General features: G+C 39.2%; 3 protein-coding genes and 1 long non-coding RNA gene across 12 annotated transcripts; 2 read left to right on the forward strand and 2 right to left on the reverse strand.

Moving 5' to 3' along the window:
* Positions 1-581: 581 nt before the first annotated feature.
* TUBD1 (tubulin delta 1) lies at positions 582-24,679 on the reverse strand. Of its 5 annotated transcripts, none has more exons than XM_055399901.2 (9): positions 24,249-24,265; positions 23,389-23,605; positions 21,485-21,632; positions 18,810-19,026; positions 17,391-17,622; positions 13,371-13,535; positions 5,995-6,135; positions 4,104-4,287; positions 584-2,058 (listed from the first exon to the last, which is right to left on the reverse strand). In XM_055399901.2, exons 1-9 carry the CDS (start codon positions 24,252-24,254, stop codon positions 1,956-1,958), a joined length of 1,413 nt encoding a protein of 470 aa, XP_055255876.2. In that variant the 5' UTR covers positions 24,255-24,265; the 3' UTR covers positions 584-1,955. The 5 variants fall into 5 exon arrangements, with proteins under 5 accessions (XP_055255910.2, XP_055255876.2, XP_055255902.2 ...); XM_055399927.2 differs by lacking the exon at positions 24,249-24,265 and adding an exon at positions 24,609-24,679 and having other exon boundaries at positions 585-2,058; XM_055399909.2 differs by lacking the exon at positions 24,249-24,265 and adding an exon at positions 24,418-24,593 and having other exon boundaries at positions 585-2,058.
* A 161-nt stretch (positions 24,680-24,840) lies between these two features.
* RPS6KB1 (ribosomal protein S6 kinase B1) lies at positions 24,841-65,776 on the forward strand. 3 transcript variants are annotated; one of them, XM_055399886.2, is made up of 15 exons: positions 24,841-25,058; positions 32,635-32,684; positions 33,690-33,810; positions 35,433-35,501; positions 45,919-46,066; positions 48,178-48,235; positions 49,675-49,775; positions 51,658-51,748; positions 51,910-52,000; positions 52,527-52,634; positions 52,934-52,996; positions 53,189-53,266; positions 56,546-56,653; positions 59,382-59,494; positions 62,204-65,776. In XM_055399886.2, exons 1-15 carry the CDS (start codon positions 24,918-24,920, stop codon positions 62,241-62,243), a joined length of 1,380 nt encoding a protein of 459 aa, XP_055255861.1. In that variant the 5' UTR covers positions 24,841-24,917; the 3' UTR covers positions 62,244-65,776. The 3 variants fall into 3 exon arrangements, with proteins under 3 accessions (XP_055255861.1, XP_055255841.2, XP_055255850.2); XM_055399866.2 differs by lacking the exon at positions 62,204-65,776 and adding an exon at positions 60,370-61,255 and having other exon boundaries at positions 24,845-25,058; XM_055399875.2 differs by lacking the exons at positions 24,841-25,058; positions 62,204-65,776 and adding exons at positions 25,590-25,701; positions 60,370-61,255.
* A 155-nt stretch (positions 65,777-65,931) lies between these two features.
* On the reverse strand, positions 65,932-77,197 carry RNFT1 (ring finger protein, transmembrane 1). Of its 3 annotated transcripts, none has more exons than XM_055399951.2 (9): positions 76,717-77,197; positions 75,023-75,474; positions 74,758-74,834; positions 73,549-73,649; positions 71,886-72,039; positions 70,606-70,764; positions 69,887-69,952; positions 67,515-67,616; positions 65,932-66,805 (listed from the first exon to the last, which is right to left on the reverse strand). In XM_055399951.2, exons 2-9 carry the CDS (start codon positions 75,423-75,425, stop codon positions 66,671-66,673), a joined length of 1,197 nt encoding a protein of 398 aa, XP_055255926.2. In that variant the 5' UTR covers positions 75,426-75,474; positions 76,717-77,197; the 3' UTR covers positions 65,932-66,670. The 3 variants fall into 3 exon arrangements, with proteins under 3 accessions (XP_055255926.2, XP_055255918.2, XP_055255934.2); XM_055399943.2 differs by lacking the exon at positions 76,717-77,197 and adding an exon at positions 76,138-76,699; XM_055399959.2 differs by lacking the exons at positions 70,606-70,764; positions 76,717-77,197 and adding an exon at positions 76,138-76,701.
* A 13,862-nt stretch (positions 77,198-91,059) lies between these two features.
* Positions 91,060-107,926, forward strand: LOC148774642 (uncharacterized). The gene is made up of 3 exons (XR_016035393.1): positions 91,060-91,078; positions 106,018-106,099; positions 106,190-107,926. It is a non-coding gene; the product is annotated as an uncharacterized LOC148774642 (long non-coding RNA).
* Positions 107,927-144,179: the final 36,253 nt, after the last annotated feature.

A 144,179-nucleotide genomic window follows, 5' to 3' on the forward strand; every position in this document is an offset into this window, starting at 1 on the left:
TGGGATTCGCCAGGCAAGAATACTGGAGTGGGTTGCGATGTCCTGCTCCAGATTTTTCTAATACCAGCCCTTATTTTGAAGCTCTGGCATCAACTCTTTGGTGTTCATTTTTAAGTTATCACAACTCTAATAGCAAAAACTTTACGTTATTTAAACTAGATAAAAAATTTTTTTCATGTAAACATTTAAAACAATTTCACACATATTTAGGTATCCACACCTACCAAATATTACTTTGAATAGTCACCTGCCATTGATTCCATGAGTTGGCAAATTAGAAATACATTTGTTCCCACTGGTACTTTATGCATTCTTTTCTCAAATATAAAATGATTTCAACTTATGACTTTCTTTAAGCTTAACTTGGCAAAGTTCCTCAGAAGCAGCTTACCCCTCATGAGGTAATTCAGTTACAGAGCTTCATTAAGGCTGCTTTGGTTTGGGAAACTGTTTCAGTGTTTGGGATCTCAGCAATGCTAAATTATTACTTTTAATCTTTATCTTGTAAAAATTATGACCTAATTATTTTTAAGTACTCTCGGTTAACAAAATACAGCAGTGGGTGTGCCTTTTAGCAGATGAAGAGACCACTTTTTACATTCCTCAGAAATAAGATATGGCTCAGTATTTTAAATCATAGCAACAGTTGATAAGAAAAACAGCAAAAAGGTAATCATTTCCATATGGAAAGAGAAGGAAGAAACCAGTGAATCTGTGAACTGTCATTTTTCCATATAAAAATAAGTCACCACTGGTAGACTTGGCAGAAAGGGCTAGTGTTCCTATTTGTTTCCCATTTTACATTTGTTAACAGATTGCATGTGATGTGTTTTATTGAAATACGCCATTCCCCTCAAACTCGGCCGCCAATTTCCAAATGTGTTTTGTCCTAAATGAGACCAACATCTATATGTGTCAAGTTCATCTAGCATAGTATTTCCTTGTAGCTCAGATGGTTAAGAATCTGCCTACAATCAGGAAACCCGGGTTTGATCCCTGGGTTGGGAAGATCCCCTAGAGAAGGAAATGGCAACTCACTCCAGTATTCTTGCCTGAAGAATCCCATGGACAGAGGAGCCTGATGGGCCACAGTCTGTGGGGTCTCAAAGAGTTGGACACAACTGAGCAATTAGCAATAGTAATATATTAGTATTTCCTTGATGATAATTTTATCAATCTAGTGACATTTTGGTGAATGCTCTCATCCCTTTTACTGAAAAGAATATACCTTGAAGTATATTACCTTATAATTACCTTCTTCCACACCAGCTAAATACCTATCAGTAATTTAAAAACACTACTTGAGCAAAATCAATTTCTACTCTGAAATTCCAAGATGTAAAAGAAAACAAATTTTCTGATGCCCAATTTAAGAAAAGCAAACAAAGTAAACACGTGCTTATTTACTTTTTGTACTTAAACATGATATACATTTATTAACAAAATCCTGACATTTATTTTTAAATAGCTGCTTAAAGTGGAAAATCTTACCCTGTTATAGAATAACATATTCAGCATTTGACAACAGCTCCCTCTTGTGGTCCAAAACATTCACTTCAAAGATGAATATATTTAAATACAGAATTGCAATTTATTTCTTAACTTAAAATTATACTATGAAAGTTTAGCTCATATTTACTGAATGCTTTTTGGAATAAAGAGGGAAGTTTCCTTTTTCTGATAGTTTCAAAGTTGTAACATCTCAGCCAAGTGTTCCCAAAGTTCTTTAAAGAAGCACCAGTTTTTTTTTCTTACAAAGGAAAATACCAAGTAGATGTTTTCACTGAAAACATGAAAGGTTTTCCTCCTTTTCTGAGGCTATAGTATGAAGAAGGACTCAGCATTCGCCTCTGTAGCATTAGCAGACTGGAATTTTAAAATCTTACAGAGAAAGTAGTACTGCAAGTATTTTAGTCCAAAATTGACTTAAGGTAATTTTTCCTCTTGGTTCAAAATCAGAGGTTGCAGTAACTAGCAATAACCTGTTCTAACAACATGAAACTATCCAAAAAATCCTCTTCTTCAATTCCAAATTTTGTGTACTGATGAAGGTAGGCTCTGGTGAAAGAAACAGAAAATACGAAATAAAAATCTCAGGCAACTGAATAATTCAGAACCAAATAATAGCCCTTTCGTAGCTCATGAACATCTGAACATGCAAACGCTCTTAAAAGTTTCATCTTTGCTTCAATGTTTACTCCAAAAGTTAGCAAGAGAGTGACAATGAAAGACACATAGGAGGGGAATTCCCTGGTGGTCCAGTGGTTAGGGGAGCTTCCCAGGTGACTCAACGGTAAAGAGTCTGCCTGTCAATGCAGGAGACGCAAGAGGCATGAGTTAGATCCCTGGGTTGGGAATATCCCCTGGAGGAGGAAATGGCAACCTGCTCCAGTATTCTTGTTGGGAAAATCCCATGGACAGAGGAACCTGGTGGGCTACAGTCCCTGGGGTCATGAAGAACTGGACAGGACTGAGTGTGGATGCACGCATGCCAATGGGTAGTACTTGGAGCTTTCACAGCCAGGGCCTGGGTTTAATCCCTGGCTGGGGAACTATTATTATGAAACCTGCAAGCTGCCAGGCGTAGCCAAAAAAAAAAAAAAAAAACCAGCACATAGGGAAAAAAAGCATGTTAGGATTTGGCGGTCTACCCAGCACATATTCAGCACCCTAGAGGAGATGACTGGATTCAGTATAAACTCTTAAGAAGTGCCTGGGAAGTCTTAACTAAGGTGGGAAACTGTAGAAACACACGGATCAGTTCCAGGAATGCAATGAAGCCTCCCGGGTATTTTTCAGGCAACACTTAATTTGCACTTATGCCAGGTGATCCTGTTAATAGCCCCAGCCCCTCAAAATGTTCTGCAGGAGAAATCATATTAAAAGGAATATCAAGGGCAGACATGAATTCAATTAGTGAAAACAGCTGCTACCATTTAATGGCAGTGGGATGGGAACTAGAGCAGAACTATACAGAAAGTGCATAGTCCTGAGGAGCTGGGGTTCAGGGAATGGCCATGTACAGGAGGGGAGACCCTTGGGAATCCTAGCTAATCAAAGTACAGGCTTATCCAGTCATTGGAGGGGTTCTGCTGTCACATTAAGTAACTGTGGCAGAGGACAGGGAAACCCACTGACGCATTTCTTCACATCAAGCAGACATTTCACAGCATCAGGTGGAGCTGGACTTGCTATATCCTTCTTACTGAGCAAAATCAGGATCTCGTCCATTCTCAAGGATCTTGTTTTGGAAAATTACTACGGAACAATTCTTGAGCAATTACTAGTCAGGCATTGGACGAGGTGTTTTTTTACATTACTATCTCATTTTGACCTTCACCACATATATCCTCTCTGTTGGATCCATCATACAGGAAAGGAAACCAGAAGGAACGTGTTTGAAGTTTCATACCTACAAAGTGCTTACTCGATGGCACAGACTGAATGTGATCCCCCTAAATTTACATGTTGAAATCCTAACTCTCAAGGTGCTGATAAGGCCTTTGGGACTGAGATTCGGTCACCACAGTGGAGCCCTCCTAAGTGCAGTGACAGGCCCATGAGAGCTCCTTTGCCTCTGCTACCAGCTGAGGACACAGCAAAAAGACAACATCTGTAAACCGCAAAGTGGGTCTTCACTGGACATCGCATGTGCCGGGACCTTAGTCTTGGAATTCCCAGCCTTCAGAAATAAACTTGTGGTTTATAAGCCATCCACTTCATGCTATTTTTGTTATAGCAGCCCAAACAGGCTAAGACACTCCAGAACCTGCCTAGCAGTTATTTGCCTAAGGTTAGCAAAGGTTTGTCGGAGAAGGCAATGAAATGGCAAGCCACTCCAGTACTCTTGCCTAGAAAATCCCATGGATGGAGGAGCCTGGTAGGCTGCAGTCCGTGGGGTCGCTAAGGGTTGGACACGACTGAGCGACTTCACTTCCACTCATTGGAGAAGGAAATGGCAACCCACTCCAGTGTTCTTGCCTGGAGAATCCCAGGGACGGGGGAGCCTGGTCGGCTGCCGTCTATGGGGTCACACAGAGTCGGACACGACTGAAGTGACTTAGCAGCAGCAGCAAAGGTTTGTAGATTTCTTTTGTACTTACCTTGAAGCAAACATATTCCATGCTTTACCCACAATCATATCAAGTGGTTTTACTAAGGACTGGCTATTGCTGACCAAGGCTGCAGACTTCTCATATTTCCTAAAGGCTCGCTGGGTTTTCCACACACTGAAAGCATGAACAGGCTCTAACCAGGAAGTATAGAGAGCTGGATCTTTAAATGCTCCTAGAGTAAAACAACAAGGCATTGTTTATATCACAAATCATTAACTTTGGCAACATATTAATAAACAGATACTTTCTTCTCCATTTCACCAGAAATCTTTTGTACTGCCTTTTAAAACTAACTTTACATTGCTTTTGGATAAATGATCCATGTTCATCATTATTAAAAAAATTCACACCATTCAGAAAAGTATTAAGAAGAAAATTTAAGTCAACTCAACAGCTGAAATGTCACCACCCAGAAATAATGACTATGAACAGTTTGCTGACCCTTTATTACACTGGAATTTTACACGCATGCTCTTATGTGATTTGCATTTTCCCTCCACCAATACATTGTAAATCTTTTCCATGTCAATAAATATCACTCATATTTTTCAAAGCTTCTATGAACATATCATTTACTTAACACATTTCCTACTGCTGGGCGTTTTGTTGTTCCCACATTTCTTTCAGTGTGAAAGATACTGCAATGAATATCTTTGAAAGAACACCTTTATGTACCTGCATCATTTCCTGTGGGCAAATTTGTAAAAGATTACTTTACATGTCCTTTTATTAATTCTCTTATTTTAAAATCTAAAATGAAGAATATGAAGAAAGTACCGCATCTGATTGACTTGATATGATCTCTTCTTAATTATTACTAGTTTTTTATTTAAGGCTGTTACAGGGGCTTTCCTCATGGCTCAGTGGTAAAGAATCTGCCTCGCAGTGGAGGAGACGTAGGAGACACCGGTTCGATCCCTGGGTTGGGAAGATCCCCTGAAGAAGGGAATGGCAACCCACTCCAGCATTCTTGCCTGGGAAATCCCAGGGACAGAGGAGCCTGGTGGGCTACAGTATATGGGATCTCAAAAAGTCGGACACAGTTGGGGGACTAAACAACAACACAGGGATAAGACTGACTTTGCGTCACAGCTCCCACTGTGCCGCACCAAGCCGTACTCAGCTGTGTCCGACTCAGTCGAAGGGATACAAAACCCAAGTGTGGGGTGTGACCCGTGCAGGACCAGGCCTGCCCTTCCTTGCTTATGCCTACATGATTTGATGGCTGAAGCTCTAACAGATGTCTCAGACTAAGCTTGAGGCCACAAGGTGAGGATGACAGAGCAACCAGATTCAGGAAGAAAGAATTAAAATTTGTCTCTTATTTACACCACTTCCATTTTGGTGTCTGGTCACATACTGGTACAGGGGTTACATTTTGCTACTAAAACAGAGTTTTTATTTTTCCTTTCTTTTAAAGAATGAGTTTGGGGGCGTGGCTCTGACATACACCTGATGAGAGTTGCTGCAGCAGAGAGCTCTCTTCAGCGCTCTGTGGTGACCTAAATGGGAAGGAAATCCAAACAAAGAGGGTATGTGTGTATGGCTGATTCACCTTTCTGTATACCTGCAACTAACACAACACTGTAAAGAAACTATACTGCAATAAAAATTAATTTAAAAAATTCCAAGAGATACAGGGGAAAAAAAAAATAAATTCGGGGGGAAGTTCCTGGTGGTTCAGAGGTTAAGGCTGTGAGCGCTCACTGCTAAGGTGTGGGTTTAATCCGTAGCCAGGGAACTAAAGATCCCACAAGCCATGTGGTGAGGTCAAAAGAATAAGTTCAGGGACTTCTTCTTTTTTTTTTTTTTTTTTAAAAATCTGTACCATAAGCATCTGCAAAACGTGCCTCTTAATTTTCATCTTAACTTTGCTCACCCACATCCGCGCTGTGCACATCTTTCCCACGGAGGATGACCAAGTTAGCAACGGAAGTGTTAAAATGAGTCTCTTTGTTGACAGACATTTTACCAAGAGGCGGAAGTCCTGATAAAGGTGGCCGAACCTGCCAATCAATACCTACCAAAAAAAGAAAAAAAAAGAGATTTTACAAATGGCCTTGAACAATAACAGAAAAATGTAAGATGATATATACATTTTATAGAAATTTCCATTTGATAAGTACAAGTTGCGGGGGTGGCATTCTGCTAAAAATTTAAACATTCTCTTCTGGTTGACCTAAAGTGATTCAAACTATTCAATTCTGAGACAGGCATGAAATAATTCTTTACTGAATACTGAAGGCTGGCAGTAGGTACAAAGGATGGGATTCTACACTGCAATAAAAACAAGCTGACTGTGGATACGCAAAAAGGAGATAAATCCCAGAAGCATGATGCTAAGTGAAGCAAGTTTGACTGAAAAGGTTACATACTGTTTGAGTCCATTTATAGAACTTTCCTGGGCTTCAAAATCACTGCATATGGTGACTGCAGCCATGAAATTAAAAGACGCTTCTTGGAAGAAAAGCTATGACCAACCTAGACAGCATATTAAAAAGCAGAGACATTACTTTGCCGACAAAGGTCCATATACTCTTATGCTATGGTTTTTCCAGTAGTCATGTATGGATGTCAGAGTTGGACTATAAAGAAAGCTGAGTGCCAAAGAATTGATGCTTTTGAACTGTGGTGTTGGAAAAGACTCTCAAGAGTCCCTTGGACTACAAGGAGGTCCTACGAGTCTATCCTAAAGGAAATCAGTCCTGAATATTCATTGGAAGGACTGATGCTAAGCTGAAACTCCAATACTTTGGCCACCTGATGCAAAGAACTGACTCATTGGAAAAGACCCTGATGCTGGGAAGGATTGAAGGCGGGAGAAGAAGGTGACGACAGAGGACGAGATGGTTGGATGGGATCACCAACTCAATGGACATGAGTTTGCGTAAGCTCCGGGAATTGGTGATGGACAGAGAAGTCTGGCATGCTGCAGTCCATGGGGTCGCAAAGAGTTGGACACGACTGAGAGACTGAACTGAACTAATAGGACCGTCTAGAAAAGGCAAAATCACAGGACTAAAATTCAGATCAATAGTTGCTAGGGGCTTGGGGTGGAGAAAAGAGACTGTCTACAAAGGGGTGTGAGGAGAATTTTTGGAGCATGGAAATACTCTGTCTCAATTGTGGTGGTGGTTACATGGTATTAAGTGTGTCAAAACTCATGGAACTATCCACCTAGCAAGGGTGAACTTCATTCTACATGTCTCTATGAATAAACAAGCAAATTAATACAAAAATGTTAAGGGATGTAGACACACAAAGCAAAAATAGGATTGAAAATTGACTAGTCAAAGGGAAATATTAAGAAAATACTCTTAAATTATACATAAGATAGGGGAAACTTTCAGTGTGCAATAACAGTTCGATTTTCAGCAAAAGAAATTTCAGAACAAATAAAAAAATACTGGCATACTGAAATCATTGCTAATAATAAGACAAACAGGCCAACTTAAAAACCTGGAAAGATGTTTGAACAAACATTTCACCAAAGAAGATAAACAAATAGCTAATAACCACATGAAAAGATGCTCAACATCACTGTCGTTAGGAAAATGCAAATTGAAGCCACGAGACACAACTTCACAGCAGCTAGTGTGGCTAAGTCATTGGCTCTTAAACTGGCTTTGCAACCATATGAAGCACATCTCCCTTTGACTCCTGCTCAAGGAATGTTGCTAAACTTGTCTGTTTATCATGACGACTGCCTCTTTCCTATCCTGCCAGGAAACTAAAGGTTTGCTTTCTGGAGAGGACAGGATTGAGTGTCTCTAGTCTGAAGAACATCAGGAAGAGGTAAAGGCACAGGACATACCAAAACTAGAAAGCAAGTGAAACCCAGGATAACCATGCTCCCCCCTTCTCTCAAGATCACTAGGGCTGTGTCTAAACCCTCTGGGCAGAATATTTAACACAGCAGACAGGCAAATAGAATATCCAGTATGACAGACATATATGGGCTAGAGAGGGTAAAAAACACGAGACTGAAGCAGGTCAGAAGGCTCTGGTGAAGACCCTCTAGAAAGATGAAGCTGATACAATACTTGAATACAGGCAGACCTTGGAGATTTTGCGTGCTTGGTTCCAACCACCACAATAAAGTCAATTATCCCAAATTAAAAGACACTTGCTCCTTGGAAGATAAACTATGCAAACTAGACAGTGTATTAAAAAGCAGAGACATTACTTTGCCGACCAAGGTCCACATAATCTAAGCTATCGTTTGTCCAGCAGTCGTGTATGAATGTGACAGTTGGACTATAAAATAACTGATGCTTTTGAACTGTGATGCTGGAGAAGACTGTTGAGAGTCCCCTGGAGACTTCTCCCCTGCAAGAAGATCAAACCAGTCCATCCTAAAGGAAATCAGTCCTGAATGTTCACTGGAAGGACTGATGCTTCAGCATCAGTATACTTTTGCCACCTGATGCGAAGAACTGACTTATTGGAAAAGACCCTGATGCTGGGAAAGATTGAGGGCAGGAGGAGAAGGGGACGACAGAGGATGAGATGGCTGGATGGCATCACCGACTCAATGGACATGAGTTTGAGCGAGTTCCAGGAGATGGTGAAGGACAGGAGAGCCTGGCGTGCTGCAGTCCATGGGGTCGAAAGTGTCAGACATGACTGAGAGACTAAACAACAATCCCAACAAAGCATGTCACACAAGTATTTTTTCATTTCCCAGAGCATATAAAAGTTATGTTTACACTATACTGTAATCTATCAATTCTGCAACAGCACTGTCTAAAAAACCAGCATACTGACCTTAATTTAAAAATACTTTATTAGTGCTAAAAAATACTAACCGTCATCTGAACTTTCAAGTTATAATCTTTTTTTTTAACTTGATAGTTGTTTTGCAACAGTAACGTCAAAGGGTTCTGGTGGTCCAGGTTGAGTCCACCTCCTGATCCCCGGTCTGGAAGGATCCCACATGCTGCAAGGTAGCTAAGCTCAACTCCTGAGCCCAAACTGTAGAGCCGTGCCCCGCAACAAGACGAGACACCGCAGGGAGAAGCCCAGGCACCCAGCTAGGGAGTAGCCTCTGTCGCCACAACTAGAGAAAGCCTGTGTGCAGCAACACAGGTCCAACAGACAAAATAAATAGTTTTTAAAAAAAAAAAAAAAAAAAACACGATGACATTAAAAAAAATAGTAACATCAAAGATTACAGATCACCATAACAAATATAATAAGAAGAAAAAGGTGTGAAATACTGTGAGAATCGCCAAAACGAGCCACAGAGACGTGAAGTGAGTGAACGCCGCTAGAAAAATGGTGCCAACAGATCTGCTAGATGAAGGGTGGCCACACACCTTCAGTCTGTCAAAGAACACAGTATCTGCAAAGTGCAATAAAACAAGGTATGCCTGAGAGCAAGAAAATTCAGACAAGTAATGAAACAGGGCTGAATAATTGAGAGGTACATAGAAAAACTAAGCAAACAAGAAAACAAGGCAATCATTAACTCCAAAGAAAACAAAAAAAAATTATACAGGAAGGGAAAAGTAATCATAGGATGCTCTGTTGCTCAGCGGTGAATAGCATTTACTTGATCATGATAGTATAAAACTGAGTATCGCTTTAACCCAATGATGACACTTACTACCGTTATCAGAAGGATGAGAAGACAGAAGGTATTTCAGGGCAGAGGGTGCAGTGTTAGAAAAAAGCTAAATCCTTACCCTCCATGGTGGGAAGTAAATAGGGAATACATTAATGAAAAATCTATAAACGGCAATAAATAGATAAAAACAAACAAAGAGTTTTGAGAGACAGTTACCTTTAACAAGGGGACAACAGAAGAAGGTTATGGACTAAGAATTTTTAACAACCAGCTTCATAGAATTAATTCAGTCTTTAGGTACATATAATAAGTTATGGCGTATATGGTAGAAAACTATGCAGCTACTAAAAAGAACAAGGCATGTCTAAATGAATGAATTGGAATAAAGGCTACAGAATACTACAATGCAAAGAGCAGAACAAAAAAATACATTTAATGTGATGTTAGTTTTATTTTTTAAAAGTGTGTTTATATATATACACCCTTAGAACTTCAACTCTCATGTGAATACATTAATGCAAACTAGCAAAAATAAATCAACTAGTAAAATTTTTAAATACTGTAAGTAAATCTTAAAAGTAAGTACAACTGTAATTTAGCTTGGTTCAGAGGGCCAAGCCAAAAGCTGTGGAAAATTCTTCCCAGACCTTAATGGTTTAATGAAGACACCGCCAGCATGTACCCTGCTGAATCCTATGGACCAGCGATGCCTGTGTTCCTTCCATGTCCCCCTTTTTGAAAAGCAGTGTCTACCAGTTACCCTCCACCTGCTCCCGCATGGTCAGTAGGGAGTGGGGTGCACTTAGAGAGCTACACTCAGGAAATCTCACCTGAGAAACATCAATCCACACCTGGACCCCTGCTTTTAGATGACAAGATTCTGAATTTTAGGCTGATGGGCTAAAGGACTGTGCTAATAGGCTGACGTGCTAACTTGGGAGGACCTGGGACAGGTTAAGTGCGTTCTGCAAATGGGAGGACGTGATTCATTAGGTGACAGAGGGCAGAGGGTGGAAGCCAGCTTCCAACATCAGCTCCTGTGCTCCTTGCCTCTGGCATTCAGGCTCTTGCACGGTCTTCTCCCCATGGGCGAGGGTTGACCTTAATACCAAAAGGATGATGCAAAATGACCGCATGTGACTTCCAAAGCTAGGTTGTAAGAGACACTACCTTCTGCCTTGCTCCTTCCTGGGTCACTCATCCTTCCTGTTCTAAGGACATGGAAGAAGATACATTGCTGAAGGTGATACTGATGGCGTCGATCTTCACACAGAGCATTCCGATAACGTATGAGGAGTTTTAAAACTATATCCTTCAACCTGATTAGTGACATAAATACATTTATTCATATATTTACTTTGGCCACCTGATGTGAAGAGCTGACTCATTTGGAAAAGACCCTGATGCTGGGAAAGACTGAAGGCAGGAGAAGGGGACGACAGAGGATGAGATGGTTGGATGGCATCACCGACTCGATGAACATGAGTTTCAGCAAACTCCAGGAGATGCTCAAAGATCTGGCGTGCTGCAGTCCATGGGCTTGCAAAGTGTCAGACAAAACTGAGTGGCTGAACAACAAAAGTTTATAGGAAAACATTTAAATGTTCAAACTTCATATCTATAACTGAAAAAATGTTGATACTCTAAATTCCCATATGGGAAAATGACTAAACAAACAGTGGTTTATTGACCTGAGAGGGCCCAGAGTCCCACGTCATAAGCTACCCTGAAGTACACTGTGTTCCTTGATAACAGGTATTGCCAGAAAAACAGGTCCTGTGGCCAAAAAGTTTCCGAAGCATTACTTAAGATGTGAACTTTCCACTTATCTCCAAACCTCAGGCACTAAGATCTAAAATCCGTAAGGTATTACAAGTGAATGTAGAGGAAATCCACTCTCATAGTACTGAAACCTAACTGACTATAATCTGTGGTAAAATATACACTCCCAAAATTGTACACAGTAGTGACTTCCAGTTAAACATGACAGACTGAACATACCAGTTTACTCCTCAAATCTCACGAACAACACAGGAATTTTTTTTTAAAGGCACAAAAAAAATGGAAAGAAGATAGTGGTGACAGAATTTTCAAAGCTGGAAACCAAATGAACCAGTGGTTACTGACGCAGCAAACACTGAGACTTCTGCTCACAGTGAAGGTCCTAGAAGCTGACCAAGTGCTTCCAGAAGAGGAAGAGATGGGAGGATTAGTTAAAACCTGTATGAGAAGCAGTGACAGCTCCAGACCCTTCCCCAGCCCCTGCAGTAGGCAGGCTGCCCCCTCCATCTTGGAAGGGGGTGTCTACTCAGTAAAGGCTAAACCTCTGAAAAGACAGCAATATACACCCCAGATAAAGATCTCTGCACTCATAAAGTTTACAGTGTCATGAGATAAAAGATCTACACTAAGGAATTCCAGAATGCTAGAAACAAAGAGAGAATCCTAAGAGATACGAGAGAGAATGAAACAGGATTAGAAATCAGACTGAAGTGGGACTGCTCAGCTGGAAGATTATAGAGCAAGGCTTTCAAGATACTGAGTAAAAATGATTCCCAGCCTCAAATCCTATACCTGGCCGAATTATCAATCAAATAGAAAAGCAGGATAATGACATCTGCAGCCTTCAAATGTTTACCTTCCCTGTACTCTTTCTTATAAAGCTCCTGGAGGGTACTGTCCACATGAGGGAATAAGCCCAGAAAGAGGAAGATTTGGAATCTAGGAATCAGGCTAGAATACAGACGGAGGCAGAGAGGCCAGTGCTGACTGCTTCCCAAGCCTGCAAAGTAACCAGTGCAGACTGAAGGGTGACGGCCTCTGGAAGGGACATCTCTGAGAAGATAATGGAAGTAATAAGATTACCTGATAGATTGGCTGAGAAGGGTTTCATTTTTATGGAAAAGTTTAGGGGTAGATTCGTAATAGGTACAAAGAGTATCAACCAAATAATTATTAACTCTAGGAGGAAAAATTAAACGGCACATGAAATAAAATGTAATCTGCGTATGTAGTACATGGCTCAATTCTGAATAAAATTTACATAGCAAAAATAATACAAACACTGAAAACTTATTTTAACTAGACTGGGAGGCGAGAGGGAAGGTGTGTGTAGAGGGTATAAGAAGATTTAATTCTCAGTTTTATGCTAGGAAGGCAGAGGATTCCAAACCTGGAAAATAAATAACAGAATAAGGAAGATGTTTAGAAATGGAGGCCAATTCCAGAAAGAACATCTCAAATCACTGAAAGCAGTGCCCGCTGGGCTGTGGAGAAGTGGAGAACTGACTGTTTTCTTCCCTATTATAAATTCATACTGGGCAATTACTTGACTTTTTAAAAAGTTTAAGATAGACCTTATATACAATGTGATGTACAGATTTAAATATACACTTAAATGAGTTCTGACAACTTGATTTTTTTTAAAAAACTACATTCATATATTACTTTGATAAAAATAAAATAAAAATAATTGTCATACTCATCTGAATTTTTTTTTTTTTTTAAATGAAACTGTGACGTGATTAAGAAATCTTCCTGGGATATTCTGGTGAGTTTTTGTAGGAGCCTCCCAGATCAGAAGAAGGCACTATTATTTCAACTGGCCCAAGCCAGTTTATACTGGGAACTTCAGTACAGGCATTGTTCCCAGCTTGTGGGCTGTGTATTTTTAAAATACCCTTTACCTTCTTCCATTTTCGCATTAGAAATGAGCATCTGTCTCAAATGCTTGAGGAGGCCAGCCCAAGTAAACGTGCTGTATGCCAGTGAATTCTCAGACATTTGAGGAATGTTACGAACACCCAGCATCTTGAATTCTGGATGGGGAACTAAATTCTCCATTAAGTCTCCTGCAAAGAAAAAAAATCTGAACTCAATTCTTAAATTCCATGTTATTTCCGCTGGCTCATATACAACCATGATTGGACGGCTTGCGGGGACCAAATGTGTTTTCTCCTCCAAGGCTAAAACTGCTTAAATTTCAAAATGTAAATACAATTTCAGAAACAAATGTATGAATGCTTGATTAATGCTAATGCTTAATCAACTAATGCTTGGTTTTGGCACCTATTTTAGCATCTATGAAAAATAACACACTTTGCCAAAAGGAAACAATAATTTTTTTTAGTTTAGAACCTGGAAATGTGAATGAAATATTTAGCTAAACCTCAGGAAAACAAAGTAAGCATTAGAGATAATATACTTTTATTGTCATTCTGTGTTCACTAAATGCCCCCTTAGAAATTTTCTTAGATCTCTTATTTATTTTATTTGGTTAAATGATAAGCAGAACCTTTTAACATTAAACTATACTTGGAAAGAAGACAGGATTGAACACAGGAATATGTCTATCTTTAGAACCTTATACTTGTAATGAAAGAGAATGAAGCAGAAAGGCTACTTTTTCATTCAGAGCTTACTTATTTTAAAAATATTTTTATATTTTTAATATATCTTGTATATATTTTATATATTTATAGAAAATGCTCCTTTCTAGAGGAGAAAGAAAAATCTTTTACCTAAACACAAAATTAAATCTTATGGGGACTTCCCTGGTGGCCCTGTGGCTAAGACTCTGTGCTCCCAATGCAGGGGACTGGGTTTAATCCCTGGTCAGCAAACTTGATCCCACATGCTACAACTAAAGATCCCACAGGCCACAATGAAGATTGAAGATTCTGCGTGCCACGACTAAGAGCCTGCACAGCCACATAAAAAAAATAATACTAAAGAATAAATTTTATGATAACACTGAATGGAAACTCATGGCCTACGTCCTAATGTTAAGAACAAATTCTGACGCAAACATTGACAAAATGTTGCACAAATTGATCTTATGGCTAGTGGCATTTCCTCTAAATGTACTAAACCTTTTCTGTAAAGTAGCTAGAGCTGAATTTTGTCACATAGCATGTATAACAAAAAACAATCAACAAATAATTCCTGAACTCTAACGAACAGATTGTTAAAATCTGTGTTTCCCTCCAGCTTTCTTGTTCACCTAGACTCATCTTAACCATTCTTGGCCATGTCCAACTCTGAGTTTGTGTCCCTACAAATTCCCATATTGAAATCCTTACCTCCAAGGTGATGGCTTTAAGGAGGCGATGGGGCCTTTGGGAGGTGAAGTTTCTTTATGAAAGAGACCCAGAGAGGTCTCTTGCCCCTTGTGCCATGTGAGGACACAGTGAGAAGATGGCCATCTGTGAAGATGGCTTCCAATCAGCTCTCCACAGGAAGTCCAGCGGATTTTTCACAAGGTGATTATGCCAACAACCTCCTTAAACTTCAGAGGCTTTCCCCTGCTCTTAGATTAATGAGGCGGCCTTTACATGCTTACAGGGACCTACAAGGTCGGCCCCTGCTCACTGCCCTAGCTTCAGGTGTCAGTCATCCCCTACACCATTCTCTGTGCTCCAGTGACACTGGATTTCTCTCTGTTCCTAAAGGGCCATGCTTCCTTCTGCCACAGGGCCTTTGCACATGCTATTCCTGTCTCCCTCCCTTTACTTAGTTATCTCCAAGTCTTCATCCAGCTTTTTGCTCGTGTTAACTTCCTCAAGGGCTGACTTCTTTGCCTCATCAGCCTAAGTCTGGTTCCTTCGTGACACATTCTCTTGGATCTGTACTCCTTTCCTTCAGAGCATTTAACTCAGTTTTTAATTACACCTTCTTGGCATAATTGTTTAGTGTGAAAACAATGTCTACATTGGTTCCTCACTGCATCCCCAACATTGAGCATAATGTCTGGCACATAGCAGGAAGTCAATAAATACTGGTTGAGTGAACAGATGTGCAATACGGTAAGTACTGTGGAATGCACAGAAATTAACAAGACACATGTCGCCAAGGAAGCTGCAAATTAGTGGGGACTACAAGACATGCACATGACAGACTCCTCCAAGGAAACACATGACGCTAATTACAATGGCGGAATCTGGGAAGGGTCACAGAGTGAGCTTCCTTTTGATTGCATATGCTTTTGTACTCCTTGAATAAATATGTGCGTTTGTGTGTGTAACTCTTAAAGATAAGCAAACACACTTAAAGAAATAATAAAGGCAGAAAACATTAAGTAACATAAAAGAGATACAGAATGCCAAGGGAGTACGGGGGTGAAGAACTTGGCTGCTAATGCAGGAGATGTAAGAGACGTGGGTTCGATCCCTGGGTCAGGAAGATCTCCTAGAGGAGGGCTTGGCAACCCATTCTAGTATTCTTGCCTGGAGAATCCCATGGACGGAGGAGCCTAGCAGGCTACAGTCCATAGGGTGGCAAAAAGTTGGACATGACTGAAGTAAGCACATACACACAGGAGTTCAGAGGTGGAGGGTTACTTTGGGACTTCCCTGGTGGTCTAGTGGCTAAGACTCCACGCTCCTAATGCAGGCAGCCTGGGTTCAGTCCCTGGCCGGGGAACTAGATCCTACAGGCTGCCCTAAAGATACTGCATGCCTCAGCTAAGACCCGGGGCAGAAATAAACATTACAAAAGAAAAAAAAAATTATCACTTGACTTGGATCCTAAAGGATGAGTAAGGTTTCAGTAGAGGTGAAGAAGGGAAGCAGGAAGTGATTTTTAAAAGAGGAAACACCGAGCAAAAGGACCAAAGCGGGAAAGTTCCAGACTGAAGAAAGAAGTGGAGACAGGATGAAAAGCAAGTGGGGAATCTATGCAGAGGAGGCAGAAGGTGACGAAAATGGAAAGTTAAGACTCAGGGCAGAGTGTGGAGGCCAGGCTAAGGAATTATGACAAATCTGGCAGGTAACGCGTGAGCCACAGAATGAGGGGTGAGTAAAATACAAGGATTAGATCCGTGCCTTGGGGAGGCTCATTGGGGTCAGTGTGTCAGGTGGACTGATGCCGGCAGAAAGAGGCAGACAACAGAAGGGAAGCAGGGTTAGGACCACCTTAAGCCAGGGATGTTCACGTAGCTGCGAGCTTCTGTTTTTATGAAACAGAGACAGAGAGAAAGAGAGAGAGGCAGAGACTGAGAATAAAAAGAACTCTGTATTCAGGGGGAGCATGCAGTATCAGCTAAGAGATGCTGACCAACTGAACCAATGTCAGAGAGACAGGGAAGCAGGAAAGAATGCAGACAGCTGGGAGAGATGGCACCAACAGGTCTGAGCATACTGATGAGATAAGAGGACAGTGGGAGAAATTCAGGCGACAGGAGAATGGAGGACGTGGGGGAGGGGAGAGAAGCCAGGGGAAAAGGATGCATCCACTCAGAGCATGCTAAATTTGAAGAAGCAGATGCAACTAAGAAAAGTGGGATAGGCAACTATTTGGGAGACAGGACAGGACAGAGAGGTACAGATTCCTGGGTCCTTTGCATCTGGATGGTTTGAATGCATAAAGCACCACTTGACAAATAAGCTCAAAAAGAGTGGTGGATTGTATTACAGAGTGATGAAAATGATGGTTATGCAACTTTATGACTATGTTAGAAAACACTGACATGCGTGTTTTAAATGGGTGAGTTGTATGGTATGTGAATTAAATCTCAAAATTATTTTTAAAAATAGGGAAGGAAAAAAAAAGAAAAGAGAAAGGGTCCTGAAGAATGGAATCAGTGGAAGGTTCTGAAATGAGGGAGATGAGAGTCTATCTTCAGGTAGAGGGGAGAGCCAGAGAAGAACAGCTTTGAGGCTTTCACAACATCAGACTTATCTACAAATAACCCACAGGGGCACAAATACCTAGTGGATTTCTCCTGTAGTGAAATGAGCCTTCCCCGGAATAAGTAGGCTGGAACACACTTCCCAGCTGATGTGCGAGGACTTGATTTATATCACAGAAGGAGATCTGCTTGATATTCATCAGCTTCGCACAGATCTTATGAACAGCATCGTTCTCATGAACAAGGAGGGCGTCTGAAGATCGGTACAAGTGAGAAAGCGTCAAAATAGAGTTGTAGTTCTGAACAATAACCTGGAGAGGAAAAGGCCACAAATAAGAAAGGAAGGAGAAGGACTTCCCTGGTAGTCCACTGGCTAAGATTCCATGTTCTCAATGTGGGGGCCAGGGTTCGTGCCCTGGTCAGGGAACTAGATCCCACATGCTGAAACTAAAGATCCCACGAGCCACAGCTAAGATCTGGAGCAGCCAAATTAATAAATAGTGAAAAAAAAAAAAAAAGGTAGGAGAGAATAGCAGTTAAGAGGGCATCCTGCTGCTGCTGCTGCTAAGTCACTTCAGTCGTGTCCGACGCTGTGTGACCCCATAGATGGCAGCCGACCAGGCTCCACCATCCCTGGGATTCTCCAGGCAAGAACACTGGAGTGGGTTGCCATTTCCTTCTCCAATGTGTGAAAGTGAAAAGTGAAAGTGAAGTCGCTCAGTCTTGTCTGACTAGTAGCGACCCCATGGACTGCAGCCCACCAGGCTCCTCTGTCCATGGGATTTTCCAGGCAAGAGTACTGGAGTGGCTTGCCATTGCCTTCTCCGAGAGGGCATCCTTCCTAGGTAAAAATCCTGGCTCTTCCACTTTCTAGCTATATGATCTTAGATATGTTACATAATCTATGTCTCAGTTTCCTCATTTTTAAAATGGGGATAATAATTATACCAGCCTCTTGAGAGTTGTAAGAATTCATGACATAATACCAGTAAAGCACTTAGAATAGCGGCCTGTGTACAGTAAGGGTTCAGTAAACGATGACTATGCTATTACTATCATACTTTCTACATCATTTCCTCCTGTGACTTATTTCATCTCCATTTTATTATTTCTCCTACTAGGCTGATCAACAGCAAATTGGCTTACATAGAAATGTCCTTTCAATGGAAAGAAATGAAAATTCTTTGAAGGTTGGCAATGGCAGGATGAGGTCAAGGTCCCCGCTTTATAGGCAGGAGCCAGAGGGACTGACCCAGGAATGGGTTTCTGAGAGAAGATACAGTTTTCTTCTTTGGAATTTTTATAAATAAGGACACCTCATTTGCTTGGGAAAGTTTAAACAGTTAAATGAGTTGTTCATGAAAGTACCATACTGTATACTCACTCCTGACACAATAACTTAACATTTCCAAAGAAAAGATGAGATAGATCTTTTATGTACATTTGTTTTCATTGCAAAGACTACAAAACAGAAATTTTTAAATTGATACGTTCATACCTCACCAGTTCCATAAGGCCATATAATCTGATTCATTTTCAAAGCACTTGAGTACTGATCTTGTAAGTTCTGAGTAATGAAGGCTCCTAACCCGGATCCAGTGCCTCCAGCCATACTCATTATGATGAAAAAGCCACTCAAAGAATCACATTTCTCCACTTCCTTCCGGATTAGGTTCATTATAGATTCTTCATGCCTGGGTCCATGAACAGAGTATCTATGCAGTGCAAAACAAACATCTTTCAATTTAACCAGAGAGATGGATTGCAGAGAGAGGTACAGGAAAGACAAGGCTTTCTAAACCTATGGAAGTGAACTACCTCTCATGAGACATACAGGTACCCTGAGTGACAAGTTAAGGGGACTTCCTTGGTAGTCCAGTGGTTAAGATTCTGTGCTCCCAAAGTAGGGGGCACAGGTTGGATCACTGGTTGGAGAACTAAGATCTTGCATGCGATACAGAAGGGCCTAAAGATAAAAATAATAATAATATACACCAAAAACAAAATGAAAAAATAGCAGAAAATAATAAGACACACAAGTCAAACAGGTTTTAAAAGTAAACAGGACTACTAGGAGAGTCAATTTACTGGGAATAGAAAATTCTCTTTAATAGGCCACTCCTTTGGCTAGAATTACCAGGTGGTTTTAAAGATTCAGTTGAATTCAGTTCAGTCCCTCAGACATGTCCAAATCTTTGCGACACCATGGACTGCAGCACGCCAGGCTTCCCTGTCCATCAGCAACTCCCGGAGCTTACACAAACTCATGTCCATCGAGTCTGGGATCCCATCCAACCATCTTGTCCTCTGTCGTCCACTTTCTCCTCCAGCCTTCAATCTTTCCCAGCATCAGGGTCTTTTCCAATGAGTCAGTTCTTTGCATCAGGTGGCCAAAGTACTGGAGCTTCAGCTTAAGCATCAGTCCTTCCAATGAACACCCAGGACTGATCTCCTTTAGGATGGACTGTTTGGATCTCCTTGCAGTCCAAGGGACTCTCAGTCTTCTCCACCACAATTCAAAAGCATCAGTTCTTCGGTGCTCAGCTTTCTTTATAGTTCAACTCTCACGTCCATACATGACTACTGGAAAAACCATAGCTTTGACTAGATAGACCTTTGTTCGCAAAGTAATGTCTCTGCTTTTTAATATGCTGTCTAGGTTGGTCATAACTTTTCTTCCAAGGAGTAACCATCTTTTAATTTCAAGGCTGCAGTCACCATCTACAGTGATTTTAGAGCCCAAGAAAATAAAGTCTCTCACTGTTTCCTTTGTTTCCCTATCTATTTGCCATGAAGTGATGAGACCAGATGCCATGATCTTAGTTTTCTGAATGTTGAGCTTTAAACCAACTTTTTCACTCTCCTCTTTCACTTTCATCAAGAGGCTCTTTAGTTCTTCTTTGCTTTCTGCCATAAGGGTGGTGTCATCTGCATATCTGAGGTTATTGATATTTCTCCTGGCAATCTTGATTCCAGCTTGTGCTTCATCTAGCCCGGCATTTCTCATGATGTACTCTGCATATAAGTTAAATAAGCAGAGTGACAATATACAGCCTTGACACACTCTTTGGTCGATTTGGAACCAGTCTGTCGTTCCATGTCCAGTTCTAACTGTTGTTTCTTTACCTGCATACAGATTTCTCAGGAGGCAGGTCAGGTGGTCTGGTATTCCCATCTCTTTAAGAATTTTCCAGTTTGTGGTGATCCACACAGTCAAAGGCTTTGGCATACTCAATAAAGCAGAAGTAGAAGTTTTTCTGGAACTCTCGCTTTTTTGATGATCCCATGGATGTTGGCAATTTGATCTCTGGTTCCTCTGCCATTTCTAAATCCAGCTTGAACATCCGGAAGTTCACAGTTCAGGTACACTGAAGCTTGGCTTGGAGAATTTTGAGCATTACTTTGCTAGCCTGTGAGACGAGTGTGAATCTACAAGATTATGGTACAACATAATCTTCAATATTCATAACAGTACTAATAAACCAGGAATTCTAACATTGACACACATTAAAATCACCTCAGGAAGCTTTGAAAAATACCAACATTCAGACTTCATCCCAAACCGATTAAATCAGAATTTCTGGATGTGAGCCCTAGGCACTGGTATTTTCTAAAGAATTCAGGCAATACTACTGTGTAGTCATATTCCCTATTAACTGGAATACTTGCCAGATAAAGATACTGTATCGATAATAAGTTAGCTGGCAGAATAACTGTGAAGAAGCGGAATACCGTTCTGCAAAAGATCCTTGGTTTCAGCAATACCTAGACCTGAAGCATATAGATAGGTGAGACAGAATGAGTGACTTCTGGGTGAAGTCACACTCTAAATGTTAAAACAGAAATTCAAAGTTTGGTATGGGCTTCTCAGGTGGCTCAGTGGTGAAGAACCCACCTGCCAAGAGACCTGTCACCTGCAGGAGACATGGGTTTGATCCCTGGTCAGGAAGATATCCTGGAGAAGGAAACGGCAACCCAATCCGGTATTTTTGCCTGGGAAATCCCATAGAGAGAGGAACCTGGTGGGCTTCTGTCCAAGGGGTTGCAAAAGAGTCAGACACAATTAAGTGGCTAAAGAACAACGTTTAGTATATCAACTGTGCAGTTATAACTACACTATTAATCAACTGTGCAGCTGTATCTAAACTGAAAAGCATGAGGAATTATTCTTACCCATAGGCCCAGTTGTTTCCAGAACCTTGTTTTTGACAGAAGCATGAATGCTGGCCATATTTCCATAGGCCAGAATGGGCAGCCTTTGACAGTGTTTGATTGATAACTTTAGGTTCCATGTCAACAAGGACAGCACGAGCAACTAGAACTAGAGAGGGAAAAAAAGATCAAAAGAAAAATAATGCATATAATCTTATTTGGGGTAACTCAGAGCATAAACTTCTCTAAATTAAAAAAAAGAAAATTCAGAGATTGAGAATAGAAAGCTCTGTCATTCTGCTTAGAAACTGAGGTGCGCAGCAGCAGGTATATATGCAGGTGGTTCATAACGCCCAGCATTCTGCTAGGCAGGCTGGATAAACATGGGCTAAAATGATGGCTGGGTCAAGTCTGCAAACATCTGTTGAGTGCTTAAAATGTGCTGTGCACTGTGCTAGAAACACAGAGATGAAGACAGGATCAATCCAACCCAAGGAGAACCAGGGAGGGAAGTAAAACACATCAACATTTAATCATGAAGTGACGTGATAGGACTCAGAACAAGTCCACAGTAACAGAGGAGCATATTCAGAAGTACAACATACCAAGGGCACAAAAGGCATCTCAGGATTGTTGAAGCAGAAGATGGAGAAACAGGGTGTAAGAAATGATGGAAAGCAGGCAGGGCTCAGATATTAGAAGTCCTAACATACAATGCTAAAAACCTTGAAACTTGTTTTTCAGGCGATGAGAAACCACTGGAAACGTTCAAGCACGAAAGGAATAGTCACGTGTCTTTTTTTTTTAACATCAGATGTCTTTTTTTTTTTGTCTTGTCTTATTTTTTTAAAGAGCTTTTTACTACATTTATTTCTTTACTTATTGTTAAGTAAGTTTAAGTACTTGTTGTTAAGTAAGTAAGCAAGGCATGTGGGATTGTAGTTTCCCAACCAAGGATAGAACTGGCACTCCTTGCAGCAGAAGTGTAAGGCTTTAACCACTGGACCACCAGGAAGTCCCTCAGATGTCTTTTTGAATACACTGGTGTGGAGGATAGACGTGATAGACACAAGAGACCAGGCAGGGAAACTCAGGAGTGTCTTGAAACAATCCAGAAGAGGAAGGACAAGAGCCAGAACTAAGGCAATGACAGCGAAGATGGAAAGGGGAGAGGAGTTTCAAGGGACATGGAGGAGATAAACTAAGCAGATCGGAATGTAGGCAGTAAGAACAAAGTTTTAAGGGATAAACAACGTATGCCCTCGGGTATGGAGATGTTGAGTTTGAGGTACCCGTGAAAGACACAGGTGATGTTCACTCATCAGTCTGCATCTTGGAAGAGATGCTAGGCCACAGATTTGAGAGTAACCCGTATAAAAGATGGAGCAACATTTGAGAGTCACTGACTTTGCCCAGAGAGAACTATACAAGTGAGGAAGATGCTCAGATGCAACCATTAGAAAAGAAAAGTTCAGTGACTAAGACGAAGGAGTCTCAAGGAGGGAGTTTTATAGTTAATGTCATCAAATCTGGTTAGAGAAGTTAAGTGAATTAACAAAAAGAAAAACAGTGACTGGATCTAGTAATTAGGAGATCACTGGGAATTTTTCATGGGACAGCTTCAGTGGTACTGTGAAGCAGAAGAAGGATCATAATTGGTAAAGAGGGTTCTCCCTTGAGAATCTTAGATGAGAAGGAAGGAAAAAAGCTGTAGTCAAGAGCTAAGTTTTATTTGGTTGGTTGGTTTCAGATTGGCAAGATCTGAGCAAGCTCATGGCCTGAGGACAAGATGTCACTGGAGAGGGAAAGCTTAACACAAAAACAAAGCGCTGAGAACAAAATCATTCTGCTGCAAGGTGGAGGGGGTTCAGACACCATGTGCAGGGCCTGGCCTTGAAGAGATTGGTTATGTGGACCACACATACCTCCATTTTCCTCCTCACTGAAGAACCTTTCTTTGCAAGATGCTTGATATGCCTCATTCTCCCTTTTAGAGCAGAGTCCTCGGGGACAGTGTGAGTCATTAAATAAAGCATCAAACACTTCAAAACCAATCTGATTGCCACACTGACCAAGCTGCACTGTTACTATTGACATGCTGAGAAACAAACCAAAACAAACTCCTTCGAAAAAGTGAGCAACCTGCAATAGAAAAAATATGGTCTTAGAGAACCACTACATTATTAACAAAGAACAAAATATGTTAACACACATCAATAAAAACATATAATTTGTAAATACTACATATAGATAAAATACCTATGTTGTTTAAAGAGCCAATCATTCAAGGAAGTTGTTATTTTTTTTCTATATGGTTTTGGGACTTGGGACTGCTGTACCCAAATCCATTCATACACAGCTCAACAGTTTCCAAAATCTCACATGTAATCACAACTAAGCATTCCTTTAAAACAAACAAGGTGAATTCTGATTGAAGTAATTCGTAGTATTCTTCACACCAAAGGGACATAGAAAAGGCAAAAGTGGGCTCAACGGAAGCACATTTAATTAACATTAATTTTCTCGCTTCTAAATAATGACTTTCTCTCTCTACCAATCAACTTTCTGTACTGGTAACTACATAACACTTACAAGAAAGTCTTTGTATTTAGCTCAGATAAAACAGCAAGGAAGACGAGGCTTGGAAGAAAAAAACGGAGAAATAGTAGAGCAAGTATCCACTACTTTTAACAATGAAAAGAGACAGTTTTTGGTAAAGACTTTACCACGGGGTCTGTGCAGCATTGGAAGGAGCCATGGCTTGTAAGCCAGACTCTATACTTACAATCATCAAACAGCTCTGCAAAATTGGTATCATTATTTTTATTTTACAGATAAGGAAATCAAGGCTCTGAAAAGTCAGTGACTTTCGCAAAGCCACTGAGCTGGTAAAGAGCAAAGCCAAGTTCTGCCTTTCTACACCTCCCCAGGAGCTCCCCATTAACCCCACTCACTGGCAACCCCAGGACCAGCCGTTTCTGCCCGGTTCAAACTTCACGGGGGCAACATTTTCCTCATGCGCAGGCTCACTTTCGAAACAGAAAAAACTACAGACAACGAATGCGCATGTTCCACATACGAGCCGATTTGTTGTGGTTTTCTCCCCCAGAGCCCCTCCACCCCGGCATTCAGAAAGGTTAATTACGCATGTTCAATTTATCAACTTCAGACACGGCACGCATGCTCACTGTCCATCGGGCTTTAGCTGACTCTGCGCATGATCTAGCTTCCAAGCGAGGCTTCGGGAGCGCTTCTGCGCATGCTTCCGCCAGTACCTGGCCCAGGCGGCGGCACTGCGCATGTCCGTTGCCCATAGCTTGGCTTCACGGAGTCCTGTGCGCATGCCTCGGTGCCGAACTTGAGGAGCCAGTCTGGGGCCTAGGCGCAGACGCACTGAGCCCCAGCGGCCGGTGATGGCGGCAGCGGCGGCGGTGGCTGCGGCGGGTCCGGGCCCATGAGGCGACGACGGAGGCGGGACGGTTTCTACCCAGCGCCGGACTTCCGAGACAGGGAAGCTGAGGACATGGCAGGGGTGTTTGACATAGACCTGGACCAGCCGGAGGACGCGGGCTCTGAGGATGAGCTGGAGGAGGGGGTGAGGCCCGGGGTCCCCGGGGGTGGGGTGGGGGGGCGCCCGAGGTGACAGGGCCGGGGCGTCGGCGCGGGCCCCGGAAAGCCCGGAGCGTCCGAGGGCGCGGAGACCTGGGGGTGGGGGGCGCGAGTCGATCCCGGAGACCCGGGAGGAGCCGAGGCGCCGCGCGGCCCGGAGCGGGGCAGCGGGCGGGGAGGACCTGGCCCTCAGGTGTGAGGCCGCTGCTGGGCTTGCAGGTGCCGGTCGCGCCCCTCGCCCCGGATGAGCGCAGCCGGGAGCAGCCCGTGGAGGGGACGGGGACGGGCGCGCGCGGCGGACTTGCCCGGAGCCCCGGGACCTGCGTGTGCGGGGCGCGCGTGCTGCGAGCGTGTGCGTGTGCGGGGGGGAGGGGGACTGCGTTTGCTGGGTGTCCCGAAAGTGCAGGTGAAGCGCGGAAGGGTGTCCCTTCGACTGTAAGATCTCCAGTGTTGCATCTTCAGACGTCCCACAACCACCTCTCTTCTCGGCCTGTCGCTTCTCTCCTAGGAAGCGCTCAGCTGTTAGAAGTGACAGCTGAAAACTTCTGTCGGGAGTAGCGCTGCCGCTGCAGTTACAGCCACCAGGAGTTTTATTTCGGGAGCAAGGGGGCTCTGCTGCATCTTCCAGGGTTTGTTTGTTTGCTTTTTTTTTTTTAATTTAAAAAACCCCTTCCGTGTGACTTAAAAATAATTTATAACAACACACGGCATTTGTAACTTACTTTTCCTTTAGTTGCAGATGTCTATATTTTTTTCGAAATACTTGATGTAATTTTGGGGTGGAAAAAAACCAACGTTGACAGCTGTGATTTGGCTTGCCAAAAATAAATTGCTTGAACTGAGACTTGTGAATGGTGGTGTGAGGGCTTTCCTTGCTGTAATTTAGGGTGCTAAATTTAGAATTGTTTTTCCTGAATGCATGGCTCGGTTTTACCTTTGCTGTCTTATTCTTTATTCAAGATAAGTTTATTGCAAAATCACAAGTTGTACCTGACGTTCACAAATAGTGTTGTCATGCTAAATCACTGATTCCGGGGCAAATGACCATCAGTGATAACCTCATGATAATATAGATTGTAAATTCCATTGTCTAGATGAGTACATGGGTTTATGACTTAAGTCAGATGTTTGCTCTGACTACAGAAGGGGCCTCCCTTTTTTCCCCCCACCCTATCTCCTCCCTCTGGCAAGTAAGTTGTTTCCTGCTTGTTGACAGAAGATGCTATATACGTAAATATTTTAGGAAAATAGGTTTTATAGTACAGAAATGCTCTTATCAGTTGAGTCTAAATCGAAATCAGGCAGTGTGGGCAGTGTGGAATGTGGGTATTGAGATATATACTTTTTTTTTTGGTGGCTGCGCAGCTCAGCTAATGGAATCTTAGTTCCCCAATGAGGGATTGAACCCAAGCCCTGGCAGTGAAAGTGCCAAATCCTAACCACTGGACTGCTAGGGAATTCCCCAGTGTATATTTTTCGGTATGCTTGCATATGGAATTTCAGTTAGCCTCTTAATGGAACAAATATGGGATTACTTTCATTACATATAACGTACTCTCATCAGTTATATTGGCTCCATATGGCAGTGGCTTGGGAGTGAAGCAGGGGAGGAAATGATAAGAAGGGTGCTTTATATCAATAAAATCTTCACCAGTTGAACTGATAGAATTTCCAAACCTTGGGTTTATTATGAGCTGAAAGTAAAATACTGTATTAAGATTCTTGCTATGAACTGGGACCCCTCTTGAATGTTTGTTCTGCTGGGTACAGGCAAATAGGATTTTGAGCAGGTGTGGAAGAGGAGGTCAGAGAAATTGGTGGAAATAGAAAGAGGAGGAAATATGACTACTACCCTAGGGAGAGGAGCTTTCATTACAAAGGTAATTAAAGAGGATTTTGAGGAAGAGGCTTCAGCAAAATATATCTAACTTAGCAATGCTTTTGCAGTTGAAATGTTTCTTTTGAGTGTGTTATTTTAAGAGATGCAAGGTGGACAAGCAAAGAGTTGGAGTGGAATTGGGTTGGCCACCCAAGGAGATTCAGTGACATCCAGGGTTCTTTATAGGTTTTAAAATTCCGAAAAATGAGAGAAATCTAGATTCTTAGAAAATCTGCCTACTGTGAATTTCTGCTAATATAATTAGAATCCTATTTGTGAATTTGTGTCCTTTAATGTATCCATCCGTCAGGTGCTCAGTCATAGCCAACTCTTTGTGACACCGTGGACTGTAGCCCACAAGGCTCCTCTGTCCACGGGATTCCCAGGCAAGAAATCCTGCCAGTTTCCTCCTTCAGGGGATCTTCCCAACCCAGGGATCTAACCTGAGTCTTCTGCGTCTCCTGTATTGCAGGAGGATTCTTTACCCCTGAGCCACTGGGGAAGCCCCATCCTTTAGTACACAAGTTAAAACATTGGTGCATGTCAGAGTAGCCTCGCATCTTCATTTTACAGAAAGGAAACTGAGGCATCAACCAGGGATATGATTGCCCAAGACCATGGAGATAACTAGTGGTAGTATCTTCTGACGCAGTTCAGTAAGCTTCATTGCACAGCTTCTTCACTGCATTTACTAGTCTTGTTTGTAATGTACCTGATTGTGGTGTGTCAGAGCAAATTCAGATCCTTCCAGCCATGCTCACTGACTGCATGATCTCAAATAAATTGCTTAATCTTTCAGACTAAAGACTCAGAAGACTTTTTTCTTCTCCATAAAATGAAGATTATATGAGATAGAGTATATCAAGTACTCTCAAAATATCCTGGCACATTATGTAGTTAGCTGGTTTATGGAAATAGAGCTTGTCAGTGTTAACTGATTGCCAAGAAACCAATCATTCAAGTTTACCCTCATCTATACATAAAGACATAATAATAAATGCAGTTATACTAGAGGTACTGCATTTTTGGAACAGTAGTTTGTTTCTTTCCTTCCTTGCTTTCTTTCTCTTTGTCGTTGGTCCTATTTAGAAATACATCCCCCACCCGTTTTAAATTTTTTTATTTTTGGCCATGCTGGGTCTTTGTTGCTGTGTGCGGGCTTTCTCTAGTTGCAGAAAGCGGGGGCTACTCTTTAGTTGCAGTGCAGTGGCTCCTTTTGTTGTGGAGCATGGGCTCTAGGCACAAGGGCTTCAGTGGTTGTGGCATGTGGGCTTAGTTGCCTTGTAGCATGTGGAATCTTCCCAGACCAGGGATTGAACTTGTGTCCCCTGCATTGGCAGGCAGATTCTTAACCACTGGACCACCAGGGAAGTCCTAGAGATACCTACTTTTTAGGTATGTTACACTGAGTGAATCTGTATTAGTAAATGTAGCACAGTTAATTTTTCAGTGACTAAAAGATGAGAATTAGTGAGTTTTAAGTACTGTATTAAAACCAGTGGTTGAAAGGGTTTTTGTTTTTCTGTTTCGTTGGTGATAATATAACTTGGGAACAGAGTTGAAACAAGGGAAACTTTTCCTTTAGAAATTTTCATTAGATTATGAAAATGTTGGATACCTCTGCTTTCTGTGAAGATACAGGTTAAAAGAGTAAAAGAAAGTTGTTAATGCAACTTAAAAAAATCATGAATTTTTACTCTGCTAGTTCAAAATTTGAAATAGAGACTTACTGCCAAACTTCAGATTGGGTTAGTAGATTTTTATTGAGCAAAAAGTTTTAAAAATGTTTAGTGTTTTGAAAAATAGCGCTATATAGATAGTATGTATTCAGATGTTCCTGATTGTTAATGTCTCAGTATCCTACATTTTATTAGATACTTACTGTAATGTACTTTTAAATAGCCCAGTATTTGAGGCCAGATTTACTTCTTTCCCCCAGATTACTGAACCTCATTTTATAAGGAAATATCTGTGAACAGCCAGGCAAGTGGATAAATGACTTAATGAATATTTAGATTAAGGATGTTTTTCACCCATTCTGTAACAATTTGTTTAAAATTTTTTAACAGTTTATTTAAATTTTTATAAAATTGGGACTTAAGGCATATTAACTTGAACTTATATATCATTTTAATTGAAAACTTTGCAAATAGTCATTCTGATGAGCTAGTTTGAAACAGTTACCTTGTATAGTACCTTATTGTTTAGTCACTAAGTCCTGCGTCCAGCTCTTCTTTGGACCCCATGGACTGCAGCCTGCCTGGCTCCTGCGTCCATGGAATTCTCCAGATAAGAATGCTGGAGTGGGTTGCCGTTTTCTCCTCCAGGGGATCTTCCCAATCCAGGGATTGAACATGTGTCTCCTGCATTGGCAGGAGAATTCTTCACCCCTGAGCCACAATGAGAATTCTGCTTTGTCAATCATACACAAAAAAACATTAGATGGGTCATGAAGCTTAAGGCAGAAAAAAAAATCTGAATAAAGTTTCCTGTGAAGGATAACCGTCAGTATGTCCTGTAGAATAGCATGGTGTTTCTGGTGTTAGACTTCTAGATACTATTGAGTAGCAGAAAAAAATTGTGCCTCAAAATGCTTGTGCTCCAGAGGTAACGGTAGGAAGTTCTAAGCCCAGTTGCAGGTGGTAAGACAGGCCTGGCTGACTCCGGAAATGAAACACAGCCGCAGGGCATGTGGCTTCTTTCTAGGTGGCTTCAAAGTCATAGTTCAGTGTTAATTACTCTAGTCTTTAATTTAGAATTAAGTAAAGTGAATATTAAAGATAAAACAATTATATAATACCAATTTTATAGAAGTTAGCCTTTTGTCTTTAAAGTGAAGTCATCATAGGTGATTGTATGAAGCACCAGAGACCCCCCAAAGAAAATCCTTTAAGGGTAACCACCCCTGCCTGCCCCTCCCACACTTGAAGCTGTATCAAGTTGAAACTGCAAGTATTTATTTCCCTTGATACTGCACCCTCCCTCACCCCATTTGCCTAGGTCTCATACATCTTTGGTGTTAGACTTCATCCTGAGTTGTTCACACTGTGAGCAAGTTCTGACTAGAACACTTGTTTTGAGAGCGCATTTGACCACCTGTTGTGTAAGAATACTGTCCATTTTCTTTGTGTATCATAACTGTGTACTGGTATCTTTGAAGAAAGATGAGTTCACCTAAATATTTATTGAATTATTCCAAAATTCTTAATAAAAACTTTAAAACTTCTAATTTTTTAGTGCCTGTGATAGAAATTGAGATTTCATAATCAGATTGCATTTAAGAATACTCATTTTACAACTTTGTATATTTATAATACTAATAACTGAGTTTCTGCTGCCAGGTTATATTTTCGAGTTCAGTGACTTTGGTATATTTATAGAGTTATACAGCCATCTCCATAATTTAGTCTTAGCACATTTCTTCAACCTCAACAGAAACTCCGGGCGCACTCACGGTCTCTCCTCACTGCCATCCCCAGCCCTCAGCAGTCACTGGTCTACTTTCCATACCTGTAAATTTGCCTTTTCTGGAGTGTCCATGTGAGTGGACTTATATAATTTGTGGCCTTTTGTGTTGGGCTTCTTTCACGTAAGTTAATGGTTTAAGGATCATCTTTGTTGTAGTATATATCAGTATTCCATTCCTTTTTATAGCCAAATAGTATTCCATTGTTAGTGTCAACGACATTTGTCATTTCACTGGTTGATGTTCATTTGAGTCGTTTCCATTTTGGGGCTGTTGTAAATAATGCTGCTGTGAACATTTATGCCTGAGTCTTTGTGGAATGTGTTGTTTTCATTTCTCTTGGGTAGATACCAAGGAATAGATTTGCTGGATCATATGGTAAGTCTATGTTTAATTTTTGAAGAAAGTGCCTAACTTTTCCAAAGTGGTTATACCATTTTACATTGCTGCCAGCAGTGTATGAGGGTTACGATTTCTCCGCATCCTTGCCAAACTTGTTTTTTCTCTTTTTTGTCTTTTTCATTGTAGCTATCCTAGTTGATGTGAAGTGATATCTCAGTATAGTTTTGGCTTGCACTTCCCTAAGGGCTAATGATATTGAATGTACTTTCATGTGACTTTTGGCCATTTGCCTTCTTTGTGGAGATGCCTGTTCAGATCCTAACCTATTTTTTTTTTTAAGTGAGTTACTTATTTTTTTATTATTGAGTTGTAGAGTTTCTTTATATGTTCTTATTTTGTGGATTGTGAAGATTTACTCTCTCCTAGTTCTTCTAAGAATTTTATGGTTTATAGTTTGAGTTCTTACATTTAGGTCTGTGACCCGCTTTCACGCATGTTGTGAAGGTAAGGATCCAAAGTAAATCTTCGCATGTGGATATGCAATTGTCCTGAACTGTCACTTATTGAAACAAGTCGCTCTCCCATTGAATTTTCTTAGCATCTTTGTCAAAAATCAGTTGACCGTAAATGGAAGGGTTTATTCTGCGCTCTCATTTCTATTTCAATGATTTATATTTCGGTCCTTATGCCTGTACCACACTCCTTTAATTGCTGTTGCTTCATAATACATTTTGAAATCAGGACATGTAAGCCCCCCAACTTTGTTCTCCTTTTTCAAGACTGTTTTGCACCCCACCCCCACCCCCACCCTTGGTTTTCTGAGTGAATTTTAGGATAAGCTTGGCATTTTCTGCAAGAAAGGGACTAGATGTTTTTAAAAGATTGAGTTGAATCTGTAAACCAGTTTGTTCAGTATCACCATCTTAACTATTCAGTTCAGTTCAGTTGCTCAGTCATGTCCGACTCTCTGTGACCCCTTGAATCACAGCACGCCAGGCCTCCCTGTCCATCACCAACTCCTGGAGTTCACTCAAACTCATGTCCATCGAGTTGGTGATGCCATCCAGCCATCTCATTCTCTGTCGTCCCCTAAGTTGTCTTAATCCATGAACATGGAATGTCTTTTGATTTATTTAGGTCTTTTAAAATTTCTTTCAGCAATGTTTTTGGAGTTATCAAATATAGAAACCTTGCACTTCTTTTGTTAAATTTACTTCTAAGTACTTTATTCTATTGATGCCGCTTTGAATGGAGTTATCTTAATTTCATTTTTGAATTGTTCATTTTGCTAGTGTACAGAGGGTTAAATTAAGTTTTGCACTCTTAATGGTCAGAATAAATGTTTGGTCAGTATGACTCCACACAATTTGAGAGTGTTGCTTAACTGTTTTGCTTTGATCAGCCATATCATTCATGACAATATCTTGGAATGGTTGTGGTTACCTTAGGCTTAGTTAGGTTGCAGTTATGTAAGGTTTCTAGCATTATGTTAGTCTTATCAAAAGCATGTCAGAATAACTTTTTATAAGTCATTTGGTTAACTCAGAATGCGGTACCTTTAGTTTCATAAAGTACAGAATACGTATTTTGAATACATGTAATTTTTGAAGAAGAAATCACCTGGTTTTGTTTGTAGATCATTGATGAGTAGCATCTATAGCTTAGTTGTCACATAAAATTAAAAGTGAAATCCCCTTAATATTGTTTGTGTGCTTTACTTTGTTCATCACCACATTTACCTGTTAATAAAGTTATAAAGAATTTGTAAGCTGATTTATTTCATTCATTCTCCTTCAGTAATGGGGTGAAGCATTATATTTTTAAATTTCTTGTTTATGGGATTATTTATTTTTAAAACTTTAACATATTTTTCAGGGTCAGTTAAATGAAAGCATGGACCATGGGGGAGTTGGACCATATGAACTGTAAGTATATTTGAAAAGGTTTCACTGTGCTGTCTTTTTTTAATTTAAGTTATATCAGCTCCAGTTTACAGCCATCATGTGATTTTAATAACCTGTTCTTAAATATATCGTCATACAGAGACTTGGTTTATTGAGCTTGGCACCGATACGAAAACATATCTGGGGTTTTGAGATCATGTATGGATTTTGAGAAGAAGATTATTAAAATTTGGAGTATTCTGAATATGAGTCTGAGTGTGTTAAAGATTTTTATTAGTTTAATGTGGAGAACTACCTTTTCCTACTGAACAATAAAAATTTTAGAAATGCTCCCCAAATCAAACGCTTCTTGTTCTGCTTGTAATGTATCATCTAAACAGAGATTTGTGCATTCTTGTGTCATTCTGGGAAAGCTTCATTAGTTGAATTAGGTGTTTGATCTGCTCTGTATCCCACCTTCAAGTAAAAAGCCTTGTATTGTGGGGAAACTAAGATCACTCATAGAAAGCATTTAAATGACAGATAAATTGCCACCCTTTTTGGAATCTTTAAGTATATATGGAAAGGTGCATGGTTATAATTTATTAACAAGAATTTTTAGCAGAAAACTTGAACTAATTGGGTGCTTTTAGAAAGTGCTTAGATTTTCTGCTGATGTTGCCAAATACAGTTGGATAATACCTAACTTCAGACATTTTGAATAAACTAAATTTGAATAACTAGAAGACTGTTTTCCTTTGTCAGCTTAATAAACTTGTTCTAATTCATCTTAGTTTGGGAGTACTTGATGCTTATGAAAATCAATAATATTCTGTAAACAAGCAGATCAGCAGATGGTTCTCAAGCCACCCTAATCTTGACCTACCATGTCATCGAATTATTAGTTAACTTAGAGCTCGGATACTAAATTTGCTATCACGTACTTTTTTCCTTTTACTTAATTGGAGTATTATTCTCATTCTAACAATACGCTGAAGGTAATTTAACTTCTCACAAATTTACTTTTGGTTTTGCTTTTCTCCCCAGTGGCATGGAGCATTGTGAGAAATTTGAAATCTCAGAAACTAGTGTGAACAGAGGGCCAGAAAAAATCAGACCAGAATGTTTTGAGCTACTTCGAGTACTTGGTAAAGGGGGCTATGGAAAGGTAGGAAATATTTTGAAATGAGAGCTGTTGTCTGTCTTGGGTAGATTAATGTTTACACCCTGTTTCCAGCTGTCTTCTTCAGTCTTTGCAAGCTCTCAGCAAAGGACATGATCATTTAACCTGGTATTATTTGAGCAATGTATAGAAACTCTCCTCTTACCACCATTCACAAAAAAGCCTGGCACTTTGTGGGTACTCAGTCAATAGTTGTAGAATAAATAAATAGGTAGCTGGGCTGGGGAGTATCTGTTATTAGAGGATTCATTCCTTCCTTTTGCTCAATGGTACTGACTATAGAGGCATGGCACATTAGATTGGTATCTGTTACTGAGACCTTAATCTAAATTGATTTTCTTTGACTTGCAGTATTCAGAGCAATAGAGTTAGGGAAGCTGAAGAATTTAAGAGAGGAGAAGAAAAATGAAGAACATCACTTGGTTTCATAGTTTTGCCAGAAGCTATCTAATTTAAGACCTCACCTTGGAGTGTTGTGTTCAAGAAAATTTGGACATTCTGTTTGCCATTCTTTTTCAAAAGACAGTTTGGGTAACATGTTAGTAGTTAAGATTAAGCTTGAGAACTATTTATGTTATGTGTAGTGTTCATTTTTGCAAAACATGGCATTTGAAGTTTGTTCCTAGGCTTCAGGACACATTCTCATATGTTTTAATCATCGTGACTGTATAACACATGCACTGTGAATCTCATATTTTAGCTGTTGCATGAAAGGATATTAGGGCTAATCATTTTAAGGCGTAAATAATTCCTGTCAAATGTTATTAAATAGTTATATGTGAAGCATCTCTGAAAATTTATGAGCTATTTTATAATTTCTGTGTGTCTAGGAAATAGTTTTTTCTATGCAAACTTGGATTTTATAAAGTAACATGGAGTGCTTATTATTATATGGTAATGACCAACTTTACCACCAGATGTCAGCAGAATAAACAGGAAGGTTCTGTGTTGTATGACAGTTTTCACTACTAAGGACTTCCTGGGTAGCTCAGCTGGTCAAGAATCTTCCTGCAGTGCAGGAGAACCCAGTTCAATCCCTGGGAAGTGAAGATGCCTTAAAGGGACACGCTACCCACTCTGATTTTCTTGGGCTTCTCTGGTGGTTCAGACGGTAAAGAATTTGCCTGTAATTTGGGAGCCCTGGGTTGGGAAGATCCCCTGGAGAAGGGCATGGCAACCCACTCCAGTATTCTTGCCTGGAGAATCCCCAAGGACAGAGAAGCCAGGTGGGTTGCAGTCCATGGGGTTGCAAAGAGTCGGACATGACTGAGTGGCTAAGCACAGTACTAAATCTTGAATGTGGTCTGGCTCTTTTAGCTCATCATTTCTGTACACAGCGCTTCATGGTGCTAGTTTCAGTAAGAATGTAGACTGCTGCATCATTTGCTTCATATAAGTAGGAATTAAGGGACTGTGTGGAGAAGGAAATGGCAACCCACTCCAGTGTTCTTGCCTGGAGAATCCCAGGGACGGGGGAGCCTGGTGGGTTTCCGTCTATGGGGTCACACAGAGTCGGACACGACTGAAGTGACTTAGCAGCAGCAGCAAGGGACTGTGACTTAACATAGTGTAGCTTTTAATAACACACACTTTTATTTTTCATCCAGGTTTTTCAAGTACGAAAAGTAACAGGAGCAAATACCGGGAAAATATTTGCTATGAAGGTGCTTAAAAAGGTGATTTCTCTCCTCCTCCTCAACTATATTCTTAATTGCTATAAAATCGATATTTTGGTGTAAAATTCTCAGTTAAAAGATTCATGGGGTCGCGGAGAGTCGGACACGACTGAGCGACTGAACTGAACTGAACTGAACCACAATTATAAGTCTTCTTGGAATGTGGGGTACATTTTATCATTCTTACTCCTGTTTTATTCTGCTTGGTTACTTGGTAAGGGTGCAGAGGAGATTGTTTCAGTTCTCCTCCGAGGTTAACTCTTTTAACCCTTTGTTCTGGTCTCTGTATTTCTAAGTAATAAACATGTTCTGCTGTGACTTAATTCAGTAGTTTTAGAATTACAGACTGACTTCCTATTTTATTCTTTTTTACTCCTTTCTTCCTTTTTCCCATCCTCATCTGGCATCGTTTTCTTTCGATCTGTTGCCTTCTCAAACCTTCCATCAACTCTATAAAACACCTTTCAGGCCAGTGTATGGTCACACTTATTAGATAAGTAACTAGTTCTGTTTATTTTCCTAGAGCCATCCTAGAGGAGCCTTCTGTCCCCTGTTTTCACCTGTGCCGATCTTTCTCTCGGCACAGCTGTCATTACTGGACTTCCCCTCCACTACAATCCTTCAAATCCTCCTGACCCCTTCAGTGTTGGATCCTTTGTTTCTTGGATCCCAGATGTTCCTTTTTCTTAGTTTGTGTCCTGTTCCCTTGCTTTGGTGACCATTTACTGGTGATTTCCTGAGAAACTGAATGAAGGTGAATTTGATATTCCAAATTTTTGCAGTGATATGTCTTGCTTTGATTCTTATTATTTATTTTTACTGTTTCAGTCTTAAAAGTTTTCAGTCTTTTAGCTCTAGGGAATTTTCTTTTATGATCTCTTTGATAATTTTCCCCTTGTTTTCTTCTCTTAGAATTGCGTTTACTTGGGTGTTGGGCCTCCTAGACTGATCATCTATTTTTCTTTCCTTTCCACTTGTAAATTTCTTTATCTTTTTGTTTGCTTTCTGAGGTTTTTCTAGAAATTTATTTTCTAATCATTTTTAAAATGTAGTGTATTTGTTTGGCTTGTGGGATTTCATTAATAGCCGCCCGAACAGGGATCCAGTCCAGGCCCCTGGCAGTGCAAGTGCAGAATCTTAATCCCTGGACCATCAAGGAATTCCCTTGCTGCTGCTGCTGATACTAAGTCACTTCAATTGTGTCCGACTCTGTGTGACCCCATAGACGGAAGCCCACCAGGCTCCCCCGTCCCTGGGATTCTCCAGGCAAGAACACCGGAGCGGGCTGCCATTTCCTTCTCCAATGTGTGAAAGTGAAAAGTGAAAGTGAAGTCACTCAGTTGTATCCGATCCTTAGTGACCCCATGGACTGCAGCCTACCAGGCTCCTCCATCCATGGGATTTTCTAGGCAAGAGTACTGGAGTAGCTTGCCATTGCCTTCTCCAAAGGAATTCCCTTACTGATTTTTAAAAAACTATCATATTTGTAATTTCCCAAAGCTCTTTGTGTTGTTTGTTCTTTTTATACCTATCTATTTTGTGAGTACAATATCTTCTTTTATTCCTCTGAGTCATTTTAATTATAAATTCTTTGAAATATTTTTTTGTTTCATGGGCGTGTCTCTTTTCTAAGTTCCTATTTTCTTTGACTTTGATTTAGTGTTTTGTTGCCATGTTAGGGGCCTTCTTTAGATGTTTGGTGTCCTTGAAGAGTGGAACTCTGAGAAGCTGATCAGAAACTGTGTATATGTAGCCTTCTCCAGTGTGCAGTCATGAGATTAGCTGGCAGTTGACTAAGAACTTCTGTCAGTGTCTAAAGGTCTTTTTTCTGCTGTGGATCAATTCGTGCTGGGAAAGATTCTCTAATCTTCTGCCTAGAAAAAGCATTCTGGATGACAGATAGGAGATGGAGCTCTCACCTTTCAACATCAGATTTTTTCTGAAATCACGTTTGTTTTGTTTTTCACTTTATTGATGTATAGTTGCTTTACAGTGTTTCATTTCTGCTGCACAGCAAAGTGGTTCATTTACATAGGCATATTCTTTTTCATCCATTAGGCTTTATCCCATGACATTTATAGGTCCCTGTGCTTTACGGTAGGTCTTTGCTGTTTATCCAGCCTCTGTGTACGAGTTTGCATCTGCTAATCCCAAGCTCCCAAACCTTACCTCTGCCTTCCCCAACCCCAGCCACAAGTGTGGCCCAGCCACAAATGTGTTTGCTTTGTGTGTCTATTTCTGTTTTGTAGATAGGTTTATTTGTTGTATTTTAGTTTACGTAAGTGCTATCATATGGTGTTTTGTCTTTCTCTTTCTGACTGACTTTGCTTAATGTGGTAATATCTAGGTCCATCTATGTTGCTGCAGATAGCGTTGTTTTGGTCTGTTTTATGGCTCAGCAACGAAGTCAAGTTTTTACTTCAGCACTCTACTCTGTATCTGATCCTTCACTCTTTTTTTATTTTTCTGGAGACTACATCTCTCCAAGTGGTAGTTCCTGGCTGGTTACTGTAGATATGGGAATCTTGCTGATCTATCTGCTCCTTACAGAGACTTTCAGATAATCCTCCTGTTTTCAGCCCTCCACCTTTTGCCTTCTGTAGACCTTAATGATTCCATATTTTTTTCCTTTTCTTTCCTTTTATTTTTACTTCTAATTTTTGAACACTGCTAGGGCTTTATCTTGGAGAAGGAAATGGCAGCCCACTCCAGTATTCTTGCCTAAAGAATTCCGTGGACAGAGGAGGCTGGTGGGCTGCTGTCCATGGGGTTGCACAGAGAGAGACATGACTGAAGCGACTTAGCTTGCATGCACGCATTGGAGAAGGAAATGGCAACCCACTCCAGTATTCTCACCTGGAGAATCCCAGGGATGGAGGAGCCTGGTGGGCTGCTGTCTGTGGGTTCGCACAGAGTCAGACACGACTGAAGTGACTTAGCAGCAGCTTAGCAGCAGGGCTTTGCTGGTGGGTCAGATGGTAAAGAATCTGCCTGCAGTGCAGGAGACCCAGGTTCGATCCCTGGGTCCGGAAAATCCTCTGAAGAAGGGAATGGCTACCCACTCCCAGTATTCTTGCCTAGAAAATTCCACGGATAGAGGAGACTGGTAGGGTCACAAAGAGTCAGACAGAGCTGAGTGACTAACACTAACTGTTCAGGGCTTTATAGATGGATTCAACTTTTTTTGAGTTACGCCTCTTTCCAGGCATTTAGGTTTGCTCATACCCCAGTATGCTAAGTTATTCACAACTGCTTTATCCCCACTCTGTTTTCACCTTTTGAGATGCAGAGTTACATGTGTTTCTTTGTTTTATTAACCTTGGATTGTGTATGTTTGGTTTCATGTTCTTTTGGTTTGGGATTGATTTCTGAAAAGATCTCATTGTCTTAAAATCTTAGTAGAAAACTGTATTAAGACAATCAAAATGACTTTTTAAAAAAAAATACAGTGTTTATGTATCATTCTCTTTTCCCTGATTTTTACTTAAGCAGTACAAATGACTTCTTAATTTAAAAACTGAGGAACAAATACTGTGACCACAACTTTATTGGTGATTGTCTTAAAGAAGCAGTTTAGGTATTTTCAACTTCAGTTTCTGCATCAGTAAGCCAGAATTAATCTGCTCTCTGGCTTTCCCGTTGGAACCATTTGAGATTATGGATTTTTTTATCTATAAAGTATTTTAAGTCTAAAATTGGAGACAGTATAAATAATACTTGTTCTTGAAGTGTTGAAAGAAGTACTGGTCAGGTTTCTTAGAATAATCCATTCCTTTTGATATGTTATTTATGAATGCCTGATAATCAGGGCTGAGCAAAATTAGTCATAATTGTATCTTAAGTGTCTGGCACAGATATCTTTAATAGAAAAGTTTGTTGTTTTTTTTTTTTCCCCTATTGATGGTAAGTGGGTGTGGATTAATATATTAGGAAGTCCATAGACTTAACTACTGCTATTTGTCAGGCTTCATTTTTATGCCCAGGCATCGAAGACCTAACTTTCTTTGCCTCTTCTTGTGCTTAGTTACCATGCATTCTCACCGTTTGGTTTTTCTTTGCCTAAGCCTGGCTAGAGAATCACACACTGTCTCATTCTTTCCTTGCTGTTCCTGAAAACAAGCTAGGGTTAGGTCCAAGGTTTTAATTCCTAAATCCCTAGGTAAAGATAGCTGTGTTCTCCCTTTGAGTTTCTTCTTTTGATTTTGTTAACCCTGGAAGCAGAGAGTACTAACCTTCTTGTCTTGAGTATGTGGTAAAAATTTACCTCATTCTAACCTTAAAGATAAAATCATAAACCAGATGTTCCCTTGTCTTAAATGAGTTGCTTACATCTAAATAATGTGTCTGGATTTATTAGTTCTCCTGGGCTTGTTTACTCATTATGAGAAGGGTCAAATGTTGAGGAATAGACTGTTTCCAACAACTATCTCTCTGTCCTTCCAGTTGCATCAAAAAGTATACCCTGGAAGCAAAATATTATTGCCCATGTCAATAGTTCAGCTCACATTGTAAATTTTAGAACCTTTGGCCAAAGGCTTGTAGCTCACAGATTGGTCATGTTTCTTTCATTCCTTCTTTTATTGAACCAGCTGAGAATCTGTAGTGTGCCAGGAATTTTGCTGGACAGTAGGATTTAGCACTTGAGATGGATGTAATCTCTGCTCTTACTCTGCTTACTGTGTAATTCAAGGGAAGAACTATAAGCTTATCCTTATAATTTCTACTCCAGTCAAAACCTCCCAACTTTGAGGATTAAGCTTATTCTAATTTCTTAGTGTTTATCAGTCATTTCCTCTCCTCTCTCATACTTATTTTCCTGGGTGTCTTCTATGTCCTTGTATTAAATAAGTAATCAATTGCCTAGCCTTCTAATTCCTCATTGATCCCAAATCCATCAGCGTTCACCTCCATTTCACATTGCTAGGCCCCACAGTTGTACCGTCCTCTTCTGAAACACTGGACTATAATAGAACAACAACATTCTCACTTCTTTATTCCTCTAGTGCCTAGTATTTGGCCCTGTTAGTGCTTTGACCTTTCTGTTTTTTTCTTCAAGTTCTTAGTCCCTTTTTAATTTCACCTTGTACCTAATCTAGCCTAATCAACATGCTGTGCCACGTCAGTCACCTACTATCCCTGGTTGACATTATCCTCCAGAACGCTCTAATCAGTTTATTTGTTAATACTCCTTTATTCCTGTATCTCAGTTATTGAACATCACTGGCAGAAATCACACAAACTTTAAATTGCTACTGGGAAAATTCATAGTCCCCAATTCACATAGACCCTCAGTACCCACCAAAGGTTCCTAGCCAGCCCCGTTCATTCTCCACAACTAGTAGAGCCTTTACTGTCAGTCCAACTATTCTTTTTTAGCAGACTGCCTCTCTTCCTAATTGAGGCTGTCAGATAAGATTCCCTTCAACTTTCTTACCCTAATACTGTATTGTCTGCATTTTCACCTTTCTTTACTTCACTTTCTCCAGGCTTAGTGGGAGATGTGTTCTTCCTCCTTTCCAAGGCGAAACCCTCTCTTTATGTTTGGATCCCATCTCTTTCTGCCTGTTTAGGGTCTTTTCTTTGTCACTTCTCACTCTTTCTACATCCTCTATCCTGACTTCATTCTCTGTTTAAATATATTCATGTCTTTGCCATATTTAGAAAATAAATCCTTTCTTCACTCGAAGTCTATCATAGCTTCCAGTCTCTGCCGTTCATAGACTGATTTCTTAAGAAGTCATTTTTTATTTTATTTTTTTTACTCACTATATTTTGAACTCACAACTCTACTATTTTGATGAAACTCTTTTTCCCTTTGTCACCAGGGATCTAATTGCTGGATCCAGTAGGCTTTCCTTAACTCATCCTTAATTTACCTCTGTTGCGCTGAAGCTATTGACCACAGCGTTTTGAAACTACACTCCCTTGATTTCTGTGATTCTTTTGTGATTTTTTTTCTTTACTAATTCTTCATCTTATCTTCTTGATGTCTAGCTTCCCAGACTTTCTCAAAATTGCTTATTTAAAAAATTCATACCTCCTGAACAGTTAAAAAATAGCACATCTTTGAAGTTTTTCAAACTTTGCAAAGAGTTGCAAGAGTAGTACAGTGATCACCAATTGTTAACTTTGCCATATTTTCTTTGTCTGCTGCTCCCTTTATCTCTCCTCTCTCTGTATGTACACATACGTATATTCAAAGTTTTTTATTTTTTTGCTATAAAAATTGAAAATTATTTGCAGATATGGCACTTTGCCTTTAAAATCTCTTTATGTATCTCTTAAGAATAGGGCATTTTCATACATAACCACAATGTAATTATCACATTTGGGAAGTTTAATATTGGTATCCAATTCTGTTTTCCTGATACATTGTCTATAGTCAAGCTTCCCCAGTTATGTCAATAATATCCTTTACAGCTAATTTTTGTTTTTAATATCCAGGATTTAATGAAGGATCACATGTTACATTGAGTAGTCTGTGTCTTCAGTTTCCTTTACTCTAGAGTCCTATGTCTTCAGTTTCTTTTGCTTTAGTTTCCTTTAGTTTTTTGTATTTCATGACGCTAACATTTTTTGAAGATCTGGGCCAGTCATTTTGCAGAGTGATTTGGATATGTTTCATTATTTCCTTATGAAAATGCTTAAATTTTAAATTTAAGTTAAATTCTTTCTGCAGGAATAGTTTACATGAGTATTGTGTCCTTAGGAAGCTCATAATGTTAGTCTGTCTCATTATTTAGTGAGTTTGATCACTTGGTTAAGGTGGTGTCCACAAAACTTTACATTCTACAGATGCCTTTTTCCCTCTGTAATTAAAAAGTATCTATGGAATGAAAGTTAGAGATTGTGCTAATATTCCATCCTAATCTTCTACACCCAATGGTTTTATTATCCGTCGTTTCTTAGCCAAATCAGATAATACTCTGGTGATTATATAGTGGAGACTTTTCTGTTGTATTATTTTTTTGTATATCAGTTGTCATTTTTCTGTAAAGAAGAGCTTTTCATATTTTTTTAATTTTTGAAAACATTTTTATTTATTTTTTGGCTGCATTGTGCTTTCTCTAGTTGTGGCGAGCAGGGGCTCCTCTCCTGTTGCACTGCACGGGCTTCTTATTGTGGTGTCTTCTCTTGTTGTGGAGCACGGACTCTAGGCACAAGGACTTCAGCACAAGGTTGCAGCTTGTGGGCTCTAGAGTACACAAGCTTCAGTAGTTGTAACAGGTTTAGCTGTGCGCTGGCATATGGTATCTTCCTGGAAATCCGTGTCCAAATCTGTGTCCCTTGCATTGGCAGGCGAGGCCTCAACCATGGACCATTAGTGAAGTCCCAGTGGACTATTTTTTTCATAATGTTATCCATTTCTTTCATTATCAAATTTTGGTCCGAAAATGTTCCCAAGTTTTGCTAGAGAGAGCTCTTTTAAGGCTTCTGTGTCCTTTTAACATATCCCTGTTTTGGAGTACTTCCTTTCTATACAGTAGTGTGCTCCAGGTTTACCTTGCATGTTCCCTCACCCTGGCCTGGCAGCATCTATTTTTCTTTGGAGCCCTGGTTTCTTTGGTAGAGAAACCAAGATCTGATTTCCAAGCTATGGTCTTTGCTACTGAAGTGTCATTCTTCTGGCTCTTTTAGAACAGAGCTAGGAGTTTTGTTTTTGTTTTAAGTCATGGCTTCACATGGATATTCCTAATTTCAGTCCAGTTCTTTAGGGTTCTTTTTTCTTCAGTCTACATTTGCATCTCTTTTTCCACATTGAGAAATGCCTGTTAACAACATCAATACATTTACTCATTTACTTAGTGGTATAATATATGCTAATAGTTTGAGAATTATAATACCAATAGTACTTGTAGTAGCTACAAGCATACTAAGTGTGGCTTAAGATTTCCTTGCAATTTTTGTTATGCTTACATATATGTTACTTAAGAATGTGCAGTGTAAAGTTATATAAATGTCTTTTTTCTCTTTTTGTGGTAAAATTATCAAAGAATTGGATTGGCCAAAAAGTTTTGTACTATTGTATGGAAAAACCCAAATGAACTTTTGGGCCAACCTAATAAAAGTCAATTAAATTTATGTATTTCTCCTGTATTCAGTTTTATTTGCCTCCCCTATCCTTGTTTTAATTTTTTTTGAAATGTATAAAACATTATTATGGTTCAGAATTCAAGATATCCATTTTATAATCACCATATGATATTTGATTCAGGTAAGAAGAGAAATAAATGATAAAACTATTAAGGTTTTACTTAAAATTCCTATTCCTTTTCTTGCCTTCCCACAGTTGTTAGCTTTTTTCTTTTTGATGGGTTTCTTGTTAGGATTTTATTTTCTTGACCGCACCATACAGCATGTAGGATCTTTGTTCCCTGACAAGGGATTGAACCCCAGACCTCGGCAGTGAGACCTAGGCTGTCAGCGATTCCCTTTCATTAACTTTTGACTTATCTTGGTAGTGCTCATTATTGCGTTTATAAGGATGTATATATTATTATATTTTTGTTTCCTCTTTTACACAAAAGGTAGCATGCTGTGTGTACTGCTGTGCCATATATGTTCTTTTGCACCTTGCTTTCATAGAGATACTCCTCATTTTTTAAAAAAATATTTATTATTTTTCTTTCTTTATTTGGCTGCTCTCTTAGGTGCAGCATGCAGGGCTTTTAGTTGTGGCATGTGGGGTCTAATTCCCTGACCAGCGATTGAGCCCATGCCCTCTGCATTGGGAGTGCAGAGTCTTAGCCACTGGACCACCAGGGAAGTCCCCTCATTCTTTTTATAGCTTTACAGGGTTTTCATTCACTATCCTGTGCTTAGGCGTTTAGGTTTTTTCTAATGTTGCACTTTTACAAATATTGATAATATTCCAACCAATAACCTTGTGTACATGCTTTTTCATGTCCAGAACAATGTATCATTACCCCAAAACTTTCTTCTTTGTTTCCATTTCCTCAGTGGCACTATTAGTTACACAGAAACCATGGTATCATTCTTCTCATATCTCATTAGTCAGGAAGTGCTAATGATGCACTTTTACCCTTTTTTTCCCCCACCTTCATTTTCTTAGTTACAGATTTTACTTCTTGCTTACTTTACTAGCCTCCGGAGAAGGCAATGGCAAGCCACTCCAGTACTATTGCCTAGAAAATCCCATGGATGGAGGAACCTGGTAGGCTGCAGTCCGTGGGATCGCTAGGGGTCGGACACGACTGAGCGACTTCACTTTCACTTTCACACATTGGAGAAGGAAATGGCAACCCACTCCAGTGTTCTTGCCTGGAGAATCCCAGGGACGGGGGAGCCTGGTGGGCTTCTGTCTATGGGGTCACACAGAGTCGGACACGACTGAAGTGACTTAGCAGCAGCAGCAAGCCACTCCAGTACTATTGCCTGGAAAATCCCATGGATGGAGGAGCCTGGTAGGCTGCAGTCCGTGGGGTCGCTAGGGGTCGGGCACGACTGAGCGACTTCACTTTCACTTTTCACTTTCCACTTTCACACATTGGAGAGGGAAATGGCAACCCACTCCAGTGTTCTTGCCTGGAGAATCCCAGGGACAGTGGAGCCTGGTGGGCTTCCGTCTGTGGGGTCACACAGAGTCGGACACGACTGAAGTGACTTAGCAGCAGCAGCAGCAACAGATGTTGTTTCTTCCCTAAAACTTCACACTGCTACTTGAACTGTCTTTCTTAAAGACAAGGGTTATTCATTTACCTTACCTCAAGATTTCTTCTCAGCCTCTAAAAATATAATTCAAATGCCTTTACCTCGATGCCCAGGCTTTCCATTTCATGGCCTCCACCTATAGATCCAGCTAATACATCTCCTAACCACTTCTAATCATACTGAACTACTTAATAGATCCTCTCAACGTGCCCAGTCCTGTCAGGTCTCTTTTGCACTGGGAATGCCTGTTTTTTTTCCACCTTCTACATTTTATCTTAATAACTTTTTATGATACAGCTCAGGTATACCACCTACAGGAAGACTTCTGACTGTCGTATCTAGTTCTGCTGTTTACAACACCATGGCACCTGGTGCTTAGCTCCATTGACTCCTCTCTCTTCCCTGGGACTTTGGGCTCCTATGGGCTGGGACTCCTATTAATTCTGCTTTCTTGTTAAGAGCATAGAAAAGAGTAGACATTCAAAAAAGTTAGTGAATATCTGAATAAACTTGGTCTGTTTACATTAAAACAAATTATTTAGGTTTTCATTTACGTGTTTACTGCAGAAAAATCCAAACAGTGCAGATGTATATAAGAGGCAAATGTCTTCCGTTTCCCCCGTCTCAGTCTCTAGTGAGACCTATAGTTTAATGTTGGCAAGAAAAGCACAAAATAGATTTTCCCGATCCTATAGGATAAAAATGTCTACTATTTTGTTCTTATAGATCATCTCTTTTCCTTTAGGCAATGATAGTAAGAAATGCTAAAGATACAGCTCATACAAAAGCAGAACGGAATATTCTGGAGGAAGTAAAGCATCCTTTCATTGTGGATTTAATTTATGCCTTTCAGACCGGTGGAAAACTCTACCTCATCCTTGAGTATCTCAGCGGTCAGTACACAGTTTGGTGTAATTATTTGCATTAGCTCCAGAAACTTGTTCAAAACATTATTTTTCAATAGAACAATGCTTTTTCCCAGTGTGACCAAATAGTTCTTAAAATCGACAAGTACATTAACATAAGGAATTCATATGGGACCAAATGTTTCTTTTTGTAGCCAAATATGAAGGAAACTTTAGAGGTTGTCTTTTTTCTTCATCTGTAATGTTTTATCTTAATTCTCTTGTAATCAGTTAACAAAATAACAAACACCTAATGGATAGCCATCAAATTGATAGCACTTGGGTAAGATAATAAAATTCAAATAAACCACTAATTGAAATGGAAAACTTAGAGTATTGTTTAAGGTAACGTGTATTTTTGGTATTGCATCTTTAAACAGAAGTGATTTTTGTTTAATGTAATTCTACAGATAGATTTTGCAGTTTTACATTGGAAATCCCCCACTCATTCCAGGACTTAACCCCCTTTCTAGGAATTTGTGGCACCCCATAGCATTTTTAGGTCACAGGTATCTATTTCCAGCAAACACACTTGAGTTTTCTGAAAAACAAATTTCACAGTGGCCTGTAACATGGAATAGAAAGCTGCACAATTTAATAACTTTTTTGTGACTCTTACCGTTTTTTTTTTTTTGGTAACTTTATTTTAACATAGTTTCAGATTTACACAAAGAAGGTGCAGCAATAGGACAAAGAATTCCCATCTCCTGTTCACCTAGATTCCCCGTGTCATCATTTTACCACAGGTGTCTTGTTTCATCATTCTTTTTTCTCCCTCTCTGTGTATGTATATATGCAGGTGTGTATATAGATATATATACATAAATATTTTTATAGATGTATAAACACACATATCTGTATATATATTCATAACTTTTCTGAACTGTTTAAGAGAGTGTTGCAGACTTGATTTCCCTTTATCCCTAAATATTTCAGTGTCTATTTTTCTGAAATTAACCACAGTATCATACATAACTATGCTAAAATTATCAAAGTAGGAAATTAACACTGATAGCAGTAATCTCTTTCCTTAGTTTCCTTTAATCTGTAACAGTTCCTAAGTCTTTCTTTGTCTTTCATGACCTTGACAGTTTTGCAGTCTAGTTTGTAGAGTGCATCAATTTGGTCTTATCTGGTGTTTTCTCAGGATTAGACTCAGGTTATGCATTTTTGGGAGGACCATCGAACTGACACAGTCCTGTCCTCTGTGTGTCAGAGCAGGAAGTACATACAATTTGTATCTTTGTTCCATTACTGTTGATTTTAACTTTGATCGTACATATAAGGTGGTGACGTTTTTTGTGTTTTTTTTGGTGAAGTTTTTCCTTTTTTAATTAGTAAGTATCTTGAGGAGATACTTTGAAATTATTTAAATATCTCATCTCTCATCAAGCTTTCACATACAGTTTTAGCATCCATTGATTCTTGCCTGAAACAATTAACTATGATGATTGCCAAGTGATTTTTCTTATTCCATCATGCCTCTTTCATTTATTTGGCATTCTACTGTAACAAAGAGCTTTCTCTTCTCCCCCATTTTAAAAAAGAAATTTATCTATTTTATTTAAATCATTGTGGACTCATGGATTCTAAGATTATTTAGTAGACTATAACACTTCGTGAACATTGTAACATTGTTTATTTTGATATTCAAACTATGCCATACTATTTACCTAAGACATTGACAAATTCATTCCATTTTAGAATTCTAAAAATGTGGAATGTGGGCATTCACTAATTTGCAAAAATGGTTTAATTACACATTAACATTTTTTACTTACCGGTAAAATGTTAAGAGAAGCTTTAATCAAGATTTTTTTTTAACCTCAAGTCTGAAATCTGTTGTAAATATTTTGAAGTTTATAGATGTGAAACCTAGAATTCCCAAACTTGTGCATTTCACATAAGAAGAACACTGCTATAAATGGAATCCTGAGGACTTAGTTTTAAACCTATAATTTTTAGGATCTGTTTTTTATTTTTAAAGGGTTGATGTCTTTTAATTATGGTTAAGAGGAAAGCACAAACCCTCTCATTAGAAGTGGATTGTTGGAAATAAAGATTGTTGTATTTCTCATGTCTTTTTCTTTTCTTTACAGGAGGAGAATTATTTATGCAGTTAGAAAGAGAAGGAATATTTATGGAAGACACAGCCTGGTAAGTGAAATTTTTGTGGTTGCATGAATTCAGGTAATAATTCCTATAATTAAAAGCGAAGTCCTGTTCCCACTGTGGGCAGCCAGTAAATTGTTCTGGAGCCAGTCAGTCACTCAGGACTCAATGGGGAGAAGCAGCTTTGGGTCTTGGCAGCTATTAGAGATCACATCATTCCTTTGCCCCCAGGCCTTGGGTGGAACGTTCTTCACACCAGTTCCTAACAGAACCATTCTCACTGGGGCTTTATTTCCTTGAATTGGTAAGCTGCCTGCCTTGGCTCTGGGTGAGTGTGGTTTTCCAGTGAAACTTTTATGTGTGGACCCATGGAAAGTATCAGAAACCATCTCCTTTTTTTTGTAGACTTTCCAGTTCCCAAGGTGCAGTCTTAGGGAGGTGATAAGTCTGCACACATCATCTGTGGATTGATTCAGTGGCCAGGATGGGACCTACCCTTCTATTTCTTAAAATGGCATCTGCTTCAAATTAAAAATATACATACCCTTTTGTGAGATGACAGTACTGGGTAACAATAAATCAGTTTATCCTACACATTAATTGAATAGAAAACACTTAAATGTTTTTTTCTACCTTAATTACCAAACTGCGTTCCATTGTTTAATTTCAGGCCTTTTCTAACACAGAAGCTGCATTTAAGAGCCTTAGGGATGAAGTGCCCTTTTTTGGAGGAGGCTCTCTGAGCCGTGTTGGAGGCTGTGTTTGTGGTCCTGCTGGCTGTGAAACTGCCTCAGTTCTCTAGGACACACCCTCTCCATCCTGGAGTAATCTGCAGGATTGCAACATTGTTATGCAGCCAGTATTGCAGTGCCTTGTGCTTTTCGAATCCAGACAGGGTTGACTCAGCCCTTTATTCTTTTGAGGTAGATAAATTTGAGTGTCACACAATTTATAGTTGTGGGCTGGCTGGCAAGAGGGAGGGCAGGTACTATGGGCATGAGCTGTATATAAATATGCAGCTGTATTAAGTAAGGGATGAGTGGGCTTTTAAGGGTCAGGTTATAAGGTATTTTTAAAACTAAGGCTTGATCTTAGAGAATAATGAAGTTCCTATTTCCTGTGGAATTTAAAAATTGGGGGTGGGTGGGAGAAATTTGCTTTGATCTGAATGACTATTGGCCCAGTTCCCACATAGACAGAACAAAACATGACCAGTGACAGTTTGGCATAATCTGGACTTCTTTGCAGTTTTAGCAAGATGTTTTATTGATGAAATAAAACATTTTATAGTTTCACTAAATAAGTGAAACATAAATGTCTCCATGCATTTTGGCAACAGCCTATGCCATCTCTTTTCCCCATACCCACCCCCACTAATTTGGTCTTTGGTGCATGTCTATTTCTTTCAAGGAATTTTGCTCCAAACATAAACTGCTTTGAGTGGATTATTCTTTTTAATTTTATTAAATCACTTTTGTTTCCAGCTTTTACTTGGCAGAAATCTCCATGGCTTTGGGGCATTTACATCAAAAGGGGATCATCTACAGAGACCTGAAGCCGGAGAATATCATGCTTAATCACCAAGGTGGAGATATACTGTAAACAGTTCTGTAGTAAATAATCATCTTAAAATCTTCCTATACAGGTTCATGGTCATTTTCAAAGCCCCATATTCATGTGTCTGTTACTATAGGTTCCTCCCTCAGAATTTATAGCATCATGATGCTTGTACTTACGGTTAATGAGATTAAGAGTTGAGGATAATTGGCCACTCAACTCCCTTTTCTAGTTTAACCTTTACAACTTGTCATTTTTTTGAAATCCTTACATAAAGTGTGGTGAGCCAAAAGCCAGTCCAAATACTAATTTTGGTTTGTTTCTTAAGTTGGAAAGTGAATCTTAACTTTATAAATTGAGTTTTCTTTAATGATGAAAATACAGAAATATTAGAAACAATGTTTTATGATTAATTTTATTAATGCTATAAAAAAGAGAAGATTAGAACTGAACCAAACCATTTGATTATACTTTGGAAATAAAATGTTTTGTAGGCATCAGTTTATTCTTGGTGTTTGTAACAAATAGGAATCAGACAAACTAAGATTCTATACAGCTGTGGGTACAGCAGAGTGAACCTTGATTGTAACTGCATGTTGCTACAGACAGTTCAGCTTATGTGAGAGTAACCTGGGCTGGGGAGACTTCCCAGAGGAGCAGCCAGCCAATCCGGGTATCTGGGGGCTAGTGGCAGCTGCTGATCCTTAGGTGTCTATCAGAGGACACAAGAGGTAGTTAACTCTCGTACAGAAAAAGGCTTATGGACAACCGATGCCAGAATAAATGTTTCAGATTGTCCCCACAATCTTTTTCTCTTTTCTTCTCCCCCTCTCCTTTTTTTTTTTTTTGAGAAATGCTGTATTTAACCACGTTTGTCATAGATATCTATGTATCTTCCTTTCTCCCAGTTCTGTCCTCATTGCCTCAAATTTAGATTCTGAATTCTAAGACAAGGGATAGAATAGGAATGTGATTAGTTAACTTCTTTGATCCATAACGTAAGTGTATCAGGTAGTTCTGTGAAAATGCCTTATTTCTTCTTCTATGTCAGAGTAAAATACACATTTACATGTGAGTTAATAGTCCATTGCCTTTTATTGAAATAAACTTGGAATAGTAGGGTCCCTGGGGTTGCTGAACCACTGGATAGATAAAGACAGGTCAGTAGGACTAAACTTGAACTGAAGTGTTCTTTGTATAAGGTGTTGAGTTTTTTACTTTCTGGATCAGAAATGATGGTTCCATGCTACGTAGCAATTTCATTTATTTTTCCAAACTGCATTGGCAGAATAAGCTAACTTGTTATAGTGACTAAGACTGTTTTAAGAACTGTTAGGTTCATGGTGATAAAAGCAATATATTTGAAGTACAGTGTCACACCTTTGTTTAAAACATGCAGAAAATTTTTTTTTTAGGGTCTTTATACTTAATCCAGATTTCATCAAGTTTTCCCAGGACATACTTGCTCAGAATGGTAAAGGATTTTTGGTATAAAGTAAGGCTGGAGCCTTAGACAAAAGTTGTTTTGCCTTTTTCTCACATTTATGTTCCCACAAGGTAGATTATATCACTGGCAAAGGTAATTTTGCCTTGCTGCTGCTGCGTCACTTCAGTCGTGTCTGACTCTGTGTGACCCCATAGACAGAATCCCACCAGGGTCCCCCGTCCCTGGGATTCTCCAGGCAAGAACACTGGAGTGGGTTGCCATTTCCTTCTCCAATTTTTGCCTTACTCTTCACTAATTAGCATCTTTATTTTTGGATGGAACATTATTAGTTCTTGATCTCAAAAAATAAGTTTAAGGCAGAAAAATTAAAATGAAAGGCTAGATTATTTTCTTGTATGAAAACATTTAAACACTGCACGTACTTAGAATTCTCAGAATAACCATCTTTAATCTTTCATTCTAGGTCATGTCAAACTAACAGATTTTGGACTATGCAAAGAATCTATTCATGATGGAACAGTCACACACACCTTTTGTGGAACAATAGAATACATGTGAGCTGCATGTTGAAAGAAATATTACTGGTTTGGGGGTAATAGCTAACTTTTACCTGGTTTAAGTAATAAGTGCGCTAAATTTTCTGTTGCACTATTTGATTCTGTATCTTGTGATATGCAACTAGTGGACCTTTTAGGTGTATTGTTTTTCTTTGTAGGGCCCCTGAGATCTTGATGAGAAGTGGCCACAATCGTGCTGTGGATTGGTGGAGTTTGGGAGCATTAATGTATGACATGCTGACTGGAGCAGTAGGTGCACAGTTAAAAGCTGCATGTATTATGGTCTGTGCCTTGTAGTTACAGAGTCATTACAGGAAGAGACGTTGCCTGTGCTTTTGGAAAATGTTACCAATGAAATTATTTTTCAATGAAGTTATTTTTAAAAATCTAACGCTAGCAATACTTTATTAGTGGTATTATGGGCCTCTACTTTTAGAAGTATTTTCATTTAGATGATCTATGTCATGGCCTGTGGTCCTATGAATCAGAGGCAAAACAAGTATTGCCCTTATTTTATAAATGGACAAAGTGAAGCATAAAATCAGATGGCTCACCATTATCACACCAGGCTAATGGTGGAAAACCAGTTCCCTCCAGGACATTGCTTTTTCTCTGTGCCATTGCTTAAAAACTGCAGCTCTTTAGTGGTCAGTCATCCCACATCACAGCATACATTTCTGATCTCTGTGTAACTAATTCAGGAAATGGATAATGCTGTTATTTAAAATTTGATATTCTTTCTATGCTAATTTTTCTTATTCTCTTCTCTTCTTAGCCCCCATTCACTGGGGAGAATAGAAAGAAAACAATTGACAAAATCCTCAAATGTAAACTCAATTTGCCTCCCTACCTCACGCAAGAAGCCAGAGATCTGCTTAAAAAGGTAGGATTCTTTAGCACTCAACCCATAAGTCTCAACTGCTAGGATTTAAATAGACAGAACTGAATATACATTTTGAATATAGAATCATACACAGATGTTGACAAAAAAGCCTACAGTTTTTGCCTCCAAAGTACAAATGTGTTTATTTAAAGAGTTTCTTTTCTTTTTATTCCCAGACAATATTTGGAAGTAATTAATAAAGCATATGTTCTCAAGGCAGAATAGACCTGCAGATTACATAAAGAAAAAATAATCAGTTTGATTAAGTTCATCAGTGTTTTTCTTTTCCTTCCTAAAAGCTGCTGAAAAGAAATGCTGCTTCTCGTCTTGGAGCTGGTCCTGGGGATGCTGGAGAAGTTCAAGTAGGGTGGTTCATGTTTGGTGGTTTGAGGGGAAGATAATGTCAATTTTATATATTTGTGAAGGTTATATGTAGTTGCTCATAAGTATATCTTATTTTGTGATTGGTAACTTCAAATAGTCAATTTGTCGATCCAGTGAAGTCTGTTCCCCTTAACCTTTCTTCCTGCTTTTTTTGTTCCATTTTTTCCCAGGCTCATCCATTCTTCAGACATATTAACTGGGAAGAACTGCTGGCTCGGAAGGTGGAGCCCCCCTTCAAACCTCTTTTGGTGTGTATTCATGAAAGCATGTAATTTGAGAGACCTGGTACTTTTTTAGAACAAGAAAATCTCAGACCAGTTAGAAATATTTATTAATGATACAAAAACCTTTAGCCTATCCTCTCTTCTCTTCACAATCTGTATTCTGTGCAGTCTTTTAAGGAACTGCAGCAGCAGTTGATGACTATATTAACTGGTTTTAAGTTGGTTGCTTTAGATAATTAAATAGCTTAAGTAATTTGGACTTTTAGTTTTCTTGCTTTGTTTTTGTTTTGCTTCACTCAGCCCATTTTGAATTTGCTTTCATATAGCAAAGTATCATAAACTAGGTGGCTTAAACAGAAATTTACTGTGTTGCAGTTCTGGAGGCTAGACGTTCAAGATCAAGGTTATCAGGGTTGGTTCTTGCTACAGGCTGTGAGAGACTGTTTCATGCTTATCTGCTAGCCTTTGGTGGTTTGCTGGCAATCCGTGGCATTTCTTGGCTTATAGGCACATGATCCTATCTTTTCCTTCATGTTCATGTGGCATTCTCGGTGTGTAGATCTGCATCCAAATCTTCTGTTTTTTGTAAGGACACCAGTCATTGGATTAGGATCCCTCCGTAGTCCAGTATGACCTTATGTATCGTAGTTACATCTGTAACAGCTTCATTCCAAACAAGGTTACATTCTGAGGTCCTGGGATTAGAACTTCATCCTGTGAATGTTGGAGGGACACCATTCAGACCATAACAATATGTTTACAAGTGAATGAGTTAGTGTATTAGGTCTTTCTTTTTCCCACCTCAAGAATTTGAGAAAAGATAGTTTCTTTTTCTGTTTCTTAAAGTGAAGGAAAAGGAGTAGGATAACGATGATGGTTATTTGGTCCTAGGAGCACAGGGGTTGCTTGCTTTAAAATTTCAACGTATTTTAAAATTTGAACATGACATCAGAGTAAAACCCTCATGTACCAACTGCCCACCTTCAAAAATTATCAAGTCATCTTGTTTAAACATAAACATGTCCACCATGCTATCATCATAACTAAAAAGCTAACAATTTCCCTAGTTGTTTCTTTTTTTTCCCTGTTTTGATTCAGTAAGGATTCAGTCACAACCTGTATCGGTTGACTGTGTTTCTTAAGTCTCTCCATCCATAGATCAGTTCAGTTCAGTCTCTCAGTCATGTCTGACTCTTTGTGTCCCCATGGACTGTAGCACGTCAGGCTTCCCTGTCCCATCACCAACTCCAGAGCTTGCTCAAACGCATGTCCATTGAGTCAGTGATGCCATCCAACCATCTCATCCTTTGTCTTTTTTTCCTCTTGCCTTCAATCTTTCCCAGCATCAGGGTCTTTTCCAATGAGTCAGTTCTTCACATCAGGTGGCCAGAGTATTGGAGTTTCAGCCTCAGCATCAGTCCTTCCAATGAACACTCAGGACTGATCTCCTTTAGGATGGACCGGTTTGATCTCCTTGTAGTCCAAGGGACTCTCAAGAGTCTTCTCCAACACCGCAGTTCAAAAGCATCAATTCTTTGGCACTCAGCTTTCTTCATGGTCCAACTCTCACATCTATACATGACCACTGGAGAAACCATAGCTTTGACTAGACAGACCTGATATCTGCTCTCAATTCCTCCTTTGAGGACTTACTAAAGAAACTTTACCCATTTGTCCCGTGCAGTTCCTCATATTTTGATTTTTCTGATTTTAACTCCATGGCTTGTCCTCAGCCATGTTCACCTATTCCTCAGATTTCTGAAAACTAATAGTACAGATTTAGTTTAGATCTGATTCAGATTAAATTTTTGGTGCTATATATTTTGATCAGAAGATATAATGTGTACTTAAACATTTCTTTTAGTGATGTTAATGGTCATTAATCATTGTCTGTATCAGTGGTTCTCAGCCAGGGTTGATTTGGCAATGTCTGAGACAAGCTGTCACAACTTAGGGAGGGGTGCTACTGGTATTTATGGGTAGAGGCCAGAGATGCTATTAAACATCCTATAATGAACTGGACAGCCTCCTGCAACAAGAGTCATCAGGTCCAAAATGTCAGTAGTGCTAAGGCTGAGAATCTAGAGCCTAGTTAGTTTCAAGATTTCGTTAAGGGTTTGCAGAATTGTCCTACTCTAATAATCGTTATTCATTCTTTATTAGGTGGAATTGTCCTGTGAAAAGATACTCTTACATCAATTGTTTGGTTACCTGAGGCACAGTTTATATAGAAAAGGCAGGATAAATGTTTTCTTTCCCAGTTCTTGAAATAATGAATTAGTTCCCTAGCATCTTCCAAAATTGACCAATGAATTATGTGATTTTTTTTACTACAGTTATGAATTTATGCTGTTTAACATATTTGAGTTTTAATTCATTGCTGTTATTTTTATTGATGCTCAGCTTCTCTCATCTTTTGACATCTTTTCCATACTGTTGGTTCCCAAGTTGTGTTTTTTTTCTTTTGCTTTGCTATGCTGTGCAGCATATGGAATCTTACTTCGCCAGCCAGGGATTGAACTTGTGCCGCTGGCAGTGGAAGTGCAGTCTTAACCACTGGACCACTAGGGAAGTCCTGGTTCCTGAGTTCTTTTGACACAACCACGAGTCTGATATTGCACCAGAGAGAAGAAACAGATCGGGTAGTCAGATTTAGGTGATAATATTCCTTCACAAGAAAATACACTCAGGCAGAGCAGAATATTATTCTTGAAATTTAAAGGAATGAAACAAGCTATGGGAAGAATCTTTTTTAACTAGAGCATGTTATAAATGTACTTTGTGTTTACACTCTGCTTCAAGTTTTTTACAGCTTTGCCAATTGTGCACATTGTCTCTAAAAAGGGATTTAGCCACTGGGCTAGGCACACTGAAGCTTTGTGAGAGGGGATGATTTGAGTCTCAGATTTTTAATAGAAATGATAACTAATTTGACCTTTGAGGCTTCCCTTGTAACTCAGCTGGTAAAGAATCCGCCTGCAATTTGGGACACCTGGGTTCAATCCCTGGGTTGGGAAGATCTCCTGGAGATGGGAAAGGCTACTCACTGCAGTATTCTGGCCTGGAGAATTCCATGGACTGTATTAGTCCATGGGGTCACAAAGAGTTGAACACAACTGATACTTTGTAGTTGTATTTATTTCTCAATCTGTGCCTGCTCAGGCTCTTCTACTCTTTTATTACAGTCAAACCCTGAGAAAAGAGCTTTATCTGGAGCCTTCTCTAATGTGTGGAATGCATTTGATTGTTATGTGTAATACAGTCTGTTCACCATTTTCTAATTGTTTTTTTTTTTATATAAAGCAATCAGAAGAGGATGTGAGTCAGTTTGATTCCAAGTTTACACGTCAGACACCTGTTGACAGCCCAGATGACTCAGCTCTCAGTGAAAGTGCCAACCAGGTCTTTCTGGTAAGTGAAAGACTTTCCAGTGTAGCCATGGGAAATTTAAATATGAGGATCGGCCCTTTACAATAAGAAAATTAGAATGTAGATAACCTGAGGTGCTTTTTTTAAGTTATACCCTTATGACTTATTGATAAGTAATTGATGTTGCATAACTCAGCATTCCATTTTAGCGATTAGAGTCAGAGTATATGATTAATTTTTTGAATAGACCACTGACTTAAAATGTTTGGCTCAGCATCTTAACTGAAAGCCACACAGCCATAGCAGTAGGAGAAGGGCTCATAGTAACTATTTTATTCCTGAAACAGCTAAAGATTTTTATCTGTACGGGATTTTTAACCTGTTGATTTTCAGTATTTGACATCAAAATACATTGCTTCATGTGTGATTGTAAGCAAATTAACCCTAAGGAGGAAGTATCTGTATTGATTTATACTTTGTCTCCTCAGATAGAAAACCAAAACTTCTAGATTTTGATCAACACAAATGATAGATTTATATCTGATGACCACCATTGCATATTATTTGCCTAGTGCTTATTTTATTACTATAAGTACATGTCATTTGTTTCCTTCGTCATTTGTCATTATCCTTTGTCATTTCTTTTTGGACTATCGCTAGGGAGAATAGAATATGGGGAAAGTAATCATTTGGAAATTTTTTCTCCCTTGTTTACGAGTTCATAGGATTTGTCATTAAGTTCATTCTCAAATCACAATGTAACACAGTATTGTATCTTTTGGGGCAGAGGGTCAATTCTGAAGTTAGCATGGAACACAGAAATCATGTAAAATAACACTTAAATCACCATAGTACAGCATGCTTTTGAGTAAACAACACTGAATAGTAATAATTCTATAAATGTATGATTATATAGTAGTAGAAGAATATAAATGAAAAATATAATTTTACAGCATTTTAGTTACTTAAAAAGGAAGATGAATGTATTATGTCTACATGATTTGCAATATTACTGTATCCCCCTTAGTAAAATCTCTCATTTAGGGGAGTAGGCATGATTCATTTTCATGCTGTTGTTGCTTTCTTTTTTTCACTCGTGGAGTTTTATTTTCTACTGATGTGGAATTTATACCTTTGATTCAACATACAAACCTTTTCTTCAGTGGGGTGTTATGGAGTTTTAGCTAGTTTGACAATTTTTTCCCCCATTAAAAAGTCTAGAAACATCTTGCTACAAAGAAATTCAAAGTTGTGGTGGCAGAAATTATGGAGCTAAGCTTTCATTCCGATTTGTTGAACTCTTATTTATTTAAATTGAACAACTAATGAACACAAGAACAATTCATTTTTAGGTGGTAGCCAGAATTCTGTACACAAAAATCTCTTTTAAAATTAAAATAGTAACAGCCCACTTACCTGGGGCTTGTGACTGTAGTAACTGCAGTTCAGTTAGTATTTTTTTTATTGAAAGATAATTGCTTCACAATATTGTGTTGGTTTCTGCCATACAACAGTGCAAGTCAACCATAATTACACATATGTAATCCCCCCTCTCTCTGCTTCCCCTCCCTCTCCCCTCCCACCCCTCTGTGTCGTCAGAGGGCCAGGCTGGGCTCCCTGTGTTACACAGCAGCTTCCCACTAGCTGTCTGTTTCACACAGGATAGTGTATCTATGGCAGTGCTGCTCTCTCAGTTCAGCCTACCCTCTCCTTCCCCGCTGTGTGCACAAGCCCATGCTCTACATCTGAGTCTCCATTCCTTAGCTACAGATAGGCTCATCTGCACTATTTTCCTAGATTCCATAGGATAATTGTCTTACAATACTGTGTTGGTTTCTGCCATACAATGCACATCAGCGTAAGAGTGTGTGTGTATATACACACCTTTTCTCTTGAGCCTCCCTTCCACCCACCCTTTGAATCCTAACAGGATTAAAGGATATTCAGAGATGACTCAGGCAGGGTCTGGTCCTCTTGGTAGCTGAGCTTCAGCCCACTGGAACATTTGTGGAAATGGCCTTGGTGGTCCACATACAGCTGTCACAAAGCATATGCTCTATAGAACTGTACCTCACTCTTCAGGACTTCACGCAAAGCCTTATTGAGTCTTTTTATAAGTCAAATGCCTACTTGTAGGTCACAGTGATAATAGAACGGAGGATAGGTATAGGATTAACTGTTAAAGGGATGAACATTAATAGCAAGATAAATGATAGCTGGTAACCTAATAGCCAGGTCCAAGAAAGAAGTAAGGCTAACAGACTGCTGTTACAGTTAATAGTTTTCACAATGTTGACCCTTATTTGTCAGGAAAATCCAAATCTATTCAATCATTGGCATAAAACCAGAAAGACCATATATGCCAAGTTAGAGAACTCTATTTTTATTTTGGCCTAATAATGAGAAACTGTTTGGGGGATGAGAATATTAGTTGCTTATATGAATGTGGCTAGAAACAGTAGAATTTCTCTGCATTTATTTTTGTATTTAGCATCTTAATGTAGAGCCTGTATTTTTCCTGTTTTGTTCTACTTCTTTAAATACAGTGAAATTTTGTTTGCTGGCCTTTGGGGTTCAATAGAATTCTGCTGTCTTGGGGTCTGTGCCTCTAGAAATGGCTGGAAGGAAGGTAATGGGTGTGAAATGAGATTGAGGAGGTTGGAGAATAATCACATTGGTGATTTTAGGTGTACATCATTATCTTGGTGTGTCAGAGATCGAGCCACCACATTTTCTCGACATTCTGTAGTCCACTGTTACTATCTTGCAGGGTTTTACATATGTGGCTCCATCTGTACTTGAAAGCGTGAAAGAAAAGTTTTCCTTTGAACCAAAAATCCGATCCCCTCGAAGATTTATTGGCAGCCCACGAACACCTGTCAGGTATTCAGACTTTGTTATTATTTTTTAATCTAGAAAAAAGCGCATTGTTTAAGAAATTTATGCCAAGTTACATAAATGGAAAATCCGTCATCCTATTTGGTTGGCGTTAAGCACAGCATCTCTACCTTCTTATATTGCAAGTGATCCGTCTGTGACTAATCAATGATAAAATGCTATATAGTTTACCTTCCCTCCTGAAAGTAAGCTGCTGCACTGGAAAGTGTCCTCTTTAACCATTCGTTCAACATTTATTATGCACCAGGGGTTGTGCTGTGTGCTGGGGACACATGATTATGACAGGAATTGTCCTTTGAAGCTTACAATTTAGTGAGAGTCAACAAAGAAGGAAATACAAAAAAATGTGTCATTACAAGTAGTGCCAAATGCTATGTGGAAAAAAAAATGTGTTAGTAGAATACGAAAAATCTCATGGGGGCTCCTATTCATGAAAGAGCTAGCCATACAAAACAACGAGGGACAGGGGTGTTACCGGTAGAAGAAAGCTCATGCAGAAGTCCTCAAAGAGGAAAAACTTGGCTGCCTTCTTGGAAATGAAAGGGAGGTCAACATTCCTAAAGTGTGGTGAGTGAGGAAGAAAATGGCAAAGGTTTAGAGAAATATTTTAAATGCAGTAAGAAGCTGTTTTAAGTAGGGGAGTAAAATGATTTTTTTTTTTGTAAAGTAAGTATCACTGATGGTTTTATGAGGGCAAGTGTGGAGGTTAAGAGACCAGTTAGGAAAGGAACAGTCTAGGGGAGAGATGGCTCAACTTCTGCCTCTGTGCCAATCCATACAAAAAGGAAATTAATTGAAAAAAAAATGTTTCTTGTTGAGATAGTACTTGAGACAAATGATAGCTCTTCCTTGTCTTAAAGCCCAGTCAAATTTTCTCCTGGGGATTTCTGGGGAAGAGGTGCTTCAGCCAGCACGGCAAATCCGCAGACGCCTGTGGAATATCCCATGGAGACAAGTGGGATAGAGCAGATGGACGTGACGGTGAGTGGGGAGGCTTCAGCACCACTTCCAATACGACAGCCAAACTCCGGACCGTACAAAAAGCAAGCTTTTCCCATGATCTCCAAACGACCAGAGCACCTGCGTATGAATCTATGACAGAACAATGCTTTTAATGAATTGAAGGCAAAAAAGGTGGGGAGGGATGTGTGAGCATCCCGCAGGGTGAAATAAGAAGACTCAAAATGACAGTCTCAAAGAGTCAGTGTCGAGACATAGAACACTTTGGACAGAGGAAGATTAAACATGGATTTTAAAAAAATCAATCAATGGTGCAAAAAAACTTAAGTGAAAATAGTATTGCGGAACTCTTAGGCACATCAATTAATTGATTCCTAGCAACATCGTCTCAGCCTATCAAGGATTTTCATGTTGATGGCTCAAAACTGACAGTATTAAGGGTAGGATGTTGCTTCTGAATCACTGTTGAGTTCTGATTGTGTCGAAGAAGGGTTATCCTTCCATTAGGCAAAGTATGAATTAATACTTGCAACTAAGGACAAATTAGCATGCAAGCTTGGTTAAACTTTGCAGCAACATGGAATCAAAGACGAAAAAACTTATCAATTGATGTTTTACGTGCAAACAACCTGAATCTTTTTTTTATATAAATATATATTTTTCAAATAGATTTTTGATTCAGCTCATTATGGAAAACATCCCAAACTTTAAAAATGCGAAATTATTGGTTGGTGTGAAGAAAGCCAGACAACTTCTGTTTCTTGGTGAAATAAAAATGCAAATGAATCATTGTTAACCACAGCTGTGGCTCGTTTGAGGGATTGGGGTGGACTTGGGATTTATTTTCAGTAACCCAGCTGCAATACCTGTCTGTAATACTAGAAGAAAAAAAAAAAGAATCTACTTAATCATTTCTATTTGCAGTACTGTTATGTGCTAAGCTTAACTGGAAGCCTTGGAATGGGCATAAGTTGTGTGTCCTTCATTTCATCCTTATCCTGGGCCTGCCTGCACTGGAACAATAACATCACCTTATACCAGTATTTAGGTCAAGACGTCAAACGTGTTCAGCCCGTGGCTGAAGGACAGAAGCAAGTCAGGATAAAATGCATATCATGGGGCGGCAGAGTGAGAGAGAGGAGGGAAATCCAGGGGAAGAGGGTGTTGCCATGGTCCACTCTCTTGTCTAATGTCTTTACAGCAATTTGGTAAAGTTTTAAGTTTTACTTCTTTTTACTGTTTTTGCTGTCTACCTTCCTTATATTTCTTCCTCAACGGTTTTAAAAGGAAAAAAGATTATTTTTTTCTCCTATATTGGGGCTACATTTTTTGATTATAAAAATATTTGATGGCCTTTTGATGAATGTCTTCCACAGTGAATAAAACTTAGTGGCTTAATTTAGGAAACATGTTAACAAGACACTATGTTTTTGCAGTTGTAACAAAGTCTACATAAGTGATTCACAGGTACAAAGAATAAAAATAAAGGTAACTTGACCTTTCTTAAATACTTCCTGCCTTAAAGAGAGCATTTCCGTGACTGTAGATGGTGAAAGGGTTTAATATCTGCAGAGCTTTATAAAAATATATTTCCGTGCATACTGGTATAATAGATGATCATGCAGTTGCAGTTGAGTCTTATCACCTCTTTTTGTTTGTCTTTTATAATGTCTTCAGTCTGAGTGCGCAAAGTCAATTTGTAATATTTTGCAACCCTACAATTTTTTTAAATAGATGCTGCTTGCTATGTTCTCCAGACCTTTTTGAGCCATAGGATCCAAGCCATAGAATTATTTATGCATGTGAATTCAACCAGAAAAGACACAAGCTTTGCTTAAACAGCAATTCAAGTGAGATAAGATGAAATCCTATGACATTAAGCAAAAATAGAACCATGAAAAATGATTGGAAATACACCTTTTCAATTGTGGCAATAAACAATTGATAACAGCTCATCTTTGGACAGAAAGTTTTTTTTTTTAAATCCCTCCCTCCAGACCCCCTCTTCCCTATTGCAGCAGTCTACTGAACTTTATAACTGTAGCTAGTAAATTAGAAGCTACAATGATAAGGGCAGAAATTGTACCTAAAAGTGCAGGTCTTTATGATGTCTAAAAAAAAAAACAGAACCTAAAAAACTATGGTGATAGATACAGGCTTCATTTCAGATTGTAAATGACTTGTCCTACTCTGATACTTGTTTCAAATATGTTTACTAACTATTAATATTATGTTGACTGCCTGACCAAATTCCAGTTACAGTTTTACACCAAAATATTCCTCCTCAGTCCTATTTGCTAATAACATTTGCATTGTGATTGCCTGGCTATAACCACCCCACAGTTGAACCATTTTCATAATTAGTACTGCCAGCAATAGTGGCAAACACTGTAACTTCCTGCATAAAAAGCATTAATTCATACCTACTATCCATACAAATAACAGTTTTTCAAACTTTAAACATTAAGTGAAATTAATTTTCTATACTGTGGCAAGTTTATTGAGAAATTGTTTCATAAATGGATATCCCTACTATGACTGTGAAAACTTGTCAAGTGCCACTTTAGTGTCACAGACAGAAAGCACATACCTATGCAATATGGCTTACCTTATATTTATTTGTAAAAAACCCAAGCATAGTTTAAAATATATGTCAATAATACTAGTCTTGAGTTTCTGAAAGGGTTATTATTCCAGGTAAGTGTATAAAAAGAGATTTAAGTGTTTTTCTTTCATCACTTATTTTAAAATCAGCTATTTACAGGATATTTTTTTATTTTATACATGCTGTTTTTTAATTAAAATATAATCACTGAGAACTGAAGTTTACTAATTTTGATTTTATAAGGTTTGTAGCATTATAGAATAAACTGGGATTTATAAACCAGCTGTGATTAACAATGTAAAGTATTAATTATTGAACTTAAACCAGATTTTTAGGAAAATTATGTTATTTCTTTTTCTCCTTTATGGTCTTAACTAATTTGAATCCTTCAAGAATTTTTCCATACTATTTTTTGAGGTAGAAGGTAATGGGGGTGGGGGTAGGGGAATGCATGCATGGTACTCCATAAATTCAACATTCTTTAAGAAATACATGATTATAAATAAGCCTTGGATTTTATATATAAAATAGGACCTAACTATTTTGGTTATTCATTCATGTGGTTCCTAGCTTATAAGGGCTAGATCTAAGATTATTCTCATGAGAAATGTTGAATTTATGAAGAATGGATTTTGAGGCTCTGAAAATGGTTAATTCCTCAAATATAAACATCAGTGTCCAAACATCTACCTTTTTTCCATAGGAGTAGACGCTAGCAAGCTGGACAAAATAATCATAAAGTATTTGTCCCACCATGACCTGTGGTCTGTGGCTGATACAAAATTCTTCGTGTGTGATTCTTAATTTACCACTACAGCACAAGTATTATCTCAGTGGGTTATCTGAAGGAACATTTGAAAGAAGGGTTCATCTGTGTTTGCTCTTTTAAAACTTTTTTTTTCCCTACCCCAAGTTGGCTTTGCATCTACCAGAGTAAATAAATTCTTCAGCTGCCTTATTAGGAGTGCTTTGAGGGTAACACCTTTTCTGCGTTTCATCTTGTGTTTACTGTATTAAAGTATTTTATTTCAGATTGAATGAATGTAAATAGAAATTAAATGCAAATTTGAATGAACATAAAATAGAAGTGATTTTTTTATTATTATCATTATTACCCTAAGATAGGAAGAAATAACTACCAGATACACAAATGGTTTCAATAATTTTTCCCATTTGTATGCTAGATGTGTTCAGGTTCTCATATTTAATAAACTATATATGTGAAGAACAACAGTTGTAAAAATTCCTTTTGTGGAGAAACTGAAGGAACAAATTTGTAACAAGTTTTAGTACTTATTAAGTATCTGTGATTTCCAAGTTCTGTCAAAACAGTAGAATGTAATTGGTTGCTTTAAAAAAAAGTTCATGTGAAAAATTATGTGAAAACCAGCTTCACATAAAAACACTGAAAGACTTTCTTGTGCTAACATTCAACAGTTTTTTCAGCCACATTTGCCAACTTCATTATTTGATGTGTATGCACAAGATAACTTAGTGGACAAATCTGTTTTTCAATATATATATATTTTCAAATCTGTTATATCTCAATATATCTGCTGTAAGATGGGTGTTTTGTGTAAACCATCTCTTATTTATGAGGTAATTGAATCACATTTGCCAATATAGTTTCTCTATAGAAGTTCTCAAATGGGACTTTTTTTTTCTAAAACAGTAGTGACTCTTGATGTTGATAAGTCTTTTAGAGGGTATGATCTGAATTCACAGAATAAATGGGTTCTAATTCCTGTTTTTGAGCAGAAGGAATAAAAGTACAGAAATGCCTCTAGTTCATCACAGCTCTCCTGCATTTCCCTCCTTTTCAGTTCATATGTGAAGTGCCTTCTTGTTTGTTAAAACAAAAAATCCCCCACTATCCACCACAGGACTACTTTTGTTATTCAGTCATATTAAGAAACAAAGCTGTCCATATGGCCATAGGGTAAGTAGGTATTGTGTTAGGGCTGCAATAACCCATGTGGTAAGATGTTTTTACCAGAAGTCAGCATATTTTTACACCCAAATTCTAATCTCAAATTGTCTTAACTCATCTCGTTGTATACCCAAATAACAACTATTGGCTTCATCACAAAATTAGGAAGGTGATTTAAAGTAAGCTTTTTTTTAATATTTGCAGTGGTTCTCAAAGTAGGTAACATAGTTAAGTATATCATCCTGAATGAACAGAAATAGTTGTACTTATAATCTAGCAGGGGAAAAAGTTACAGGCCTTCTAACATTCTTTTGTCAGTTTAGGTAGCCATAAGGCATGAAAGTGATTTAACCTGTATAGTCTTTGTCTTACCAGCGTTGTAAATTTGTTGAAATTTCAGCCTCTACCCCCTAACTTCTTCTCACCGCTGTCTTTTTTTCTGGTGTGCAAACTGAGAGATAGTAAACGAGAAAATGAGCAGAGGCCTCATGTCAAGATGTAGATAATGACCAGTCCTTCAGACTTGTTACAGATCTTGATTCCCTCAAGAGGTTTCAAGGGGAGAGAGGAAGCACCCCTTTCCCTTTGCACCACCCTGCACAAATACCTGTAGGCAAACAAACCACTCTCCAAAGTTTTGTTGGCCTGTGTACAAGCTTTAATCTCCCAAGTAATGATGATTCAAGCATGAGGGTCCAACACTCTTCTAGAGAAGCTAGTTGTAAGGGGAGTTCTTTTTTAACAAAATTTTTTGGGCCAAGTGGCATGCAGGACCTTAGTTCCCGGACCAGGGCTTGAACCCACACCACCTGGACTGGAAGCAGAGTCTTAACCACTGGACCATCAGGAAGACCTGGGGAATGCTTTTCTATGAGTTTGAGTTGGTCTCGTTTGTCACACTATTCAAATCATCACTGAAACCAGCTGTATGTAATCCATGTGAATTATTTTAATAGTTCAAGAAAGTCCATGGCACTATACAAAAAGCAAAATCATGAACTTTAAAGCTGAGGGCAAGATTGTATGTATTATGTCCACAAAGAAAAGGAATTTGTCATTTATTCTCAATGACTGCTAATCATACTACAGAGAATAACAATACTAAAATATTTCATCCTCAGTAAATTAGTCTTCCTTAGAAAATTCTGATTGTACAGGTAAAATATAACATTTATAGCTTTCATTTAAAAATACAAATTTTAGGAAAAAATTTAGGATTTTTAGAATGGGAATTATAAAAGTCAATGCTAAAGAAAATTCTACTTTCAGGTAATGTGTATCTTAAAATATTATGAAAAAATACTCTTTATTCTGAAAACAGTGTCTGGAAAGAATACCTGAATTTCTCTAAAACCACTAGTTGTATTACCCAATTGTCATTTTGGTAACATTAACAAGAAAACATTTACAATTTAACACTGCCATCATAGGTCAAATAAGGATAGAATAAATGTTTCATATGCATTAGGCTGAACATTACTTATAGGATCTTTCATTTAATATTTTGATAAACTGGACTACACAAGTATTAACTATAATACTCTAAAACCATTTGGGAACATTTTCCTTAACTTCCAGCCCTGAAAATCCATTCTAATGTCTTTACCAGTAGTCACTGTAACCAAATAAAATTAGTGTTTTGTGGCCTTAATATTAAGTTGAAAACTTAATATATTTGAAGGTGTGATGAAGTGGCTCCATCTTTCCATTTGTTTATATGGTCTGAAATCACAGTTCTGCACAGCGGACATGTTTTCTCTCTGTTAAACCATAAGGTAATGCACTCTTCACAAAATATATGCTGTAAGGAAATTAAGAACTAGATTTTATAGTTGGAAACATTTTAACTTTAAATTCATCACATTGCAGAAAAACAGTTCATTTTACAAGCAGACAACAAAGTGTAACATTCAAGAACACAGAGAGCAGTGTTAGTGGCAGAGACAAGTATTCTGACTTGTCCTATCCACTTAACCACGGTTAATAAAATACAAGTTGTTTAGGTGATGACTTTAAGATCAAGGATAATGACTAAAAGGGGCTTCCCTGGTAAAAGAATCTGCCTGCCATCGCAGGAGAGGAGGGCTCAATCCCTGGTTGGGAAGATCCTCTGAAGAAGGAAATAGCAGCCCACACCTGTTTTGCCTGGGAAATCCCACAGGCGGGGTTGCAAAAGACTCAGACACAACTTTGCAACCAAATGACAACAACATAATGACTAACAGCTTAATATAGCCTTTGAGAGTTATAGGAATAAAATAACAGGAAATGGCCTTATACAATCCAGTAACACGCTGGTGTTCTTAAAGACTAGTATTCCATTATTAAAAATAATCTGTTTTCCAGTCACTTTGGTATCCTGTCTGTGAGCCCATAAAAATCATTAGAACATAAGGGATAAAACTTAGCTAACCTACCAAACCCCCAATCACAAACAAGAAATTCATAGTATGTGCCTTTTGCAACTCCAGAGAAGTGGTGTATTAAGGTTGCTTAAAAATAAGAGTTACCTGACAGATAAGAAGAATTGGCTTTTGAAATTCAGCTTGACATATTGAACAAATATCATCCACGTCTGAACACTGTCTCTTGCTGGCAGGGACTCCGTAACTCTATAGAAAGATAAGGTTCTGTTCCTTAAATACATAGATGATACTGTATTTCTCAAATCTCCAAGGAACTAGGCATTTGAAAACTCCCAAAGGATATAAACATTCAAAGCTGATCTGTGTATGCAGAATCATGTCTGCATCAAGGTGAACTCAGTACATTATACATAAAAAGAATCGTGGAAGATTGTTAGATTCACTGGATTCCTAAATAATGATAGTGCTTCAAATTCAAATGGTGTTAAGAGACTAAGATGTGAAATAGAGGAATTATGCATCTACATTCATGTACTGTGTGCAACTGAGTCCACTGACTATCTATGACACTGGCTTAAAGTCAATTCTGAGCTTGGTTGGCTGAATGTAACTCATGTAGAGACTGCTTTAGATTTCTGTGCTCCACACTGGAGATAGATTCAATAGGTCCAGGAATACCAGAAGGTAACCCAGAAATCTAATTTTTGAAAGCTTTCCACATGAGTTCAATATGAAGAAGGTTTGGGGACCAGTAAACAGTGCCCCGCCACTAAATCTGAAAATAATTTTAATTATTGTCTTTATCACAAAAACCAGCATTTAGTACTAGCAAAGAATGATAAAATTTTACAAAAGAACTGTAATTGCAAAATGTCACTTGAGTAGCGCTCTACTGTTGAAACTCAACACAAATCTTTGAATTTCCTTTTCTAAAGTCCTAAAAGTTTCTGATCTTGTTAAGATCTTATAACTTCCTTACAAATTCAGTAGAATTTAGTCATTAACTGGGTATGACAAAATGTTATAGATGAGATCATCTTTTTGTAGAAATGATGTGGAAAAGGTACCTGAGGAAAACACCACCCAAGTTTCAGTCATAGTCATGAGACCAACAGTGTGACATAACTTAGCAACCTGAGGCTATGATCTAAACTTACTTTCGAAAGTTAACAAAATCAAAACTCAAAGGATATAAATTGAAAATTAAAATTTTTTGAGATCAGTGATGTTAAAGATTCTAGAAATAAGATACTGATGGATGATCTTGATGCCAATTTCCCTTCAGTAAATGTCATTTAGCAGAGTACACTGCACATGTGTATCCTTGCTGACAATTCATCTTGTCTGGCACAATGTAGACTCCCTTCAGGTGAAAATATCCTGATGATGATTGCCATTTCCAGGGAAACATTAAGGAACATGATAATCTCAGAATAAAACAGAGTGTTGATGACTGTGATTGTCTCTTAATGCTTCATGGAGAAAGAATACCAAAGGCATTTCAGCTCAAGGTCTATTAGATTAATTGCTACAGCAGAAGCCTAGTACAAACATAATCAGTTGATAATGTACTTAATAGCTAAATTCAAAAACTAAAGTCTGGATTTTATTGTATGTTTTTAAGGAAAGAAGTCTGAATAGGATGCAGTGAAACTTGTTATTATGTTACTATCTTAGGGAAAGGGTGCCCTGGCCAGTTAGTTTAGTCCACTTCCTTGGTAAAATCCTGTTGTTTTTTCAAACATACATTATTATTAGATTGTCATTCTTGTAAGTCAGAGTCTCTTGAGTCCTGACCACTTAACTGTTGAAGTACCTAATGGACTCTAAAACTGAGAATCAGACTCTGAAATCTGGTGATCACACTTATATACTGAGAACCTCTGAGGCTAATAAATAGGAAATGAGCCATTATCATTTGAGCTATGACAGACACCCTTTCTATGCAGTTTGTTATATCAGTAGAATCACTGATGTATAATAAAGTTATAACTGACGATGGAATCTCAATTTTAAAGTTTATTGATACTGTCAAGAACTTATTTGTGCATATAGAATTCAGTACTGGGGAAATTTTTCCAGTAAGAAAATTCCAAGGGACATGATTTTTGGTAGTAACCTTTCTTCATATACACAATAAATTATAAACACTTTCACAGAAGCTGAATAGGAGTTAATGAAAACACACAAAGCCACTAATTGTGGATTAAAAGAGGAACAAAAGTTCCTATGATTTTTGAGGGAATGTTTATAAATGGTTAAAAATGTCAGGCGATTTGAAAGGGCAAGAGGCACACTCAAATATACAGTTACTTCATCAACCATCAGATGGTGTCAATGCACAAGTTAAGAAATGGGTCACAGAAATAAAACCTCTTTATCATCATAACCCCAAGTGCCAAAGTACTAGAAGTATTTCTAAACAATCATGTAAGTCGGCATTTGTAAAACTGCCGAACTAAAACAATTATATAATGAAGAAAGGTAAAAAGTTTCCTATGATAAAAAATACTTACTGGTCGTGTAACAAATATTCGCAAAACCCGTCTGAAAGTTCTCAGGTGTCCAAAAAAGTCCAGAAGCTGAAAGGGAAAATAAATCCTAATTCATTAATTCAAAGAGCCATCTCTGTTAAACTTAGAGATCAATGCTAATATCAAATACTGTTATTAACAATGCTCATTGCATATCACAACTAATTTCATTCTAAATATAAAGTCCAATTATGGCATATTTTACTCAACTTATCAATTTCAGCCAACTCGTAACCAAAATGAAGTACATCTGAATGTCTAGAGTTACAATCTGGTCACAACAAATATATACTTAACTAAATCAAAGGCAAGGCAACTTTACCTGGTTCACATGTCCTTAACATATTTAAAATTTCATAAAGTGACCAAGTTGAGGGGACAGAACAAGATACGCGTTTGAGGATTATGTGCCTGATAGATGCCACTGATGGGGGGGGGTATGTCTTCTACTCATTCGTTCCCTTGGATACTCCATGCTACATGGAGGCCCACTCCCCCAGTAAAATCTGAGAACCACTGGATTAAGATAAAGATACCTATTTCCTTTTCTCCATTTCTAAGTACAGAATCTGCCATTTATTTCAAACTAGTGGTACGAAGATAAACTATAAAACAGTTAAAGACAAAATCAGTTATAGGTAAAATCTGTAGACATTATTACATGAATCACTATAAATGACAAAATTTATTATGTTACCTACTTTTAGTATGAGGTAGACTAAAGCCAGCAATATCCCAAGACTCCATCTGGTTACATTACCCAACTCCCCATAGCTTATAAGGTAACGAAACCAAACTGGTATGGGAACGAAAGTTCGGTAATACTGACATAATTCTTCTAAAAGCATATACCAATAACCCTAAAAAGGAAGAAAAAAGAAAACAGAGCCAACAAAGCTACTTATACACACAGCACAAATACTCCATATTGAACCGAGAGCATCATGAGCATATGGCACAGTAACACAACTATAAAATTAGCATTCATGATGATTATGACTGACAACCTCAACTTGGTTCTTAGATGTTACAGTCACTAGTGTGTTTTCAAAACATTTCTAAAGCGTGACAGTGAAAATGGTTCAGTTCAGTTCAGTCGCTCAGTCGTGTCTGACTCTCCGCGACCCCATGAATCACAGCACGCCAGGCCTCCCTGTCCATCACCAACTCCCGGAGTTCACCCAAACTCATGTCCACAGAGTCGGTGATGCCATCCAGCCATCTAATTCTCGGTCGTCCCCTTCTCCTCCCGCCCCCAACCCTTCCCAGCATCAGAGTCTTTTCCAGTGAGTCAACTCGTTGCATGAGGTGGCCAAAGTACTGCAGTTTCAGCTTTAGCATCAGTCCTTCCAATGAACACCCAGGATCGATCTCCCTTAGAATGGACTGGTTGGATCTCCTTGCAGTACAAGGGACTCTCAAGAGTCTTCTCCAACACCACAGTTCAAAAGCATCAATTCTTCGGCGATCAGCTTTCTTCACTACAATAAAATATTTTGCTGACTACAAAAGTTTAAAGTTTTAACTGAATATGAAAAAACACCAAATAACTGCATATAGTCAGTTATCAATTATCAATTAATAATGCCCTGGAGGAAAACAAAAGTATAAATGTAAATATTTTCCCATATATGATATGGGGACTGATTTTTAGATTACTCCAAAGCAAGTATAATTGATTTTATTGGAACATATATTTTGTTTCAATAGATCTAAGATAATATAATAATTACGTTATTGAGCAAACTGGAAAATTATAAAAAGAATCATTTAAGACTAAATGGATGAGATGGTTGGATAGCATCACCGACTCAATGGATTTGGGTTTAGGTAGACTCCGGGAGCTGGTGATAGAGACAGGGAGACCTGGTGTGCTGCGGTTCATGGGGTCACAAAGTCAGACGTGACTGAGCGACTGAACTGAACTGAAGCACTGATATGGTTTGCTAATATCTTTCCAATAAGACATATTAGATCTTACCTTGGATTTAAAAGGCATGATGAAAGAAGGCACCAATAAAATAAGGCATTTTAAGCCCATGAAGAGGAATTTCAGAATGAAGTCTGTAATTCCAACAACCCAAAGTACTTCCCAGAAGCTTGAATAGTCCAAAGTAGGATTTAAAAAAATTAAGCTACCAAGAGAATAAAAACACAAAACTTACTAAAAGCAACATAAAAGGATAAAAACATCAAATCTTAATAAAAGCAACATAAAAAGATAAAAGTGCTGACAGGGGTTCTAAATTTGCTACCAAATAATGTGTAAAAAGTATGAGTTTCACAAGATGCTAGAGTTTACACAAAATGATTATTTTGGTTATTTTAAAGAGACTTTTTAAATGTTTGAATTTAAAATCTCCTCCTTAAAGAAAACGAAGAGTCTTCCTAACTTGTCATGATTGACCTCCTCTAGCCTGTAATCTAAAAAATTCACAAATAATAGATATCTGTCATTCTCTCCTTAAGCAACTCCAGTCAGGATTCTCATCCCTCCTTTCCAGTGAACTGCTTCTTTCAAGATCATCAACTCCCTCCCTCTTGCTAAATTCGAAGGTCACTTTTTCCCTCTTCCCTCCTTGAAATATTTTCTGCCTATACTCTGACACCACTCTCTTGGAGTTGCCCTCACATGGTCTAGTTGTTCTTAATGACTGCTTCTTAAGTCTCCTTTGCTGCTACTCCTCTGGCTAATTGTGGACACTGTCCAGTCCTAGGCCCTCTTCTCGGTCTATACTTTCTTTGCCTGGTTCATCTTGTCAAGTTCCATGTTTTTAAAATATCCACCATGTGCTGATTACACCAAAATTTACAGCTCTAACCTCTACTCTGAGCTTATGACAAATAACTATAATCATTTTAACAGTTCTACATGGCCTCTCAAACATGTTCAAAACAAAATTACTGATTTTCCTTCAAAACCACTTCCTTCCCCAGTCTTTCCTAGCCCAGTAAATGGCACCACCATCCAGCCAGTTGCTTAGACTCAAAAACCCAGGCATCATCCTTGATTCTTCCCCTCACCCACCCACCCAATCCAATCTGAGTGGTCTCAGCTACACCTACAAACTATATCCCAGATTTGTCCACATCTCTCCAACACCACTGAAACCCAGATTTCTAGTTATCTGATTAAAGCTGAAAATACAGAACACTGCCATCTGACATGGAAACTGATCAACTATTGTTCTTTAGCAAGTTTTCTTCTAGAAACAAATATCAAGTGTTCTCATCACATATACACACAAGAAGGTAACTAAGGGAGGTGATGGATATGTTAACTTGATTGTGGTAATCATTTCACAATGTATACATACATCAAAACATGTTGTATATTTTAAATATATATAATTTTTATTTGTCAAAAATAAAGTCACCAACAACAATCTAATGGTATTTAGTAACTGTTGATTATATAAGTAAAAATTTTAGTATCAAAAGTTATTTATTGAGTACTGGCTATGAGGCAAGGCACTGGGTATAAAACATGAATAAATCACTTTAAGCTCACTATCCTGGAACTAGACAAATACGTAAAAACTGAACTCCAACAGTAAGTATGTGCAAGTAAAATATATGTAAAGTGCTATGGAATATATGATTATATAAAAAAAATGTGATTGTGCACTTGGGCCTCTAATTACCTGTAATAAAGTGACTGAGAATGAAAGGTGTAATATAAAAGAACAGAAGATCCTGCTAAGAATACCAGTAACCAAGCACACTGAATCTTTGAGCACCTTTCCTGAAAAATAAATAATTTTATAATTCATTACTTTGAATTATGCCAGAGTTTTAAATATCATTTAACTATTTTACTTTAATGACTATTAACTTAAAATGTTTAATAATTTATCTTAATAAAAATAGAGTATTTGTTAAATTGTACATATCATTCTATTTTATATAGCTTTAACGAACAAAACAACACAGATTTAAACAGATTTTTAAAATACAAGTTTCCTCATTGTGTAACAACATTACCTATGTTTCAAAGCCAAATCTTCTACAAACTCACATAAAGAACCCACCTAAATGAAAACTTTACTTCTGCAGCTCCCTATATTTGCCTTCCTAACAAAACAGGCATGTAGAAAATGCATTAAGTTATCAGGGTTTATAATTTTAAAAATTCTCATACAATTCAGTAAGAATAATTTGTTTTTAATCTGTTTTATAATTAAGTTTTAATTACTAGTTTAACTAAAAGTTTTACTAGTTTTAAACCCTAAATTAAACTTTTATGGTTTGATAGGTTGTTACTACAAATTTTCAGGTCAAAATACATGATTCTTTACACAGATATAACCCTTTAAAGTTGCCTGAAGGTGAAATTTTATAAACTAATCCTGTTTTCCCAATAATTTACAAGAATAGGACTCTGACAATTATTAAGAAAAAACTTCCTGGGTTTAGTTTTCTTTAAATAAGAGAAACCTAAATAATTCAATACCCATTTGTTTAATGTACACTTTTAAGTATTTTAAATCTTAGAGTACAACGGCTGAAGTTTTAAATAATGGTCACATTACTTAGTATAGTCAAATTATAAAACGTGAAGGCACTTGACAAATCAGACCATATGGTGATCTGTCTAGGTTTTAATCCTTCTGTCTAGTCTTTATTTATCAGGAACCCAATATACAAAGAAAATACAGTGAAACAATTCAGTATTAGGACAAATCATTTATTCCAGGTGATCTAGATGACAACATTTAATATATTATGGATGTTACATTATACCTATTTAAATTTATCAAAAAAACTACCTTAATTCCTATTTCTCTCAAAATGAGCATATAATTCTACAGGGAAAAACATTTAATGATTTTTTAGTTGCTGGTTATACTTACTCTTAGAAAAACCTGATTTACAATGCTTTTGTTTGCATATATAAAAGTTGTAAGCAGCCCAATTCCAAGAGAAATTCCTGTTAGAAAATAAGGTCCAGTTAATTGAAATAAAAAAAAAGCTAACACAATGACATGATTTTAAAGGAAGCATATACAATTTTAAAAGCTAACAGAAAATAAGAAACTGAAATACATGAAGTAGATTACCAATAGAGAATTAGCTGAATATAGCAATGAAACAACTCAATGCTTTATCATACCGTACCTGTTATATGCTGCATAACAAGTTTGACACCCAGAATCAAAATATACGGAAGACTCTTCTGCAACCACTTGAAGAGATACCGGAATTCCGAGAAGGAGCTGCTACCATGATCTCCATACTCCATGTCGCTATCATCAGGTTGCCTGGCTTCACCGTGGGAGTGACTCCGTAAGCGACTATGTACACATCCGTGGGTACAGCTGTGGACACCTGACCTTGTATTTCTGGAGCCTGGATTTTCAGCACGTTCTTTAGGTAGGGAGCTTATCTGGATATGAACATCTCCAGAATAAAGACAGGAAGCTTCTCCTGTCAGTCTTGTTTGGACACACTGTGAGGCTGAGGCATCCTCACTGCCTGCAGCTCCTAAAGGGCTGTGCAGTTGACTACAGTTGGCTTGCATGGCCCTTGAATACTTGTTCTGTGATTTCTTTGCTTCAGGGCTCTGTCTCCTAAAAATCAAAGAGCAGAAACTATTCTAAGTGAACAGTTAAGTACAGGCAATATGTGGCTCACTAGGAATTGGTTATTCGCTAAGGGAGAGGCTGGTAATCACTGCAGATGAGTTATTTTCAGGTTATCTAGCACTCGTCACTAGACTCCTCCTTCCTACCCACTGACGCGAAGGCTCTGCTGCCCTGTGCAAACTAGCTTTCAGGGAACATCTACAGAAAAAGTTGGGCTTCAGATGCCTCCAGTTCTCTGACAGAAGGAACTGGCAAAATACTCAAAAGTATGGGTGCCCAGCAGATGTTAACAGTACTAATACTACTCATTCATACTAGAACATTCAGTACATTTACTCCGCTCAACTAGAAGAGTAAATCTATTTTTTTAATGCCTACAAAGGCTATGAAGAAAACATCAAATCCTAACTCCGTATTAAGCAACATCATGCGTAACTGATACTATTAATAAACATTTCATTTCGGTGACCTACAAATTTCCTTTTCTGCTGAAACAGCTTTCCCAAAGCTAATAAGAAAAGTTTCCAATAATAATTAACACCAAGAAATATTACCCTTCCCTGCCCCCTCAAAAATATCTTTAAAACAAGACGACTTTGGGAGTCACCGTGTAATTGCTAAACGACTATTCTGAATAAGGATAATTACATAGTCTGCGCATTAAAAATGCGACTCTGGAGGGGTGGGAAATCCGGAAAGAAAACATCGGCATCCAAAGATCCCTAAATGACGAGTGTGGGTGGCCGTCAGAATCCAGTTGACGAAAAGCAGAGCCTTTCTGCCGTTTCCCTGGGAGGAAGCTGGGGTTAACGTCAGGGCAAGTTCCGTGTCATTCTATTTAATTTCTAGGTCTGAAATTTTTTTATTTTTCTTCAGTGACTGTTCGGCGGTTTGGTTTTTAGTGCTCTTCATCAAAGGCTTTCACCGAAGCTCCAATGCCACGACTGCCATTTATTTCCTCCAATCTCTGGAGACACCGACGCCGGATGCGTCAGTTTCAGAGTGTGTTTTCATAAAAAAAAAACCCGAGAACCCTCCCACTTCCCTTCAAGCACGAAGCAAGAAAGGGGAGAGAAAGGGAAGAAAAGTAAATGCAAACGGCTCTTCCGGAATCTCCAGGACAGATTTTTCCACCCACGTTTGAGCTTCGAGTGTCTCTGTTACTCTCCCCAGAGCCCATTTCGCCGCGGGCCCTCGCCTCCTTCGCCCGCTTCCCCCAGGCCTGACCTCTCATGACGATGAGCCGGCCGAGGCCCAGGCAGCGAAGGCAGGAACAGCGGGAAACGCCGTCTCGAGGCCTTCGGTCACCGGCATCACCTTCAGACCCAGTCGCCAGCAGCTCTGGCCCAGATCGGCGGCGGCGCGCGCGCTCCTGGACGTCCTCACGTGCGCGCGCGCCGCGGGCCGGGCTGCGACGGCGGGGCGGGGCGGAGGCCGCCGGTGGGCGTGGGCTGTGAAGAGAGGCGCGCGGCGGAGGACCGACCGCGGGCGTCGGCGTTAAACAATAAGCGTACGTGCGTCAGTTTGGGGCCTATAGAACCTGCCCTCGAGGGAGGAGCCTGCAGTTGGGGGTGGACCTGGCCCCGCCCCGGCTCGCCCTGCCTCTGGAGGCTGCTCTTCATTTTGGTCGCGCTTGGCTCGCGCCCGGCGACGCGTGAGGTGGAAGAGCCACGTTGGCGAGGGTCGGCGCGCCCCTGAGAGGGCGGGACGGGGCGGGAGCGTTCTGGTGTCGGCCACCTCAGCTAACCCACTTGTGGCCGGTCGGTGAAGCTGTAACTGAACTGGGTTTTTGTTACATTCCTAAAGTTGCTCTGTGAGAGCGAGGCCCTGGCGAAACCTGAGTAGATCAGGAACGGAAAGAAGTGGGGGATGGTTTGGGAGTGAAGCGGGTGGTGTATCAACAGAAGTGAAGAGTTTAAAAACTCTGTGGGGTGTAGAGAACGCTGTACAATCTTCGCTGTAATTGTTAACCTAAAACTGTTCTAAAATAAAAGGTTTATTAAGGAAAACTTTAAACGAAAGAAACAAAAAAACCTTGCCTCTTGTTCCCGAGCCAAAATATATTCTAAATGATGTTTAATTGTATTTCATGAATCTGCCCCATTCGCGACAACTACCAATGGCCTTTCAACTTTGAACCTTGTTTTTTAACCTTTAATTTCTAGAAGTTGACGTCAAGTAGATCTTGGTGGTTTTTCTATAAAAATGCCGCTGGTGAGCTGTTCAGTCTTTCGTCACTAGAGGGTAAATTTCATACATCTGCGCACATGTCATGAATTGAAAATCTAGTGGAAAAAGTGATTCTTTTTTTAAAAATTTGGTCTCGATTTAAATGGGATCTCTGATTTGAAACCATTTAAAACTATTAACAACATGGCTCAGAGGATTAAGAATCTGCCTGCAGTGGAAGAGACCCAGGTTGGATTCCTGGGTGGGAAAGATTCCCTGGAAAAGGGAATGGCCACCCACTCCAGAATTCTTGCATGGGAAATCCCATGGACAGAGGAGCCTGGTGGGCTGCAGTCCATGGGGTGACAGAGTCTGACACGACTGAACCAGTAACACACCCAGCTTACACAACAGCTTTGCCCAAGTTAGTTTGTGTCAATTTTGAGGCTCCTTAATCATGAAATTGTGTGTACCTTATTTCCTCGTGTATCAGACTACACCTGAACTCACTATTTAACCTGAATTAACTGATGCTTCGGAGAAGGCAATGGCAAGCCACTCCAGTAGTCTTGCCTGGAAAATCCCATGGATGGAGGAGCCTGGTGGGCTGCAGTCCGTGGGGTCGCTGGGGGTCGGACACGACTGAGCGACTTCACTTTCACTTTCACACATTGGAGAAGGAAATGGCAACCCACTCCAGTGTTCTTGCCTGGAGAATCCCAGGGATGGGGGAGCCTGGTGGGCTTCTGTCTCTGGGGTCACACAGAGTCGGACACGACTGAAGTGACTTAGCAGCAGCAGCAGCAGCAGCAGCAGGAAAGGTTAGGGGCGGGAGGAGAAGGGGACGACAGAGAATGAGATCGCTGGATGGCATCACCGACTCTGTGGACATGAGTTTGAGTGAACTCCGGGAGTTGGTGATGGACAGGGAGGCCTGGCGTGCTGTGATTCATGGGGTCGTGGAGAGTTGGACACGACTGAGCGACTGAACTGAACTGAACTGAACCACTTTGAGGATATGCTTAAATCAGATTATTTTTAGTACCAAACCATTTCTTTTGGTTAAAAAGGCATTCCTCTTCCTCCCCGCAACAGGTGTTAGATCTGCTTCCCATTGTCAATTAAGATATTGCTAGATATTTTTGTTTGTTTGTTTTGGTTTTCGTTTTCTGTTTGTTTTTTGATATATGGCTCAGTGAACTTCACAAAGTTTTCATGACAAATTAGGTTCCTTTGTCAGAAAGTCTTAGTCTGTTTGGGCTGCAGTAAGAATATAGCCTGGATGGCTTATAAACAACAAATTTATTTCTCACAGCTCAAGAGGCTGGGAGGTTCAAGATCAAGGTGTCAGCAGATTTGATGTCTGGTGAGTTCCTGCTTCCTGGATTATAGATAGTTTTATCTCTGGCTGTGTCCTCACATGGTGGGAAGGTGGTGGAGCTTTGGAAACTCTTCTAAGGGCACTAATCACCTTCATGAGAGCCCTTTCTTAATGCTCTAATTATCTATTGCCACCTCTTTATACTATCACATTGTGGATAAGGTTTTAACATAGGAATTTTGTTGGGGACACAAGAATTAGGTATGTAGCAAAGGCTGAAGTCAAGCTCTGGGTTATAATGAATTTTTAAGGAAACTTATTTATGTAGTATATCATTCTTACTACATCATGGATATTTTTATTTTAAACTTTAACATTTATGAGAATTTAGGAAACAGAAAAAATAGACTCACATAATCCAGCTACCACCACAATGGGGCATCAATATGTTTTAGTATACTGATAATTTTAGTACATTTGCAAATTTAGTACATTTATATACCTTAATATAATGTTTAAATTCTCATTATAACATATTTATAATTTATTGAAGGATGCTAGTTCATATTGAAAGTTTTGGTATACTTGAAACTGCATTCCACTCAACTTGACTGAAAAGTACCATTTGAAGAAGAGTACTGAGTTAATGAGTTAATAAGTTAATAAGACTGAGTTAATAAGAACACTCCAGTGTTCTTGCCTGGAGAATCCCAGGGACGGGGGAGCCTGGTGGGCTTCCGTCTATGGGGTCGCACAGAGTCGGACACGACTGAAGTGACTTAGCAGCTTAGCAGCAACTGAGTTAATGACAAGATTTGACAGTGACATACTTATCTGATAAATTTTCTTTCCACTGTCATCTAGAATGTTGGAAATGGACGTTTTAATTGATAAACTCAAAAACATTTGTTGAGTACTTACTGTCAAAAATTATAGTAGATTGTTGGAGATCTAGACATTAAAAAAGACATAATCCCCATCCCACAGTGAAATATGTGGTTAGACAGGTCTTCAAGCAAGTAATTATAGTCTATTGGAATAAACACTATAATTGAAGGTTCTGTGAGGTGCAGTGGATACAAGAAGTGGGAGCATTTAACTTTGCCAGGCAAGAAATGCCTTATTAAATCTCTGATATTTAAGATGAACATTGGACTTTCCTGGCAGTCCAGTGGTTAAGACTCTGCACTTCCATTGCAGGGGCCATGGGTTCATCCCCTGGTCAGGGAACTAAGATCCCATATGCCGCATTGTGTGGCCAAAGACAAAAAAGTTGCATATTGAAGATTAAGTTGAAGTTTACCAGGACGTAAGTAGTAATAGGACATTTCAGATGAAAGCAATATGTGTAAAGTCATGGTATTGTAATTGCACAGGAATTGAGGGACTTAGTTTTTTGTTTCTGAAAGAGTAGGGTGCATATGAGGGAATAGTAAGAGTAAATAGGGGCTAGAAAATGAAAGATTTTGTGGGTCTCATTTAGGAATTTATTTTGTAGTTTATTCACATGGCCAAAGAGAAACTATTAAGTTTCAAGCAGCAGAGTTATGTGGCCAGATTTGTATTTTTCCAGAAAATTCCCATGCTAGTAACTTATAGCAATGCAAGCTCAATTGGGAGACTGTTACAAGTAGTAGAGTAGGACATGAGAAGGTCTTGAACTTCTCAGTGAAGTGGGATTCTAGAGGAAGAATGAGTATGGAGAGATAAGGAGATAGAATCAATCAGATTAAGGGTGATAGATAGTTACACTTCTCTTCTCGAACTAGTTTTCCATACCTACCAGCACCCATATCCTTGGGTAGGCTTTTTCCAGGCTAACTTATGCGACTTACTCTGGCTACTGAGATACTGGGATGAAAGCAATTGTAATTTAGCAGAGGCTTGCAAAATGTTTGCATTTGGGGACTTGCCCTCTTATTGCTGGCAACTCTTCTACCACCATGTAATCAAATTAGGGCTAGCCTCCTAGAAGATGAAGGACCACTTGAAGAGAGTCCACAGGTATTTCAACCATCTTGGCCTCCTCAGTTGTGGCCCCAGACACATGTGTGAAACCATCCTAGACCATCTAACCCCAACTAAGATGATTCAGACCAGAATAATCAGCCAATCAACCCACAGAATCACAGGAAATAATAAATATTTTGCTTTAAGCCTCCAGATTCAGAGCAGTTTCTTTCATAATAAAAGTTAACTGATACCCTAAGTGACCAAGTAGATGTGAAGTGGGAAAGAAGTGTAAGATGAATCCCCATTTTGTTCCTTGGTTGGATGGATAAATCGGTTGGAATGCTATAAATATGAGAACAAGTATAAATATTAGAATGAGTCATAGATCATAGGAAATGCATTTTTTTTTTTTTAATAAAAGACCCAAGTTTGGAGGGATAACAGTACCTTCAGCTTTGGAACTACTCAATCTTAGGGGTCCATGGGATATATAGGTGAAGATACCCAGTTGGCAGTTGAATATAAAGGTCTGGAGATAGAAAATTTGGAGTAAAAGCTGTAGCTATGAATAACATTACTCATTCTCATTTATTAGTTTTTGGAACTCTTTTCCTTGGTATTTTAGACAGTGTTGTCTACAAATAGAGACAACCTCTTCCTTTTCAGTCTGTGTGTCTTTATCGTTTTTGCTGTAACTTTCATCACATGTTGAATAGGAAGGGTTCATGAATATTCATTGCAATATTCATTGGAAGGACTGATGCTGAAGCTGAAACCCTGGTACTTTGGCCACCTGATGCAAAGAACTGACTCATTGGAAAAGACCCTGATGCTGGGAAAGATTGAAGGCAGGAGAAGGGGATGACAGAGGATGAAATGGTTGGATGGCATCACTGACTCTATGGACATGAGTTTGAGTAAACTCTTGGAGTTGGCGATGGACAGGGAGGCCTGGCATGCTGCAGTCCTTGGGGTCACAAAGGGTTGGACACGCCTGAGTGACTGAACTGAACTAAGGAAGAGTTAGAGTAGACATCCTTGCCTTGTTCTTGATTTTAGGGGGAAGACATTTAATCTTTCACTATTACGTTCAGTTCAGTTCAGTTCAGTTCAGTCGCTCAGTCGTGTCCGACTCTCCGCAACCCCATGAATCACAGCACGCCAGGCCTCCCTGTCCATCACCAACTCCCGGAGTACACTCAAACTCATGTCCACAGAGTCGGTGATGCCATCCAGCCATCTCATTCTCCGTCGTCCCCTTCTCCTCCCGCCCCCAACCTTTCCCAGCATCAGAGTCTTTTCCAGTGAGTCAACTCGTCGCATGAGGTGGCCAAAGTATTGCAGTTTCAGCTTTAGCATCAGTCCCTCCAATGAACATCCAGGATTGATCTCCTTTAATACTATTTTTCAGGTTCGATGAGTTCCCTTATTTTCCTAGTTTAGTAAGAATTTTTATCCTGAATAGATACTGAATTTTGTCAAATGCTTTCCCACCTTTATTGAGAAATCATCTGGTTTTTCTTCTTTAGTCTGTTAATATGGTAGGTTATGTCAACTAATTTTTTTCTTTTTGGCTGTGTCACGTGGCTTGTCTTAGTTCCTTGACCAGGGCTTAAACCCGGCCATGGCAATGAAAAGGTCAAGTTTAACCACTGGAAAACCAGGAAATTCCCTCAACTAATTTTTAAATGTTGAACCAGACCCTTCATTTCCAGGATAAACCCCACTAGGTTGAAGAGTATTATTATTTTTTTTACATTTTGCATTCCATTTGCTAATATTTTGTGGTGTGTTTTTGCATGTATGTTTATAGGAGATACTGCTTTTCTAATGTCTTTATCTGGCTTTGGTAATGAGATCATGCTGGCCTGATTTGGAGATGTCTCCTGTTCTATTCTCAGAAAAGATTGTATAGAATTAGTAGTATTTCTTTGTCAATGATTTGGTAGGATTTGCCAGTGAAGTTAGCCAGCCTAAAATTTTCTTTATGGAATGATTTTTAAACTACAAATTTAATTTCTTTGATAGATATAGGATTGTTCATACTATATATTTCTTCTTGAGTGAGCTTTGCTAGTTTGTACCTTTGAATGAACTGGTGTAAAATTGTTTGTAATATTCCCTTATTATTTTTTAAATATTTGTAGTGTCTGTGATTATATTAGCTTTCATTCCTGAGTTTGGTAATGTGTCTTCTTTGGTTTTTTTTTGGGGGGGGCAGTATTGGTAGAAGTTTATAGATTTTATTGATAAATTCAACAAATTTATTTATTTTGGTTTTATTTACTTTTTTTCTGTTGTTTTCCTGTTTTAATGTTATTGATTTCTGCTCTTTATTATTTTCTTTCTGCTGTTTATTTCAGATTTAATTTGCTTTTGCTGGAGCAGCCATGAAGAGATACCCCACGACCAAGGTAAGAGAAATCCAAATAAGATGCTAGGTATTGCAAGAGGCCATCAGAGGGCAGACACGCTGAAATCGTAATCACAGAAAACTAGTCTATCTGATCACATGGACCACAACCTTGTCTAACTCAATGGAACTAAGCCATGCCGTGTGGGGACACCCAAGACGGGCGGGTCATGGTGGAGAGGTCTGACAGAATGTGGTCCACTGGAGAAGGGAATGGCAAACCACTTCAGTATACTTGCCTTGAGAATCCCATGAACAGTATGAAAAGGCAAAATGATAGGATACTGAATGAGGAATTCCCCAGGTCGGTAGGTACCCAGTATGCTACTGGAGATCAGTGGAGAAATAACTCCAGAAAGAATGAAGGGATGGAGCCAAAGAAAAAACAATACCCAGTTGTGGATGTGACTGGAGATAGAAGCAAGGTCCGATGCTGTAAAGAGCAATACTGCATAGGAACCTGGAATGTTAGGTCCATGAATCAAGGCAAATGGGAAGTGGTCAACAGGAGATGGCAAGAGTGAACATAGACATTCTAGGAATCAGTGAACTAAAATGGACTACAATGGGTGAATTTAACTCAGATGACCATTTTATCTACTACTGTGGGCAGGAATCCCTTAGAAGAAATGGAGTAGCCATCATGGTCAACAAAAGAGTCCGAAATGCAGTACTTGGATGCCATCTCAAAAACGACAGAATGATCTCTGTTCATTTCCAAGGCAAACCATTCAATATTACAGTAATCCAAGCCTGTGCCCCAACCAGTAATGCTGAAGAAGCCGAAGTTGAACAGTTCTATGAAGACCTAGAAGACCTTTTAGAACTAACACCCAAAAAAGATGTCCTTTTCATTATAGGGGGCTGGAATGCAATAGCAGGAAGTCAAGAAACACATGGAGTAACAGGCATATTTGGCCTTGGAGCATGGGATGAAGCAGAGCAAAGCCTAATAGAGTTTTGCCAAGAGAACGCACTGGTCATAACAAACACCCTCTTCCAACAACACAAGAGAAGACTCTACACATGGACATCACCAGATGGTCAACACCGAAATCAGATTGATTATATTCTTTGCAGCCAAAGATGGAGAAGCTTTATACAGTTAGCAAAAACAAGACAGGAGCTGACTGTGGCTCAGATCATGAAATCCTTATTGTCGAATTCAGACTTAAATTGAAGAAAGTAGGGAAAACCACTAGACCATTCAGATATGGCCTAAATCAAATCCCTTATGATTATACAGTGGAAGTGAGAAATAGATTTAAGGGACTAGATCTGATAGATAGAGTGCCTGATGAACTATGGACGGAGGTTTGTGACATTGTACAGGAGACAGGGACCAAGACCAACCCCATGGAAAAGAAATGCAAAACACCCAAATGGCTGTTCGAGGAGGCCTTACAAATAGCTGTGAAAAGAAAAGAAGTGAAAAGCAAAGGAGAAAAGGAAAGATATAAGCATCTGACTGCAGAGTTCCAAAGAATAGCAAGGAGAGATAAGAAAGCCTTCCTCAGTGACAAATGCAAAGAAATAGAGGAAAACAACAGAATAGGAAAGACGAGATCTTTTCAAGACAGAAAGAAAAACATCAATACAGTATACTACCGCATATATATGAAATTTAGAAAGATGGTAACCTTAACCCTGTATACGAGACAGCAAAAGAGACATAGGTATATAGAACAGTCTTTGGGACTCTGTGGGAGAGGGTGAAGGTGGGATGATTTGGGAGAATGGCATTGTAGCATGTATATTATGGGATGATTTGGGAGAATGGCATTGTAGCATGTATATTATCATATGTGAATTGAATCACCAGTCCAGGTTCAACGCATGATACAGGATGCTTGGGGCTGGTGCACGGGGATGACCTGGAGGGAGGATATGGGGAAGAGGGAGGTGGGAGGGGGGTTCAAGAAGGGGAACACATGTACACCCGGGGCGGATTCGTGTCAATGTATGGCAAAACCAACCAATACAGTAATTAATGTAAAGTAATTTGCTTCCAATAAAAAAAATGAAAAGAAGTGAAAAGCAAAGGAGAAAAGGAAAGATATAAGTATCTGAATGCAGAGTTCCAAAGAATAGCAAGGAGAGATAAGAAAACCTTCCTCAGCGATCAATGCAAAGAAATAGAAGAAAACAACAGAATAGGAAAGACAAGAGATCTTTTCAAGAAAATTAGAAATACCAAGGGAACATTTCATGCAAAGATGGGCTCAATAAAGGACAGAAATGGTATGGACGTAACGGAAGCAGAAGATATTAAGAAGAGGTGGCAAGAATACACAGAGAACTGTACAAAAAAGATCTTCACAACCAAGATAATCACGATGGTGTGATCACTCATCTAGAGCCAGACATCTTGGAATGTGAAGTCAAGTGGGCCTTAGAAAGCATCACTACGAACAAAGCTAGTGGAGGTGATGGAATTCGAGTTGAGCTATTTCAAATCCTGAAAGATGATGCTGTTACAGTGCTGCACTCAATATGCCAGCAAATTTGGAAAACTCAGCAGTGGCCACAGGACTGGAAAAGGTCAGTCTTCATTCCAATCCCAAAGAAAGGCAATGCCAAAGAATGCTCAAACTACCGCATATTGCACTCATCTCACACGCTAGTAAAGTCATGTTCATAATTTGTATTATGACCTAGCATATCATATGTCTGGATGAATATTCCAAGTGCACTTGAATAGAATTAGTATTTTGCTATTCTTGGGTCTGGAGAAGGCAATGGCAACCCACTCCAGTACTCTTGCCTGGAAAATCGCATGGACAGAGGAGCCTGGTAGGCTGCAGTCCACGGGGTCGCTAAGGGTCAGACACGACTGAGCAACTTCACTTTCACTTTTCACTTTCACACATTGGAGAAGGAAATGGCAACCCACTCCAGTGTTCTTGCCTGGAGAATCCCAGGGACGGGGGAGCCTGGTGGGCTTCCGTCTATGGGGTCACACAGAGTCGGACACGACTGAATGAAGTGACTTAGCAGCAGCAGCAGCAGCATTCTTGGGTCTGTAAATGCCTTATTAGGTCAAAGTTGGTTGATAGTGTTGTTCAGGTCTTCTCAATTTTTGCTGATTTTCTGTTCTAACCATTGCTAAGAGAAGTATTGAAGTCTCCAAGAATAATTAGGAATCTATAATAGCTGTGTGAATAAGAAATATATATTTGGTCTCTGCCCTTGCTTTCTAACACAAAGCTTCTAAAACCCTTGTAATATCCTAAGCAGTGGAGGTGATAAGAGCATCTTAAATAGAGGTCCTAAACCCCCTGGAATGTTCTGAGTGACAGGAGCTGCTTTTGTTCTAATAAGTTGACTCTTGGTGGCCTTCTGGAGAGCTTCAGGATGGGAGCTGGTCACCAGAAATACCAAGCCATGACATAAAGCTTGGAATTTTCAGGCCTGCCCTCCATCTTCAGGAGAATGGAGAGGGGATAGAGACTGAGGTAATGATTGATCCTGCCTACATAATGAAGCTTCCATAAAAATCCCTAAACTGTGGGGTTTACATAGCTTCTAATTGGTGACATTTGCATGCTAGGGCATAGGTATATTCCAGCTTGATGGGGACAGATGCTTCTACACATGGAACCCTGGTAGACTTTACACTGTGTAACTCTTGATCTATATCCTTTACAATACCTTTTATAAAAAACCAGTCACCATAAGTAAATATTTTCATGAGTTTTATGAGCCATTCTAGCAAATTATTAAGCCTGAAGGAGTGGTTATGGAAAGCCCTGACTTTGTAGCCAAGTTGTAAAAATGTGGATACCCTAGGGACCCATTACTTGTGAGTGCCATCTAAATTAAGGACAGTCTTGTGGGACTGAGCCCTTAAGTCTGTGGAGTCTGACCCTATCCAGAGTAGAACTGAATTAAATTATAGGGCATCCACTTGCTATCCAAAGAGTTGAAAAATTAGTTGATTTGGTGAAAAAAACTCCCCAAAACCACATGCTTTGTTTCAGAAGTATTCTGTGGGTAGAGGAATGATAGTTTTCCTTTAGTTGGTACCAAAGAAATGGGATTTACAGGAATGGCTCCTGTCTCAAGGAAACATAGGAAACATGTAGTTTGTGAAAAGAAGAGATGAAAGGATGAGGAATGAGTAATCTTTGACCGCTGGATGGCTATCTAGCCACCCGTGGTATGAAACTTCAGCTGCACTGCAATAAGTTACTAAAGGTAAATATTACCAATGGAATTTAGCAGTGGTGATAGATTCCAACTCCTGAAGAGTTGGCTTATTGGATCTATAAGGAAATGAAAAATAAGAAGCATGCCAATTGTATAATCCCTTGGTTATTGGTATCTGTAATAGCCAAAGTGGAATGAAGTTCTGCGTCAGGCCTTGTTGCTGGACCTAACTGATTTTGGTTGATCTGAACTTTAGTCACTAGTCTCAAAGCTTCCCTCAAAGAGAAAACTTATGCCAGAGCAACAGAAATTACCTCTAATATCTCTCATTGCCAAGAAAGTAGTCAACACAGGGGTTTCAGAAACTCCTGAAACCAAGGGGTTTAATGTGAAGGAGCTGTCTCATTTTGTAGATCAGTATCATCAGCTTTCTGAAAAACCTTTACTAAAATGGATAGTGAGAATAGATAAATTAGGAGCAGTATCTTTGGTTTTAAGTCTTACAGCATAGAAGAGTTTGTTTGGGTTGATATAGGACTGGAAGCTCACTATTGGCTCACAGATGGCTGTACATGATCCAGACACACAGGACATTATTCTGGAAGCAACAACCAGCATCAAAGGCTGGACAAAAGCCACTGTAAAGTGTGTTTATTCTGAGAAGGGGGACCACCTGGCTCCCCCTATAATCACCAAGTAGAGCACCACAGATGAAGCCGCTGGTATGCTTTGTATACAAGCCATCTGGTACTGGCTTTATATTAACTGGGTTATTCACTCACTGAATATGCCCATTACTCAGGTTATGGTAGGTGCTGTGATTAAGGGGGCCCCTGTCATATGGGCACCCCATATCACTTTTACTGCTGCAGAATCAAACAAGAGTTTGAGAAGTCCTATCAGATTAGCCATCTCAGCTTCCCAGGACAAGTCTTACTGAAACCTAGATCATTAGAGCAGTTAACAAGAAAATGGGGGAGAGACAGAGGGAGAATCAAAGGACTTGTCTTAGCAGAGTGGAAGTCTATGTGTTGTTGAGAAGTAGGATGAATGTGGTGGGCATTGATGATGCTGAAATAAGAGGGTTGATGCAGCACTATCAAAGTTGGGTGAACCAAGGGGACCCACTACTAGTCCCCCAACATTAAAAGGTCCCAAACAAGTCTGCTCTATTTATCTTCATTTAGAAAAATGTAAAAAGCCAGAAGGCATAAATTACACTGAGAAACCTTGAATTGCTTAGGGTGATTGTTAGATAGGTTAACCAAGGTAAAGATTTACCAAGGGGCCAAGGTCTTCTGGCCAGACCCCCAAAGCTATATGCACTTGTGTGGGTAAAGTGGTCACATCTAGAGAGATTTCTGAGACTTCCTTACAACAGAGCCCTATGCACTGTGGTATGGAAACCCATTTATAAAATACTTATTTGGACTTTAATCAAATTGAGAAATTATAGAAATAGAAGAGTTGATAAGATTATAAAATTAGAAGGTTTTATGTAAAGAAATTGTATCTTCTTTATCTGAATGTTTTATGGGAAAGAATATTATGTCTGACTGAGGAATGTCTCCCCTTGGTGTTGTTCTAAAACCAAAATCTGTTGATGAAGTCATAATACAGGCTACAGCTGGGAATGTCAACATTGGTGGGGTTAAGGTGAAAGTTTGAAGAATAGTATGTTTGAATAGGCTTTATATGAAGTGGTTGGGTCTTTTACCTTGCTTAAATTATGGTGATGAACATTGTATTTGGGGAACATTTCGCCTACTAAGTATTGTAAAACTGGAACAAATGTAAATCTGCCTTTGAGGCAATATTATTTGGTTAAATGGAAACCAATTAGATCACCTGAGTTCAAACTACACAGAGTACGAACTGGAGTGGTGACATGGACAGATTCTCTGTTCAATAGCTGTGTATGGAGCATCAGTTCAGTTCAGTCGCTCAGTCGTGTCCGACTCTTTGCGACCCCATGAATCACAGCACGCCAGGCCTCCCTGTCCATCACCAACTCCCGGAGTTCACTCAAACTCATGTCCATAGAGTCGGTGATGCCATCCAGCCACCTCATTCTCTGTCGTCCCCTTCTCCTCCCGCCCCCAGTCCTTCCCAGCATCAGAGTCTTTTCCAGTGAGTCAACTCGTCGCATGAGGTGGCCAAAGTATTGCAGTTTCAGCTTTAGCATCAGTCCTTCCAATGAACACCCAGGATTGATCTCCAAACCTGTATGCAGGTCAGGAAGCAACAGTCAGAACTGTACATGGAACAACAGACTGGTTCCAAATAGGAAAAGGAGTATGGAGCATAGACTGGGCTTATTGCAAAAGCCTGTGTGCACTTCCTTCCTAGTAAGACTTTAGTTTAGAGAATTGCTATCTGAGGGGCAGTTACTAGCTTGCTATCAGACATTAATCAAAACAGCCCATATGACTGAAAGATAGAAAATAATCTTGAAACCTGAACTATGATGTTTTTGGATGGCATCAGAAAAGCACTCTTGTCAGGGAAGGCAATACCCAGAAGAGTTCCATAACAACGTGGAAATGGTTTATATAGCATCATGCTCCCTGTGGAAAGCAAGGATCATGTACTCATGAGCAGGGAACCTCTTTTCCCCTAGGACTGACTTTGAAACTGTATGAAGAGCTGCCAGATTGTGTTATCACTTGAACAGTACCGTAATAAACAGCTCTCAACTGATTATCATATGTGAAACAGATTGCCAGTCCAGGCTCAATGCATGAGACAGGGTGCTCAGGGCTGGTGCACTGGGATGACCCTGAGGTCTAGGATGAGGAGGGAGGTGGGAGGGGGGTTCAGGATGGGGAACACATGTACACCCATGGCTGATTCATGTCAGTGTATGGCAAAAACCACTACAATATTGTAAAGTAATTAACCTCCAATTAAAATAAATTAATAAAAAAGATGTATTACTAATTACAATGTACAGGACTTATTAATATCAAGATTCAAACTGAGAAAAATGAGATAAAATATCAAGATTCAAACTGAGAAAAATGAGATAAAAATTTTGTGACATTTAAAACAACATTAAAACAAATTTGAACACTGGCTGGGGAAAAAAAAAAGCTACTTGGTTTATAGATGGCAGTTGTAATATAAACAGATAACCACCCTGATCAAAGGCCACTACTCTGATCAAAGAGAGTAAAAACAAATCAGCAAGATGGGCTGAATTGCATGCTGTTTTCCTAGCAGTGGTGGGAACTGAACAATGATAAAAGCCCCTATGTTTTGGTCTTTACTAACCTATGAATAATGGCCAATGAAGGACAATGGAAACCTGATCTTTTAAAGGGATGCCTGAATGGGGCACCTTTGTGGGAATCACTGTAGTCATTTGAGGGGTACATTGAACCCAGGTCTCCTGCATTGCAGTTAGATTCTTTACCAGGGGAGCCGGTGGGATATGTCAGTACCTATCAGAAGAACCTCCTTCCTGGACAGTTTGAATTTTGTGTGTGTGTGTGATACTCCAGGTCCTATGAAAATCATCTGAAGCATGTTGACTTCTCTTGTTTTTTTCAGCACCCAGTCATCCGTTGGATTGAGATTGTAAGGTCTGTTTTGTCCTTTCCTCCCCCTACCCCTCCATCATGGGTTGCAGTGTCAGGACACTTCTGTCCTTCCTCTATGCTGCTGCTGCTGCTGCTGCTTCTGCTAAGTCACCTCAGTCATGTCCGACTCTGTGTGACCCCACAGACGGAAGCCCACCAGGCTCCCCCATCCCTGGGATTCCCCAGGCAAGAACACTGGAGTGGGTTGCCATTTCCTTCTCCAATGTGTGAAAGTGGAAAGTGAAAAGTGAAAGTGAAGTCGCTCAGTCATCTCCGACCCTTAGCGACCCCACGGACTGCAGCCTACCAGGCTCCTCCATCCATGGGATCCTCTATGCTACTCAGGATTAATCTCAGACTTGTGCTTCACATCATATGTTCTCAGGGACTTTGCTACTTGTGCTACTCTGGAGTGTACCTCCAAAATGAGTCCTAGACATATGCTGGTTCATACACAGAAATAGAACCCTTTTTCACCTTCTCTTCTCTCTTGGATACTCATCAACTTCCTGCCCTGTGCTGTAGCTAGAATGATGGGGTTTCTTAAGGAATTGAAGTTGCCTGTGACACAGCAAGAGGAAACCAGAGAGAAAAAATGGGGATTTCTCTCCCACAACTCTTTGAACCCCAGGGACCTGTTTTCTTAATCCTCTGTCTACAAAGACAGGGTTTTTCTAGGAGTTTTAGTTGCCCATGCTGCCACTATGAAAGCTTCACTTGGGCACCCATCCTCAAGTAAAACACACACACACATATGCATACACACACAAAAGGAGAAACTCCTGTATGGGCCCCTTCTCCAGTTTTGACTCTTTTCCTGAATATTGCTTGATTTTTTTGTTTAGGTAGTTGCTTTTTGTATTTTATCCAGAGTATTTAGTTATAATTAGCAGTTAGAACAACCTTTATTGGACTGTGCCTTCTTGGCTGGCACTGAAATCTCTAAATATTTATTTCTTAAATTAGGCATTTAATGTCTGTCTCTTCTATTACATGCAATGTCAGCAGGGACTATTTTGGCTCTGTGTATTACTGTATCCCCATGCCTAATATAGTTCTTGGCATATACTAAATAGCTAATAGATATTTATTTAATAAGTGAGTGAATGGACCATTTTCAGATCAAATCTTATTTGATGTTTTTTGCAGCATTCTACACTAAGGATTGTTCTCACCTGGATTTTTTCTTGCCTAGGCTTCCATATTACTATATTCTACTGGTTTCCCCCCTTCTCTAGTATTTTTTTATAGGCAAGTTGCTACGTCTTTATAATTCTTACAGGTTCAGAAAATGCTTGTAAAATGGGGACATCTACATAGTCAGCCCACAGAGGCATAGGTACAACCTTAGTAATAAATGCTCAATCATCATTTCACCATCCTAGAACAGAGTAGGTATCTGTTAATTATGTGGTGACATACCTTTGCTCAACAGATTCTCCAACTTGGGGATCTGGCAAAGGGACTGAGAACTCCCAGGGAAGTTGACTTCACAGCCAGTGGGATTTCATTACAGAACTTGCACAGGACTGGGGAAACAGACTCTTGGAGGGCACAAACAAAACTCTGTATGCACAGGACCCAGGAGAAAGGAGCAATGATCCCACAAGAGACTGAGCCAGACTTGCCTGAGTGTTCAGGAGTCTCAGGTGGAGGCGTGGGTCGATAGTGGCCTGCCACAGGGTTAGAGACACTGAATACAACAGTCCTGGGAGCCACAGGGTGTGCTGACATAAGTCTTTTTGAAGGAGGTCACTGTTACCACCATTACCCCTACCATAGTTTGGCCACAGGCCAAACCTAAGAGAGGGAACACAGCCCCACCCATTAAGAGAAAATTGGATTAAAAATTTACTGAGCTTGGCCCTGCCCATCAGAGCAAGACAGATTCCCTCACAGCCAGTCCCTCCTATCAGGAAGCTTCCACAAGCCTCTTATCCTTATCCATCAGAGGGCAAACAGAATGAAAACTACAATCATAGAAAACTAACAAAACTGGTCACAAGAACACAGCCTTGCCTAACTCAGTGAAACTATGAGCCAGGCCATGTAGGGCCACCCAAGATGGTCCACGGTGCAGAGTTCTGACAAAACGTGGTCCACTGGAGAAGGGAATGGAAAACAACTTCGGAATTCTTCCAGTCCTGTGGCCACTGCTGAGTTTTCCAAATTTGCTGGCATATTAACAGCATCATCTTTAGGATTTGAAATAGCTCAGCTGGAATTCTCTCACGTCCACTAGCTTCGTTCATGGTGTTGCTTCCTAAGGCCCACTTGACTTCGCATTCCAGAAAGTCTTATCAATATGCTTGCCTTGAGAACCTTGTGAACAGTATGAAAAGGCAAAAATAATGACACTGAAGATGAAGTCCCCAGGTCAGTAGGTGCCCAATATGCTACTGGAGAATTAACTCCAGAAAGCATGAAGAGGAAGAGCCAAAGAAAAAACAACACACAGTTGTGGATGTGACTGGTGATGGAAGTAAAGTCTGATGCTGTAAAGAACAATATTGCATAGGAACTTGGAATTTTAGGTCAATGACTCAAGGTAAATTGGAAATGGTCGAACAGGAGATGGGAAGAGTGAACATTGACATTTCAGGAACTAAAATGGACCAGAATGGGTGAATTTAATTCAGATGACCATTGTATCTATGCCTGTGGGCAAGAATCCTTTAGAAGAAATGGAGTAGCCCTCATAGTCCACAAAAGAGTCTGAAATACAGTACTTCAGTTCAGTCGCTCAGTCATGTCCGACTCCTTGCAACCCAATGAATCACAGCACACAAGGCCTCCCTGTCCATCACCAACTCCCGGAGTTCACTCAAACTCACATCCATCGACTCAGTGATGCCATCCAGCCATCTCATTTTCTGTCATCCCCTTCTCCTCCTGCCCCCAATCCCTCCCAGCATCAGAGTCTTTTCCAGTGAGTCAACTCTTCGCATGAGGTGGCCAAAGTATTGGAGTTTCAGCTTTAGCATCAGTCCTTCCAATGAACACCCAGGATTGATCTCCTTTAGAATGGACTGGTTGGATCTCCTTGCAGTCTAAGGGACTCTCAAGAGTCTTCTCCAGCACCACAGTTCAAAAGCATCAATTCTTCGGTGCTCAGCTTTCTTCACAGTCCAACTCTCACATCCATACATGACCACGGGAAAAACCATAGCCTTGACTAGACGGCCCTTTGTGGGCAAAGTAATGTCTCTGCTTTTTAATATACTATCTAGGTTGGTCATAACTTTCCTACCAAGGAGTAAACGCCTTTTAATTTCATGGCTGCAATCAGCATCTGCAGTGATTTTGGAGCCCCCAAAAATAAAGTCTGACACTGTTTCCACTGTTTCCCCATCTATTTCCCATGAAGTGATGGGACCAGATGCCATGATCTTTGTTTTCTGAGTGTTGAGCTTTAAGCCAACTTTTTCACTCTCCTCTTTCACTTTCATCAAGAGGCTTTTGAGTTCCTCTTCACTTTCTGCCATAAGGGTGGTGTCATCTGCATATCTGAGGTTATTGATATTTTTCCCGGCAATCTTGATTCCAGCTTGTGCTTCTTCCAGCCCAGCGTTCCTCATGATGTACTCTGCATATAAGTTAAATAAGCAGGGTGACAATATACAGCCTTGACGTACTCCTTTTCCTATTTGGAACCAGTCTGTTGTTCCATGTCCAGTTCTAACTGTTGCTTCCTGACCTGCATACAGGTTTCTCAAGAGGCAGGTCAGGTGGTCTGGTATGTCCATCTCTTTTGGAATTTTCCAGTTTATTGTGATCCACACAGTCAAAGACTTTGGCATAGTCAATAAAGCAGAAATAGATGTTTTTCTGGAACTCTCTTGCTTTTTCCATGATCCAGCAGATGTTGGCAATTTGATCTCTGGTTCCTCTACCTTTTCTAAAACCAGCTTGAACATCTGGAAGTTCACTGTTCACGTATTGCTGAAGCCTGGCTTGGAGAATTTTGATCATGACTTTACTAGCGTGTGAGATTCGTGCAATTGTTCGGTAGTTTGAGCATTCTTTGGCATTGCTTTTGGGATTGGAATGAAAACTGACCTTTTCCAGTCCTGTGGCCACTGCTGAGTTTTCCAAATTTGCTGGCATATTGAGCACACACTTTCACAGCATCATCTTTCAGGATTTGAAATAGCTCAACTCGAATTCCATCACCTCTACTAGCTTTGTTTGTAGTGATGCTTTCTAAGGCCCACTTGACCTCGCATTCCAAGATGTCTGGCTCTAGGTGAGTGATCACACCATCGTGATTATCTTGGTCATGAAGATCTTTTTTGTCCAGTTCTTCTGTGTATTCTTGCCACCTCTTCTTAATATCTTCTGCTTCTGTTAGGTCCATACCATTTCTGTCCATTATTGAGCCCATCTTTGCATGAAATGTTCCCTTGGTATCTCTAATTTTCTTGAAGAGATCTCTAGTCTTTCCTATTCTGTTGTTTTCTTCTATTTCTTTGCATTGATCGCTGAGGAAGGCTTTCTTATCTCTCCTTGCTATTCTTTGGAACTCTGCATTCAGATGCTTATATCTTTCCTTTTCTCCTTTGCTTTTCACTTTTCTTCTTTTCACAGCTATTTGTAAAGCCTCCCCAGACAGCCATTTTGCTTTTTTGCATTTATTTTCCATTGGGATGGTCTTGATCCCTGTCTCCTGTACAATGTCATGAACCTCCATCCATAGTTCATCAGGCACTCTATCAGATCTAATCCTTTGAATCTATTTTTCACTTCCACTGCATAATCGTAAGGGATTTGATTTAGGTCATACCTGAATGGTCTAGTGGCTTTCCCTACTTTCTTCAATTTAAGTCTGAATTCGACAATAAGGATTTCATGATCTGAGCCACAGTCAGCTCCTGTCTTGTTTTTGCTAACTGTATAAAGCTTCTCCATCTTTGGCTGCAAAGAATATAATCAATCTGATTTCGGTGTTGACCATCTGGTGATGTCCATGTGTAGAGTCTTCTCTTGTGTTGTTGGAAGAGGGTGTTTGTTATGACCAGTGCGTTCTCTTGGCAAAACTCTATTAGGCTTTGCTCTGCTTCATCCCATGCTCCAAGGCCAAATATGCCTGTTACTCCATGTGTTTCTTGACTTCCTGCTGTTGCATTCCAGCCCCCTATAATGAAAAGGACATCTTTTTTGGGTGTTAGTTCTAAAAGATCTTCTAGGTCTTCATAGAACTGTTCAACTTCGGCTTCTTCAGCATTACTGGTTGGGGCACAGGCTTAGATTACTGTAATATTGAATGGTTTGCCTTGGAAACGAACAGAGATCATTCTGTCGTTTTTGAGATGGCATCCAAGTACTGCATTTCGGACTCTTTTGTTGACCATGATGGCTACTCCATTTCTTCTAAGGGATTCCTGCCCACAGTAGTAGATAAAATGGTCATCTGAGTTAAATTCACCCATTGTAGTCCATTTTAGTTCACTGATTCCTAGAATGTCTATGTTCACTCTTGCCATCTCCTGTTTGACCACTTCCCATTTGCCTTGATTCATGGACCTAACATTCCAGGTTCCTATGCAGTATTGCTCTTTACAGCATCGGACCTTGCTTCTATCTCCAGTCACATCCACAACTGGGTATTGTTTTTTCTTTGGCTCCATCCCTTCATTCTTTCTGGAGTTATTTCTCCACTGATCTCCAGTAGCATACTGGGTACCTACCGACCTGGGGAATTCCTCATTCAGTATCCTATCATTTTGCCTTTTCATACTGTTCATGGGATTCTCAAGGCAAGTATACTGAAGTGGTTTGCCATTCCCTTCTCCAGTGGACCACATTCTGTCAGACCTCTCCACCATGACCCGCCCGTCTTGGGTGTCCCCACACGGCATGGCTTAGTTCCACTGAGTTAGACAAGGCTGTGGTCCATGTGATCAGATCAACTAGTTTTCTGTGATTATGATTTCAGTGTGTCTGCCCTCTGATGCCCTCTTGCAATACCTAGCATCTTATTTGGGTTTCTCTTACCTTGGTCGTGGGGTATCTCTTCATTGCTGCTCCAGCAAAGCGCAGCAGCTACTTCTTACCTTGGACGAAGGGTATCCCCTCACGGCCGCCCCTCCTGACCTTGAACGTGGAATAGCTCCTCTCGGCCCTCCTGCGCCCGTGCAGCCACCACTACTTGGACGTGGGGTTGCTCTACTTGGGTGCATTTAAAAAATGATAGAATGATCTCTGTTCATTTCCAAGCTAAACAATTCAATAGCACAGTAATCTAAGTCTATGCCTCAACCACTAATGCTGAAGAAGCTGAAGTTGAATGGTTCTATTGAACCTGCAAAACCTTCTAGAACTAACACCAAAAAAAGATGTCCTTTTCCTCTATAAGGAACTGGAATACAAAAGTAGAAAGTCAAGAGATACCTGGAGTAACAGGCAAGTTTGGCCTTGGAGTACAAAATGAAGCAGAGCAAATGTTAAGAGTTTTGCCAAGAAAACGCAGCAGTCATAGCAAACACCCTCTTCCGACAACACAAGAGATGACTCTACACATGGACATCACCAGATGGTCAACACCGAAATCAGATTGATTATATTCTTTGCATCCAAAGATGGAGACACTCTATACAGTCAGCAAAAACAAGATCTGGATCTGACTTTGGCTCAGATCATGAACTTCTTATTGTCAAATTGAGACTTAAGTTGAAGAAAGTAGGGAAAGCCACTAGACCATTCAGGTATGACCTAAATCAAATCCCTTACGATTATGCAGTGGAAGTGAAAAATAGATTCAAAGGATTAGATCTGATAGAGTGCCTGATGAACTATGGATGGAGGTTCATGACATTGTACAGGAGACAGGGATCAAGACCATCCCAATGGAAAATAAATGCAAAAAAGCAAAATGGCTGTCTGGGGAGGCTTTACAAATAGCTGTGAAAAGAAGAAAAGTGAAAAGCAAAGGAGAAAAGGAAAGATATAAGCATCTGAATGCAGAGTTCCAAAGAATAGCAAGGAGAGATAAGAAAGCCTTCCTCAGCGATCAATGCAAAGAAATAGAAGAAAACAACAGAATAGGAAAGACTAGAGATCTCTTCAAGAAAATTAGAGATACCAAGGGAACATTTCATGCAAAGATGGGCTCAATAATGGACAGAAATGGTATGGACCTAACAGAAGCAGAAGATATTAAGAAGAGGTGGCAAGATACACAGAAGAGCTATACAAAACAGATTTTAATGACCCATATAACCACCAATGTGTGATCACTCACCTAGAGCCAGACATCCTGAGGTATGAAGTCAAGTGGGCCTTAGGAAGCATCACTATAAACAAAGCTAGTGGAGGTGATGGAATTCCAGCTGAGCTATTTCAAATCCTAAAATATGAAGCTGTTAAAGTGCTGCACTCAGTATGCCAGCAAATTTGGAAAACTCAGCAGTGGCCACAGGACTGGCAAAGGTCAGTTTCCATCCCAATCCCAAAGAAAGGCAATGCCAAAGAATGTGCAAAATACCACAGAATTGCACTCATCTCACATGCTAGCAAAATAATGCTCAATATTCTCTAAGCTAGGCTTTAGCAGTATGTGAATCGTGAACTTCCAGATGTTCACGCTGGATTTAGAAAAGGCAGAGGAACCAGAACAAATTGCCAACATCTATTGGATCATATAAAAAGCAAGAGAATTCCAGAAAAACATCTGCTTCAGGTTTATTGACTTCACAAAGCCTTTGACTGTGTGGATCACAACAAACTGTGGAAAATTCTTCAAGCAATGGGAATACCAGAACACCTTACCTGCCTCTGAGAAATCTGTATGCAGGTCCAGAAGCAATAGATAGAACCGGACATGGGCAACAGACAGGTTCCAAATTGGGAAAAGAGTATGTCAAAGCTGTATATTGTCACCCTGCTTATTTAACTCATATGCAGAGTACATCGTGTGAGATGCCAGGCTGGGTGAAACCCAAGTTACAATCAATATTTCCAGGAGAAATATCAATAACCTCAAATATGCTGATGACAAAACCACCTTTATGGCAGAAAGCAGAGAGGAACTAAAGAGCCTCTTGATGAAAGTGAAAGAGGAGAGTGAAAAAGTTGGCTTGAAGCTCAACATTCAAAAAACGAAGATCATGCGATCCAGTCCCATCATTTCATAGCAAATAGATGAGGAAACTATGGAAACAGTGAGAGACTTTATTTTCTTGGCTCCAAAATCACTGCAGATGGTGACTGCAGCCATGAGATTAAAAGACTCTTGCTCCTTGAAAAGCTATGACTGACCTAGACAATGTATTAAAAAGCAGAGACATTATGTTTCTGACAAAGGTCCATCTAGTTAAAGCTGTGGTTATTCCAGTAGTCTTGTTTGGATGTGAGAGCTGGACCATGAAGAAAGCTGAGCACCGAAGAACTGATGCTTTTGAACTGTGGTGTTGAAGACTCTTGAGAGTCCCTTGGACTTCAAGGAGATCCAGCCAGTCCATCCTAAAGGAAATCAGTTCAGAATATTCTTTGGAAGAACTGATGCTGAAGCTGAAATTCCAGTACTTTGGCCACCTGATGTGAAAAACTGACTCATTGGCAAAGACCCTGATGCTGGGAAAGATTGAAGGCAGGAGGAGAAGGGGACGATAGAGGATGAGATAGTTGGATGGTATCACCGACTCAATGAACGTGAGTTTGAACAAGCTCCAGGAGTTGGTGATGGACAGGAAAGCCTGGCGTGCTGCAGCCCATGGAGTTACAGAGTCGGACACAACTGAGTGACTGAACTGAACTGATACTTTTGCTGTCCTCTTGTCACCTGTTATTAGGTCCTCTACGACTCTTTCCCCCTACTAGTCTAGCTTATTCTTGCTTTCCTGTACACATTCTTCATGCATGCTCAGTCACTTCAATCGTGTCCGACTCTGCGACACCGTGGACTGCAGCCTCTCAGGCTTCTCTATCCATGGGATTCTTCAGACAAGAATACTGGAGTGGGTTGCCGTACCCTTCTCCAAGGGATCTTCCTGATGTAGGAATCAAACCTGCATCTTCTGGATCTAATGCATCATAGAAAGTGGATTCTTTACCCACTAAGCCACCAGGGAATCCCTAGGGTAATTATCAAAAACATGGTCTGTAGTGCCAAACTCCCTGAATTCAGGGACAAATTCAGGACAAACTGCTTAACCTTGCTCTTCATTTTCACATCACAATGGGCTGTTGTAAAGAATTTTTACCTATTTATTTACATAATTGTGAGCATTATACACATACATAGACATTTGTATATATTATACATAAATGCATGTATGTCCACATACATATATACACACTCCATGTATAGCAGTTTAGTCTAAGAACATGGTAAGCACTGTACATCTTAGTTATCTTTACAAATTAAGCTTAATACCCTTCCTGAAATGTATACCAGTTCTAGATCTTTTCTCATAGAAGAGTATTAAAATTTATTTAAATGTTTATGTATCATAATTATATATTTTTTCATTTTGTAAATAGATTTCTTGAAAGCTGTTTGCTCAAGAAAAGAAACTCAATTTGTTCACATCCAAAATGAATAGATCAATTTGAAATATTCTTCATAAAATGGCTATAGGAAGCAGCAGTGCTAAGAAACATGAATTTATGAACATAGCTACCTGCTTTTTTCCTTTCAGTTTGATTTAAATTTAATATCCTCCAACAATGGAAAATGATTTGCAGTAAAGAAATGAACTGAAAGAAATAGGAAAATGGAAGCAAGATGTCATTTCTTTTTACTATCCAACAGATTTACCATCTGTTTTAAAATGATGTTGACCATTTACAGTAAATGAAACAAAATGCTTTTTAAAATAATGTAACACTTTAAACTATTTTTACTACCAAACTTTCCCTCTCTAGTGAACACATTCATCTTACTGAGCAAAGGTTTATTTAAGCTACACTTATATCTATGTTGTTTTTAGCTCATTTCCTTTTTAAAAAAGCAATTGGTGAATTTATTTCCCAGCTTAGCTGTTATAATAAAATATAAAAGGCATTTCTGTTTTGGCCTCAAGTATAACATTATCAAAAGCTATGAGAGTTACAGAAGAATATAGGACAGCATAAAATTAGAAACTGCTGGTGTTTCCTTAGCAGCAGTTACTGCACTTGCAATTTCCCCCCTCTTGCTACCAGCAGAAATCTGAAAGTCATCTCTGTGTACCAGACAACAAACCCAAAGTGTGTTTTTTGAACAGTAGCTTTACTGAGATATTAGTCACATAACTTGCAATTTACCCTTTTGAAGTATACATTTCAGTAGGTTTTAGGGTAGTCACAGAGTAACCATCATCATTATAAATTTAGAATATATGCTCTACTGCAGAACAAAACCCAATGCCCATTAATAGTCACTCCTCATTCCCCCATCTGCCCTTCCACTAGCAACCACTAATCTATCTTCTGTCTCTGTGGATTTGCCTGTTATCAGTTCAGTTCAGTTCAGTTCAGTCACTCAGTCGTGTCTGGCTCTTTGCGACCACATGGGCTGCAGCACGCCAGGCTTCCCTGTCCATCACCACTCCCGGAGCTTACTCAAACTCATGTCCATCGAGTCGGTGATGCCATCCAACCATCTCATCCTCTGTTGTCCCCTTCTCCTGCCTTCAATCTTTCCCAGCATCTGGGTCTTTTCAAATGAGTCAGTTCTTCGCATCAGTTGGCCAAAGTATTGGAGTTTCAGCTTCTGCTTCAGTTCTTCCAATGAATATTCAGGACTGATTTCCTTTAGGATTGACTGGTTGAATTTCCTTGCAGTCCGAGGGACTCTCAAGAGTCTTCTCCAACACCACAGTTCAAAAGCATTAGTTCTTCGGTGCTCAGCTTTCTTTATGGTCCAACTCTCACATCCATACACGACTGCTGGAAAAACCATAGCTTTGATTAGATGGACTTTTGTTGGCAAAGTAATGTCTCTGCTTTTTAATATGCTGTCTAGGTTGGTCATAACTTTTCTTCCAAGGAGCGATTGTCTCTTAATTTCATGGCTGCAGTCACCATCTGCAGTGATTTTGGAGCCCCCCAAAAATAAAGCCTCTCACTGTTTCCATTGTTTCCCCTTCTATTTGCCATGAAGTGATGGGATCAGATGCTATGATCTTAGTTTTCTGAATGTTGAGTTTTAAGCCAACTTTTTGCTTATTATGACTCTTCATATAAATGGAATAATAGAGTATATGTCTTTTGTGACAGCTTCTTTCACTTGGTACAATGTTTTCAAGGTTTATCCATGTCGAAGCCTATATCAGTACTTTGTTCCTGTTTATTGCCCAGGAATATTCCATCATATGGATTTACCAACATGTTTATCCATTCACCATCCAATGGACATTTGAGTTGTTTCCCACTTGTTGACTGTTAGGAATAAATGGTGCTATTAACATTCACATAGAAGTTTTTATATTGGACAGAAATTTGCATTTTTCTTGACTACATATATAGGAGTGGAATTAGTCACGTGGTAATTCTGTTTAACTTTTTGAGGAACTACCAGACTATTTTACAAAGTGGATATACTGTTTTACATTCTCACTAGCAGTGTATGAGTGTTCCAGTTTCTTCACATCCTTTCCAACACTTGTTATTATCTCTTTGTTTGTAACCATAATAATGGAAGTGAAGTGAAATCTTACTGTGGTTTTGATTTGCTCTGATGGCTAATGATGTTGAACCTTTTATCATATCCATTATCATCCATTTGTATGTCTCTTTTGCAGAAATGTCTTTTTCAGACACTCTTTAAAAATTGGGTTTTTTGTCTTCTTGTTATTGAATTTTAAAATTTTGAATTGTTACTGAAATTAGTATATTCTGGATAGAAGTTCCATATCAGACATATGACTTGAAAATATTTTCTCCCATTCTGTAGGTTGTCTTTCACTATCTTAAATTTTTTTTTTTTTTTTTTTTTGGCTGAACCACTTGCAGCATGTGGGATGTAGAATCTTAATTCCATGACTAGGGATAGAACCCATGCCCCCATACAGTGGATGTACAGAGTCTTAACCAGTGGATCATCAAGGAAGTCCCTTCTTGATGATATTTTTGAAGCATTAACATTTTAATTTTATTGTAAAGCAATTACCCTTCAATTAAAAATAAATCTAAACTTTTTTTCTAATTTTGATAAAGCCCAATTTTTTTTTCCTTTGGTTGCTTGTACTATGTAATGTCATATCTTAGAAACCATCCCCTACTCCCAAGGTTCATGAAAATTTACTTCTATTTTTTTCCTAAGAGTTTTACAGCTTTAGCTCTTACATGAGGTCTGTGATCCTTTTTGAGTTAATTTTTATATATGGTGTGAAAAAGGAGTTCAAATTAATTTTTTGCACGTTGATATCCGTTTTATTGAAAGACTGTCTCTTTCCCATTGAATTTTCTTGACATCTTTGTTGAAAATCAGTTGTCCATAAGTGTAAGACTTTATTTCTGGCTCTAATTCTATTCTGTTTTCTGTATGTCTGTTCTTATACCAGTAACACACTGTTATGATTGGTGTAGCTGGCTGGTATGTCTTAAAATCAGGAAATTTTGGTCCTCCAACTTCCGTCTTCTTTTTCAAGACTGTTTTGGCTATTTTGTGTCCTTTCATTTCTATGTGAATTTTAAGATCAGCTTGACAATTTGTGCAATTATGTGTAGCTTTCATACCTTTATCTATTCACTTAAATATATCCTTGAAAAAACATTTTATATTTTTAAACAAAATTACAATTAATTTTTCTGCAACTTTTTTCTTTCCCCCAATATTTTATTATGAAAAATTTTAAGTGTAGAGATTAGTTGAAAGAATAGTACAGTAAGTACCCATGTACCCTGCTCCTACCTCCCAGTTTATATTCTGTAGGTAACATTTTGATATATTCATGTTATCATATAACTAACCATTCCTAGCCATAACCAACTAGTCCATCTTCTATCAAATCATATTATTTTGTGCATTTCAAAGCAAATTGCATAATTCTCAGTATGCTTCACCTTTAAAGACTTCAGCTTATGTATTGTTAACTAGGGTTCAATTTTTCTACAATTTTTTAAATGTAAAATGAAATGCACAGATCTTAAGTATACATTCCAGTGAGTTTGACATATATACATTTACCTGTGTAATCTTAACCTTTATCAAGATATAGAACGTTTTCATAACTCCAAAACATAATTCCCTCTCTCAGTCAATTCCTGTCCTTAACCAGTGTTGAAAGCAATCACTGTTTTTTTCACCATAGATTTAGTTGTTTTGGGCTTCCCTGGTGGCTCAGAGGTTAAAACGTCTGCTTGCAATGCAGGAGACCTGGGTTCGATCCCTGGGTTGGGAAGATCCCCTGGAGAAGGAAATGGCAACCCACTCCTGTGTTCTTGCCTGGAGAATCCCAGGGACGGAGGAGCCTGGTGGGCTACAGTCCACGGGGTTGCAAAGATTCGGACATGACTGAGCGACTTTACTTTACTTAGTTGTTATAGAACCTTATACTCTTGTACAAGGCTTCTTTCACTCAGCATAATGTTTTTGAGATTCATTTACTTTTCAATTATTCACACTCTTTGAGATTCATTCATTCTATTGTATAACTCAATAGTTTGTTTCTGTTTTGTTTTTTGCTAAATATAACATCCATTGTATGGATGCCCCACAGTTTATTTCTCCTTTTTCCTGTGTATGGACAAATTTCCACTTAGCTGTTTCACTAAAAAGTTCTGATAACTGGCTTTTGTTTACATCAAAGTTATAATTATTATAATAATAGTATGGTAATAATCATCTGGAAGCTTTGTAAATGTGGAAGTACTTTTTAAATTAAATAAATGCTTTTTTCAGAGTCTTTAAGTAACATGTACCAGAGATTATGCAAACTTGTTCAGTTGCCAAGTCATGTCTGACTCTGTGACCCTGTGGACTGCAGCACGCCAGGCCTCCCTATCCCTCACCATCTCCTGAAGTCTGCCCAAGTTCATGTCCATTGAATCGGTGATTCCATCCAACCATCTCATCCTCTGTTGCCCTCTTCTCCTTCTGCCTTCAATCTTTCCCAGCATTAGGATCTTTTCAAATGAGTTGGCTCTTTACATCAGGTAGCCAAAGTACTGAAGCATAAGCTTTAGCATCAATCTTTCCAATGAATATTCAGGGTTGATTTCCTTTAGGATTGACTGGTTTGATACCCTTGCTATCCAAGAGACTCTCAAGAGTCTTTTCCAGAACCACAGTTTGAAGGCATCAATTCTTCAGCACTCTGCCTTCTTTATGGTCTACTTCTCACATCCATACATGACTGCTGGAAAGACCATAGCCTTGACTATATGGACCTTTGTTGGCAAAGTGATGTCTCTGCTTCTTAATGCACTGTCTAGGTTTTCATAGCTTTCCTTCTAAGAAACAATCATCTAATTTGATGCCTGCAGTCACCATCCGCAGTGACTTGAGAGCTTAAGAAGAGAAATCTGTCACGCTTGCTCCTTTTCCCTTTCTATTTGCCATGAAGTGATGGGCAGGATGCCATGATCTTAGTTTTTTCAATATTGAGTTTTTAGCCTGCTTTTTCACTCTCCTCTTTCACCCTCATCAAGAAGCTCTTTAGTTCTTCACTTTCTGCCACTAGAGTGATACCATCTGCATATTTGATGTTGTTGATATTTCTCCTGGCAATCTTGATTCCAACTTGTAACTCCTCCGCCCTGCATTTTGCATGATATGCTCTGCATATAAGTTAAATAAACAGGGTGATAATATACAACCTTGATGTTCTCCTTTTCCTATTTTGAACCAGTCTGTTGTTCCATGTCCAGTTCTAACTGTTAGAACTTTAGCATAGGTTAGGCTTTAGCGTAATCAGTGTCGTCATATTCATTTTCCACAAAGGACTAAAATTTAAACCTAAAATAGCAGAGGAGTCTTATTGACCTCCCTAACTATATTGCTTTCTCTTCCTTTACAGCAGCAGAGCTTCTCAAACTTTCACATTTATATGAATAACTGCAGTCACCAGGGGATCTTGTTAAAAATGCATCTTTGATTTGGTAAGTTTGGGGTAGAACCCAAAATTCAGCATTAATAAGGTGTACGTCAAGGTTGTATATTGTCACCTTGCTTATTTAACTTCTATGCAGAGTACATCATGAGGAACGCTGGGCTGGAAGAAGCACAAGCTGGAGTCAAGATTGCTGGGAGAAATATCAATAACCTCAGATATGCAGATGACACCACCCTTATGGCAGAAAGTGAAGAGGAACTCAAAAGCCTCTTGATGAAAGTGAAAGAGGAGAGTGAAAAGGTTGGCTTGAAGCTCAACATTCAGAAAACAAAGATCATGGCATCTGGTCCCATCACTTCATGGGAAATAGATGGGGAAACAGTGGAAACAGTGTCAGACTTTATTTTTTTGGGCTCCAAAATTACTGCAGATGCTGATTGCAGCCATGAAATTAAAAGACGCTTGCTCCTTGGAAGGAAAGTTATGACCAACCTAGATAGTATATTAAAAAGCAGAGACATTACTTTGCCAACCAAGGTCCGTCTAGTCAAGGCAATGGTTTTTCCCGTGGTCATGTATGGATGTGAGAGTTGGACTGTGAAGAAAGCTGATCGCCGAAGAATCGATGCTTTTGAACTGTGGTGTTGGAGAAGACTCTTGAGAGTCCCTTATACTGCAAGGAGATCCAACCAGTCCATTCTAAAGGAGATCAATCCTGGATGTTCATTGGAGGGACTGATGCTAAAGCTGAAACTGCAATACTTTGGCCACCTCATGCGACGAGTTGACTCACTGGAAAAGACTCTGATGCTGGGAAAGGTTGGGGGCGGGAGGAGAAGGGGACGACGGAGGATGAGATGGCTGGATGGCATCACCGACTCTGTGGACATGAGTTTGAGTGAACTCCGGGAGTTGGTGATGGACAGGGAGGCCTGGCGTGCTGTGATTCATGGGGTCGCGGAGAGTCAGACACGACTGAGCGACTGAACTGAACTGAACTGAATAAACTCCCAGATTATGCCAATGATTCTTATCCATGGAATAACAAATATCTCTAGCCAAACTGTCCTGCTTACCTTTCTATGAATCCATCATAAATTCTCGTTTCCATTCCTGTATATGTGTGTTTGCTAAGTCACATCAGTCGTCGTGTCTGACTCTTTGAAACCCTGTGGATTGTAGCCTGCTAGCCTCCTCTATCCATGAGATTCTCCAGGCAAGAATATTGAAATGCGTTGCAATGCCCTCCTCCAGAGGATCTTCCTGACCCAGAGATCGAAACTGGGTCTCTTCTGTCTCCTGCATTGGCACACATGTTCTATGGCACTAGTGGTGAAGTAAATACAAGTATGTTTATATTGTGTTACTCAAAATATCAGTGTCTTTAAAATATTCAAAGTCTGAAAGGAATCCTTAAAGCAAGAATGGGACATTATGAAAAAAGAACAAGAAGATTTTTAAAGGAATTCGGTATTCTATAAATGAAAAACATTTTCATTAAAGTTAAAAAATAAAACTTTAATATAAGGGGTTAAATCTTCTCCAGTTACTTTCTTCATAGTAGGAAGATGACTTCCAGCAACAGCTAAAACTGCAATTTCCTTGTTTATGTCCCATAGGACATAAAAACTTCTCTAACCATAGAATAAAAATATTTCCCAGGATTTCCCTGGTGATCCTGTTGTTGGGCATCTGCTTGCCAATGTGGGGGACATGGATTCGATCCCTGGTCCAGGAGGATCCCACATGCCATGGGGCAACTGGGCCAGGGTGCCACAGCTACTGAGCCTGTACTTTAGAGCCCGTGAGCTGTAACTACTGAGCCGGTGTGCCTAGGGCTCATGTTTCTCAATGAGAAGTCCTTGCACCACAACAAAGCGTAGCCCTTGCTTGCTGCAACTAGAGAAAGCCTGCGTGCAACAGTGAAAACCCAGTGCAGCCAAAAATAAATAAAAATTAATTAAAAAATCTTTCCTTGTAGTGTAATTGGTTTAATACACAGTTGATAGGGAAATGCCATGCATGGCAATAGGATGGATCGTCTTTCCCTCAGTTAGTGTGCTCCTTGGGAGAAAGGAGTGAGTACCTGAACAAGTGTTCTTTTAGGAGAAAAAGTAGAGGAATGAATGCTTGGTATGCAATTAATAATGCCTCTATCATGAACAGGCAAATTTCAGATTCAATGAAATTTTTTTTTCAATAAAAATTTTGAAAGTTGTTTAACATCATGCTAGAATACAAATGGAAAATAGGAAAAAACCTAAAACCCAACTGCAGTTGTTCTATATACATTTGTCTTCCTTTGTATTTGCTAGGATTATTTCATTGCATGTTAAAGAATACCCAGCTTAAACTGGCTTTAATTGTAAACAAATATTTTATTGAAAGCTAATGGTGTCACAGATAGAAAAATAATGCTGAAGGTAGAGTAAAGATACAGATCAACCTCTGAAAAAACTGACACCAAGAGTGTAAAAGTCATGAGAGCTCACTTTCTATCTCTCTTCTGCTCCTTTCTGAGCAATTTTCTTTCTGTCTCTGCAGATTGACTGCCTTTGCTTCCGTATTCCATCCAAAGGGAAGCAAGGCTGCTGATAGCTCCAGGATTTTTTGCTTATAGCTTCAGCAGCTGCTGGATAGAGACTGACTCAACTCCTTGGATTCAAAGCCCATATAATCTTGGGTGTGCTCGGATCCACCCAGATGCCCACTTCTAGAATTAATTATGGCCAGGGGTACAAAGTTACATTTTTCAAGATGGTTGCTCCCACGAAAACAATGTGGAAGCTAGTCAAGTAATACTATAGATCAAATAATACTGTAGATCCTATAAACTGATGGCAAAATATTTAGGATATTCAGTATCTTCATATTATGTCCCCCATAAAAAAATGACATTGCATAAGTAGGGCAGAAAATTAGGAAACAGCACTTTTTGTTACCAAGTAACATTAGGTTTTTAAGTGGCAAGCTAATCCCATGTACTTCATTCCTCAGTAGACTAGTCACTGGAAGTAGGAGAATGACTTTACTTGGAATAGGAAGGAAGGAGCACCAAAGGTCTCCCGTGCTCAAAAATATTTCCCACACATTCTGTAAGTTAAAAATTGTTATGGCTTAAAGTTAAAAAATGAGTGCCTATCAGAGCTGATACTTAATATTTAGTATGAGGAATCAAGTATTTCAAATCAATATTTTACATAAAAATGTAACTTAAAATTGTTTTAAAAAAAGTAATATGTGGTTAAAGTTTAAGAAATAGAAATAGTGCAAAAAGATCGCTATTAAAAAGTAAAATTCTTTCTTCATCTTGAAAGTAATCTTGGTTAGGAGCCGTTGATGTGTTCCTTTTTATCTCATTGTTTTTAGTTTATTTTATGCTTTGTGATTGATGTTTAAAAATAATTCTATAATTAACATACCTTTATAATAAGCTAAACAATATAAGAATGTATAAAGAGATATAATCTGCTTTTCCTTCCAACCTCAGTTGGCTGGCAAAGCAATTTTAACAACTTGGGTTATAGCCTTCCATCCCATTCTGCATACTGATGTACACTTATATGTCTTTTCTGTTAAAAAGGAATTGAGAAGGTAGCTGTGGAGAGACTCTAACATTTGAGTCTGTGGTAATCACTAGCCACACGTAGCTATTGAACACTTGAAATGTAGCTAGTCAGAATTAAATTGTGCTGAAGTATGAAATACATGCCAGATTTCTAAGAGTTAGTTTAAAAAAAGAATGTGAAATATCTAACAATTTTTATTGATTACACATACAGAGATAATATTTGGGTATATTGGGTTAAATAAAATAGATTATTAAAATTTTGTCTATCTTCCTTTAATGTACCTATAAAAGCTTAAAATTACACATGTGGCTCACGTTACCTTTCTATTGGGCAGGGTTGCTCTGAACTAATAGATGAAGATTCTAACACTTTAATAATTGCATGATAGTCGGTAACAGGGATGTGAAACAATTGATTCATCTTTTCCTATTGATTACATCCAAAATTTTGTAGCTCATTTTGTTTGTGTTTCACTACTGTATCAATTTTTTTTTCTGTGAAGCACATCATCTAAATTAGTGACTTAAAACAACAAATATTTATAGTTTCTTAGAATTCTGAGAGTTGGCTGGTCAGTTATCATCTGGGCCAGCTTAGCTGGAACTGGAGGATTTAGAATGGCCTCACTCACATACCTGGGGCCTCAGCTAGGATGGTTTCCAGGGTCTTCTCCACATGATCTCTCATCCTCCAGGAGTCTGGTCCTATCTGCAAGAAATAGCAAGCTCCAATGTGTGATTACTTTTTAAAACATTTAAAGATTTTTGAAATAATTTTATTTATTTATTTATGGCTGCGCTGGGTGTTCTTCGCTGCTCAGCCCTTTTCTGTAGTTGCAGTGGGTGGGGGCTACTCTCTAGCTGTGGCGAGCAGGCTTCTCATTGCGGTGGCTTTTCTTGTTGGAGAGCATAGTCTTCAGGGTGCTGTGGCTTCAGAAGTTGCAGCACATGGGCTCAGTGCTTGCAGCTCCCAGGCTCTGGAGCACAGGCTCAATAGTTGCTGGGCTTAGTTGGGCTTAGATGCTCCATGGCATATGGGATCTTCCTGGACCAAGGATCAAACCCCCATCTCCTGCATTAGCAGGTGGATTCTTCACCACTGAGCCATGAAGGAAATCCTGCAATTGCTTTTAACTTCTGTTTGTGCCACAGTTGTACCATCCCATTGGTGGAAGAAAGTCACCAAGTCCCGGATTCAAGAAGTAGAGAAGTAGACTTTAACTCTCAGTGGAAGGAACAGCAAATCACACTGCAAAAAGGACAAACATACCAGGAATCATGAATAAATTAAAGGCAGTTACTACAATATGATAACCATGATAAGAAATACCCAGTGTCATCAATATATTTATCTTGCATTTTGAGGCCTTTATTTTTGTAGGATAGATTCCTTAAAACCGAGACTGTTAGCTCAAATATTTTCCAAGTTTGTTGAAGCAATTTATATTCCTACCAGCATGTATGAGTTTCCTTTACTCAGTACCAGATATTATCACACTTTATGATATTTGGAAATCAGTGATAAATGATAACTTATTCTTGATTTTATTTGCATTTCCTGACTAGTGAGGCTGAGCATTTTTTCATATTTTTATTGAATGTTTGAATTTCCTCTTTTGCACCTTGCCTACTGTATTCCTTTTCCATTTTTTCTACAGGTCATTTGTTTCTAATTAGTCTGTAGAAACTTTTTGAATGCGTGGGATTGTAACTCATGTTATTAATATAAACATTTTCCCAGTCTACTGTTTCTTTTGATTTTATTTATGCTTTCATGGTAGAAAAATCTTAATATGCAAATAGTGAAGCTCTCCTTTCGATTCTTCTCGCCTGCCGCTGGTAATCTCTCTATTTATTTTAATGTCTTAAGTTTTTTTTTCATTGATGTATAGTTGATTTACAGTGTTGTGTTAATTTTTACTATACAGCAGAGTGATTCAATTATATATACATTTAAAAATATCCTTTTCCATTATAGTTTATCTCAGAATATTTAATATAGTTTCCTGTGCTATCGAGTGGAATCTTGTTGCTTATCCATTCTGTATATAATAGTTTGCATCTGCTAACCCCAAACTCCCACTCCACCCCTCTCCCACCTCGCAAGTCTGTTCTCTGTCTGTGAGTCTGTTTCTGCTTCATAGATAGGTTTATTTGTGTCATATTTTTAGATCCCATATGTAAGTGATATCATATGGTATTTTTTTTCTCTCTCTCTGACTTACTTCACTTAGTGTGATAATATCTAATTCCATCTAGATTGCTACAAATGGCATTATTTCATTCTTTTCATGGTTGAGTAATATTCCAGTGTGTGTGTGTGTGTGTGTGTGTATGTATATATATCACATCTTCTTGATTGTGTTGATGGACATTTAGGTAGTTGCCACGTCTTGGCTATTATGAATAGTGCTGTTGTAAACATAAGAGTGCAAGTATCTTTTTGAATTAAGTTTTGGCTATATGCCTGGGAGTGGGATTGTGGGATCATATGGTAATTCTATTTTTAGTTTTTTGAGGAACCTCCATACTGTTTTCCATGAGGCTGCACCAGTGATTCTTCTTAAAGTCTCCCCCACACATCTCCATATTTTTATCATTTTTTATGTAGATACCTAAGTCATTTGAAGTTCATCTTTGTACATGATATGATATAGATGCTGAGTTAACAGAATTTTCATTCAACTATGCATAATATAATCCTTGCTAAAATGTCTTCATCAGATAGGGTTTTTTTAATGTGACATAAAGAATGGAAGTAAGAAGTCAGTACTGGTGTGTGACTCTATCATGCCATCAAAAACTAGGCTGCATCTCACTTTATGTTCAGCAGTCATTAGATTATGATTTTCTTTCTCATGTAATACAGTTTCTATACTGTAAGCATCGCATTTATGTAATAGGAAGAATTTTTCAGGGAAAAGGGTAAGAGGCAAGTTCTTTTTTTTTTTAAATAAAAAACCAATAGCTTTCCTGGATGTTCTACCCATTTGATTTCTAATTATGTCTCAGTGATTTAGATCATACCCGAATGGTCTAGTGGTTTTCACTACTTTCTTCAATTTAAGTCTGAATTTTGCAATAAGGAGTTCATGGTTGGAACCACAGTCAGATCCCGATCTTGTTTTAGCCAACTGTATAGAGCATCTCCATCTTTGGCTGCAAAGAATATAATCAATCTGATTTTGGTATTGACCATCTGGTGATGTCCATGTGTAGAGTCATCTCTTGTGTTGTTGGAAGAGGGTGTTTGCCATGACCAGTGCATTCTCTTGGCAAAATTCTGTTAGCCTTTGCCCTGCTTCATTTTGTATTTCAAGGCCAAACTTGCCTGTTACTCCTGTTATCTCTTGACTTTCTACTTTTGCATTCCAGACCCCTATGATGAAAAGGACATCTTTTTTTGGTGTTAGTTCTAGAAGTATTGCAGGTCATCATAAAACCATTCAACTTTAGCTTCTTCAGCATTAGTGGTTAGGGCATAGTCTCAGATTACTGTGATACTGAATGCTTTCCCTTAAAAACAAGAGTTCATTCTGTCACTTTTGAGATTGCACCCAAGGACTGCGTTTCAGACTCTTTTTTTGACTATGATGGCTACTCCATTTCTTTTAAGGGATTTTTGCCCACAGTAGTAGATATAATGGTCATCTGAATTAAATTCACCCATTCTGTGAATTTAATTCTGTGAATTAGAACAGTTCTGTGAATTCATTCACTCATTCCTAAAATGTCAATATTCACTCTTACCATCTCCTGTTTGACCACTTCCAATTTACCTTGATTCATGAACCTAACATTCCAGGTTCCTATGCAATATTGTTCTTTACAGCATCAGACTTTACTTCCATCACCAGTCACATCCACAACTGGGTGTTGCTTTTGCTTTTGCTCCACCTCTTCATTCTTTCTGGACCTATTTCTCCACTCTTCTCCAATAGCATATTGGATACCTACTGACCTGGGGAGTTCATTTTTCAGTGTTATATCTTTTTGCCTTTTCATACTGTTCATGAGTTTCTCAAGGGAAGCTTGTTGATAAGACAAAGTACCTGAAGAACTATGGACAGAGGTTCATGACATTGTACAGGAAAGTGAAAGTGAAAGCTGCTCAGTCATGTATGACTCTTTATGACCCCATGGACTATACAGTCCATGGAACTCTCCAGGCCAGAATACTGGAGTGGGTAGCCTTTCCCTTCTCCAGGTGATCTTTCCAACCCGGGATTGAACCCTGGTCTCCCTCATTGCAGGCGCCTTCCTTACCACCTGAGCCACAAGGGAAGCCCACGAATACTGGAGTGGGTGGCCTATCCATTCTCCAGTGGATCTTCCCAACCCAGGAATCAAACTGGGGTCTCCTGCATTGCAGGTGGATTCTTTACCAACTGAGCTATCAGGGAAGCCCATTGTACAGGAGCTGGTGATCGAAACCATCACCAAGAAAAAGAAATGCAAAGAGGCCAAATGGTTGTCTGAGAAGGCCTGACATATAGCTGAGAAAAGAAGAGAAGCAAAAAGCAAAGGAGAAAGGTAAAGATATATCCATCTGAATGCAGAGTTCCAAAGAAGAGCAAAGACTGATAAGAAAGCCTTCCTAAGTTATCAGAAATAGGAAAGCAATAGAATGGGAAAGACTAGAGATCTCATCAAGCGAATTAGAGATACCAAGGGAACATTTCATGCAAAGATCGGCACAATAAAGGATAGAAATGCTATGGACCTAACAGAAGCAGAATATACTAAGAAGAGGTGGCAAGAATACACAGAAGAGCTATACAAAAAAGATCTTAAGACGCATATAACCACCGTGGTGTGATCACTCACCTAGAGCCAGACATACTGAATTGTGAAGTCAAGTGGGCCTTAGGAAGCATCACTATGAACAAAGCTAGTGGAGGTGATAGAATTCCAGCTGAGCTATTTCAAATCCTAAAATATGAAGCTGTTAAAGTGCTGCACTCAATATGCCAGCAAATTTGGAAAATTCAGCAGTGGCCACAGGAATGGAAAAGGTCAGTATTCACTCCAATCCCAAAGAAAGGCAATGCCAAGGAATGTTCAAACTACCGCACAATTGCACTCTCCTCACGTGCTAGCAAAATAAAGATCAAAATTCTCCAAGGTAGGTTTCAACAGTATGTGAACAGAGAACTTCCAGATGTTCAAGCTGGATTTAGAAAAGGCAGAGGAACCAGAGATCAAATTGCCAACATCTGCTGGATCATAGAAAAAGCAAGGGAATTCGTAAAAAAACCTCCACTTCTGCTTTGTTGACTATGTCAAAGCCTTTGACTGTGTGGATCACAACAAACTGTGGAAAATTCTTCAAGAGATGGGAATACCAGACCACGTTACCTGCCTCCTGAGAAATCTGCATGCAGGTCAAGAAGCAACAGCTAGAACCAGACATGAAACAATGGACTGGTTCCAAATTAGGAAAGGAGTATACGTCAAGGCTGTATATTGTCACCCTGCTTATTTAACTTATATGCAGAGTACATCATGTGAAATGCCGGGCTGGATGAAGTACAAGCTGAAATCAAGACTGCCTGGAGAAATATCAGTAACCTCAGATATGCAGATGTCACCACACTTATGGCAGAAAGCAGAGAGGAACTAAAGAGCCTCTTGATGAAAGTGAAAGAGGAGAGTGAAAAAGCGGCTTAAAACTCAGCATTCAGAAAATGAAGATCATGGCATTCAGTCCCATCACCTCATGGCAATAGATGGGAAAACAATGGAAGCAGTGGCAGACTTTATTTTGGGGGGCTCCAAAATCACTGCAGATGGTAACTGCAGCCATGAAATTAAAAGACACTTGCTCCTTTTAAGAAAAGCTATGCCAAACCTAGATAGCATATTAAAAAGCAAACATTACTCTGCTGACAAAGGTCCATCTAGTCAAAGCTATGATTTTTCCAGTAGTCATGTATGGATATGAGAGTTGGACCATGAAAAAAGCTGACTGTCGAAGAATTTATGCTTTTGAAATGAGGTGCTGGAGAAGACTATTGAGAGTCCCTTGCACTGCAAGGAAATCCAACCGGTCAATCCTAAAGGAAATCAGTCCTGAATATTCTTTGGAAGGACTGATGCAGAAGCTGAAACTTCAGTACTTTGGCCACCTGATGTGAAGAGCTGACTCATTGGAAAAGACCCTGATGCTAGGAAAGATTGAAGGTGGGAGGAGAAGGGGATGACAGAGGATGAGATGGTTGGATGGCATCACCGACTCAATAGACATGAGTTTGAGTAAGCCCTTGGAGTTGGTGATGGACAAGGAAGCCTGGTGTGCGGTAGTACATGAGGTTGCAAAGAATCGGACATGACTGAGTGTGAACTGAACTGAACTGAGGGAGGTGAATAGTTGACTGAACACACTGCTACCCTAAACCAAATCAGTGTTCTGAATGGAATTTGTATTGCAGCTATCAGTTGCTGCCGTAAGAAATAGGTTTATTTTCTTCCAAATATATACTCAATTATTCCAGCACTGTATAATGTATAAAACCATCTCGATCCTTTGATAAGATTCTTATATAGTTTAATCAATTTTGGACTCACCATAGTTTCTACTCGGAGAAGGCAATGGCAAGCCACTCCAGTACTCTTGCCTAGAAAATCCCATGGATGGAGGAGCCTGGTGGGCTGCAGTCCGTGGGGTCGCTATGGGTCGACATGACTGAGTGACTTCACTTTCACTTTTCACTTTCACACATTGGAGAAGGAAATGGCAACCCACTCCAGTGTTCTTGCCTGGAGAATCCCAGGGACGGGGGGAGCCTGGTGGGCTTCCGTCTATGGGGTCACACAGAGTCGGACACGACTGAAGTGACTTAGCAGTAGCAGCATAGTTTCTACTGATCTATTTTTCTATTCCTGTGCCAATAATATACTGTTTTGTTTACTATAGCTTCATTTTAAGTTGAATTGTGATAAGACATATCTCCCTTCACTGGTGTTCTTTACCAAATACTCTCGATTAGTCTCATGTATTCTTCCATATGAATGTTAGTGTTATTGTCCAGTAAAATCAGTGTATCAATCAGTACATTATTGATGTAAAATCAGTATATTCTGACTGGATTTGTATGCATATGTTAGTTAAAAATAAATGTATTCTGGTTGGATTGCTAATTTTGGAATAATTGATATCTTTATGATTTTAATCCTTATTCAAGAAGATGATATATCTTTTTTTAAGTAGTATTTTCATGTCATTTTGAAAGGTCTGTTTTTATTTTTATGCAGCCAAAATGTATAAAATTTTTTTCTTTATACAATCTGAATTTGGTAACACATGCTTGGAAAGGCCTTTTCCACTCCAAGACTGTAAAAATATTCATCCATGTTCCCCTCAGTATTTTTATGCTTTCATATTTTATCTTTAAATTTTGATACATATGGACTTTATTTTGGCATAAAGTAATGATTCAGCTTTAAAAAAGTATAACCAGTTGTCTCATTACATTTATTGAATAAGTCATCTTTCTCCCACTGATCTGGAATGCTAACTTTTATCATATATTGAATTCAGTGTGTATTTGGATCCAGATTTCTTTTTGCCATTTGTCCTGTTCTATTCTAATACAGTAAATATTCAACCTCTTTAGAGAGCTGGGTGATTTTACCAAGATGATTAACCTTTAATTCCCTGTGAAATCAGTGTTTTTATTCCTAGCAAAGATTATTTCTCCTGTGTTTGAATTTGGCAGAAAAGCCGCTTGTCCTTTCCCCAGGGACAGCAGCTAGTCTTCGTTACCTTAGAGTAGGGATAAGCATCTATATTAGAGGACACACATGAGTTCTGAGGTATTTTAATGTTATTAATTCAGAAACCAAGGATGCCTGGGTCCCCTTGTCCCTTTGGTGTCCCGGACCGAGGAACTTTAGGGAGCTACATGCAAGGATGAGAATATAATAACTTTCTCTATGGAGATATTATGTCAGCTATTTCTTCTTTCTCCAAAACTAGTTGTTTTGGAGGAGACCCAAGGAAACCTCAGTAAGAGGTGGAAAAGAATAGAGACCTGAGTCATGAAGAAGATGCAGATAAGGCCCAGTAAATGCCTTGAATTCTAACCAGTCATGTTAACCACTCCTCCTAAGAGTTTATGGGCCCAGAGGGGCCTTTTGGAGTCAGTAGTATGAGGAGATGGAGCAGAAGTGTTCCCTTCCCCTGAGATCTTCAAAAGTAAAGCATATACCTCCAGTGTAACCAAAATGTCCCAGAATTGAAATGTTAAGATGCAGTTGGTAGTAGTTGTGGTGGGAGCCAGTGTTGCCTTAGTCTTTTTGTGTTCTCAATCTATGCATTTTCACAACTTTTACAAAGCCCAGTGCCTTAGAATTTCTCACTAAAAACTTTAAGAATTACCTTTAGGGTAACTGACCTCCTAGTTGTGTGTATCTTCCACAGTCTCCCTGAAAATATTATTACTTCAGGATCTTTTTTGAGGTAGTTTTTTGATGACATAATTCTAGGTTGACAGTTATTTTCTTCTCAGACTTATATTATTACACTGTCTTCTGGCTTCTATTATTGCTATTGAGAAATGTCCTGTTATTTTCATTTGTTCCATTGTAGGTAAGCTGTATTTTTCTCTAGCTGTTTTAGGATCTTTTTCTTACCTTTAGTTTTTTTTCTTACCTTTGGTTTTACAGTGATGTGTCTCGGCATGGATTTCTTTTTATTTAGAGTGGGATTCATTTAGTTTCTTCAAACTCAGGATTTGAATTTCATCAATTCTAGAAGATTCTCAGTCATAATTTTTTGAATATGACCTCGCCTCTATTCTGTCCATTTTCTCCTTCTGGTGCCAGATGCACATTGGACCTTTGCACTTTATCATCTATGACCCATAATTTCTCTTTCATCTTTCCATTTCTTTGTCTCTGTTATATTGGGGGCTTCCCTCTTTACCCTCAGTCGGTAAAGAATCTGGCTGCAATGCAGGAGACCTGTGTTTTATTCCTGGGTTGGGAAGATCCCCTGAAGAAGGAAATGGCAAACCACTCCAGTATTCTTGCCTGGGAAATCCCATGGACAAAGGAACCTGGTGAGTTACATCCCATGGGAGTTGCAAGAGTCAGACATAACTTAGCGACCAAACCAAAACCACCACCACAATGGTATATTCTAGGTAACTTCTTTGGTACTGTCTTATAGATCATTAATTATTCAGCTGTTTAATCTTTCCATTGATTTTTTACTTTTAAATATTATAATTTTGTTTCAAAAATTGTTTGGTTTCTAATCACCACCCACTCTCGTGCTGTTTTTTTCTTTTTCTTTTTTTTGACTGTGCAGCAGGATCTCAATTCCTTGATCAGAGATTGAACCCAGGCCTTGGCAGTGAAAACACCAAATCCTAACCAGTAGATCACCAGGGAACTCCCATTGTCAGGTTATTCTAACCTTGAAGTTCCCCAAATGTTGACAGTAGTTAAAGTTGGTTGATGGGTGTGCAGAGGATTCATTATACTTTTTTAAATCTACTTTTGATATGTTAAATAATTTCCATGATGTTTAAAAATTGGAGAGGAAATGTATGTCGTCAAACTTGCAAAGGTTGGAGATAACTGAATAACAGGTCACATGAAACCTTGGAAATTTACATTGGGACTTGGAGAAGACAGAATTGTGGGACATGGAACTTTTCTTGGAATACCATGGCAGATTCTGAGTAGATGGAGGACAGGAGGAAGGGGGGCTGTGATATGTTGTTCATTGTTGTTCAGTTGCCAAGTCACGTACAACTCTTTGCAACCCCAAAGACAGCAGCACGCCAGACTTCCTTTTCCCTCACCATCTCCCAGAGTTTGCCCAAGTTCATGTCCATTGAATCAGTGATGCCATCCAACCATCTCATCCTCTGTTGCCCTCTTCTCCTTCTGCCTTCAATCTTTCCCAGCATCGGGGTCTTTTCCAATGAGTCAGCTCTTTACATCAGGTGGCCAAAGTTTTGGAGCTTCAGTTTTAGCATCAGTCCTTCCAATGAATATTCAGGGTTAACTTCCTTTCGGATTGATTGGTTTGATCTCCTTACTGTCCAAGGGACTCTCAAGAGTCTTCTCCACACCACAGTTTGAAAACATCAATTCTTCGGCACTCTGCCTTCTTTATGGTCCAACTCTCATGACTACTGGAAAGACCATAGCCTTGGCTATACAGACCTTTGTTGGCAAAGTGATGTCTCTGCTTTTTAATGCACTGTCTAGGTTTGTCATAGTTTTCCTTCCAAGAAGCAATTGTCTTCTAATTTCATGACTGCAGTCACCATCCACAGTGATTTTAGAGCCCAAGAAGAGGAAATCTGTCCCTGATATGTGGGATATGTGATTTGTTGATCTATTCAATTTTCTGCAGGGCCTAGAATCCAATAATCACCTGATATACTATAATACATACCTTTGAACATCATGTATTTGCTGGTTTTTAGTTTCAGGGATTTTGGAAAGGTATAATGCTGGCTTCTGATGGGTTAGTATAACTGCTTCATTCTGGCTAATCTAGTATAGTTCATCTAACCTCATAACTGGTATCCGCAGCCAATGTGTGCCCTGCCTGAGACTGACTAAGATAAAGAAGGTAAGAGGCAATGAGGAAAATAGTAATTCAGATGTCTTCTCTTAGGTAACGTAATTCTCTCAACCCACCTTCTCTCCTGTCATGAAACTTTGAAGAAAATTTTTAATTAAAAAAAATTAGATTCATTCTTTTACAAGTGGTTGACCAGTTTTCCCAGCACCACTTGTTAAAGAGATTGTCTTTTCTCCATTGAATATTCTTGCCTCCTTTGTCAAAGATAAGGTGTCCATAGGTGCATGGATTTATCTCTGGGCTTTCTAGTTTGTTCCACTGATCTATATTTCTGTCTTTATGCCAGTACCATACTGTCTTGATGACTGGCTTTGTAGTAGAGCCTGAAGTCCGGCAGCTTGATTCCCCCAGTTCCATTCTTCTTTCTCAAGATTGCTTTGGCTATTCGAGGTTTTTTGTATTTCCATACAAATTGTGAAATTATTTGTTCTAGCTCTGTGAAAAATACTGTTGGTAGCTTGATAGGGATTGCATTGAACCTATAAATTACTTTGGGTATTATATTCATTTTCACAATATTTATTCTTCCAATTCATGAACACGGTGTATTTCTCCATCTATTAGTGTCCTCTCTGAGTTCTTTCACCAGTGTTTTATAGTTTTCTATATATAAGTCTTTTGCTTCTTTCGGTAGATATATGCCTAAGTATTTTATTCTTTTCGTTGCAATGGTGAATGGAATTGTTTCCTTAATTTCTCTTTCTATTTTCTCATTGTTAGTGTATAGGAATGCAAGGGATTTCTGTGTGTTGATTTTATATCCTGCAACTTTACTATATTCATTGATTAGCTCTAGTAATTTTCTGATAGAGTCTTTAGGGTTTTCTGTGTAGAGGATCATGTCATCTGCAAACAGTGAGAGTTTTACTTCTTCTTTTCCAATTTGGATTCCTTTTATGTCTTTTTCTGCTCTGATTGCTGTGGCCAAAACTTCCAAAACTATGTTGAATAGTAGTGGTGAGAGTGGGCATCCTTGTTTTGTTCCTGACTTTAGGGGAGACACTTTCAATTTTTCACCATTGAGGATAATGTTTGCTGTGGGTTTGTCATATATAGCTTTTATTATGTTGAGGAATGTTCCTTCTATTCCCGCCTTCTGGAGGGTGTTGATCATAAATGGATGTTGAATTTTGTCAAAGGCTTTCTCTGCATCTATTGAGATAATCATATGGCCTTTATTTTTCTATTTGTTAACATGGTGTATTATACTGATTGATTTGCAGATATTGAAGAATCCTTGCATCCCTGGGATAAAGCCCACTCGGTCATGATGTATGATCTTTTTAATGTGTTGTTGGATTCTGATTGCTATAAATTTGTTAAGGATTTTTGCATCTAGGTTTATCAGTGATATTGGCCTGTAGTTCTCTTTTTTTGTGGCATCTTTGTCAGGTTTTGGTATTAGGGTGATGGTGGCCTCATAGAATGAGTTAGGAAGTTTACCTTCCTCTGCAATTTTCTGGAAGAGTTTGAGTAGGATAGGTGTTAGCTCTTCTCTAAATTTTTGGTAGAATTCAGCTGTGAAGCCATCTGGACCTGGGCTTTTGTTGGCTGGAAGATTTCTGATTACAGTTTCAATTTCCATACTTGTGATGGGTCTGTGAAGATTTTCTATTTCTTCCTGGTTCAGTTTTGGAAAGTTTGTACTTTTCTAAGAATTTGTCCATTTCTTCCAAGTTGTCCATTTTATTGGCAAATAATTAAAACTAGAATAGTCCCTAACACCATACACAAAAATAAACTCAAAATGGATTAAAGATCTAAATGTAAGACCAGAAACTGTAAAACTCCTAGAGGAGAACATAGGCAAAACACTCTCCAACATAAATCACAGCAGGATCCTCCATGACCCACCTCCCAGAATATTGGAAATAAAAGCAAAAATAAACAAATGGGACCTAATTAAAATTAAAGGCTTCTGCACAGCAAAGGAAACTATAAGCAAGGTGAAAAGACAGCCTTCAGAATGAGAGAAAATAATAGCAAATGAAGCAACTGATAAAGCATTAATCTCAAAAATATACAAGTAACTCCTGCAGCTCAATTCCAGAAAAATAAACGATCCAATCAAAAAACGGGCCAAAGAACTAAACAGACATTTCTCCAAAGAAGACATACGGATGGCTAACAAACACATGAAAATATGCTCAACATCACTCATAATCAGAGAAATGCAAATCAAAACAACAGTGAGGTACCATTTCATGCCAGTCAGAATGACTGCTATCCAAAAGTCTACAAGCAATAAATGCTGGAGAGGGTGTGGAGAAAAGGGAACCCTCTTACACTGTTGGTGGAAATGCAAATTAGTACAACCACTATGGAGAACAGTGTGGAGATTCCTTAAAAAACTGGAAATAGAACTGCCATATGGCCCAGCAATCCCACTCCTGGGCATACACACCGAGGAAACCAGAATTGAAAGAGACACATGTACTCCAATGTTCATTGCAGCACTGTTAATAATAGCCAGGACATGGAAGCAACCTAGATGTCCATCTGCAGACGAATGGATAAGAAAGCTGTGATACATATATACAATGGAGTATTACTCAGCCATTAAAAAGAATACATTTGAATCAGTTCTAATGAGGTGGATGAAACTGGAGCCTATTATACAGAGTGAAGTAAGCCAGAAAGTAAAACACCAATACAGTATTCAGTTCTGTTCAGTTCAGTTCAGTCGCTCAGTCGTGTCCGATTCCCTGTGACCCCATGAATCACAGCACGCCAGGCCTCCCTGTCCATCACCAACTCCCGGAGTTCACTCAAACTCATGTCCATAGAGTCGGTGATGCCATCCAGCCATCTCATTCTCGGTCGTCCCCTTCTCCTCCTGCCCCCAACCTTTCCCAGCATCAGAGTCTTTTCCAGTGAGTCAACTCGTCTCATGAGGTGGCCAAAGTATTGCAGCTTCAGTTTTAGCATCAGTCCTTCCAATGAAGACTCAGGACTGATCTCCCTTAGAATGGACTGGTTGGATGTCCTGGCAGTCCAAGGGACTCTCAAGAGTCTTCTCCAACACCACAGTTCAAAAGCATCGATTCTTCGGCGATCAGCTTTCTTCACAGTCCAACTCTCACATCCATACATGACCACGGGAAAAACCATTGCCTTGACTAGACGGACCTTGGTTGGCAAAGTAATGTCTCTGCTTTTCAATATATTATCAAGGTTGGTCATAACTTCCCTTCCAAGGAGTAAGCGTCTTTTAATTTCATGGCTGCAATCAGCATCTGCAGTGATTTTGGAGCCCAAAAAAATAAAGTCTGACACTGTTTCCACTGTTTCCCCATCTATTTCCCATGAAGTGATGGGACCAGATGCCATGATCTTTGTTTTCTGAATGTTGAACTTCAAGCCAACCTTTTCATTCTCCTCTTTCACTTTTATCAAGACGCTTTTGATTTCCTCTTCATTTTCTGCCATAAGGGTAGTGTCATCTGCATATCTGAGATTATTGATATTTCTCCCAGCAATCTTGATTCCAGTTTGTGCTTCTTCCAGCCCAGCGTTCCTCATGATGTATTCTGCATATAAGTTAAATAAGCAAGGTGACAATATACAGCCTTGACGTACTCCTTTTCCTATTTGGAACCAGTCTGTTGTTCCGTGTCCAGTTCTGACTGTTGCTTCCTGACCTGCATACAGGTTTCTCAAGAGACAGGTCAGGTGGTCTGGTATTCCCATCTCTTTCAGAATGTTCCACAGTTTATTGTGATCCACACAGTCAAAGGCTTTGACATAGTCAATGAAGCAGAAATAGATGTTTTTCTGGAACTCTCTTGCTTTCTCCATGATCCAGCGGATGTTGGCAATTTGATCTCTGGTGCCTCTGCCTTTTCTAAAACCTGATTGAACATCTGGGAGTTCACAGTTCACATATTGCTGAAGCCTGGCTTGGAGAATTTTGATCATGACTTTACTAGCATGTGAGATGAGTGCAATTGTGCGGTAGTTTGAGCATTCTTTGGCATTCCCTTTCTTTGGGATTGGAATGAAGACTGACCTTTTCCAGTCCTGTGGCCATGGCTGAGTTTTCCAAATTTGCTGGCATATTGAGTGCAGCACTGTAACAGCATCATCTTTCAAGATTTGAAATAGCTCAACTCGAATTCCATCACCCCCACTAGTTTTGTTCATAGTGATGCTTTCTAAGGCCCACTTGACTTCACATTCCAAGATGTCTGGCTCTAGGTCAGTGATCACGTTATCGTGACTATCTTGGTCGTGAAGATATTTTTTGTCCAGTTCTTCTGTGTATTCTTGCCACCTCTTCTTAATATCTTCTGCTTCTGTTAGGTCCATACCATTTCTGTCCTTTATCGAGCCCATCTTTGCATGAAATGTTCCCTTGGAATCTCTAATTTTCTTGAAGAGATCTCTTGTTTTTCCTATTCTGTTGTTTTCCTCTATTTCTTTGCAACCCTGTATACGAGACAGCAAAAGAGACACAGATGTATAGAACAATCTTTTGGACTCTGGGATAGCGCAAGGGTGGGATGACTTGGGAGAATGGCATTGAAACATGTATATTATCATATGTGAAACGAATCGCCAGTTCAGGTTCAATGCATGATACAGGATGCTCGTGGCTGGGGCACTGGGATGACCCAGAGGGATGGGATGGGGAGGGAGGTGGGAGGGGTGTTCAAGATGGGGAACACATGTACACCTGGGGCAGATTCATGTCAATGTATGGCAAAACCAATACAATTAGGTAAAGTATTTAGCCTCCAATTAAAATAAATAAAAAATAAAATAAAATAAAGTTAGAGTAGTAGTAGAGCCTCACATTCAAAGATCTTCCATACACAAGGCAACACCTAAAATATGTCCTGGGAACCACCAAGGTTTCTCTTGCAAACATTTTAACAACATTTCTCTGTTTTAAAAGATGTGGTTACGTATGTCATGTTATTAGATTTTTATAGCAACACTCTTGGGTGAGGCACTTATTACTAAGTCAATTTTTAAAAGGAGAAAAAAACAGTACCTTTTGCTTTACTTTAGTAAATTCAGGTTCCTCAGTTTGACATCTCATTCCTGGCACAGAGTGGGGGCCCTCAATAAATACTTGTTGGATAAGTGTCATATAAAATATTGTTGGATTTACGAGATTTTTTATTTTATATACAATTCCAAAAAATGAAATTCTCTTTTGACGTTGGCATCCTCAAATATAGTCTTTTTGAGTAGTCTTTGCAATAATTTAAACAAGTAAATTTTTATTTGGAAAAACTGAGTTAAAACTGGTTCCTTGAGCTGTTATCCACCCTCCAAAAATGTATAGTCAGGCTATCATATATAATTGACAATTAGCTACTGACAACTTAATTAGCTACAGCTTTTCATTAAGGTATGATAATAAAATCATAGTGAAAAACTTATCTTGGAAGTTTTAAGGAAAAAACTCAAGTTATGAATATTTGAACTGAGACAAATAATACCTTCATTACTTTAGAATAAAATTTGGCATATGAAAAGTTGGATAATGAACTGTAGTAGGATTAATCACACTCTTCAGCATTTTGTGAGTGATACTTGAAGCTATTATAAATGGGAAATAAATTATAATTGTATTGCTGCTGAGATTACTATCTTTCTCAGAAATCTAAAACATTACAGCAAAGACACACATGAGGGCACTCTAATCAGTCAGAAACTGGAAATGCATAAGTATTTGTTACCAGGAATGAGAATTTAAAGAAGTCAAAACCACTACTGCACTTTTCAGATGGAAACTAATGCACAAAGAGATTGTGAGTCTATGTGCCCTATTCTTTAGACTAAATAAATTGATTATTCAAATTTTTAAAAAGATTATACAACAGTCCTTTGTCGCTTAATTTATGCTAGAGAATTTTTACTCTTACCTTGGCAATACTTTATTTAAAATCTTTACCCGGCTCCGGCGGCGCAGACGCGGGAGACGCCCGGCTCCGGCGGCGCAGACGCAGGAGACGACCGGCTCCGGCGCAACCGATCACGTGCAGAATCGTGGCTGAGAGGAGCTGCCCTGCGCCCAGGGTTGGGGCGGTGGCCGAGAGGAGCTGTACCATGTCCAGGAGCCGGTGGCTGCTTGGGCACCGGAGGGCCGAGAGGGGCTGCTCCACATTCAAAGCAGGAGGGGCGGCCTTGAGGAGATACCCCTCCTCCAAGGTAAGGTACAGCAGCTGCACCTTGCTGGAGCAGCTGGGAAGAGATACTCCACGACCAAGTGGAATATAAGAATCCAGTGCTCTGGGGAGGAAGGAACAAGATGGCTTAGGGATAAGACGGCAAGACCACTTTCTCCCCCACAAATTCATCAAAAGAACATTTGAACGTGGGGTAAAGTCCACAAAACAACTTCTGAATACTGGCAGAGGACATCAGGCTCCCAGAAAAGCAGCCCATTGTCTTCTAAAGGAGAGAGAAGAAATCCAGCTCCACTCACCAGAACACCGACACATGCTTCCCTAACCAGGGAACCCAGACAAGTCACCCGTCCAACCCCACACACAGCGAAGAAACTACATAATAAAGAGAACTCCACAAACTGCAAGAAGAGGGAAAGGCCACCCCAAGCAAAGCAATATAAGCAAGATGAAGAGGCAGAGAAATACCCAGCAAGTAAAGGAACAAGATAATTGCCCACCAACACAAACAAAAGAAGAAGATATAGGGAATTTACCTGATAAAGAATTTCAAATTTTGATGGTGAAAATGATTCAAAATCTTGAAAGCAAAATGGAGTTACAGATAAATAACCTGGAGAAAAGGATTGAGAAGATGGAAGAAAGATTTAATAAGGACTTAGAAGAAATAAAAAAGAGTCAATATACAATGAATAATGCAATAGATGAGATCAGAAACACTCTGGAGGGAACAAACAGTAGAATAACAGAGGCAGAAGACAGGATAAGCGAACTAGAAGATAGAATTGTAGAAATAAATGAAACAGAGAGGAAAAAAGAAAAATGAATGAAAAGAAATGAGGACAATATTAGAGACCTCTGGGACAATGTTAAACGCTCCAACATTCGAATCATAGGAGTCCCAGAAGAAGAAGACAAAAAGAAAGACCATGAGCGAATACTTGAGGAGATAATAGTTGAAAACTTCCCTAAAATAGGGAAAGAAATAATCACCCAAGTCCAAGAAACCCAGAGAGTCCCCAACAGGATAAACCCAAGGCGAAATACTCCAAGACACATATTAATCAAATTAACAAAGATCAAACACAAAGCAGCAAATAGCACATAAGGGGATTCCCATAAGGATAACAGCTGATCTTTCAACAGAAACTCTTCAGGCCAGAAGGGAGTGGCAAGACATACTTAAAGTGATGAAAGAAAATAACCTACAGCCCAGATTACTATACCCAGAAAGGATCTCATTCAAATATGAAGGAGAAATCAAAAGCTTTACAGACAAGCAAAAGCTGAGGGAATTCAGCATCACCAAACCAGCTCTCCAACAAATGCTAAAGGATCTTCTATAGACAGGAAACACAGAAAGAGTGTATAAACTTGAACCCAAAGCAATAAAGAAAATGGCTATGGGATCGTACTTATCATAATTACCTTAAACGTAAATGGGTTGAAATTTTCAAAAAGGCTAGGAAACAATTCTCATAGCCATCAATAGTTCAGTGTTGAGTTCATGAATAGTTTTTAAAGTTTGGGACAAACTGTAGTATTTGCTATTTGAAGTACTATTTGTAATTGGCATATTGCGATGTAACATTGGTCTTCATTTCCAACTTAAAACGCCTAAAAATGCCTAACAGGTTTTTAGATTTGTGAATTTTAGTTGAAATGTATTTTATGATGTTACTAAACCTGCAGAAATATTGAAATATTTCAGAGAACTTAAAAAAATAATAATAATAATTTTTTAAAAAAGAATAAATCTACTATATGGCCCAGCAACCCCACTACTGTATACCCTGAGAAAACCACACTTTTATATATACACTATATATAAAATATACAGTATATATATGTAAATAAAATATACACTATATATAAATTTTTTTATATATGCATTTTTGTATGGCAGAAACCAATAGAACATTGTAAAAATAAATAAACACAATTGTATAAATATAAATAAATAAATAAATAAAATCTTTACCCATGGCATGATATAATTTATCTGTGAGATGTAACAGTTAAAATATTTATTTTTATGAATTTTTGCTCCACAAAATGTTAATTGTGCTTTTTTTATGGGTTAAAGCTCAACTGATTTCTTTGGTTATGATCCTTAGTCTTTTCCCCATCTCTGATATGTTCCTAGATTGTTCTTTGGCTTTCATATAAACATAAAGGCTAGAGGAATTGCTGTAGTAGTTAATAGAACATGAAAGAGATAGCATAGAAAGTTGCCTCTCTTGGAAGATCAGTGACTTTCACTGTAGAGACACAGCAGGTACAAGGTGCCCTCTCAGTGAGAGAGCTGAAAGAATAAATATTATGATGCCACCTTCCTTCCCACTCTGATCTCCTGCCTGGGTTCGCTGTTGGCCAAACTCAACCAAAGCCTGAGAACCCTTTTGATGTGGTCTGTTAGATCAGCCTCTATGGGCAGAGCGCATAATGGAAAAGGATGGAGAGTGAATCTGGAAGGATAAAGGGAAGACATATGTCAGCTTTAACAGCATCATCTTTTAGGATTTGAAATAGCTCAACTAGAATTCCATCGCCTCAACTAGCTTTGTTCATAGTGATGCTTCCTAAGGCCCACTTGACTTCGCATTCCAGGATGTCTGGCTCTAGGTGAGTGATCACACCATCATGGTCATCTGGGTCATGAAGATCTTTTTTAAACTTCTGTGTATTCTTGCCACCTCTTCTTAATCTCTTCTGCTTCTGTTAGGTCCATAGCATTATTTTTCTTGTAAGACTCTCAAATATAACAATAAACCACACAGAATATTCTGAAACAGTGAACAAACTATTTAGATACTAATCACTTCATTCATTTTCTTACAAACTGGGAGTTGCTCACTGATACAAAGGAAAAAGTCACATATTTCCTTTCTTTTCACAGAAGATAACACAAATACTCTTGCCACCCATTTTTCCTCATGTGTCCAGCAAGGATTCTTCCCAACCTATTGATTTTGGACTTGATCATCTTCCTTGCTTTGGTCAATGAAATATGTGCAGACATGATATATGCCATGTTCTAAAAGAGTTTTAAATGCAATTACACCGTTTGGCTTGACAGCTCTGTTACTACTGGTCTCTGCCATAAGAACAGCATGTCTTCTCAGATGGATGTTGCTCATGCAATTTTTTTTTATGGTTTTGTAAAGCATTTATTTATCTATTTTTTAAATTGGAGGCTAATTACTTTACAATATTATATTGGTTTTCCCATACATTGACATGAATCCGCCCCGGGTGTACATGTGTTCCCCTTCTTGAATCCCCCTCCCACCTCCCTCCCCATATCATCCCTCTGGGTCATCCCTGTGCACCAGCCCCGAGCATCCTGTATCATGCATCGAACCTGGACTGGCGATTCATTTCACATATGATAACATACATGTTTCAATGCCATTTTCCCAAATCATCCCACCCTCACCCTCTCCCACAGAATTCAAAAGGCTGTTCTATACATCTGTGTCTCTTTTGCTGTCTCGTATACAGGGTTATCATTACCATCTTGATAAATTCCATATATATGCATTAGTATACTGTATTGGTGTTTTTCTTTCTTACTTCACTCTGTATAATAGGCTCCAGTTTCATCCACCTCATTAGAACTGATTCAGTGTGGAGATTCCTCAAAAAACTGGAAATAGAACTGCCATATGATCCAGCAATCGCACTCCTGGGCATACACACCGAGGAAACCAGAATTGAAAGAGACACATGTACTCCAATGTTCATTGCAGCACTGTTTATAATAGCCAGGACATGGAAGCAACCTAGATGTCCATCTGCAGATGAATGGATAAGAAAGCTTTGGTACATATACACAATGGAGTATTTTTCAGCCATCAAAAAGAATGCATTTGAAGCAGTTTTAATGAGGTGGATGAAATTGGAGCCAATTATACAGAGTGAAGTAAGCCAGAAAGAAAAACATCAATACAGTATACTAACACATATATATGGAATTCAGAAAGATGGTAACCTGAACCCTGTATAGGAGACTGCAAAAGAGGCATAGGCATATAGAACAGTCTTTGGGACTCTGTGGGAGAGGGTGATGGTGGGATGATTGGGGAGAACGGCACTGTAGCATGTATATTATCATAAGTGACCAGTCCAGGTTCGATGCATGATACAGGATGCTTGGGGCTGGTGCACGGGGATGACATGGAGGGAGGATATGGGGAAGAGGGAGGTGGGAGGGGGGTTCAAGAAAGAGAACACATGTACACCCGGGGCGGATTCATGTCAATGTATGGCAAAACCAACCAATATATTAATATAAGGTAATTTGCCTCCAATAAAATAAATTAAAAAAAAATAGAACTGATTCAAATGTATTCTTTTTAATGGCTGAGTAATACTCCATTGTGTATATGTACCAAAGCTTTCTTATCCATTCGTCTGCAGATGGACATCTAGGTTGCTTCCATGTCCTGGCTATTATAAACAGTGCTGCAATGAACATTGGAGTACATGTGTCTCTTTCAATTCTGGTTTCCTCGGTGTGTATGCCCAGGAGTGCGATTGCTGGATCATATGGCAGTTCTAAGGCTTTTTTATCTCTCCTTGCTATTCTTTGGAACTCTGCATTCAAATATGTATTCAAACTTTGCCTTTAACTTCTCTTCTTTTCTCAGCTATTTGTAAGGCTTCCTCAGACAACCATTTTGCCTTTTTGCATTTCTTTTCCTTGGGTTGGTCTTGATCACTGCCTCCTGTACAATGTCATGAACCTCTGTCCATAGTTCTTCAGATACTTTATCAGATCTAATTCCTTGAATCTGTTTCTTACTTCCACTGTATAATCATTAAGGGATTTGATTTAGATCACATCTGAATGGTCTAGTGGCTTTCCCTACTTTCTTCAATTTAAGTCTGAATTTGGCAATAAGGAGTTCATGATCTGACCCACATTCAGCTCCCGATCTTGTTTTTGCTGACTGTATAGGGCTTCTCCATCGTTGGCTGCAAAGAATATAATCAATCTGATTTCGGTATTGACCATCTGGTGATGTCCATGTGTAGAGTCATCTCTTGTGTTGTTGGAAGAGGGTGTTTGCTATGACTGGTGCATTGTCTTGGCAAAACTCTGTTAGCCTTTGCCCTGCTTCATTTTGTATTCCAAGGGCAAACTTGCCTGTTACTTCAGGTATCTTTTGACTTTCTACTTTTGCATTCCAGTTCCTTATGATGAAAAGGACATCTTTTTTGGTGTTAGTTCTAGAAGATCTTGTAGGTCTTCATAGAACCGTTCAACTTCAGCTTCTTCAGCATTACTGGTTAGGGCATAGACTTGGATTACTGTGATATTGAATGGTTTGCCCTGAAAACAAACAGAGATCATTCTGTCATTTTTGAGATTGCACCCAAGTACTGCATTTTGGACTCTTTTAAATGGCAACCCACTCCAGTGTTCTTGCCTGGAGAATCCCAGGGACGGGGGAGCCTGGTGGGCTGCCCGTCTATGGGGTCACACAGAGTCGGACACAATTGACGTGACTTAGCAGCAGCAGCAGCATTGACTCTGAGGGCTACTCCATTTCTTTTAAGAAATTCTTGCCCACAGTAGTGGATATAATGGTCATCTGAGTTAAATTCTCCCATTCCAGTCCATCTTAGTTCACTGATTCCTAAAATGTCAGTGTTCACTCTTGCCATCTCCTGTTTGACCATTTCCAATTTACCTTGATTCATGGACCTAACATTCCAGGTTCCTATGCAGTATTGTTCTTTACAGCATTAGACTTTACTTCCATCATCAGCCACATCCACAGCTGGATGTTGTTTTTGCTTTGGCTCCCCCTCTTCATGCTTTCTGGAGTTATTTCTCCACTCTTCTCCAATAACATATTGGGCATCTACTGACCTGGGGAGTTCACTTTCAGTGTCATATCTTTTTGCCTTTTCACATTGTTCATGGGGTTCTCAAGGCAATAATACTGAAGTGGTTTGCCATTCCCTCCTCCAGTGGACTACATTTTGTCAGAACTCTCCACCATGACCTGTCCGTCTTAGGTAGCCTTACATGGCATAGCTTGTAGTTTCTTTGAGTTAGACAAGGCTGTGGTCCATATGATCAGTTTGATTAGTAGTCACATATGGATGTGAGAGTTGGATGTGTGGAGAGGTGGATGTGTGGAGAGTAGGCATGTTTGGATGTGAGAGTCCTATATGGATGTTTCCAGTAGTCATGTATTGATATGAGAGTTGGATTATAAAGAAAGCTGAGCAGCAAAGAACTGATGCTTTTGAACTGTGGTGTTGGAGAAGACTCTTGAGAGTCCCTTGGACTGCAAGGAGGTCCAACCAGTCCATCCTACAGGAAATCAGTCCTGAATATTCATTGGAAGGACTGATGCTAAAGCTGAAACTCCAATACTTTGGCTACCTGATACGAAGAGCCAACTCATTAGAAAAGACCCTGATGCTGGGAAAGATTGAAGGTGCGAGGAGAAGGGGACAACAGAGGATGAGATGGTTGGATGGCATCACTGATTCAATGGACATGAGTTTGAGTAAGCTCCAGGAGTTGGTGATGGACAGGGAAGCCTGGTGTGCTACAATCCAAGGGGTCGCAAAGAGTCAGACATGACTGAGCGACTGAACTGAACTGACGTCAACTGCTGTATTTGTAGCACCTAGAACATTGTGAGACATAATTTTTTTGACATATCTAATCAAGGTTTTTTTAAAAAAAATTTATTGGAGCATAGCTGATTTACAATGTTGTGTTAGTTTCAGGTACATAGCAAAGTAAATCAGTTATACATATATCCATATATATCCATTCTTTTTTTAGATTCTTTTTCCATATAGACCGTTAAAGGGTACTGAATAGAGGTCCATATGCCATATCTTCTTAGCTATCTATTTTATATATAAAGCAGTGTATATGCTGCTGCTGCTGCGAAGTCGCTTCAGTCACGTCCGACTCTGTGCGACCCCATAGACAGCAGCCCACCAGGCTCCCCCATCCCTGGGATTCTCCAGGCAAGAATACTGGAGTGGGTTGCCATTTCCTTCTCCAATGCATGAAAGTGAAAGTGAAGTCACTCAGTCATGTTCAACTCCTAGCGGCCCAATGGACTGCGGCCTACCGGTTCCTCCGTCCATGGAATTTTCCAGGCAAGAGTACTGGAGTGGGTTGCCATTTCCTTCTCCAAGCAGTGTATATATGTCAATACCAATCTCCCAATTTATCCCTCCCCACTTAATGTAACAGCTTTATTAAGTATAAGTCACGTATCAAACAACTGACCCATTTAATAGTGTATAATTCAATGGGTTTTAGTATACTCACATTATTAAGAGCTGTGCAACTGTTATGATAATTCATTTTAGAACATTTCCTCGCCCTCAGGAGGAAACCCCATGTCCATTACTTGTCACTCCCATTTTGTCCATACTCTGGCCCTGGGAAACCACTAATCTACTTTCTGTCTCTATAGGATTTGCCTATTCTGGACATTTTGTATAAATAGAATCTTAAAATGGATCATCTTTTTTTTTATAGGGGAAATAAAATCTTTTTTAAAATTTTATTTTGATTGGAGGATAATTACTTTACAGTGTTGTGATGGTTTTAATCTTTTATGACTGGTTTCTTTGACTTGGCATGTTTTCAGGGTTCATCCATGTTGTAGCATGTATCAATATTTCTTTTTTTAATTAATTAATTTATTTTTTAATTATTTATTTATTTTTAAATGAGGCTTCTAATTAATGTTTGACAGAGCTGATTCAGGTTGAATAGACTAAATTTCTTTAAACAAACTTACTTATACTCCAGAGTCCTTTAAAAACTTAATAGCATTTATACATTGAAGGTATTTGATTTTCTTGTAACTAGCACTTCAAATGCAACAAGCATTTGAAGCAACAAGCATTTGACCCAACAAGTAAAATTTTCTACAGTTCATAATTTTTATAAATAAAATAAATTAAATGTACAGTGAATAAGTTCTCTGAAATATTTCAATATTTCTGCAGGTTTAGTAACATCATAAAATACATTTCAACTAAAATTCACAAATCTAAAAACCTGTTAGGCATTTTTAGGCGTTTTAAGTTGGATATGAAGACCAATGTTACATCGTAATATGCCAATTACAAATAGTACTTCAAATAGCAAATACCACAGTTTGTCCCAAACTTTAAAAACTATTCATGAACTCAACACTAAACTATTGATGGCTATGAGAATTGATTCCTAGCCTTTTTGAAAATTTCAACCCATTTACGTTTAAGGTAATTATTGATAAGTACGATCCCGTAGCCATTTTCTTTATTGCTTTGGGTTCAAGTTTATACACTCTTTCTGTGTTTCCTGTCTATAGAAGATCCTTTAGCATTTGTTGGAGAGCTGGTTTGGTGATGCTGAATTCCCTCAGCTTTTGCTTGTCTGTAAAGCTTTTGATTTCTCCTTCATATTTGAATGAGATCCTTTCTGGGTATAGTAATCTGGGCTGTAGGGTATTTTCTTTCATCACTTTAAGTATGTCTTGCCACTCCCTTCTGGCCTGAAGAGTTTCTGTTGAAAGATCAGCTGTTATCCTTATGGGAATCCCCTTATGTGTTATTTGCTGCTTTTTCCTTGCTGCTTTTAATATTTGTTCTTTGTGTTTGATCTTTGTTAATTTGATTAATATGTGTCTTGGAGTATTTCACCTTGGGTTTATCCTGTTGGGGACTCTCTGGGTTTCTTGGACTTGGGTGATTATTTCTTTCCCTATTTTAGGGAAGTTTTCAACTATTATCTCCTCAAGTATTCGCTCATGGTCTTTCTTTTTGTCTTCTTCTTCTGGGACTCCTATGATTCGAATGTTGGAGCATTTAACATTGTCCCAGAGGTCTCTAATATTGTCCTCATTTCTTTTCATTCATTTTTCTTTTTTTCTCTCTGTTTCATTTATTTCTATAATTCTATCTTCTAGTTCGCTAATCCTGTCTTCTGCCTCTGTTATTCTATTGTTTGTTCCCTCCAGAGTGTTTCTGATCTCATCTATTGCATTATTCATTGTATATTGACTCTTTTTTATTTCTTCTAAGTCCTTATTAAATCTTTCTTCCATCTTCTCAATCCTTTTCTCCAGGTTATTTATCTGTAACTCCATTTTGCTTTCAAGATTTTGAATCATTTTCACCATCAAAATTTGAAATTCTTTATCAGGTAAATTCCCTATATCTTCTTCTTTTGTTTGTATTGGTGGGCAATTATCTTGTTCCTTTACTTGCTGGGTATTTCTCTGCCTCTTCATCTTGCTTATATTGCTTTGCTTGGGGTGGCCTTTCCCTCTTCTTGCAGTTTGTGGAGTTCTCTTTATTATGTAGTTTCTTCGCTGTGTGTGGGGTTGGACGGGTGACTTGTCTGGGTTCCCTGGTTAGGGAAGCATGTGTCGGTGTTCTGGTGAGTGGAGCTGGATTTCTTCTCTCTCCTTTAGAAAACAATGGGCTGCTTTTCTGGGAGCCTGATGACCTCTGCCAGTATTCAGAAGTTGTTTTGTGGACTTTACTCCGCGTTCAAATGTTCTTTTGATGAATTTGTGGGGGAGAAAGTGGTCTCGCCTTCTTATCCCTCCGCCATCTTGTTCCTTCCTCCCCAGAACACTGGATTCTTATATTCCACTTGGTCGTGGAGTATCTCTTCCCAGCTGCTCCAGCAAGGCGCAGCCGCTGTACCTTACCTTGGACCAGGGGTATCTCCTCAAGGCCGCCCCTCCTGCTTTGAATGTGGATCAGCTCCTCTCGGCCCTCCGGTGCCCAAGCAGCCACCGCCTCCTGGACGTGGTACAGCTTCTCTCGGCCACCGCCCTAACCCTGGGCGCGGGGCAGCTCCTCTCAGCCACGATTCTGCACGTGGTCGGTTGCGCAGGAGCCGGGCGTCTCTCGCGTCTGTGCCGCCGGATCCGGGCGTCTCTCTCTCACGTCTGCGCCGCCGGAGCCGGGCGTCTCTCTCTCACGTCTGCGCCGCCGGAGCCGGGCGTCTCTCTTCGCGCATCTGCGCCGCCGGAGCCGGGCGTCTCTCTCTCGCGTCTGCGCCGCCGGAGCCGGGCGTCTCTCTCTCGCGTCTGCGCCGCCGGAGCCGGGCGTCTCTCTCTCCTATTGCTCAATAATATTACATTATGTGAATATATTGCATTTTATGTGTTCAGTCATCAGATGATGGGTATTTGAATTGTTTCTGCTTTTTGGCTACTATGAATAATGCTGCTATGAACATTTGCTTTTAAGTTTTTGTGTGGACATGTTTTCATTTCTCTTGGAAATATGCCTAGAAGTGGAATTGATGGATCATATGGTGACTATTGGGGCTTCCCAGGTGGTGCTAGAGGTAAAGAACCTACCTGCCAGTGCAGGAGAAGTAAGAGACGTGGGTTCGAGACGTGGGTTCAATCCCTGGATTCAGAAGATCCCCTGAACAAGAGCATGGCAGCCCACTCCACTATTCTTGCCTGGAGAATCCCACAGACTGAGGAGCCGGGCAGGCTATAGTACATGGGATTGCAAAGAGTTAGACATGACTGAAGCGACTTAGTATGCATGGTAACTATACATTTAACATTTTGAGGGACCGCCAGACTGTTTTCAAAGCGAATGTACCATTTTACATTCCCACCAGCAATGTATTAGGGTTCCAGTTTCCCCACACCTCTCCAACACTTATTATTATCTTTTCTGTTATAGCCATCCTAGTGAATGTGAAGTGGTATCTGATGGCCAGTGATACTGAGTATCTTTTCATGTGCTTTAGGCCATTTGTATGTTTTCTTTGAAGAAATGTCTGTTCAGATCTTTTGCTTATTCTTATACAGTGTTATTCTTTTTCTTTTAAAATAAACTTTTAGGTGTTCTTTATATAATCCAGATACAAATCCATTATAAATATATGATTTTAAAATATTTTCCCTATATTTTTGTGAGTTGTCACAAAAGTTTTTAATTTTTATAAAGTCCAGTTTATCTGTTTTTCCTTTTGTCTCTTGTGTTTTGATATCATATCTAAGAAGACTTTTCCTAACCTAAGAGCACAAAGATTTACTCCTGTATTTTTTACTTTATCTGTTTGGGCTGCTATAATAAAAATATCATAAAAACAAGAGAAACTTCTATGTGGCTGATAACAACAGAAATTTATTCTCATTCTTCTATAGTCTGTGAAGGCCAAGATCAAGATGCTGGCAAATTTGTTATCTGATGGGGACCTATTTCCTGGTTCACAGACTGCTGTCTCTCGCTGTATCCTCAGATGGCAGAAAGGGCAAGGGAGCTCTCTGGGGTCTCATTCAGTTCAGTTCAGTTCAGTCGCTCAGTCATGTCTGACTCTTCACGACCCCATGAATCACAGCACATCAGGCCTCCCTATCCATCACCAACTCCCGGAGTTCACTCAAACTCATGTCCATCGAGTCGGTGATGCCATCCAGCCATCTCATTCTCTGTCGTCCCCTTCTCCTCCCGCCCCCAATCCCTCCCAGCATCAGAGTCTTTTCCAGTGAGTCAACTCTTCGCATGAGGTGGCCAAAGTATTGGAGTTTCAGCTTTAGCATCAGTCCTTCCGATGAACACCCAGGATTGATCTCCTTTAGAATGGACTGGTTGGATCTCCTTGCAGTCCAAGGGACTCTCAAGAGTCTTCTCCAGCACCACAGTTCAAAAGCATAAATTCTTCGGCGATCAGCTTTCTTCACAGTCCAACTCTCACATCCATACATGACCACTGGAAAAACCATAGCCTTGACTAGACAGGCCTTTGTTGGCAAAGTAATGTCTCTGCTTTTATATATACTATCAAGGTTGGTCATAACTTTCCTTCCAAGAAGTAAGCGTCTTTTAATTTCATGGCTGAAATCAGCATCCGCAGTGATTTGGAGCCCAAAAAAATAAAGTCTGACACTGTTTCCACTGTTTCCCCATCTATTTCCCATGAAGTGATGGGACCAGATGCCATGATCTTTGTTTTCTGAATGTTGAGCTTCAGGCCATTATAAGGGCACTAACTCCATTTATGAAGGCTTCACTTTCATCACCTGGTCACTTCCTAAAGGTTCACTTCTAAATACCATCACTTTGAATGTTGAGATTTGGCATATGAATTTCGAGGGATACAAACATTCAGTCTATTGCAGTTTTATTTTGTGAATTTTGCAGTTTCAACTGTCATATCTAGGTCTATGATCCATTTTGAGTAAATTTTACACATAGAAATTTCAATAAATATTGCTGAATAAATTGTTGCATTTAAACTACTCTTTATAGCCACTGTTGGTGAGGATATCTGAGAAATGAAAACTCAACGCAGTATTTTTGAGAATGTAAGTTATGATAACCTTTTTGGAGAACTATTTGACAGTATATATAAGTTTCTAGTGCATATACCCTCTGATCCAGTAATTTCACTTCTAAGAATTTATCTTATATATATAGTAGAGGTGCTGTTAATCAGTCTCCACTTAAACAACTCTCCAGAATAATCAACACTTTAGTTCTCTCTTGAAAGTATACATTAACTAAAGTATACACTAAGTATCCTAAAGCCCACAGTCCACTGAACTCTACACTGAAAAAAAGCTGAAATGGGAAATTGTAAACCTTATGTTTTGGCAATGGTTTATGCAGGACACATGATATAAAATTAAACGTGATCAGTGAAACTCATTCTCTAAATAAAAGACCCTGACTATTTGTTAAAACATTAGAGAAGAACATATTTACTATGTGTCTTAAGTTAATATAAAACATTTAAAACATGTTGTATCAATTTTTACATTTTCCTTGAATTGATTAACCAACCAGTGGTCCCAATAGGGTTAGATGAGATGGCTTCTACTCTACTCATTCAAGAATATTCATTGTAGCATTACATAAAACAGCAAAAATTTGGAAATAACCAAATGTCCCACCACAGGGGGTTGGCTAAATAAATTATGAAACACTTATGTAATGAAATGCTAAGTGACTATAAAACATGATGTAGATATATTTATACTGACATCAACAGATGTTTAACATATATTAAGTGAAAAAAGGAAATTATAAAGCAGAATGTATAATAATCTTATTTTTATTAAAATAATTTAAAAAACTGTTCCTGTAATAAAGCCACACATATATGATAAGGAAAGAATGTTAAATTATGACTACTTTCCATTGCTACTCCTGCCCTTCTTATCTTTCTAAGAAAGAAAGGTCCTTGATTTACTTGACTAATTACCTAATAATGGGATCAGTTTGACTGAAAACTAGAAAAGCCTGCAGACTACTTTACTTGAGAAAAGAAAAGGGAAACATGAAAGACAGGGAAGAGCAAGGAGGTTTACAAAAAGGTGACTATGAATTTGGAGGAAGAGACCATGTGAGAGAGAGAAAACAGTTTTGTGAAGTGGAGAAAAAATAAGGTGAACACTCTGGAAATTTTATAATGATATAATTTTCATGTGATTTCTTTTCTCAAAGGTGCAGTAAAGCTCTCTGTTGCTCACCAAGGCTTTTGGAGTTGGTATATGTTTTTTAAACCTAGGTAGACACTGATTTCATATATGGATAGAAAAAATATCAGAAAAAATTATACCATATCACTGGTAGTGATAATCTCTGGGGAGATAATTTTGTGGGGGAACTTTCATTTTCTTTATTGGATGTTTCTTTAAGTGTGAATGTTCTGTAATGAGCATGCATTCCCTTAGTTAATAGGAAGCAAAATATAAAACTGTGGGATTTGTTCCCTTATCTCAGGGCAAAAGGTGAATATAGTGAAATAAAAATGACTTAATTCTATCCAGGGTTTTTAGATCAAAGCTTTCCCACTGATAATATTAAAACAACCAGCTGCCTTTATTTTTTATTTTTTGATTGAGGTATAGTTTATTTATAATATTATATGTATCAAGTATACAGCATAGTGATGCATAATTGTAAAGGTTATACTCCATGTATAGTTATTATAAAATATTGGATATATTCCCTTTGTTGTAAAATATATCCTTGTCCACTGTCTTTATTTTTGAAGGTATTGACTAAACTTAATTTTCATTGCAGATATTTGCTCAACTACTGTAGCACTTGGAATTGAGAGCTGTGTAAAGGATGAGCATGTGTGTGTGTACGCTTGCACACACATAACCACATATTGTTAAATAATTTTAAAAAATAATTTATTTATTTGTTTATTTTTGATTGCTCTGAGTCTCCTTTGCTACACTTGGGCTTTACTCCAGTTGCGGTGAGCAGAGGAGACTCCTCATTGCCCCGTGCATGGGCTTCTCATTGTGGTGGCTTCTCTTATTGCAGAGCACAGGCTCTCAGCACATGAGTTTCTGTACTTGCAGCACGCAGTCCCAGTACTTGTGGCTTGCGGGTCCTAGAGAGTGTTGGCTTCAGTATTTATGGCACATGGTCTTAATTGCTCTGCAGCATGTGAGATCTTCCCAAACCAGCAATTGAACCCGTGTCCCCTGAATTGACAGGCAGATTCTTATCTACTGTACCACCAAGAAAGTCCTGTTGAACAATTTTTATCAACTTTAGTTCATAAATATTTTCAAACAGTTTCAATGACTGCTTATTCATATATGATTTTTTTTCTTTTTTTTTAAAATATACTAACTTTAGAGAAGTTTTAGGGTCACAGCAAAATTGAGAGGAAGGTATAGAGATTTCCTCTGCACTCACTCCCCCACATATGCATAGCCATCCCCATTATCAATATCACCCACCAGAGTAGCACATTTGTTACAACTGATGAACCTATATTGACACATCATTATCATCCAGGCTTCATAATTTGCATTAGGATGCACTCTTGGTATTGCACATTCTATGGGTTTGGACATATGTGTAATGACATGTGTCCACCATGTTTGTGTGTTCCGTCCCTGTCATGTCTGACTTTTTGCAACCCTATGGTCTGCATGTAGCCTACCAGGCTCCTCTATCATGGTTTTTCCCAGGCAAGAATACTGGGTTGCCATTTCTTCCTCCAGTGGATCTTCCTAACACAAGGATTGAACCTATATCTCCTGTGTCTCTTGATTGGCAGGCAGATTCTTTACCACTGAGCCACATGAGAAGCCTGCTATATCCACCATAGGGTATCATATAATGTAGTTTTACTCCCCTTAAAATCCTCTGTGCTCCTGCTAATCATCCTTCTCTCCAGGCTGCCTACTCCTTTCTGTACTAATGGAGTATTTATGGGTCCAACAGGATATGGGAACAAAGGAATGTTATTCATGAGTGTGAACATGATTATCAGGCATAGGCCTGAGAGAGAGCCTAATGTCAGCAAAAAGACCCAGCAGACCCAAAGAAGTCCAAAGCAGGAAGGCATCTCAATACCTAGCAGGGCCCAGGTGGGAATGAACACATCAGCGTGAATAGCTGGCAAATAGAAGCCCCAACATCATGTCCATCTCTGGAATTTAGGAATTCCAGAAAAGGCAGGAGAGGGACACTCTGCATTCGCTGAGGTTAAGTTCCTGCCCATTAGGCAGAATGGGAGTTTAAAATAGGAATTAAATGTAGTGATATAAAAATCAAGTTAACTTCATGTACTTCTAAGTTAAAGTCTGAAATCTATAAAAATCTAAACATGCTGCCAATGTCTCACTAGAATGTTTTGAAATGTAGTTTCTTGCATCTGAAAAGCTTTGGGCTACCTTCCAAACATCATGACTAGAAAAAAGGTGTCCTTGTCCTTGATTCTGAGGGCATATTGCATGAGGAGCAGATGCATTAACCGTACCTGTGTAGAATTAAAGTAGTGCCTTGATAGATGCTCAACAAAAATGTGTACTTACATTCACTAAAAGATATGCTCCAGAATATCCATAGCAGCATTATTTGTAATAGCTCGAATCTAGAACCTAATGAAATGCCCACTGATAGTATAGTGGGGAAATAAATTGTGGTATGTTTCAAAAATGAAACAGTTTGTAGCAGTGAGAAGGAGCAATTTATGACAGCATGACTACATTTCACAAATCTAAACCAGTTGAAAGAAGCCATTCACAAAAGTATGAACGTATTATCTTATTTATATCAAGTATAAATGCAGGAAAAACTATCAGTTAACTGTCAGGATAGTACTTACCTTGGGGGGTGCAGTGGCTAGTGAGCAGAAGTGAGACTGGATGGTGCTTCTGGGGAGTTAGTAGCATTCTACTTCTTGATCTGGTTGAGTATATATGGATGTGTTTGTTTTGTGAAAATTCATTCATTCAGTTGTACTTATATATGTCTTTAAAAAGTACTGTGCCTCTTATGAAGAGGAACTAAAAAGCCTCTTGATAAAAGTGAAAGAGGAGAGTGGAAAGGTTGGCTTGAAGCTCAACATTCAGAAAACTAAGATCATGGCATCTGGTCCCATCGCTTCATGGGAAATAGATGGGGAAACAGTGGAAACAGTGTCAGACTTTATTTTTTTGGGGTCCAAAATCACTGCGGATGCTGATTGCAGCCATGAAATTAAAAGACGCTTACTCCTTGGAAGGAAAGTTATAACCAACCTAGATAGTATATTAAAAAGCAGAGACATTACTTTGCCAACCAAGGTCCGTCTAGTCAAGGCTATAGTTTTTCCAGTGGTCATGTATGGATGTGAGAGTTGGACTGTGAAGAAAGCTGATTGCCAAAGAATTGATGCTTTTGAACTGTGGTGCTGGAGAAGACTCTTGAGAGTCCCTTGGACTGCAAGGAGATCCAACCAGTCCATTCTAAAGGAGATCAATCCTGGGTGTTCATTGGAAGGACTGATGCTAAAGCTGAAACTCCAATCCTTTGGCCACCTCATGTGACGAGTTGACTCACTGGAAAAGACTCTGATGCTGGGAGGGATTGGGGGCGGGAGGAGAAGGGGACGACAGAGAATGAGATGGCTGGATGGCGTCACCGACTCTGTGGACATGAGTTTGAGTGAACTCCAGGAGTTGGTGAGGGACAGGGAGGCCTGGTGTGCTGTGATTCATGGGGTCACGGAGAGTCGGACACGACTGAGCGACTGACTGAACTGAATTGTGCCTCTTACGTACTTGTTCTTCCTTTTGTCACTCAACTGTGCAGTTTCCAATTTATGATTTGTCAAAAAAGCAGAGAGTCAGGTTAAGAAAAATTAAGCCTGAAAAATGGGATGATCAAAATTTTTTCTTTTTTACACTGATAGATATTTTCTTCTACTTAAAAGATGATTGCTCAAAATAGTAGAGTAATTTTGGAAGAACTCCTGAATTTGAAAGAAAACTACATTTTGGAATACCTAGTACTTAAGATGATTTCCATGTGAGGATGCTAAGGAGTCTAAACTTGCTTTCTGAAGATGGACTTTCTTGAACAGCACCACTTAGATAATTCAGCATTCAGAGCATCAATGAAAACTTAGCACTTTAAATCTGGCTGGATTTTAGATAGAGACTGTCATGTTAGATTTAGTACAACTGTAGAATTAATACTCAAAAACCCCATGCTGCGCAGTTTTCCCATATGTTACATAAAAATGCTATATAGTTTCTCACTCACAAGCTGCTATATTAGAGTGCTAGCTGATTTTATGCTTTCAACTTGCTTAATGATTTCATTTATAAACAACCAAATTTTAGGCCACATTGGTCAAACAATCTATTGCAAAATAATTTGCTGCTGCTAAGTCACTTCAGTCGTGTCCGACTCTGTGTGACCCCATAGACGGAAGCCCACCAGCCTCCCCCATCCCTGGGATTCTCCAGGCAAGAACACTGGAGTGGGTTGCCATTTCCTTCTCCAATGTGTGAAAGTGAAAAGTGAAAGTGAAGTCGTCGTGTCCGAC

The sequence above is a fragment of the Moschus berezovskii genome, chromosome 20, assembly GCF_049115385.1.
Source record: "Moschus berezovskii isolate FMDL1 chromosome 20, NW_MosBer_1.0, whole genome shotgun sequence".
In the NCBI taxonomy this organism is placed as follows: domain Eukaryota; kingdom Metazoa; phylum Chordata; class Mammalia; order Artiodactyla; family Moschidae; genus Moschus; species Moschus berezovskii.

Excerpts from the sequence above, each read along its gene's own strand:
- TUBD1 (XM_055399901.2), bottom strand. Across the intron at positions 13,536-17,390 it reads CTACAGGAGAAATCCACTAG|GAGACTTAATGGAGAATTTA; the intron begins GTATTTGTGCCC and ends TTTTCTTTGCAG. Across the intron at positions 6,136-13,370 it reads TAATGCGAAAATGGAAGAAG|GTATTGATTGGCAGGTTCGG; the intron begins GTAAAGGGTATT and ends TTTTTTTGGTAG.
- RPS6KB1 (XM_055399866.2), top strand. The coding sequence starts at position 24,918 with ATGAGGCGACGACGGAGGCGGGACGGTTTCTACCCAGCGCCGGACTTC. Across the intron at positions 52,635-52,933 it reads CCAGAGATCTGCTTAAAAAG|CTGCTGAAAAGAAATGCTGC; the intron begins GTAGGATTCTTT and ends CCTTCCTAAAAG. Across the intron at positions 53,267-56,545 it reads CCCCCTTCAAACCTCTTTTG|CAATCAGAAGAGGATGTGAG; the intron begins GTGTGTATTCAT and ends TTTTATATAAAG.
- RNFT1 (XM_055399943.2), bottom strand. Across the intron at positions 73,650-74,757 it reads TAAATCAGGTTTTTCTAAGA|GAAAGGTGCTCAAAGATTCA; the intron begins GTAAGTATAACC and ends TTTATTTTTCAG. Across the intron at positions 67,617-69,886 it reads GAATATTTGTTACACGACCA|AGTTACGGAGTCCCTGCCAG; the intron begins GTAAGTATTTTT and ends ATCTTTCTATAG.